The following is a 144,179-nucleotide window of genomic DNA, read 5'->3' on the forward strand; positions in this document are numbered from 1 at the left end:
TGTGTGTGTGAATGTAAGCAAGGGGGATGTGTGTGTGTGTGTGTGTGTGTGTGTGAATGCAAGCAAGGGGGATATGTGTGTGTGTGTGTGTGTGTGTGTGTGTGTGTGTGTGTGTGTGTGTGTGTGTGTGTGAATGCAAGCAAGGGATGTGTGTGTGTGTGTGTGTGTGTGTGTGTGTGTGTGTGTGTGTGTGTGTGTGTGTGTGTGTGAATGTAAGCAAGGGAGATGTGTGTGTGTGTGTGTGTGTGTGTGTGTGTGTGTGTGTGTGTGTGTGAATGCAAGCAAAGGGGATGTGTGTGTGTGTGTGTGTGTGTGTGTGTGTGTGTGTGTGTGTGTGTGTGTGTGTGTGTGTGTGTGAATGCAGGCAAGGTGTGTGTGTGTGTGTGTGTGTGTGTGTGTGTGTGTGTGTGTGTGTGTGTGTGTGTGTGTGTGTGTGTGTGTGTGTGTGTGTGTGTGAATGCAAGCAAGGGATATGTGTGTGTGTGTGTGTGTGTGTGTGTGTGTGTGTGTGTGTGTGTGTGTGTGTGTGTGTGAATGCAAGCAATGGGATACGTGTGTGTGTGTGAATGCAAGCAAGGGGGACGTGTGTGTGTGTGTGTGTGTGAATGCAAGCAAGGGGGATGTGTGTGTGTGTGAATGCAAGTAAGGGGGATGTGTGTGCATGTATGCAGGCAAGGGGGACATGTGTGTGTGTGTGTGTGTGTGTGTGTGTGTGTGTGTGTGTGTGTGTGTGAATGCAAGCAAGGGGGAAGTTAGTGTCTGTGTGGGGGATGCAGGCAAGGTAGGGCTGAGTGTGTGTGTGTGTGGGGGGGTGTGCAGGCAAGGAAGGAGTGAGTATGGGTGTGGGGAGATGCAGGCAAGGAAGGGCTGAGTGTGTGTGTGTGTGTGTGTGTGTGTGTGTGTGTGTGAGGGGATGCAGCAAGGAAGTGCTCAGTGTGTGTGTGCGAGGGGGAGTGCAAGGATTTTCAGTTTCTTATCTTTCCAAAAATGCCTGGTAACACATTTTATTCTAGCAGTTGTCTAACAGTGGACAAGCATTGTTTGAACTTTGTCCCTGGTGTCAGCCCTTTGTTACCCTGACAGTAAATGTTGGCTTTTTCCACATTTCTAGTGCTGCAAATTCGAGAGAGAGTTGCATGCAAGTGGATTTTACAGATAGCTGAGAGCTTCAGGGAAGAGAAGTTCAGTTCTGCTTGTGGCACATCTGTTTGCACTTCTAGTAGCACAACAGATAGTTTGCTTGCTTTTTAATGCAGAAGGTTGTGGGTTCTATTCTGACAGCATATAGATGAATATCTAATACTGTGCTGTCTTGTATTTTTAAGTGGGAGGATGCTGCAGTCCTGAAAATGTCCTCCTTTTGAGGAAGATACCTAGTAACTATGAACATGTTGTAGGTTTGCCATCCATTCCATTCCATCCCATTCATCCATCCATTTTGCAGGTACTCAACCATAGCTAACAGAACTAACATCTGCTCCTCAAGTAAACACAAACCTGCCAGGGGTAAATGAACAAATTCCACATAGGAAAAACTACCTCCTCTGTCTCAGGAATCAAATTAGATCACCAGCGAACACCCCCAAAGGCAAGTATGAGTTGAAAGTAGCCGCCATAACAAAGGTGAACCACAAGTCCTTCAGTTAAGATCAGAACCTCCATGACAAAGCCCAGTTTGGCTCCAAACTAGTACTTAATGCTACCACTTACACTGATCCTGCTGACTTAGCCAACCTGCTGCCTGATAGGTTCCATGCCAACTTCACCCCCCTAGCACCCCCCAAAGGCCCAGTCAACATCCCAGATACTTTCCACACACCTCACATCTCTGTAGATCAAGTGTTAAAGGCCCTTTCCAAGGCAGAGAACACAGCTTTTATGGGAGCTGCTAGTATCCCAGGCTGTATTCTGCACCATCTCCAGCAAGAATCAGCTTCGGCATTGAGCACCCTAGTCAAGCAGAGCCAAACTACAGGCTTCATTCATGAAGAGTGGAGAACTGCCATTGTCATCCCTTTGCACAAAGGTGGCGCCACTACTGAACTGGCAAATTATCGCCCTATCACCTTGACCAGTTTGATCTGTGAAGTCATGGAGAGTATTATTATGCATATAGTAAACAAGGATCTAGGTAATCTCCACGCACTCTACCACACCCAGTTCTGATTTGTCAGGGACAGATCTTGCATACTGAACCTAGATGACTTCTTTGAGACCCTCACCAAGGCCCTGGATGAGGAAAAGTCAATACATGCAACTTAACCTTGACCTTGCCAAGGTATATGATACAATCCCCCACTTGGGCATCATTGAAATTTTAACACAGATTTGTGTTAATCCCTATCTAGTACGCTGGGTGGCCAACCACCTCACAGGACCCACAAGGTCAAAGGTGCTATTATAACTACCTTTAAGCTTAGTCTTGATGACTGGATGGGTAGTCACAAACCTACGCTAGTTTTTTTTTTTTTAATTATTATCATTATTATTACTTACAAGAAACATCTTTATTAAATTATCATGTATGACTTAGGCAATCATACATTTACATAAAGGAAAATAAACCACGTTGACATAATTTTTGATGCAAATATCATACGTCACAAAACATACTGACATGATTTTAGTTGCGAACATTATACATCATTTATAATCTATCCAGTCATTGTCAGCCAAACGCTACATAACTCATTCAAATACTGCCTTCCTTTAAACCTCATTCTTCCCTTGTATGTACTGTTCCCACAAGTCCCTGAGGCTTAAGCTACTGTACATAGGGAGGAGAGAGGTTGTAATTCTATGTTCACTGAGCTGTAAGACTCACTCACCTACCCCAAAGTAAATTAAACTTTTTAGATTAACTTAAGCAACCCTTTATAACAAGGCACATGGGCTTCTATGTTCTGAGGACATGACCTTTTTAGTAAAATATGTGTGAAGGATAACAGATAAACAGATGTGAACAGATAAAGCAAGTTTATTAAGGAAAAATTCCTCCTTCACTTACAGTTAAACTACATTGCAAGGTGTCTTTTCTTCCTATGCATTTAAATAATTGAAGGAAATAACTGGAATGCCTTTCTTGGGGAGTAACCTGTCTGTGGGAGTGGCTCAAATAGGAGTGTTTCATGAGAATGGTGTAGGTGGGGCTTAAGGGGCGCCGGAGCACTACTTCACCTAGGGCACCATTTCAGCTAAGGCCGGCCCTGCTTACATATATACCTAAACTAATTTAAATCACCCAATCAAAACATACATATTTCCCTCCATTTCGCAAACTAATGAACTCAACAATGTAACAAGTTAAAAATACTTTAAAAATTAAAGGGACATACACAAATAACACTTTGTCATATTACTAGCTGTTATGAAATCTATGCATCACAGTGAACAAAATAGGTGGTCATTCCCTTACATAGTAAATCAATGCTTAAGCCTCCTTTCTTTCATTATTGGTTTAAGGGGTACCATATCATTCAGTCCAGAGCCCCATTGTGCTCCTAGACATAAGATCCATTTCAACTCATGTGATTCAGTCTTATTGACTACATCCCCCATTGAAAACACAAAAAGCAATGTTGAAGGAGCAAACACCAAAACTGCTTTAACTACTTAAACAAATTTGGTTAAGTAGTTAAAACAGTTTTGGTGTTTGCTCCTTCATCATCGCTTTTTGTGTTTTCAATAATTCGTGTTAATCTTGTGTAATTCATTCTACATCCCCCATTCTCAGACTTTCCTGTACAACCTGAAGGACCTGAAACTTGAAAGAATGATTTTCCCCTCCCAACAGTATATGTTTTGCTATAGCGCTATGTTCCAGTTCTCTTCTCACACAGTATTCATGGTCCCTAACCCTCTCTCTGAGCCTGCAGTTTGTTTTTCCCACATAAAATCTAAAACGTTTAGTGCAATGGGCAATATACACTAAATTTCGGGTGTTACAATCTGAACGACAACTTTATCTACCACAGGTATCCGGTGTCTGGGTACCTGAAGTATCTGGACTCATCCACGAACATACAGTAATTGCATTTCCCACATTTATATATATGGTAATATTCCTGTGTGAAAACATTTATGCATTTGATTCTGTGAACAACATATATCAACATAAACAGTATGCATTCCTGTGCAACACAAAGATCTGTATAACACCGTCTGTGATAAATACTAATGTGACATATAAAGCTAACAACAATGCCTTCATACATAACATTTGTAAAATTGATATAACTTGTAACACCTTTAGAGTGGGATTTGAACCCCTCACACTACATGTATGTTGAATAGTGATTCAAAGGCAACAGCATCATGAGACAGGAGTCTGAATTTCTTTCCCATCAAGATACTACAACAACTAAGAATCACAGGCCTAAAGCAGATGCCATTTGCTGACCATCTAAAAAAACTCCATCTATACTATGTGGCATATCGTCTACTCAGAAGCGATCTCTGCTTAACATACAAGGCCATGTCAAGCCCTGAGCTGTTGGACATGCTCCACTTAAAGACATCCCAATGCCTCAGAGCCACACACACACCAGGGATCTAAACCTTGTTATCACAATGAACAAAACATGCTGGAGGGATAGGTTCCGGACCCAGAGACTCCCCATACTCTGGAATAGACTGCCAATACATGTCAAGCAGAGCGCCTCCTTGGCCCTCTTCAGAAGGAACGTTGAAGATTGGATGGGAGATAGGAAATTCACCCCGGGGATCATGTTAGTCACCCTGCTAGACAAGGGTCCAGAGAAGTAAATATTGTGGGAAGAAATATCCAGGGAATTGTTATGGCTAGGCTTGTATATGCCCTAGGGCCAATAGCCTAGTACCAACCTATGAACCTATGAACCTATAACAATGTAACAACTTACAGAAAGCTTAGGGAAACCTTAAGATCTATAGGCAAGCAATAGATGGCATGAATCCTTAGTATACTGATAATACTTTTCTTAAGAATCATCATTGAATAAATATCTGTGACAGCATAAGCACATGTTTTTAACAGTTTTGGCAGGAAACATGAATTAAGAGATATCCATAACATAATACATACAGATAGTGTTGGAATCCATATGTTTCTGTAGTTAGAAAACAAAGAGTAAGAAATTATCAGAAAGAATTGAGGATGATGAGGATGATCCATAAATCAGCCATTATATACTGTTAACATGTGCAATGTAAGTCTGTCTATACAACTGGGAGTGAAATCAAGCATTTAAACTAGCAGCACCTGTATGCATAAAGTTCAAACAAACATCTTTTCAATCATTTATAAAAACTTAGTTAAAGATAACATTTTGAATAAAACATAATTTAAACAGTTAAATTTGGAAATGACTGACTTGAAAAAAATTAATAATCACCAAAACATAAATGCTGTAAATTATCAATGTACCTCTCACTCTGAATCACAGAATCAAAGTGCACGTAATGTACACCCACCTGTAAGTACAAGTTGTGCCATACATAATTAATGAGGTGCATTAAATTCAAGTTTTTTGAATCCCATTTGTGCACCACCACGTAAATCAATTTCATATGCCATAGCACCCAGGTGTTCTGTGGAAACATCCAATAGATATCAATAAATGGTACCATGTGTGGCACGTGCCCATTATCTTCTAATGATCTAATAACGTGACATCAGCACCACTTTCAAATATTGATTTTGGTACATTTACAGCTCAGACCATTGCTAGCTACGAACTGAGTGGTACCTCAGTGAGCATTTTTCTGTATTTACATTTTCAGAGTTCTTCAACATGTGGATCATGATGGCTACTTAGAGGAGGCTGAGACTTGTCCACACACCCAAATGGACTGATAAGGAAATGACCCAGATGTTGCCTGTGTACACTGAATTGGACAGGAGGATGAGTGTCAGACCCCGGAACTTTGCCATGATAGACCTATGGAACTGGATCATAAGGGAGCACTAAAGAAGGACAGGGATTTACAGCACTGGAGTGCAGATTTACCAGCGCTATGATGACATGGATATGACATGCAGAAGTAACGAAGAAGGGTCATCAAGGTGCAGAGGCAGCCCATAGATCCCTACAGTAAGTGTCAATACTATACACATACCTGAGCATCCCTATGGATTTTACAGAAATATCTCTGTCTCATATGCATCAGATAAATCGGTTTTATAAGCATTTAGTAGCTTCTGTGACAGTAAGCTCATGGTGATAATTAAGTGGACTTGGTAACAGCTGTCAGTTTTCCATGTTGATACTTTATTTAATAATGCTTATAATACCCTTAATTATGAGCTTTGTAGATGTACATGTTTTAAAACATCTAACAGTATAATATCACATAGCCACTGTCTTCATGCATCATTGACACCTACAGGACCTGGGCCTTGAATAACTGCGTTCTTCATACTTTTTTGCTATATTACCACAGTATCACATACTACCGCATTATGCATTGGAATAAAACTCCATACAGAACTTTTTTTAATTGATTCCTCCTAATAAAATGCACAGGCATGTTCATATTATCCAAAAAGGAATGCTTGTCCAACTGCTTACACGTATGTTTTCAGTTAAGTGTTGATAGCTGTTATTTTTTTACAATAAAATGCCCAGTAACTGTTTGTAGTTCCCATATCCATCCATTCTCTATAGGAATTCTAATAAACACCTGTGGTATCAGCTTTTTAAACTCAAACCCCTCCTGCCTGTTAGCTTGGCCTGTAAGGCAACTAGCTAACATCTATAAGTCTTGGCATGCTGTGGGTTGCAATCCACATAGGTGAAACATAGCTGTAATTGTTATCTTAGTTTGTTCACCAATAGTATTTCTTTGAAGAAGCAAATTCCAATAATTAATATTAATGTTTATGTTGTGCTGGGCTAGAACTAACAGAGTTAGTCATTAAAGTCCTACAAATATGCCAATAATCCATAATACTATGATATGTTCTGTATATATTTCTCGGAGGTACAGGCCAATACGGAAGGACTGTGGCTGACCAAGTTCGCAGATGACTGCAAACTGGGCGCCATAATCGACTCCCCAGCCGACACAAGCATCCTCCTAAAGGGCCTCATAGAAACAGACAACTGGTGCCAGAGCCATGGCCTCAAGCTAAATGCCAAAAAGTGTATAGTCATCCCCTTTAGCAAAAACAAAGTGCCCACAAATTACCACATAGGTGGTAATCCATTAAGTACAGAAGAAGTAATTAGGGACCTGGGGACCCAAGTTGATAGCAATCTCTCATTTGACAACCACGTGGCCAAAGTGGTTAGAAAAACATTTTATATAGCCCACCTAATCATGAAGGGATTCACATCTAGATCAGGGGACGTCATCGTGCCTCTTTACTCATCCCTCATCAGGCCCATAATTGAGTACAATGCCCCTTTTGGGATGTACCTTACCAGACACCTGCAGCAACCGGAAAGACCCCAAAAGTACCTCACCAAGAGGATCAAAGGGCTCAAACAGATGCCATATGCTGCCCGGTTAAAGAAACTCCAGCTCTACTCAGAGGTATACCGCCTGTTCAGAGGCGATCTGTGCCTGATGTATAAAGCCATGTCCAACCCGGAATTAATGGACATGCTGCATCTCAGAAAATCCAAATCCCATCGAGCTACGCGCTCGAGAGACTTGAACCTCAGCATTGAAATAAATAGGACATGCTGGAAGGACAGATTCATAACCCAGAGGCTCCCTTCACTCTGGAATAAAATCCCAGTCCAGGTTAGGCAGAGTCCCTCATTGACTCTCTTCAAGAGGAATCTTGATGAGTGGATGGGAGATCATAGGTTTACCCCGGGTATCACTTCTGTGTCACTGTTAGACAGAGGCACAGTATACTAACCTCGAAAAAGGGCATAGCAAAATTAATTTAAAATGGGTGGCGAAAGCCAAGCACATTCTGGCTAGGCTTATAAATGCCATAGGGCAGATAGCCTAGTATGAACCTATGAACCTATGAACCTATGAACATCAGCTTTCTGACAACAGCATTTGTAGAGCAGTACCTGCCTGTTTAAAAAACATGCTCACTGGCTGTTACATTACCTTTGTAAGGAAACAAGACAGCATGTGTCTGTTTTGGAATACTGTGGGTTCAAATCCACATTGGGGACATGCATCTGAAACTGTTATCTTGGTTTAATCCACCCTTAGCATTTATTTAATGATACATATTCCACTTGTCAATTTTAACATATATTTTGAGAACAGTTGTAAATAACAGTTATTTGGCAAATTCCTATGAACATATTCATAATCTGTTGCAGTCCGTTAATATCAGCTGTTTAACTGCAGGGTCAGTAAAGCTTGCAACACACTGTTATATGTTTGACCAATGCTTTGATTAATATTGTATACTTTGTAAAAGTGCTATCAAGTTCTGTTTTATTATAATATACTACATTCAATTCAAGAACAGCATCATCCTTAATTTTTGAGAGAGTGGGATGGGTAAACTACAAGCTGAAATCCAGAACAGGGAAGTTGCATGTTTTTTTTTTTTTGTTAGTGATGTGCATTTCGGCAAGGAATATCATGGTCCTCACACATAAATTACTGTGTCCCTTATATACAGCAACTTGTGTGATTCTGTTCATGGAAGCTCTATGCTACATAACACTGTCCCACTCTCTGAGGAATGAATAATTTCCATTACTGTTAATGTATTGTGAACACAGTGCTGACATGAGTGAAGGTTTGCAAACGCTTTAGCTGCATGTCCATCAAATGTTCATACTTTGAAATCCTAATCTGGGATCTATATTAGTAGACCATCTTCCATCCAGGTGATGTTATAAAAATAAGTCTTTTCACTGCATTCAAAAGATGCATTTTCAGTTAAGATGAATTAGCTAGACAAGTAGCTGCTAATATTAGAGCTTGAATGTGCATTGTAGATTCAGGTTTGAATTTCATGTTCTCTAATCTGTGCTTAAAGATGTTAAATCCTGTATGTAACACTGATAAATGTGTATGGCAATTATAGAAACTATTTTGAGTAATGTATTTCACTGCTATTTGAGTGATATATCATTCATAATTTCTCTTTTTTGTTTCCAGTTCAGGAAGACCAGACTAGGAACCAAGCCTTCTCCATCAAGCAGATGCACAGGCTTGATGAGCACTGGAGGGAGAGAGGTATTTTGATTACTTTTTGGGTTTTATGAAAGGAAATACATCAGCACCGGTCTACAGGTCAGTTTTTTCCACAATGACATGTATATTGCTTAGAATGCAGGAATACCCATCATGCATCAGTAAGATAAGTGAAATCATAGCACTATAGCTGTGTTTACAACTGTGATTGAAATCTAAAAATTGCAAACGAACCCCAAAGCCAGTAAGAAGGCAACAATATCAGAGAAATCCAATCGTATCCACAAATACTTTATTCTTTGCATAAGCACTTTCATAACACAATGTTACTTCCTCAGACACATAAAAACAAATGCTTAATGCCTTACATATACACCTAAACTACTTTAAATCACCCAATCAAAACATACATATTTCTCTCCATTTCACAAACTAATGAACTCAACAATGTAACAAGTTAAAAATACTTTAAAAATTAAAGGGACATACACAAATAACACTTTATCACATTACTAGCTGTTATGAAATCTATGCATCACAGTGAACAAAATAGGTAGTCATTCCCTTACATAGTAAATCAAAGCTTAAGCCTCCTTTCTTTCAATATTGGTTTAAGGGTTACCGTATCATTCAGTCCGGAGCCCCATTGTGCTCCTAGATGTAAGATCCATTTCAACTCATGTGATTCAGCCTTATTGACTACATCCCCCATTTTCAGACTTTCCTGTGTAACCTGAAGGACCTGAAACTTGAAAGAATGATTTTCCCCTCCCAACAGTATATGTTTTGCTATAGCGCTATGTTCCTGTTCTCTTCTCACACAGTATTCATGGTCCCTAACCCTCTCTCTGAGCCTGCGGTTTGTTTTTCCCTCATAAAATCTAAAACATTTAGTGCAATGGGCAATATACACTGAATTTCGGGTGTTACAATCTGAACGACAACTTGTCTGCCACAGGTATCCAGTGTCTGGGTACCTGAAGTATCTGGACTCATCCGGGATCATACAGTAATTGTATTTCCCACATTTATATATATGATAATATTCCTGTGTGAACACATTTATGCATTTGATTCTGTGAACAGCATATAGCAACATAAACAGTATGCATTCCTGTGCAACACAAAGATCTGTATAACACTGTCTGTGATAAATGCTAATGTGACATATAAAGGTATCAACAATGCCTTCATACATAACATTTGTAAAATTGATATAACTTGTAACACCTTTAGAGTGGGATTTGAACCCCTCACACTACATGTATGTTGAATGGTGATTCAAAGACAACAGCATCATGAGACAGGAGTCTGCATTTCTTTCCCATCAAAATACTACAACAAGTAAGAATCACAGGCCTAAAGCAGATGCCATATGCTGACCATCTAAAAAAACTCCATCTATACTATGTGGCATATCGTCTACTCAGAGGTGATCTCTGCTTAACATACAAGGCCATGTCAAACCCTGAGCTGTTGGACATGCTCCACTTAAAGAAATCCCAATCCCTCAGAGCCACACACACCAGGGATCTAAACCTTGTTATCACAATGAACAAAACATGCTGGAGGGATAGGTTCCTGACCCAGAGACTCCCCATACTCTGGAATAGACTGCCAATACATGTCAAGCAGAGTGCCTCCTTGGCCCTCTACAAAAGGAATCTTGATGATTGGATGGGAGATAGGAAATTCACCCCGGGGATCATGTTATTTGCCCTGCTAGACAGGGGTCCATAGAAGTAAATATTGTGGGAAGAAATATCCAGGAAATTGTTATGACTAGGCTTGTCTATGCCCTAGGGCCGATAACCTAGTACCACCCTATGAACCTATGAACCTATAACAATGTAATAACTTACAGAAAGCCTAGGAAAACCTTAAGATTTGTAGACAAGCAATAGATGGCATGAATCCTTAGTATATTGCACAAGTAGTGATAATACTTTTCATAAGAATCATCACTGAAGAAATATCTGTGTCAGCAGAAGCATATGTTTTTAACAGTTTTGGCAGGAAACATGAATTAAGAGATATCCATAACATAATACATACAGATAGTGTTGGAATCCATACATTTCTGTAGTTAGAAAACAAAGAGTAAGGAATTATCAGAAAGAATTGAGGATGATGAGGATGATCCTTAAATCAGCCATTATATACTGTTAACATAGGTTCATAGGTTCATAGGTTCATAGGTTCATACTAGGCTATCTGCCCAAGGGCATTTATAAGCCTAGCCCATAGTTATGTGGCTTTCGCCACCCCTTTAGTTTGAATAAAAACTATGCCTATCATTTTTCTGTGCCTCTGTCAAGCAGTGACACTGAAGTAATCCCTGGGGTATATCTGCGATCTCCCATCCATTGGTCAAGATTCCTCTTGAACAAGGCCAGCGAGGTGCTCTGCCTCACATGTACCGGGATTTTGTTCCACAGCATAGGGAGTCTCTGGGTGATGAATCTGTCCCTCCAGCACGTTCTATTTATAACCGTGTCAAGGTTTAAGTCTCCCGCCCTTGTGGTTCTGAGGGATCTAGATTTTTTGAGGTGAAGCATATTCATCAAATCTGGGTTTGACATGGCCTTATATGTCAGGCACAGGTCACCTCTGAGCAAGCGGTATGAGACTGAATAAAGCTGGAGTTCTTTCAGTTGGGCAGCATAACACATATTTTTGAGACCCTTTATCCTTTTGGTGAGGAACTTTTGGGGCCTTTCAAGCTGCATCAGGTGTCTGGTCAGATACATTCCGAACGGGGCATTGTACTCAATCATAGGTCTAATGAGTGATGAGTACAGAGGGACGATGACCTCCCTTGATCTAGATGTGAATCCCTTCATGATCAAGTGGGTGATATAGAAGGTTTTCCTAACTACTTTAGCAACATGAGTGTCAAACGGAAGACTACTGTCAACTTGGGTCCCCAGATCTCTGATGACTTTTTCTGTGCTCAGTGGATTGTCACCTATATGGTAGCTAGGGGTAACCTTGTTTTTCCCGAAGGGTATGACTATGCATTTTTTGGCGTTTAACTTCAGGCCATGGCTCTGGCACCAGTTATCCGTTTCTGTGAGGCCCTTCTGGAGGATATCTGTGTCAGATGTGTTTTCGACTATGGCGCCCAGTTTGCAGTCATCTGCAAACTTTGTCAGCCATAATCCTCCTGTGTTTGCTTGAATTTCAGAAAAGTAGATGCCGAACAAGAGTGGACCCAGGACTGAGCCCTGTGGGACACCACTTGTGACAGGCTTTGAGTCTGACATGGCTCCAGCAACTCTGACCCTGTGGGTTCTGTCGCTTAGCCAGTTTGCAACCCATCTTGTGATGTATGGGTTTACATTCAAGCTGATGAGTTTTTCAGTGATACCTGAGTGGGGTATTGTGTCGAAGGCCTTTGCCAGGTCGAGGTAGGCTGTATGGACTGCCTTTCCCTCATCAATGGCCTTGGTGACTGTCTCGAAAAAGTCAACCAAGTTTAAGAGGCAGGATCTGCCTTTGACAAAGCCAAACTGGGTTGGATCCAAAGTCTGCAAGTTCCCTATGTCTTTATTTATGAGTTCCATTATGATCCTCTCCATGGCTTTGCAGATAAGGCTTGTCAAGCTAATGGGGCGGTAATTTCCAGGGTCTGTGGAGGCACCGCCCTTATGAAGTGGGACCACAGTCGCCGCGCCACTCCTTGGGTGCGTATCCTGAGGTGAGGCTAAGATTAAACAGCTGTCCTAACTGTGGGTTTAATTCCTCGTTGAGTTCATGAAGCACACAGCCGGGGACACCATCCGGTCCCATGGATGCTGTGTTTTTGCCTTAGTGAGGGCAGTTCTCACCTGGGCGTTGGAGATGTTTGGGGGCTACAATCCTCTGGAATAGATATCTCTCCTTTTGGGGAGGGGGGAGAAGTTTGCACTGAACCTGTCAGCCAGTATGTTAGCAATGTGTGTAGGTTCAGTAATTTTCACATCATTTTGAACTAATTCTGAGCATATCTGGGAGTTTCCTCCTAGGTTTCTAACATAGCTAAAGAAGGCCTTATGATTGTCTTTAGAGTCCTTGGCGATTTTTCTCTCAAAATTTGCCTTTGATGATTTTATGAGAGCTCTTAGTTTTTACTTATAATGATCAAAGGTGTCTTACCTTTCAAGGATTTTGCTCTATCTTGTAGTAGCTTCCTCCTTTTGTTGTAGAGCTTGTTTATGGCTGGGGTCCACCAGACTGGACGCTTGCCTTTGGTACAGAGAGTCTTAGTTTTGTTTGGGATTGCCTGATCCATGCAGTCCTGTAGGTGCTGGTAGAAGGCATTTGTAAGTGATTCAGCGGTTTGAGTAATGTTTACCACTGGCTCAGGGGCCTTAAAGGAGACCACACTAGTTTTAGAAGTGTGAAATCGGCTTTTGAGAAGTTTTTCACTGTGGTCTTTTTGTTTCAGGTGGGGCGGGATGAGGACCTCCAGCGAGATTAGTTTATGATCTGATCTCACCAGTGAGGGTATACTTCGGTGTTGAACATTTTGATCCCATGTTCGTGATGATGAGATCAAGTATGTTTTCACCTCTTGTGGGGATGGTGACTAGTTGTTCCATGGCATTTGAGTTTATGAACTCCAGGAATCTTTGGGTTAGAGTGTTCGGGCTTGAGTAGTGTTCCCAGTCTATATTAGGGTAGTTGAAGTCACCTAGTATGATGGTGTTTGGAGATACATTTATCCCTCCAATGTTTTCAGGAAGGCCATGTGAGGTTCCTGAGTTTGAGAGGGTGGCCTGTAACATGCTACAAATTGCAGAGCAGTCTTGCCTATGGTTAATTGCACCTGGATGGTCTCCGATGCATCGTGCGTTGCCACCAACCTTGAGGTGTGGGTGTCCTTTATAAATATGGACACCCCCCCTCCTTTCTTGGTGTTGTCCGGATTTTGGGGCCGGAACGCATGATATGAGGTGAAACCTGTTAGTGCTGGGGTGCTCTCAGGAGCCTTGAACCAGGTTTCTGTCACAGCACAGACATCGATGTTCTCCATATTGAGAAGGGCCTCGAGTGCGTGCATCTTGAGATTGAGACTTCTGGCATTGAGCAGCATTACCCTTAGTTTTTTTCCTTTTTGGTGTTCTAGGGTGGTAGGTTTAGAATTTGAGCCTTGCCTAAAAAAGGCACTATAGGGGTGGCAAGAGCCTTTGCCAATATCCGGAAGCCCAGGGGTGACAGGTGCAAGCCGTCCCTTGCGAAGCAGCGTGGCTTGTCCAGCATGTCATCCCAGGCAGACAGACATTGGATCCCCTTTGAATGACACCAGAATTTAAGCCAATTATTAAAGCTGATCATCTTATCACTGTATTGTGGCATCATTCTAGGTGAAGGTAGGATACTGCTTAAGGTCAGGGTCATACCTGCCTGGGCTACATAATCAGAGAGCTCCTCGATGTCCCTTTTCATGTAGTCCAAGGAGGTACATCTCAGGTCGTTGACACCAGCGTGGACAATGACTGAGTCATACTTGTACCTGCTGTTGAGAGACCTGAGTGCTTGCGTTATGTGGCGGATTCTAGCGCCCGACAGGCAGCTTACTGTGACCTTCTCCTTACTCAGTCTGGTGAGCGGGACGTCAGTGTGTCTGACTATGGAATCACCAATGACAAGTGTGTCTGGCATTTTGTTTGGCCTTAAGGGCTGTGACTGTTTGACACTCTGACTGTGTGGTCTATGTGTTGCATGTTTTGGGTCGTGAGGTGGTAGTTGTTTGGGTGTCTGCTTTGGTGGCCTCTGCTGTTTTGGTAAATTTTTGATCAGAGCCTCCGAGTATGTCTTTGTGTGAGTATGTGTATGATTTGAAGTTGTGATGGTACCATGTGTGACTGGGTATGTATTGTGTGTGGTTACCTTCTCCTCCTGTCTGGTCTTGCCAGTCCTATGTTGAGAGAGCTCAGCCTCCAGTTTGGCCGTATAGTTGCATCTCTCGCATGTATTTGTGTTTTGTGGGAGAAGGAGAGGATTGTCTGTGTACATGAGGCAATTGTAACATTGCCTCAATATTCCCAGGTTCACCAGTTGAGCTGGAGAGGACACTAGCAACTGATCCCTCGACATACTAGAAGTAGTAGATAAAGAACTTTCAAAGGACTCCGGGGGAAGTGGGTTTTAGGCTGGTGGGGTACTATCTATAATAAGAGTGCTTTATCAAGGTGCAAGTACTGTAGGAGTAAGTGCTAGGCTTTACAGATAGAGAATAGTCTACTTGGGAATCAAGTAGAGATGAACTTTTCAGTTATTGGATATGCTGGTTAGATCAGCAGTACAGTTTAGCGTGTTTTATAGCAGGGGGCTGAAGGGAGCTAGGAATGTAAGTCTGTCTATACAACTGGGAGTGAAATTAAGTATTTAAAATAGCAGCACCTGTATGCATAAAGTTCAAACAACCATCTTTTCAATCATTTATAATAACTTAGTTAAAGATAACATTTTGAATAAAAATTAATGTAAACAGTTAAATTAGAAAATGACTCACTTGAAGAAAATTAATAATCACCAAAACATAAATGCTGCAAATTATCAATGTACCTCTCACTCTGCATCACAGAATCAAAGTGCACGTAATGTACACCCACCTGTAAGTACAAGTTGTGCCATACATAATTAATGAGGTGCATTAAATTCAAGTTTTATGAATCCCATTTGTGCACCACCACGTAAACCAACTTCATGTGGCATAGCACCCAAGTGTTCTGTGGAAACATCCAATAGATATCAATAAATGGCACCTTGTGTGGCACATGCCCATTATCTTCTAATGATCTAATAACGTGACATCAGCACCACTTTCAAATATTGATTTTGGTACATTTACAGCTCAGACCATTGCTAGCTACGAACTGAGTGGTACTTCAGTGAGCCTTTTTCTGTATTTACATTTTCAGAGTTCTTCAACATGTGGATCATGATGGCTACTTAGAGGAGGCTGAGACTTGTCCGTACACCTAAATGTACTGATAAGGAAATGAGCCAGATGTTGCCTGTGTACACTGAATTGGAGAGGAGGATGAGAGTCAGACCCCTGAACTTCACCATGATAGACATATGGAACTGGATCATAAGGGAGCACTAAAGAAGGACAGGGATTTACAGCACTGGAGTGCAGATTTACCAGCGCTATGATGACCTGGATATGACATGCAGAAGCAACGAAGAAGGGTTATCAAGGTGCAGAGGCAGCCCATAGATCCCTACAGTAAGTGTCAATATTATACACATACCTGAGCATCCCTATGGATTTTACAGAAATATCTCTGTCCCATATGCATCAGCTAGATCGGTTTTATTAGAATTTAGTAGCTTCTGTGACAGTAAGCTCATGGTGATAATTAAGTGGACTTGGTAACAGCTGTCAGTTTCCCTTGTTGTTAATTTATTTAATAATGCTTATAATACCCATAATTATGAGCTTTGTAGATGTACATGTTTTACAACATCTAACAGTATCATATCACATAGCCGCTGTCTTCATGCATCATTGACACCTACAGGACCTGGGCCTTGAATAACTGCGTTCTTCATTCTTTTTTGCTATATTACCACAGTATCACATGCTACAGCATTATGCATTGGAATAAAACTCCATACAGAACTTTTTTAATTCATTCTTCCTAATAAAATGCACAGACATGTTTATATAATCCAAAAAGGAATGCTTGTCCAACTGCTTACACGTATGTTTTCAGTTAAGTGTTGATAGCTGTTATTTCTTTACAATAAAATGCCCAGTAACTGTTTGTAGTTCCATATCTATCCGTTCTCTATAGGAATTCTAATAAACACCTGTGGTATCTGCTTTTTAAACTCAAACCCCTCCTGCCTGTTAGCTTGGCCTGTAAGGCAACTAACTAACATCTATAAGTCTTGGCGTGCTGTGGGTTGCAATCCACATAGGTGACACATATCTGTAATTGTTAATTTAGTTTGTTCACCAATACTATTTCTTTGAAGAAGCATATTCCAATAATTAATATTAATGTTTATGTTGTGCTGCACTACAATAACTGAGGTAGTCATTAAAGTCCTACAAATAAGCCAATAATCCATAATACTATGATAACATCAGCTTTCTAACAACAGTGTTTGTAGAGCAGTACCTGCCTGTTTAAAAACATGCTCACTGGCTGTTAACTTACCTTTGTAAGGAAACAGGACAGCATGTCTCTGTTTTAGAATACTGTGGGTTCAAATCCACATTGGGAACTGCATCTGAAACTGTTATCTTGGTTTAATCCACCCTTAGCATTTATTTAGAGATACATATTCCACTTGTCAATTTTAAGATATATTTTGAGAACAGTTGCTTTTGCCTTTGAATCACCATTCAACATACATGTAGTGTGAGGGGTTCAAATCCCACTCTAAAGGTGTTACAAGTTATATCAATTTTACAAATGTTATGTATGAAGGCATTTTTGTTACCTTTATATGTCACATTAGTATTTATCACAGACAGTGTTATACAGATCTTTGTGTTGCACAGGAATGCATACTGTTTATGTTGATATATGCTGTTCACAGAATCAAATGCATAAATGTGTTCACACAGGAATATTATCATATGCGCATCACTGTCTTTCAAATGGCCAACCAACCTAGGGGTGGCAGCTTCTTCCCCCAGGAAAGTGACATCATGATTTATGTTCTCCTGCCACATGGACAGAGAGTCCAGGACTATTCATGCAATATAATTTGGAGACATGAAATCTGGACCAACCTCACCAATATGATAAATGCAGTTGCAGGCTACAGCTGACCTCATGATGCCTGTAGATGCTGCTGCTTGGACATAATTCTTTGTGCAGCCAACAAATTGAGATGTTATGAGAGATCGAGGGATGCCACCAGTGGTGGATTTGGCTCCTAGAAAACAACAAAGTGTAAAGACTTCTCATCTTCTCTTTGTTAATGATTTAAAACGGTATATCTCATCGGATGAGCAACTGAAAGCACAGCTGCAGATTATCAAATCTTTTTCAGATGATATAAGAATGTCATTTGGTCTTGATAAGATTGCAAAAGCAACCTTTAATGCAGGAAACTGCTGCACCAGGAAACATCAGTTTGCGACAAGAATGTGATATAAAAGAACTGTAGCAAGAGGGAGTGTATATATATATATATATATATATATATATATATATATATATATATATATATATATACATATGGGAATTGATGAAGGATCAATAATAAAACATGAACAAATGTGAATAAACCTTAGTAAGGAATACTTTAGAAGAAACCAAACAAAAAGTTCGCAGGAGAAACCAAATAAGGGAAACCGAAGAAAAGTTAATTGGATTTATTGTTGAAAACCACACCACAAAATTAACGCTATCAAACTGATACGTTTTCGACCTCCTTCTTCATCAGAAACAAACACCTTTAAAATACTTTAGAAGACTTAAATTAATTCTGAAAACAGCATTGACATCTAGGAACAAGATCCAAGCTATAAACCAATTTGCTTTTCCTGTACTAACTTACAGTTTTGGAGTGACTGACTGGCCCCAAAACATGTTGAATAGATTAGATAGGAAAACAAGAAGGGTACTTCATGCTCACCAAATGATTTATAAAAATCAGTGCATCCCAAGATTATATATTCCCTGTTCCGAAGGAAGGATGGGCCTCCTTGAAATTGATTACATGTATAGAAATGCAATCATGGGACTCCACACATATCTGCTGACCTTACAAGACCTAAATGTAGTAAAAGTTCTGAAACATGAGGAGAATAAATCTAAAAAGACTTCTCTGCTTAGTTTAGCAGAAGCACATTGGCATCAAGCAGGAATTGAAATCAAACCAGAAGTAGATAAAGGTCAGGCATCAACTGAATGTGCCAAAAAAAAAAGAATATAAGGTGAAGGACCAGATAAGAAGGCAAGAAATGTAGAAAAAACATAAATATAATTGCAAGTATAGAAAACGTCTGGAAGAACCTCATGTTGATCACGAAAAAATGCAGGAATGTTAAGGACAGGTGAATTTAAACCAAAAGATGAAAGGTTAATATTGGCAGCTCAAGATAGTGGGCTATGTACACATTGGTTTACAAAGTACATTGAACATGTGGGAGAAATAAATGTAGGTTTTGTAAAACCAAATTGGAAACAGTAACACACCTTGTTGCTGGTTGTGACATACTAATGGGTGAAGGACTGTATACTGAAAGTCATAATAATGTGGCAAGACTGTTGCATTGGGGATTGTGCAAACATTATGCTATTGAAGTGGCTGCAAAAAACACTGGAAACATGACCCACAAAACATCAGAGAAAATGATGATGTTTATATCACATGGGTTCACCCATTACCAACAGTTCAAAAGATAGATGCTTGAAAACCAGATAAAGTGGTCCAAGATAAGAAGACAAAAGTAGCATCGATCACTGAAATTGCTACCCCCAGTGACTATAGAGTCTTGCATACAGAGAGACACAAAGTCATAAAATATCAAGATCTGCAGGCAGAAACAAGAGCAATGTGAAGAAAGATACCCAGACAGTTTCAATAGTAGTAGGAGTAACAGGTCTTATAAAAAATAATCTACAATTACATTTAGGTATGTTACCAATCCATTTAACCCTATATGAATTGCAGAAGGAGGCATTACTGGGCACATTGCTAGTGCTGCAAAGAGCACTTTTGGCTGACATCAAAGATTGAAACAATCTAATTTCATGAACTTTTAATCGTACTTTGACTTAGGAATGGGGTCCATTCCTGTTATAGTATTAGAAACCCAAAAGATTTAGAGAAATAAAAAAGAGTGCTATGTGTATATGTCAAACATTCTGTGTGCTTTAACTGTGTTCACCTGGTTATTGGTGGCAATGATATGACCACTAATTCTATTTTTTCCTTAAAAAAGTTAAAGCTCATCCCTCTTCAACAGCACCATCTCCTTATATGGGCTTGTCAGGTGTGTGCTTTTTTGTATTCTTCACATATATCATATATGTTGCCTTGTAACTAGATTATACACTCCATGTATGTAGATTCTGTGAAACATACATACTGTAGACCTCATGTAAAGTCATTATTATCTGTAACACTGCAGTGAGATATATATGTTATATGTCTTTGACATTCATCATGTGGTGTCAGCACTTTGCCCTGATCTCTGTCTTTATATCAGGTAGCACATCAGCTATCTGTATCATCCAGTAGCCCATCCAGCAATCATGATGTGGTTTAAGATGTGTCTGAGAATGGTATTATGGCCCTGTCATACAGGACCTTGAGGTGTTTGGAGAGCTCATCCATGATGTTGACAGATGTGGAGGTCAACTTGATTAGCTATTCAGCATTGTGGATGTTGAACAAGGTGAGGCCATTCACCAATATAACCCCTGATGGCAGTTCCACAATAGAACCAGAAACAGGGTACTGGAGTAGATATTGGCAAGCAGATGTGCATGGCCAGGTTTCAGTCTGCCTTCTACTGCAAGCAAATGAACAGTCATAGAATAGCATGGGTCAGATATCTGTGCACTTGCATGCACCACACCAGCGACATGTCATGCATAAAGGACAAGTGAGCAGACATAGTGAGATAATGGCTGCATTGACCATTCAGAATGAGAGTCTGCTAGCTGTAGAAACCTTGTCCTCTACAGTACTGCAGCAGTGTCATTCTACTACCAGGATTCTGTGTTCCCTGACTATGCTCAGCGGATTGTAATATGAAGACACAAGCTACCTGTCTGCAGAACCACAATTGGCCATTGATAATTACTGTTTGTGGTTCTAGCTACACAGAGGTCAACTGCTGGCCCATCTTCTGTGATCCTGCCAATCATAGGGCCTTCAACTAACAATCATGCTCCTTCACTTCAGCATGGTATTGTCACCCCATCAATCTTGTGTGTGAAGAAACCAGGGCTATATGTTTTGCACATGGCCGAGGCAGAGGAGTCCATGGTGTGAGACATCAGAGAGGTCACCCTAGACTGCATCAAAGTGGGTCAAGCAGTGTAGTAAACAAAACTGGTATATATCATTGAATTACCACTTTACTGTGATATATATTTTCTTCAGCTATTAAAGGTTCTGCATTAAGGCCCCATGGACTATGATGTTTGCAGATGACATTGTGATCTGTAGTGAGAGTAGGGAACAGATTGAGGACATCCTGGAGAGATGGAGATATGCTCTAGAGAGGAGTGGAATGAAGGTCAGCAAGACTAAGACAGAATATATGTGTGTGAATGAGAGAGACAGGACAGAGAAATGGCAAGGATGCAGGGAGTAGAGTTGGCGAAGGTGGATGAGTTTAAATACTTGGGATTCACAGTTCAAAATAATAGTGAGTGGGGAAGAGAGGTGAAGAAGAATATACAGGGAGGGTGGTTGGGTGAATAAGAGTGTCAGGAGTGATTTGTGACAGACAGGTACCAGTAAGAGTGAAAGGGAAGGTGTACAAGAGTGTAGTGAGACCAGCTATACTAATGTATTCCTTGTCCGAACTGTCTGCTAGCAGTGAGATGCCATCTGTGTAATAATGTCATAGTTTGTGCATGTATTGAGCTTGAGCGGTGCCTGTCATACAGTATCACACTTATTAGTTGCCAATATGACCCCCTACTCTTCTCTTCATTAGCTTTCCAGCCTTCATTTCAGTTGTTTTGATTTCTGTTTCCAGAGATCTGTATACATTGTAGATGCTATTCCCATATTAATGGTAAGCCATTCCGTATGAGATTGCTCTACAAATGTTTACTGGATATGATGCAGGTTCCCCATATGGGAATAGATTGGCCATATTTGAACTATTCATATTCTTGGATCTTAAGCTCTGTGCATGTAGGATAGAAGCAGTTTAAGAAACTCCAGAGTGGAATCCTCCAGTAGTTGATCCGATTTGAGAATACCTTTCCTGAGCCAATAATGCCTTGACTCAGAACTAATACAAATAATCTAATATCTAAGGGTGGTGCCAAAGAAGGTTAGTGGGCCCCATACCCCCAATTCATGTTCCTCTACCTTAGAATTTCTTGATAATTCATTTATGGGAATCCTAAGAGGATTCAGTTATGCTGTGGGGGTTTGCAGTAACACATTGGTAGCCAGTCACTAGTATGGAATCAAAGCAGTTGGATTTAAATGCTGCCTTGTAGCTTGGTAAGTGAGGAAGACCACCCCCTCTATAGTACTTGAGTAAGTAGGCTGTTTGTGAAGAGATCTTTTTTATTGGGGATCCTAAAACCTGGAAGGTGATTTGTTCTTGTAACTGCACAGTTTTGAGGTGTTCTACTGGCAACGGAATATTCCATATCAGATACAGTATATGTGGCTTGATCATAGTTTTATTGCTTGGATCTTCTCTTATAAAGAGTAAGGAGTCTGTCGTTTGCTTAAGAGGTTGTTGTTGATCTGTACGTTCAGGGCAGCTAAATTAAGCCTTACATTATTGCTATAATTCCTCATTATACACAGTCATAGATATTTTGGATTATCTGAAGTTATATTGGAAGACCTTATACTATAGTCTTCAGCACCACAGCATAGTATAGCTGATTACTACATATTACATGTCATCCCAGGGGCCTGCCAAAGCTGTGGAACAGATCCAACACCCAAACACTTCCGTAATGCCCAAACTAAGAAGTAGGCAATCATCTGCAAATAAATAAAATAAACTATACATTCTCTTGGAGGTATGCTCTAACTTTTACTGGCACATCTTCAATAACTAAAAGGAGTATACTAAGGCAAAAGAGACCACCCTTGCCTCTTCCCTGTTTCTGTTTGACCCACATCAGAGAGCCAGTCTTTGAACATTACTCTGAATATCATTTGCATATATAGGTACTTCCTCACATTCTAAAAGTTCCCCCAAATCCCTGCTTCTTAATGGTCCTGAATGACATGTTTCAATGTACAGAATGAAAGGCTTTGGAGATACCTAATAGAACCATCCCTGCTATAACAGAGCAGCGGCCAAAATCAACTAAAGAGGATACTGTTTTCCATCATTGCCCATAATCTGCCTTCCTTTTACAAAACCATTCTGAGCTGGTTAGACCAGGTGTGGTAGGGCCTCCTCTAATCTTATTTTCAGGATCTTAGTAAAGTCTAAATTTATTAGGATGATTGGCCTGAAATTCCTTAAAGGAGACACTGTCTTAACTGTCAGAATCAGGAAAACTATCGATTGGTTATGATGCAGTTTAGACTGATCAAGAAATCTGGAAAGATATGCAGATTAACCAAGGTATACCAGAGGTGTCTTGTTTCCCCACTTGAAAAGCTTTGGAGGAGGTACAATGCTCTTATGAAAATTATCATACTGTCATTCCATCTCTGAGTCTGTGTGTTTTTAGAGTTCATAGATGCTATAGAATCTTTCACTTCTACATGAGCTGTCACCATGTCAGGAATATTTGGCCTTGGTTTAATATCCCATCTGAAGGACAGCATGGTGCTGTACTGCTTTGTCATTACTGGAAAACTAACCCAAATATGTGGTGTGAGAGTAGAACCTCCAGCCTTCTGATCATCCTGTAAGAAAGCAGGGTTGCTACCCATTGTTGTGATCAGATTCTGTAGTCATTATGCATTAGATGCTTGGTTTGCATGCAGTGGCTTGATCGTCCTTCTTGCACATGTTGGATAACAGTTTGTAACACTTCCTGGTTCTGAGTAACTTATTTATTTATTTTTATTTATTTATTTACATTTGTTGACCAGGAGTGTCCGACTGGACGTAGGTCCATTTTCAGTGGATGCCCGGTGAGAAAAGCTCCACAGTTAAAATATACATATAGTAGTTACATTGGATTTACATAGCAATTAACAATTTGATTAACAAAGCAATTAACAATTACATAGTCTGGATGACACATCTGTAACAACTAATTCCTTGCCAGTTAAATGCTTTGCTCTGTTATCAAAGTTTTTCTGACTCATTATCAGTATTAACACAGGTGGCTTTTGTCTAAATTGTAAAAATTAATCAGTGGAACCAATGCTTTACAATCTGTCTAGAGATGGAAACTCTCAAGCCTTAACTTATATCTGTAGAATCTCTCACATGACTGCACACATGAAAGGTAGTCTTTTTTGATCTGTGAATATCTCTGTTAAACAATAGTTAGCTTTTTGAAGCAATAAGCAATAGAATGTAACATTTGTTCATCCATTTAGAGTAATGATGCATGTAAGCTGTAGCTAGGTAATGACACTGCTCTCGCAAGGCATATGGAACTGCAATTGGTTTTAATTTAATCTTTATTCATTCACAACTAAGCAGACCACCTTGACAAAATGCATCAACGCAGACTCCATTTATCATTGCAGTTAAGCCCATCTCACATGCCACAGTACTGCTGAGTAGATTATTTGTATAGGGACCATCCTATCATGACTCATATCTTTACCCTTTCCACTCAACTATGTAGTGCTAGAAATTTACCAGTTCATCTGAGTTTGTCTGCAGAGCTACAGATCTGAGTGCCTGCTTCATTAAACTGCAGACACTACAAAGCCCTTTGTCTGCATGACATATCTTAGTACCATCAGCCCTGCATCAATCTTGTAACCCACCTTTGGCTGTATGAATACAAAATTCAATTTGCCAGTCTGTTTCAAGGTTTGACAAAGTAGGAACTAAAACCAGGAAAAACATCTTCTTAAAATTATTTTTTTAGTTTAATTTTCAGAAGAAATGTTTTTGTCTTGCAAATGACAACAAAATGGCCTTGCAGTTTACATCTCTTATACCTTCTGCCTCATGCTGCACTCTGCTCTGACTCAGCTTGATAACAGTTGTACTTTCTGCATTTTCTAAGCTTACTATCTGATTTTTATGTATTCATTTAGCTTGACAAGAAATATCCCTTAAACGAAAAAAAAACCTTGTCATTCTTTCTATGTATTTTGCCTCTTATACTTCAGTTTTCATATTTAAAATTAGTATTTTACTTTTTGACTAATTCAGCCTCTCTGGCAAATTGTTTTTTCTAAAGTAAATGCACTTCAGTTTGTTACTTTTGAGACATTTCTACATCAGCTAACCCAGAATCAATTCTATCTCTGATTTTTTTCATCTTTTTTGTCATTAAACAAAATTTTCATCCAGTTAAGAAAAGTGCCTCAGAAGAGCTGTAACACATTCAACCATACATGTATGTAGAAGCATGTCTTGCCCTTTATTATATTTGTTTTTGGCATAGAATTTCCATATAGTTTACTAATTACTGCTTGACATGTAAAGATCTGTTTCTCTGAGAATGAAAAGGAACTGTATATTGTTCCTGCCTTCATGTTTATTAACTATATAAATGAATTTGTGTGAACTTTTGTCTCCTTGCAAGCTAGCCAAATGGTTTTTGAGAAGTACTTTGCTGCACTGTCTTGGCTGTACTATTCTTCAGTGTATCCAAACTATAGATTGGGTTATATGACCTTGCAACCATTATGTCATACAATCATATATCATATATTTTTCCACCTAATGTTATGTTTATAGATTCACATGTCAATTCCATCTTTTGTCCTGTTATATGTGATACTCTGCTGTTTAAATGACATTCTGTTGTGTTTGTTTGTCTCATCAAATTTTTGTGTAGCCTGTTTATTTTGAAGGTTTTCTCCCAGGGCCACTGTTAAAAAGGGCACATTCTTGGGAAATGTTGGGCTTTCCCATAAACAAATGTCAGATAACAAAATATATAAATCAAATAAATGGCTCATATGGCTTAAGCGTTATCTTTTTTGTTAAAATATAGTTTTCTTGATCTGTACAGTTTAATCTTGATAAAAGAACCACTTAATTAAGTAAAATAGTATAGCTTTAGGAAAAACTGCTGACTCTGAACTTAGCAGATACACTGGTTTATTGGTGTGATTTTGTAACTGATATGGTGCTTTCCATTTTTGTTCATGAATAAGATCCTGGATCTAAAACCATGCCAAGATGCACACCTCTGGCTACCCAGTTATAACAAATAGCAGTAGCAGAAATATCTGGATAAACTAGTATTTTAGTGAAACAGCTAACTTTTATTCCATAAAAAATGGCAGCTCAGTGGAAATTATGTTGACACATACTGTTTGTAGGCACTTTGCATTATAGGTTCACAGATTAGAACTAGGCTAACTGCCCTTGGGGGAAGGGTCATATAAGCCTAGCCAATTACCCCATATAAGAATCAAACCCTGCACCTAGTGCATGTTAGGTAAATGCCTTCACCCTTACACCAACTTCCCACACCTATATGGGAAACATATGCTCATATAATGACAGTGCCATATAATACTCTGAAAGTGGTGATAGCAGTAGTATGTATTCATAGTATGTACAAAATCTAGCAACTTTACTTATCATCACAGTAAGTACTAAAGGTTTCATAACACTGATAATTATATCAACTGAAAATTAGGTATATAATAGCAAGATGTAATGCTCAGAAATATATTAATTGTTTGGTAGCAAATCTATATCCATTTATAAATTATTTGTTAACCAAGTCTATTTTACATTGACAGATAACAACCAAATGGGCAGTATTCAGAGATCACCCTACATGTATGGAAAGTGCTACACCCAAAAGTAGCAATTTCCATGAATATAGGAAATTAAATTCAGACTTGTTAGCTGCAATGAGGAAAGGTTTCATTGCTAAATAACATGTATCTGAGTCATTTGGTGTTACTGCTAGTGTTAATCAGCACTTTCTTGTTGTAATCACCTTTGTCGGCCCGTGCATCACCTTGGCACAGTCACTCATCTTATTCATTCTCCCACATACATGTGTGCATTCAAATGCACACACACACACACACACACACACACACACACACACACACACACACACACACACACACACACACACACACACACACACACACACACACACACACACACACACACACACACACACACACACCTCTTACCTGTCCCAGATTTTGTAGTACATCCCTGATGTAGCATCTTATTTTTTACTTGCCCCTCATATATCATGGGTAATTACAGTCAGTCAATGTTGCCAGACATTTGAGTTTCAGTTTTCTTATGGTTCAGAAATTACATTGTGCTGCTATACCATTTATTTAGCTTTTAAAGTGACTCCATGTAATATTTAAAAATTCTCCCAGGTGTCATCTAGCATTCCTCAGGGTTTTATCTGGAAGTCTTAAGCACAATTGCTTAGAAGTATAGCATTCCCCCTCACACACACACACACACACACACACACACACACACACACACACACACACACACACACACACACACACACAGACACGCACACACACACACACACAATCACTCACATGAACACATGGAAATACCCCCATCACTCATTAGTGTCACTGATTTTATAGAATGACTCCTGACTTTTTGCCTTGTATACCTGACCTGGTCCTCGTAACTGACAAACTATTACAGTTCATTTATAATACCAGACATTGAGGTTTCATACTTCTTATTGTTCAGCAAATAGATTCTGATGCAAGACTGCCTCTTCTGTCATCAATTAGCATACAGGACTAAGACTCCCACTTGGTTGTGAGATACATTTTTTTGTCATGGGTGTAGGGTTCACATCTTTTTCTTGTCATTGCTAAACCTACTTCTCTATTAACTTTGCAAGTAGCTTATGGTTATATTAAAGAATGTCCATAGTGTCGAGTGTTCCTCCCATGTCATAACTTTTTTGAGCTGCAAAACCTCCTATTACATTAACTTTTCTAAGTGAGGAGAGTAATGTTAAATACACTGGTGTCTAGGGTCCCAACCAAGCATCCCTTTTCATACACACACATATACAAACATATATACATGCACACCCCCAACAGCACATGTCCTCTAAACTCCCTGGCACTTACTTCTAATGCCATCTCACTCACAGAAAGTAATGGATGTACATGTACTTTTGGTTGAGTTAATTAACTCAGCCAGTAGTGGTAATTGGTGCTGCTAAGTGATTTTCTGAGTTCCTTGGCTGTGCAAATGACTTACTACAGACATTTCCAGGAGATAACACAGGACTAATTAGCATGGGTACTCTCTAGGAATGCCTCATTAGTATGTAGCTTGTTCGGGGAGACAGACTACCTCAGCAATTCTGCAGACCATATAGAATCCATGCAGAGGGCCTGTCTATGAATTGGAAAGGGCTGCTGCCAATGGACAAAATGGATGCATTAGGGCTTACCACTGATATTAATCCTTTCCATATCCTGGGGAATGTGTTTTATGCCTCAGTGACCATGCAACCATCATAGCCTACTTTCATTTTGTAATCACTGCAATTTTGGTAAAATGATAACTTTACATTTTCATCCTCAGTTGAACAATGTCTCAGATGGTTTGCATTTCGACCACTCTAAAAGAAAAATATTTAACATGTTCTTCTTAGATGAGGATCAATGAAGACAGACAGAAAATACCTGATGTAAAATGAGTAACGCTTTGTGGACAAGTAACCAAATCACTAAAGAAAATGATTTGCATTTAGTTGTATTACACAGGCAAGCAGATCAAAAACTATTAGACCCTGACATCAGAGTACAGACTCAGAAAATGGGAACACCTTAGAACTTCTGTATAAACATACATAAACATACAATATGGCAGTCAAGAACAACTGGTAAATATTCTCCTGACAGATAAACTTTTGTTTGTATGAATTAAAATTGCCAATAAAATATTAGAAGCCATGTGCCAGCTCCTTTGCCAGCTCTGTTTGGTGTAGGGGGATAAAGCCCCATCTATGACATAGGCAAGCCATTCCCAATTTGCAGCAAAGCCACATGCTGCATTTAGAATTTGAAAGAGTGATGTACTTATCCTGGAGAAATGGGGCAAAGTAGGGACCTCTCAAGCTGCAACCCCTCAGAAGAAAGCCAACAATGCTTTGGGGTGGTCCTCTATTTCGGTCACCAAGCTATGCTAGTCTTCATTCCAGAGCATGGTGTCTGCACCTGGAAATCATCCACAGCTGATGAATATTGTACAGATGCAGTGGTGTTCTCCTTGGAACAGGTCAGTTAAGGGTGACTTACAGTATTTCCTGGAGGAAGGCAAGCAAAAGGAGAGAGATGCCTTCTTTGTAACTAACTGAGAGCTGCCTGCTCTAGACAGTAAAAGAGGAGTACTAGCAGTAGACAGTTTAGATTCCTAACTGAGAGGGGCAGTGGAGCCACAAGAGCATTATCTGGTTGTATGGTGCTATTCTACAGAGACACCTTCGCACTTGGATGTTAATATGCTGGTGGAGAAATTAGAATGAATACTTACAGTGTTATGTGGAGCTGTGCTGATTATCCTAGAGTAGAACTTTGTAGTTATCCTATGACAGGAAGGGTTATTAGGACTGCTTAAAATTCTTGACCTGTTTATTTTCTGTAAATGTTCAATAACTGAAATGTGCAAGCCAACAGACCACAATCTGAATTATTGGTAAGAAATGGAGCATAGAGGCTGAAACTAACAGTGAACATGAAAGTGTGCTTTTCTTTTAGTTTTCCAATAGAAACATTTTTCCTTTTATGTTTTTCAAATAAAGCTAAAGTTAGAAACTAAATTGCTGGCTCTAGATGCAGCTTTATTGTTAAAGCACAATGCTAATACTACTTCTACTATAAAGCTTATCAAACTGTGATTTACCATAGTTTCATTAACAACATTGAAACTGTATAACTCTGCATAGATTACAGAAGCTTGATTACTCATGTTTTGTAGCTGACAGTGGCATCCCTTTAACACACTGGGTCAAATTCCAAAAACTTGAAGCAGTAGGACAGACAGGCTGCACCATCCTGCTCTTGATAGATTGAAGTGACTTGTCCCCTGCACTTCTCCCAGTTCTATAGTCATAACACAGAGTTACTGAACAGAAAGGAATCACACTACTGTATGAACAGGTAATGAGATTCTGTAACATGCTATGTTAATGAATCTCATTACCTGTGCCTAATGTGGCATGAACTTACCTGAGGACTCAGTCGGCATGTCAAATCCATCTCAATGGGTCCTGCTCCACAGTTCCACCTTTATGGCAGACCTGTCATTGTAAGCCTGCCTGTAGTACCAGGTCTTCACAGCATTTTCACCAATAGTACAGATGGCAGGATGTACACATGATGGAGAGCATGGTATTCAGCTGACCATACATGTTGGGGACAGGCATGTAGGGTTCCTAACCCACCAAGAAATCCAATTAAATTTTAATGTCAAAGACTTTGTGAGGTGTCCTCACTGAAGTACTTCGTGACTTGCACATCACTGAACTTTGCATGTGCACAGTTCCTGACATCCCCACATCTCTTAGACATGAAGTGTACAACTCCATCTGCAAATAAAACTTTGCACTGCAGACAGTCTGGCTTCCCAGCAGATACAGACTACACTGACAAGTCCCATTTACAGGTGTAGCAGTTACTTTGCCAACTACATCCAACAAATTCACTGGTTTACTTTGTTGCTTCAACTTTATACATTGGTGACCTTTGCCAATATACAACATTGAAGTTTTTTGGTGATGCAAGCCTAATCTACCTTTTGGAAATGGGCACATAAGCTGAATAGAGCATGGCAGAGCTCCAGGTTTTGTAACTGTTGTAGTATGTTAATCCACACCCATGTGCTTGTATAATCTTGCCCATTGTCTGCATTTTTGGTAAACAGTAAGACTTTGTTTCTGCAACAGTTGTGTACAGTTTGTCAGCATTACACAATGGCCCTATCCCTGTATCCTACATTACTCTGGCCCTTTTTACTGTGGGCCACTCTCTATCATAATCTATGACAGAAACAGAGTCATATTTATTTTGCAGTGCTTATGAATCATACTGACAACAGGACTGCTACATTAAACTCCATCCCTTGTAAAAGTAATTAATGGAAAATTATAACTAGCTTTTCGAAAGTGACTGTATCTCTTTTGTGTTTAATTTTAGTTTTGACTTTATTTGTGCAACAGTAGCTGTATATTTCAAACAGCATGGCTAGCCATCTGTCCATATGAACAGTAGCTTTAGGTGATAGTCACTGCTGATGTGACACCCCAACCCCATATGTAAAATTGTGAAAAGGGGGGGTTGAATATATGGAGTCTATCTGAAACATTGCTACCTAAGCTAGAAGTCTGCCAGGAGTACCTTAAGGACCAAAACACTGTGAAACCAATTAAGAGTTTCATTAGTAGTTGCTAGGCTTGACGTCCAAGGGACAATTGAGGTGTCCAACTCAAATGTCCAATTGTCCTCAAGTGCTGTCTGACTAAGTGAGTTGCTGAAGCTTTCACAGTAGGCAAATGAGAGTTGAAGGATTCAGACCCTGCACTATATGAACTACAGCTCAAAGCCTTAACCCCCTCCACCAACTGGCAGTGTTTCATGCTATTTAACCCTAATGCTTAAGTATAGATTATTATTATTATTATGAGGAAACTGCATTATTATTAATTAGGGCTGCCATTTTTTTTCACAAACATGCTAATAACTTTAGCCTGATTTCCATTATCATGGTGCTGCTGTTTAGTAAACATAGAATATATTATTTTAGAAATATTACGCATTGCATAATTAGTTATTTGTAGTATTTAAGCTAACTGTCTAGTGGGTGACAGCACTGCCAATATCAGTTATTATCTGGCTGATAATTAGCTTGGCTGAACACAATATTATAGCACAAATAGCTCAGTTATGAGCTGTGTGTGAGATTCATCCTGTAGTCCTAGGTTTCATTACCCTCAATTTCCACATTCATTCTCTATGACTCTAAGTATTTTGGCATCGCCCCTGAAATGAAAAATATCTCCCTTGCTCATTTTGCCTGATTAACGAAATAAATATCTCTAAAAGATTTAGGTTCTTGCTACTACTATTTGGTCCAGAGCCCTGATGTGATTAAATGAATGACAAAATGACTTACTATTTTCTTTAAACAAATTGCTGCCTGCCATCTATGTATCTGTTAATTAAAATGCAGTCATCTGTGCTTGCATGGGGAATTATGTTTTAAATTTGTCTTCACTAGGCATTTGAGCTCCCCAGTCTACGTCATTTACTTGGACATACTTTCATTTTGCTGTAGATAGTTGATGGATAATTGTGTCTTAGATTATGTATGCCTTTGTCAAATGATTGTGTGCATAATGTTAACAAATGACATAGCTACTAATTGCAACTGTAAAAATAAACTCAAGATTTCACATTTTTGTTACTGATTAATGAAGCAGTATACAGGAAATCAATCTTTATTTCTGATCCTCTGATCCATCTGACAGTCCTTAAATGAAATGTGCTGAGATCAATTTAACAATAGGTCTCTAATCAATAGTATAATAGTATACAGTTAACCATGCTGAAATGCTATGAGTAGAAATGCTAGCAAGATTTTTTTTTTAATTTGTAATGGATAATTTCATTTTTGTCCAAGGAAAGAAAGAAGAGATAATGTCACTTTATGGCGCATCTGTAAGGTGCTGCTCAGATAATAGTAATATGACATAATTGCTGAATTATATTTAATGATTAAGTTCAGGAAGGGTCACATAAAATCAGTATGCCTGCATCCTGTAACACAGCCCATCAGTCCACTGTCTGTATTCTTGTCATGGAGAATTGAAATTAATATTTTAAAGGCTGTCGGCTGGCAGCCACTCCAGATTTTTTTGTTTACTGCTAAGCTGCTGAGGTTGTTTGACTTGCAAAGTACATTCTACAAGAACTGTTAAAAAATGAGCAGACTTTGTGTCAGCTGATTATTGCTACTTGTGACAAACTAGTCATCCATTCAAGCAGGATAATGCTGTTTTAGAAGTCACACAGATGACTGATGTTAGTTTATGTATCCCAGTAGTCAGAAGGAGCAGAAAACACTCAAGAAGTAGACCAAATACGACACAGACTGTTTCAAAAATTATGCTGCTAAGATTATGTATACAACTTAAACAAGTATCCATTCTGAAATGCAAATAGTCTAATGATGGGAGTCTGCATAAGGAATCATTTACTTTATCTTTAGATTAATTAAGTTAGTATACCTACAGGAAAGTATGCAGACAAATGAAATAGTTAATCACTTGTTACAAATAATAATATCTTGGAAAATGCTCTTCATTCTTGCTGGCTTAAGTATGTTGTGTTTTATCAGTAGGTACAGAACCAGTTTATTTTTACAATGATTATGGTTCTACTATGAAATGTCAACATTTCAAAAGAATGAAAACAAAAAAGGCCAAAATCCAAAAACTCCCTTTTTCCTGTTTTTTTTTTTTTTTTTTGTAGGGAGGCTAGCCCCTCCGTAACCACAGAGAAATCTTCTAAATAAGTGAGTCATTGCTAGCGCATAATTAGAAATTGCACCAACAATGATTTCCTATGGGGAAAAGGCATTTGTTGTTATGCCACTTGTCTTTTTTTTCCTGCGATCTACTGATGCTCAAGCAATTTCACCTTGAGCATGTGTAGGGAAGCCCAATGATTGTATTTGGTTCCCTAATGGAACCGCAACTCTTTTGTGACTGATTTACATGATATTATTCATCCCAAAAGTTGGAGGCAAATGACTGCGAAACCCAAATGAGATGTTAATAATCAAAACAGCATTTATATAGGGGAAGGCCTCCTATACCACACAACATAGATGGTTGTGACCCTACACACACACACACACACATACATATATATATATATATATATATATATATATATATATATACATACATGTACATACCATGTCTGAGATTGCATCATCTTGGGGAAAGAGAAACCCTTGAGATATTGAATCTGAACTTCAAATTAGTGATCTTACATTAGAGTGTCAGTAGCTAGTGTGATGATCAGAATTCCTGTTTCCACCATGTGTGTGTGTGTGTGTGTGTGTGTGTGTGTGTGTGTGTGTGTGTGTGTGTGGTGCGTGTGCGTGTGCGTGTGTGTGTGTGGTGCGCATGTGTGTGCGTGTGTGTGTGTGGTGCACGCGTGGTGTGTGTGTGCGTGCGTGTGTGTGTGTGTGTGTGTGTGTGTGTGTGTGTGTGTGTGTGTGTGTGTGTGAGTGTGTCTGTGTCTGTGTGTATGCATATCTATCCTAAGGGTGTAGTATGGCTGAATATTTGATCAAAATGCATAAGTTCCAACACAAAAGCTTGTACATTTCTGAGTGTGGTATTAAATATAAGATCTAAACCTTGTATATACTGGAGGTATACAAGCATTTGTGCAAGAATGGCAGGAAATAAAATAAGCACTTATGCATTTGCAAGCTCCTCTGCAACCCCCAACTAATGGTGAGAACAAAGTCCCTCACAACCCCCTCATTTATAAATGATCATTCTTAGGGAGCTTCAGATCAGCGAAAGAGCAATCATTGTTAAAAGATTATTTAGATTATGTTAAATTTTCAAAGCCAGCTATGCTTTGTGCATATATGCCTCACATATACTGCTTTCTGCTTTTGCTTTTCCTTAGCTTTTTGGATTTGAATGTCTTTATCATGGGGTAATTTCCTACGGCTGACTGCACTTTAAGCCTTGTGTAGTCCTTTCTTTGGTGGCTGTGGACAATGGAAAAGCCCAGCTACTCTTTCTACTTGAATGCCAATTATTGTCTATGTTAATTAATTAATTGTAAACCAAGAAAAACTGGTGGTGTTTTGGTGCTCAAATAAACATAGAAACAACAAAATCAGCACTAAAAGTTGCGAGTCTGAAATGCTCTTCAATTGACATAAAATAACATAAAAATTAAGCGCTTTCGTCAGTAATGCCTTGACTTCATCAGAATCAAACAGAATGCCACAAAACACCTTCATACTATGAAGTAACCAATAAATTTCATACTTGTCTATCATGGGGCTGTTGAGTCAATTAAACAATAAACCTTTAAAGAAAAAGCTTTTCTAATATGTAACAACAACATTTAGAAGTGTAAAGACAAATTGTTAAAAAGTTCCACAAACCAATACAAAATGTATTGATATTTAAAAATACTTTTTCATGTATTCACACATCTTAGTAAATAAGAACAATATCAACAAAACATATGATTTTGAAAAATATAAATAGTGATACATATAAAATTACTAAATAGCTTCTGCTTTTTCCTTTAAAACAGGGTATATGCTCAAATAGCCATTTAAACCAGGTGGCAGATTTGCAGCCAGTCTAAGCTGCCACATAAGTTCTTTTTTACATAATAAATTCTGCCAATCCCCACCTCTAATATCTTGCTTTACCTGGTCAAGTATTGCAAATTTATAACCTGTATGATTCTCACAAATAATACTGTGTTTATACAGTGCATTGGTTTCTCTTTTGTTTTTGACATCATACAGGTGTTCATGCATTCTAGTTTTTAAAGTTCTTTCGGTTTTCCCAACATAAAATGAAGTACAGGTGTTGCACCTAGCTATATAGACTAGCCCACTGGTGCAACAATTTCCTCCCCTAAAATGAACAGTACTTTTCATTAAATTATCCAAATACATTACTGGTTCTTGTATAATATAACTACAGTATTTACATCTACCACAGGGTCTAGTACCCATTCCATCTTTGTATTTGTTGTTGTTTGAGGGGAAATCCTGTCCCTTCTCTAGAATTTTCTTAATATTTAATCCTATTTTAGTAGTAAAAAAAGGTTCGTCACCCACAGCTTTAAATATCTCATTATCAACTTTGAAAATGTTCCAGTTTTTTTGCATTACTTTTTTTATTTGTTATCATAGGGGGCTGTACTGTACAATACAGGTTTGTTCATAATTAATACTTTTCACCTTCTCAATTTCCCCCTCATGTCTTGGAACATTTTTCTTATTTTTGTCCAAACCTTTTCCAAGAAGGGGTATATATTTTTTCCCCCACTCATCCAGAACTTCAGTTAAAATGTTTTCTACCAAACTTATAGGGTAGCCTCTTTCCACAAAAATGTTCCTAAGAAATACAAATTCCTTTGTAACATCTTCATACAAAGAAGTAATCCTGGCTACCCTCACAGCTTGTCCCTTTATTATACTTTTCTTTTGAGATAAGGGGTGGTGACTGTTGTAATGCAAATAGTTGTTACAAAAGGTTTTCTTTCTGTAAATTCTGGATATAAAGTTCTCTTGACCTTTGATAATTTTAATATCCAAATAACTAATTTCATAAAAGTCATGATGAAATGTAAACTTAAAAAATTCAGTTGTTTGGTTCAAATACTGTATAAATAATGGAATATCAGTAATGTTTCCTTTCCATAAAACAAATATGTCGTCCAAAAAACAACAGTAAAAGGATATGTTCTTATAGAATTCACATGTAAATAAATGCTGTCTTTCCCATCCTAGTAAGACTAAGTTAGAATAGGTAGGGGCACAAGCCGCTCCCATTGCTACACCTCTGACCTGTTGGGAAAATTCACCCTCAAAAAAGATGTAGTTGTGATCTAAAATAATTTCCATGATCTCATTGAGCAATTTAACCTCATCGTTGTCTAAATTAGACAAACTGTACAAGGTTTCCTCAAAAAAGGACAATCCTTCCTGCTTTGGAATACAGGTGAAAAGATCAACTACATCTATAGTCAAGAGGTGTAGGTCAGCGTGCCACAAATGATCTTTAAGTTGCCCAAGAAAATCCCATGAGTCTTTCACCAGGTGGGGACATAGGTCAACAACATGTTTTATCCTCCTGTCCACGTACACAGATAAATTGTGAGTCTTAGATCCAGCCGCGGCCACAATAGGCCTAAAAGGGGGATTTTCAACACTTTTATGTACTTTAGGAATCCCAAACATGGCCGGAATTTTTGGATGCACATTTGTTAAAAAATCATATACTGTCTTGTCAATTCTTTGGTCCATCAAATATTCATACAAGAAACCATCTATTCTTCTATAAGCTATATAAATCTCATTCCTAGAACACACTGTATAGTAATTTTCATTAAACAAAATCTTCTGCATAGCATCGATATAATCAATACTATTATATACTACAATTCCTCCACCTTTGTCAGGAACCATAACACGAATGCTCCTGTCTTTTCTCAATTTGTCAAGTAAGGCCCTCTCTGTTTGGTTAAGGTTATAAAAAATCTTTTTATCCCTTCCCCAAATCTCATAAATTTCATCCCTAATAACTTTCTCAAATGTACAATAAGTGGGTGAAGGGGTGGGATATAAGTACTACTTTTCTTAAAACCTCTCCTTACTCTATTGACAGGATCCTTTTCATTCCTAACATTTATTACTTTTAAGTTAAGCTTCCTTAAATTTGTTTGTAATTCCACAAAGGTGTCAGCTATATCAGGTGTTCTGGTAGGGACAAATTTAAACCCTTTAGAAAATAATGAAAAGTGTTCAGATGTAATTTCTTGGTCTGTATAATTAAAAATATGAAAACCAGGTGTTTTGTGGCATTCTGTTTGATTCTGATGAAGTCAAGGCATTACTGACGAAAGCGCTTAATTTTTATGTTATTTTATGTCAATTAAAGAGCATTTCGGACTCGCAACTTTTGGTGCTGATTTTGTTGTTTCTTAATTAATTAATTCATTGGTTTAGCAGGTCATTTTTTGTGGCATTTGGGTCCACTTTCTCTTGATTACTTATGAACTGAGGCATTGAATTTATGGTATGTAAACTGTAACATCTGTTTTAATGACTTGTTTGTAAATTAAAATATGAAATTTATGGCTTTAAGAAACAAATTACTTATTGGGTTTGTTTATCATTTTTGTGAGCCTAGTTTGGTTTTCATCACTACATTATTGCCGTAGTTGTTTTATATGGAATAGGATAATGAATGACTACACTTTGCCCTGAGTCCATGTACGTGATGAGCAGCGACAAGCATGCTGTTTGCTATACATTAAAGAGCTCTGCATATTGTGCCAAGCTTCAAAACTAAGGTAAGTGGCAAAATATGCTAATAAAGGAATAAGTAGATGAATTGCATGATAATGAAGCAAATCAACATGGAAGAGCAATTAAGGAACATATAAAACCTGCACCTACATGCAATGTTCCCCTTACTCTACAATCCTGATACTCTTTGAAACACAGCCAGGAATACACTTAAAATGTTAGAGGTTGCTGCTGTTATCATTAATCTGTTATGTGCACAGACTTTAAGACAAGGTGCTTTTGCTGCTAGACCTCAGCTGATGCCACATTTGACCTGTCATGGACTTTATGCACCAGAAATAATAGAGCGCTACAGTGTTACCAGGGTTACCTCAGAGCAAATAGTCAGCATCTGCCACCTTCACTTGTGGCCCCAGGGAAATGATGGAGAACCCATCTCAGTAGAAACCATGGTATGTGTAGCATTAGGTATACTAGCCACAGGCACTTTTCAGAGACCCACAGAGGACATATTAGGGGTGTCACAGGCATCAGCTTAATACACCAATTTCTCAGTGCAATACTGCAACATATAAGGGAGCATAAGTGATTTCCATATTTCCCCAGAGGAGAGAGCTACCACCATGCAACATTTCTATACCATAACACATTTCCCTGAGGTTCTGTGAGATATAAACTGCACACCTAGAAATAAAAGCATCATCTGGTGAACAGGGAAGGAGGTAGCTCAGCAGAAAAGGCTATCAGTCTACCAACTATCAGGTGGTCTGTAATTCCCAAGGGATTATCAGTAATGTCTGTGTGTGTGGGCTAACTCTGGCAGTTTTCATGACTCCCACATATGGCACAGCTATGACATGTATCTAAGTTTTTTAGGAGTGACTTTCCATTAGGACATCTAGTGCAGGGATGCAGGTTATGCACTGGAGCCTTGGCCCACAACACCTATCAGAAACCCACACAACCCCACAGAGCAAGGTACACATGCTCAAGCTAGAAATATTATAGAGTGCTTTTTGGCTTTCTCAAGTCACATTTCTGATGTCTATGCAGATCTATGCAGTGTGATCTAGCCAACTCTGCAAAAATACTGACAGGCTCAACCATATTGCATTGTGTCATTGCTAAGAAACAGTTGCAGCAGGGAGAACAAAGCCAAGTACCACAGTTTCACACACTACATGCAGGGCCAATAGACACAGTTGAGTAGTCAGATGAAGAACCATCAGTTAGGGATGATCCTAGCAGATGGAAGCATGCACAAGAAGCAGGGAAAAGAGCACACACTCACTAGCTAAGTGAAAACTAATACAGTAACAGTGATGCATGCAAAATTATCAGCATTTACTTCCCCATGTAATGGCTGTGTTCTGTGAGCATCATAGACTAAACCCCAGAAGAGACAACTTGTATCAACATTAACCAAGGTAAGTGATGAATCTGTAAGGAAGAGATTAAAAATGTTGACCCTCATATGCCAGTATTTTACATCAGTAAGATAAAACATAGCTCAACTGTGCGGGAATGGCAGCAGTAACTCATGAGTGATATATGCAACATAAAACTAAGCTATTAAAAGGTATATAAAGTGGCTTTTTTTCAACATGTGCCTATAGCCTGTATACCTGTGCTTCAATCAAAAACAGGCCCATGTCAATCCAGTCCCCAAAACATTAGGTTAAGCATTACCATCATCCACACAGATACATGTTCAAGCATACTTGTGCATCCCTAATAAAGAGAAAATAGGGCAAAACTACATAAGACACAAATTATAAATGTGCCTTCCAAAAGAGTAAAACATATATGTACTGACCAAATACATATGCTTGGCCTACTCACTACTGTAAATTACATATAAAAGTTGCCCAAGTTAAACACCCCAAAAGTGACAAGGGCAATTTCAGCATCATCCACACAAGGTGCTGTGCAATCAATAAATGATTAATAGGACTGTAGTAATGCTAACGCTACTACGACTATAATTAGGACTGCAACATAGCAACACTCTGTTGGACTTGAGCAGAATAACAAAAAAAAATGCCATTCAGTACAATACTTTTGATAAAAGCTAGCATCTGACTAAGCAAGCATTAACTATTCACTCTGTGCATCACACATACGCAACCCTAGGTCACAGTCATTATCGCTTGTATGGGGGGGGCACAGGAGGGGAACCCTGACACAAAAGTAGTGTGTGAGTGTGTGAATGTGTGAATGTGTGAGCGTGTGAGTGTGTGTGTGTGTGTGTGTGTGTGTGTGTGTGTGTGTGTGTGTGTGTGTGTGTGTGTGTGTGTGTGTGTGTGTGAGAGAGAGAGAGAGAAATCAGGTTAACAGCAACTGTACATTGTCAGGGGTAGATGCTTAAATATTTCTATACTTGTGTATGTCTGAGGTGACATGAGCAAGATGAGGTGTACCGTCTGAGGCTCTGCAGGAACACAGCAAAAGCATTTGTGCTACTACTATGTCCTGACATTCTGGAGAGTTGTGAGCCAGGCATGGTAGCAGTTTTAGTTTAATGTCACCATCACTGCCATCCCTTACCATGTGAATTACATCTGCCAGGAGTTGCACTGCTAGTTCTATGACCCTGGTTAGACATCAGGATGCTACTTGAATGTAACTATGTCTGCTAGATGAGCTCTCATCATAGCAATGAGCTCTCATCATAGCAATGTCCACAACCATGTGTTCTGCCACATCTGGGTATGTACACCTCAATCACTGATGGAACAGTGGAAGTAGTACCACTGTGAGAGTGGGATCTGTCATAGCCACATCAGCTAACATTTGACAATGTAATGGCTCTTTGGTCACATGGAGGCTGACCATCTTCATCAGACGTTCAATGACAGGCACTGCATAATCCAGTGCATCATTCATCTGGTCCAAGGATTCACACATACAGTTCAGGCAGTCTCGTACATCAGAATGCATGACATACAATACTCTGACTGTCTCCATGATGTGCCTCCATGATGGTCCTACATATACGTTGGGTGGCATTTATTGACATACCAATATTAGGGGAGGGCAGAAAGCATGCATCCTCTGAGCACCTTTTCTGAAAACCCTGTGTGGTACTACACCCTCACAATAACTGTGGGAGACTCCACCAGCTCTTTATCTGGGGTAACCACATTACCCTAACCAGCTGTGTCACCCACATCCTGTCTTATCTCAGACAGCTCTGTGTCATGGGTATGCTAAGTATACTGACTGTGCCCAAATTCTGAAAAGGGGATGTAGGCACCACAACCTTAGTGACAGACATATGCCTCAAACCCAGATTGTGCCTTTTCATCACCAGCATCATCAAAAGAGGCTACCAATACTTTGACATCAGGCTGTAGGAGCTCTGCTTTGTTGGTGGTAGGCTCCCCTGTGACTACAGTAATAAAACACAACAAAAGGATAAAACATATGCTACGTAGCCCTGAGTAAAGCAATATTAGATGCAAGTGCATGTACCAATTTCAGTAAAGTAGATTTAAAGATCAATATATATATATATATATATATATATATATATATATATATATATATATATGAATATGATCAAAAAGTGATTGTCATACTATTTGCAAGTGGTCATGGAACCTCAACATTAGATGTGCCTAGAAAGACAAAATGGGATGCATGGAGGGGTGATAAGCATTAAACAGAAGATGACTATATATATATATATATATATATATATATATATATATATATATATATATATATACATACATATATATGTATACACACACATAACATACAGATATAGGTGTCAGAGGAGAAAGATAAATAGCATACCTAGAGCATCAGGCACCATCTGGTTGTCTTTCACCTCAGCAACCACATTCATCACAGCACGGGACCACTCCTCTGAGCTGCCTAGCTCCCTTGTAGTTAACAGAAATGCCTTCATCTCAATGAGAGGTGATTCAGTAACAGAGCCACCTCCAGTATATCTGCATTCACACGCAATAGCACTGGCTCACTTTTTTTACCTTGGTGATCTTGTAACTAGCCCAACATTTGATTGATAGATTCATAGGTTCATAGGTTCATAGGTGATTACTAGGCTAATGGCACAATAGTCTTTACAAGCCTAGCCAATAATACCCAGGATATGACAATAGCATATCTCAATTCCCAGATATGGGATGGGGTAGTATCACAGTAGTGAGTCTTTGGGTATTGGAGCCCTGAGTCACTTTACAGACTGCCTCTGTCCATAAGGGACATGGACAGTACCCCTAGAGTGACTTTACTGTTCCCCATCCATTTATACAAATTCTTTTTGAAGAAAGTGAGGGGCAGGCTTTGTTTTATGAAGATAGGAAGTTTATTCCATAGACAAGGTAGTCTTTGGGATCCGAATTTGTCTCTCCAGCAAATTCTGTTAGAATCACAAATAAGGTTCAGGTCCATTGTATGTGTTACCCTTCTATAATTGTTCTTGCAAATATGTAACATTTGCATCAGGGCTAGAACACAGAATGTCTTGTAGGCTAGGCATAAGTCCCATCAATAAACAATATGAGATGGAGTAAAGGGATAGGGACTTTAGTTGGTCTGCATAAGATGTGTCTCATTCTTTATATTTTTTAGTGAGAAATCCCTGGGCTGCTCCATTTGGTATAAGTGCCTGTTACACACAGAAGGCAGCATTGTACTCAGTTATGGCCATGATGTGGGCTGAGTACAATGGCACTATGACTTCCTTTAATCTTGATGCCATGCATTTACTTATAAGTTGAGCCACACAGAAGGATTTCACTACTACCATAGCTATCTGGTGGTCAAAGTTTAGGCTACTATCTATCTGCATTCCTAGGTCCCTCACTACTGGGTCTACCTTTAGGGGTATCAATATTATAATTTGCAAGGCAATCTGATTTACCAAAGGGTATGATGACACATTTTTTAGTACTCAGCCTCAGAACATGTTTTTGGCACCAGTTTGTCATTTTCAGGCCTGATTGTAACATGTCAACATAATTTGGGAATTGAGTGATTGCTCCCATCTTACAGTCATCAGTGAATTTGATAAGCCAGAGGCCCCCAACATTGGCCTTCACTTTAGAGAAGTATATGCCAAACAGGAGGGGTCCCAACACTGATCCCTGTGGGACACCACTAGTAAAAGGTTTTTATCAGAAGTAGATTCACCTATTCAGACAATGTGTGTGCTTTTAGTGAACCAGTTGACTATCCATCTGATGATATAAGGGTTTATGCCTAACTCAGTAAGGTTATCTATGGTCCCTGAGTGGGGGTTGTGTCAAAAGCTTTCACCTAGTAAAAATAAGCAGCGTGTAATGCTTTACCCTCATCCATGGCCCTGGAGACTTTCTGGAAAAGTCCACCAGACTAAGTAGACAAGACCTCCCTTTGGTAAAGCCAGATCAGGTTTCAGCCAGTGTCTGGATAGTTCCTATCTCATTTTTGATCAGGTCCATGATAATTCTCTCCATGGCCTTGCAGATAAGACAGTCAAGCTTATGGGTCTGTAGTTCCCAGGGTCAGTTTTTGGGTCCCTCTTGTGCAGATGGATGACTGTTGCAGTCCTCCATTCCTTTGGGACAAAGCCTCTCTGGAAGCTATGATTAAAGAGGGTTTCTAGTGGTCATGATAGATTTTGTATTAAGCTATTTAAGAGGCATCCTGTAATGTTGTCGGGATCAATGGAGGCTATTATTTTGGCTTTAGTGAGCACAGTAAGGACTTGTTCCCTTATAATGACCCATTGTGGGATGGTTGTGGGTATTCTCTTGGGTGTAATAAGAGGTGATGGGGGGGAGAAGTTTGAATTGAGCTTTTCATCCAGCAGGTTTGCTATAGTTTCAGGCTGCAAGTGTTGCTTTTCATGATTGACTTGGCACATTGCTAAGCATAATCTCATCCATAGCCACTCACAGAATTCACATCATTTATCTCCTGCCTCTAGACACAGTAATAGAAAGAGTTGTCAGCTGAATTTTTCTATAAGATGCATGTGCCATGTTGGCAGTGGGCCTGCACAATAACCTCTTTCTAAACATCTGAAAATACAGGTTTATGTGGCCTGAAGCTATTAGGTGTCATATCCCTATATCGAGATAAACTAGAAAAAAAACAACTATCAGACAAATCAATAGGGGCTGTATGCTTACAAGATGATTTACACTGTTCAGGAAATAAATATGCATTTATGATGGTGCCATCATTAAAAACTTGTCAATAAGTGATTTATACGAATACACACATATAAAACATAACTGTAAAATTCACTAAATCCCTCCAATACACACACCGGCAATAATAGAAATGAATAAGGGGAAAGAAACTTGTTAATGCCCCAAATATATAAAAGTATTAGCAAAGAAACAAGTGGATGAAATGCCACTTTAAAAATATATATATATTCTATACTCAGACATCTGTTAATAACCCTAAGGACATGTAAAGAGAACACATTTTTGTTTGAACTACAAGTCAGCTGTCATGATAACAGCAGCTGCTAAATCTTCCTTACAAAAAAGAACATTACAAAATGTAGACAGCAGTCAGCAATGTAATAAAAATCAAAGACTCCTACAAATAAAATTACCCCCCAAACCATCAATCACAAATGGCAAAATTACACCTCTTCAAATGGGATAAGAGGTGTTTATGTCAGGTATATACAACAACCTTACCATATAACATGTTCTGAAAAAAATTCTTTAACATTGCTACCTCTCCTTAGTTACAAATGTGTTCACATCCTCAGGGAAAAGTTTCCAAAAACCCATATAACATGAGTTGAGGATCATTGCACTGAAAGTGCTATACTTTCAATGCCAACACAAATAGTCAAAGTGCAAACATTAGTATCAATTTTCTAGGAAAACATACACTAAAATTGTAAATGTGAGTAATACTTTTAAAGAATATAACACATCTTGACAGGGATCATACTAACGTTATACAAAAAGAATGGGATTTCTGCTGTATATTACTCAGTCAAAAAGTAGTATCAATGTATAGATTCAGCTTGTGAATCAAAGCAGTCTTCACTACTACAACAGAAGTTTCTTAGCCCTACTTATATAGTGTATGTTAAACCCAGTGGACAGATTGAAAATGTTAATCTTAGATCATTATGACTCCTGAATCACTGCATCTGCTCAAAGTGCTAGGCAGGTAAACATGGCACGAGGACCTACATGATGATAGGCACATACCCTAGCAGTACAAGAGATAATATTCAGAACTGTGGTTAGCTAAGGTCTTCCAAGTATGACTCATTAGCAGTGCTGCTTGAATAATTAAGTGTTTAACACTCTTGTTACTGTGATGTAGACATATAGAGGGTATTTCACAGAGAATAGGCTTAGAGCAAAGTATGTAATTCCACTGACTGACTTAAGAGATAACCTTTATTCCACCTTTATTCCACCTTTATGAGCATATGCTTTAGAGGTAACTGTGCTTCTGAGCAAAAAGTGTCTGTAAGTCATATCAACTACATACAGCCTAAACATGCAAACAGAAAAGTTCAAAACAGTTATAATGCAAGCATGTTTCCAAGGCATCACAATAGCATGCATTTTGTACTGTTGCCTGCTTCATTAGCATATGTTGTGCAAATATCACATTCAGCCACACATCTACTTTGAAAGGACAAATGGCAAGTATGAGAACATGGGTATATTGTTCCCTAAGCATACAGTTATAAAGCTGAGCATATGTGCTGTACTTTCTCTAAAGAAGAAACATCTTTATTAAATTATCAGTTATGATATAGGCAATCATACATTTATATAAATGAAAACTAACCATATTGACCAATTTTCAGTTGCAAGCATTATTAATTACTTGTAATCTATCCAGTCATTGTCAAACATTACATAACTCATTCAATTCCTGCCTTCCTTTAAATGTCATTCCTCCTCCAAAACATTATTCTGCATGTATTATTCTCACAAGTCCTATTTTTTCTATGTAGTTTGTGGCCTGTCTTTTCTAAGGATCCCATTTCCAGTGTTTTTTATCTCAGTTACTATATTTACAACTGTGAGAAACACTTTTAATCCTATCAATATGTTATGATACTGCTATGGTTTTGCTGTTCAATTCTAGTGATGTCTGTGTGAACCCAGGGATCCTTAATGTCCACATTTTAATGGTATGAGACCACAGAGTTGAAAAATTTTAAATTTTTTGGCTTCATCCTTTAGAAAACACTTGGCATTGTTCATTGGTGACTGCCAGCATTCACCAACAATGGACAACAGTTTACTTCTCAAGGACAAAATGAAGATTTTAATTTGGAATGCCATCAGTAGTGTAAAGGAGAATGGCTCAGTTGCACTTTAGTCAAAACTCTGGACAGTGCTGATTGCCAACAAGGCACCTGTTATGTAACCAGTATTGCAGGGTTTAATCCCAGCTTTGGATATTCTGAAGTCATTATTCACAAAGAAAGAAATATTTGTGTCCTACAACCTGAAGCAAATTTGTAATTTTTAATGTTTGGAATGCAACAACAGAAGTGTGAATAATAGATGTTAAAAGAGAACATTTCCATATGTGTCTCCTGCAGTATTCTGTTTATTGATTATAGTAATAGCAGATTTGTATGTGCATGATGCAAAAACATATCATGGGCTAAATAATGAGGAATTAAAATCAGCAACAGAATGAATTCTGAAATATGGGTCCTTAATGAAGACCATTGTAAATAGGTCAGAACAAGTATTCAGGAAAGTAAGACAAATTTTTCCTCTAAAGCTCAAATAAGCCCTGGAAAATCTCAACTTACTTTTATATACAAGCCCTCCTTTGCAATTAATCATTAGTTTGCTCAGGCCATCCACAAGCCTCGGGATTCAAACCCCCCCCCCACACCTCCGGTTCTGAAGCAAAGTTTCAGCAAAAGCTGAAATCAGCCCTGGGAAATCTCAACTTACTTTTATATACAAGTCTTCCTTTACAATTAATCATTAGGAGAATGTCATTGAATTGTTTTAACAATATTCTCCTACTTTGTGACTATCATTGTGAGGCGAGCACAACTACATGGCATCAAGTCAGCCACTAGGTGGCAACATACTCTGCTAATTGTATAAGATCCCTAGTTCCTCTATAGGTTCATAGGTTCATAGGTTCATACTAGGCTATCTGCCCTTGGGCATTTATAAGCCTAGCCAGAATGTGTTTGGCTTTCGCCACCCATTTTAAATTTATTTTGCTATGACCTTTTTCGAGGTTAGTATACTGTGCCTCTGTCTAACAGTGACACAGAAGTGATACCCGGGGTAAACCTACGATCTCCCATCCACTCATCAAGATTCCTCTTGAAGAGAGTCAATGAGGGACTCTGCCTAACCTGGACTGGGATTTTATTCCAGAGTGAAGGGAGCCTCTGGGTTATGAATCTGTCCCTCCAGCATGTCCTATTTATTTCAGTGCTGAGGTTCAAGTCTCTCGAGCACGTAGCTCGATGGGATTTGGATTTTCTGAGGTGCAGCATGTCCATTAATTCTGGGTTGGACATGGCTTTATACATCAGGCACAGATCGCCTCTGAACAGGCGGTATGCCACTGAGTAGAGCTGGAGTTTCTTTAACCGGGCAGCATATGGCATCTGTTTGAGCCCTTTGATCCTCTTGGTGAGGTCCTTTTGGAGTCTTTCCAGTTGCTGCAGGTGTCTGGTAAGGTACATCCCAAAAGGGGCATTGTACTCAATTATGGGCCTGATGAGGGATGAGTAAAGAGGCACGATGACCTCCCCTGATCTAGATGTGAATCCCTTCATGATTAGGTATGCTATATAAAATGTTTTTCTAACCACTTTGGCCACGTGGTTGTCAAATGAGAGATTGCTATCAACTTGGGTCCCCAGGTCCCTAATTACTTCTTCTGTACTTAATGGATTACCACCTATGTGGTAATTTGTGGGCACTTTGTTTTTGCCAAAGGGGATGACTATACACTTTTTGGCATTTAGCTTGAGGCCATGGCTCTGGCACCAGTTGTCTGTTTCTATGAGGCCCTTTTGGAGGATGCTTGTGTGGGCTGGAGAGTCGATTATGGCACCCAGTTTGCAGTCATCTGCGAACTTGGTCAGCCACAGTCCTTCCGTGTTTATGCAAACAAGTTAGCTCCAGAGTCTAAGATCAAAACTATTCCAAAACAAAGCTTTAGTTCAGTCCCAATTCCCCTAGCTCTGCTCATCCTTAAAGAGCTTGTTAGCAACATTTGTTTTCTGTAAGATTAAACGCTCTGACATACTGTATTGTATTATTTGCATTTCCTGATCCTGATTGTTTTTTTTTTTTTTTTTTTTTTTTTTTTTGAGTCCCTCTTCCTATTCAGTGTAGTCTCAACACCCCTACACATCCAATCCTAAACAGAAAGAAAAATCAGGCCTATTGCATAATGAACATTAATATTAGAAGTATAGCCAAAAACTCAGACATCCTCAATGCCAGTTTAGCCACATATTCCCCAGACATAGTAATAATCACGGAATCATGGCTAAAAGTAGGTACAAAAGAGGATGAAATACTACCCCCAAGTTACTGTGGATGGATATATTCAGCAAAAGAGGAGGTGGAGTTGCTATCCTCTTTAAAACTATCTTACTTTAACTTTCCTTGACTGCAAAACCCCACAACTCAACAATGCAGAAATCATCTATACCACACTAACTATAAATTCAAGAAAAACACTTAATATAATTGGTTGCTATATCCCACCTGGAAATAATGCCCCAACTCTAGAACATTTATCGCACTGGGAAAGTAGTACTCTTAGTCAGGAGACATTCATATTGGGTGGTTTTAATTTAGACTGGCTTGCATGTGATACAGATCACCCCACCCATCACATAAACTTGCATGGTTTTACACAAACTATTCAAGAACCTACCTTAATAGATAAAGCTAGTAAAAAACAATCAACCTTAAATTGGATATTATTAAATAACTCTTCTCACTCATTCCAATCAGGTTGCCTTCCTGATGGTCTGAGTGACCACCTACCCACATTTCTTATACAGCAATACATATTCCCACCAAAATCTACTATATTTAAACAACTTAGAAAAAACATGACTTTAATCTTGACAACTTCCTAGCTGACCTACAAAGGTGCAATTGGACTTCACTCAAATACCTTGACCTAGATGATACAGTGAACCACTTTAATTAATCCTTTTTTAGATATATTAAATGCACATGCCCCTGTTAGGGGTCTATATTACGAAATCGAAAACCCATTTGAGTGAACACCACAACACCGACACACATAGCCTGAACTGCAAATATGCTGAACCCCCTAAACTGCGAAATTTCAAATCTCGAATCATCACAGTCGACCAACACCACCGTGCGCTACATACTACATACCCAAACATAATAAATAAAAAACACATACATACACTAACCAAACCCTACTTCTAACCCTACACTAAACCTTACATTACCTATCTATGCACTTACCTTAACCCTCACCCTAACCCTAAGGTCTGTAACTATCGCTCACTTACCTTACGGAGCTATACCGGAGACGGGCCAACCATTACATTTTGAAATTTCATGTTTAGCGGTTTTGAACATTCACAGTTACTGTAATTTACGCTATACATGTTGCTCAGTTCTGATTCGCTCAAACGGGTTTTTGATTTTGTAATATAGACCCCCTAACCATCCGAGTAAAATCAAACTATGCTCCTTGCTAAGCAGTGACACTAGGGCCCTTTTGAAAACTAGTGATAAAGCCTGGGAACTATTTCATAAGACTAACACAGTAGTTTCTAAACAATAGTATCATGAACTTAGAAATAAGACAAAAAAAAACAAATAAAACACGATAAAAACATTTTTTATCATAACATTCAAAACACATACTAAAAAACCCTTAAAAACTCTGGCCTGCTATAAACTCAGTCCTTCACCCAGGAAAACCTACTACACCAACCCCAAACATCCACAACAATTTCAATAGCCTATCTATCATTTTTAATAAACATTTTACTGAATCTATAATTGCCCTTTGCAAGCAGCAAACCCCTACTCCTGATACCAAACCAGTCAAGCCTAGAACTTGCAATGCCTCATTCTCTTTCTCCCCAGTTCCTAAAGCCACTATAAAAAAAAAAAAAACTACTCCAGAAACTAAAACCTACTACACTTGCCATAGATAAATTACCCAGTGAATACCTCAGAATTGCAGCTGAATCTATAGCCTTCCCAGTATCAGTCCTTATAAATAGATCCATTCTCGAAAACATGATTCCTCATCTGTGGAAACTCTCCCATGTACTCCCACTTCATAAAGGAGGACCTTACACAGTACTTACAAACTATCATCCAAATGATATTCTTTCACCTCTTTCTAAGCTACTCGAAAGGTGTATTCATCTCCAGGTCATGAAATTCTTACTAACAAATAACCTTCAATCAAACACTCAGCATGGGTTTCTCCCATCGCATAGTACCACTACTGTTCTCTTATCCTTCGCTTATACCATAAACCATCACAGGAATAAGAAAAACTTTGTATCTTCCATCTTTCTAGACCTATCAACAGCTTTTGATATGGTCTCCCATTCCAAATTAATAGATGTACTAACTGAACTATCCTTCTCACCAACTGCCACAGCTTGGTTTAATAACTATTTATCTGGCAGTCAACAATCTGCTGCATGGCAAGGTGACCTACCTCCATGCCTTCCTTTATCCATTGGTGTCCCCCAAGGATCTATCTTAGGCCTTCTCATTTTCTCCCTCTTTACTAATAATCTACACACAGCTACTCCACATGGTTCTATAGTACAATATGCAGATGATTCCATGCTTATCTGTGCTGCCACTTCTCTATCATCTTCATTCTCAAACACAGGAATCTTTCACTCTGTTGAAACATGGTTAGCCAACTAAATTATTACTCTTCCAATCTAACAAGACATCTACCTCATGCCCACCATTTAACATAATAGCCAAAGACAATGCTGTCATCTCCCCAGCAACTCATACAAAGCTTCTTGGAGTGGAAATAGACAATAACCTAAAATTTAACTTACATGTCTCCCTAACAATATAAAAGTCCATAAGAAACTTGGAAGTCTATATAGCCACAAAAGATTCCTGACCAAAATGGCCAAAATGTCATTAGCACAAAACCATCTGCTTTCCACTTTACTATGTGCCTCTCCAGTTTGAACTAATCTTAGGAAAACTGACCTATCTAAGCTAGAAGCATGTTATAATAAAATTGCTAACTTTGCGTCTTACTGCCCATATAGAACACATCATTGTACAGCTTTAAGGATACTAGGCTGGCTTGAACTTCCCAACATTATTCTTTACAACCAGCTCTCTCTAACTCACAAAATTGTAACACAACCAACCAGAATCCTTGCACTTCAAAATCTTATCCTTCCTTACAGTTCCAGCAGACCACATTGCTCTAACAATAAGAACTTACTCACCATCTCCAAGGCCAACAACACTGCAGGATAATCTTTATTTTCCAGCTATATATCTCATATATGGAACTCCCCTCCTAACTTCATTCTCTCTCAATCTCATCCACTAACCACTTTAAGCCATCACTTAAAGCTTATCTAAAAAATAAGTGGCTATGTTCCAGTACTGACCCCTCATGAATACTCTGATACATCACAGTATACCATAGCATATCCCACTTCTTCCCCTGTGTTTAATCTTTTATTCCTACCAGCCTGTCTTTACCTTATAGCTTGACATAAATCATACTTTACAAATAGTACTAGCTAAGTTGAAAGCCTAGGTTTTGTTGTCATGATGTAACAAATTTGTATTTTATTATGTATACTACATTTTCCTTACTATATACTTTATTGATTATTGTAATTCATGGATTAAAATTTACTGTTACTCATGGAGCTTTTCTCCCCGGGCCTACACTGAAAAAGGACCTGTGTCCAGTTGGACTTTCCTGGTAAACAAATGTTAAATAAATAAATAAAATAAATAAATTTCCTTAAAACAGGTGTATGTTTTACTTGTATATTCTGTGCCCAACATGACCTCATGTAAGCGCTTTTGTGGCCTCTTCCTCAGTAAGTCTTATGACATGAAGGTATGATGACATGTAACAAACACATTTTCATGTGGCAAACACTGTTAAAATAGTGACTGCATCAGGATAATGTCATAGGTGCTGGGTTCAAATCATGAAATTTTAAAAGGCCACCACTGTTTAATGACTTTTGATTTATTTATTTATGTTTTGCCTCTGGGTTTGTGCGGCACTTGGCATCATGCACTGTTGAATGTTGGTGGACACTAGCAATGAACAACAGTTAATTTCTCAAGGCAATAGCTCAAAATTTTATTTAACATGCTCAAAGACATAGCCATCAGTAGCACAATGAGGCTGGTGCCAGTGTCGCTCAGTACTCTAGACAGTACTGAGTGCAGGAAATACACCTCTTATGAAACTTTCACTAAGGCTCATTGTCTTAATTGCAGTTAGTTCTGAATAACAGCAAAAGTAATGCACGGCTTGAATCCACATTACAGATTGCTTTACTGAAGGGTCAGAGTGAAATTGGCATTCCACACACTGGTGAAATATCTCATTCCCACTACAGTCAGTGAGTTTTTATTAGTAAATGAACATGAAGTACAACTGCCAAGTTACAAAATGAAACTTGCAACCCAACTCTGCATAATGAATGGCAACTAGGTTCTCTATATTCTGTGTGGAGTGTGGGGTTAAGCATAATAATGAACATAGTTAATTTAAGTGACACTAAATTCTGTATAATATTACCTATATTTATTGGGATAATGTATGACTCATCACAAGTATCATCATTAAGTGTGTAGTACAGTATGTCATGTAAAGTATGTATGGCCTATTCCTCAACATATTTTACTGTCATTACTCAAATCACTACAAAGGAGACTGATTTACAGCATTAGATAATTACCTCTAAATATGAGTCCAATAACATAATAACTCAAAGTCCAATGCCACACACAGGCTTGTCATTAGATCTCCACACATATGGAATTGCTGCACCTCAACCTGCAAACTGCAAATCCTTCTTCTTTAGTGGCATTAACAGGGGCTTGGGGGATGGCATAATGATTAAGGTGCTTACATCACAAACACATAAAACAGGGTTTGATCCTCACCTTAGGAGGCATGGGTTGGCTTAAAAAAAAGGAACACTGGGTTGTTAGTTAAGTGATTATCTATGAGCAGTTAATAAATGGAATTTAGTAGTTCAGCCTTCTTTTTGTCATAGGTTCAATTTCTAGGTGCTATCATTCACAGCTTGTAAAATGTATGTCCTACCAACCCATTACATCTCAGTTTGTATACATGTATCCATTAGCAACACTGGATTATTACCATCATAGAAAATGTCATGTCATATCTATCTATCACAAGTGTATATTTATTTATTTATTTACATTTGTTGACCGGGAGAGTCCGACTGGACACAGGTCCATTTTCAGCGGAGGCCCGGGGAGAAAAGCTCCACATTAAGTATTATTTGCATTATACAGTTAAAAAACATAGCATTTAAATATAGACATTAGTCCAGTTAAGGACGCAAGACAAGAAGAAAACAGATGTAAAACAGCTGTAGAACATAGTACAATTTTAAAATATGGTGACGTATACTAAACATGGTTACAAATGTAGTTGAGATTCATCAGTGAACAATTGATACAATCTGTTTTTGAGGTACATAACAGCCATTAGCAGTTGTTGCTACAAGAAGTTAGTATTATGTGGTAGGTAGCTGGGAACATAAGTAGCCAAGCTTGCTAAGAGTAGATTGTTGATAGGGGGCTGAGAGAGGTAGTGGGTGGGGGGAGTGGATGGTATTAGAGGAGGGGTTGCAAGGGCATATCTAGCAAGTTTTGAAGTGTGATTTTAGTAAGGATATCAAGTGGGCGCAAGAAGTTAAAGAGGTAATTGAGGATGTGAGGGAGTTCCAGAGTTTGGCTATAGTGCAGGAGAATAATGCTTCTCCAGCAGAGTTAATGGCTCTTGTGACCCGTAGGAGGTTTTTGTGGCTGGATCTTAGTGGTCTCATGGTTATGCAAGGTTGGAATAGATTCTGGAGGGATGGGACTTTTAGTGGTTGGTTTATTATTTTGTGGGCGAGTGTGAGATGGTACCATTGAAGGAGGTGGGGAAGCTGTAGCCAGCCCAGTTCTGCTACTGAGAGACAGTGGTGAGTACGGTAGGAAGCCCCTGTGGTGAATTTGGCAATTTTGTTGTAGCAGGTTTCAAGCTTATTTAGATCACATTGTCTAAGGTTAGTAAATATTGGAGAGGTGTAGAGTAGGGTAGAGATAAGATGAGAATTTGCTACTGAAATTTTAGCTGCTTTGGTAAGTAGTTGCTGATTTCTATATAATGCTCCTAGTTTTTTGTGCGCTTTTTTAACGGTCATGGAAATGTGAATGTCAAAGTTCAGTTTATTGTCTATTTCTGCTCCTAGTAATTTGGTATGTTCTGTAGGATGGATGGTGGTGTTGTCTTTTGCTGTAATGTTAAAGTGAGAGCTGTCTAGAGTAAGTTTGGTGGGATGGATGATTAGTAATTTTGTTTTGTTTGGGTTGAGTATTTGGCATCGGATAACCAAGTTTCAACAGAAGAAAATGCTTCCTGTGTGACTTTTTGCAGTTCTGGTAGGGGGTGGGCTGTGCAGATGATGATTGAGTCATCTGTGTATTGTATGAGTGTGCAATGTGTTGTGGCTGAGGCTAGATTATTGGTGAAAATAGAGAAGAATAGGGGTCCCAGGATGGACCCTTGGGGAACTCCTATGGAGATTGGTAGTTGGGGGGATAGGTTGTCCTACAAAACAACTGCTTTTTGGCAGCCATATAGGTAACTCTGAAACCAGTTGATGACTGGTTGAGAGAAGGATAGGTTATTGAGAAGTGAGATGAGTTGTTTGTGTGGGACCATGTCGAAAGCTTTAGAGAGGTCTAGGAAGGTAGCTGAGGAGAGATAACCTGCATTTTTATTTTGTAGGTTAGTGTTAGAGAAAGAGATTAAGGTGATGGTTGTCCTATGGTTAGGTTGGAAACTGTATTGTGTGTTGGAGAGGAGGTTGTTAGCAAGGAGGTGATCTGAGACTTGAGAATGAATGCATCTCTGTAGTATTTTGGAGAGTGGCGAGAGAATAGCTATGGGACGGTAATTGGTTAGATCTGTGGAGAGGCCTCCTTTGTGTAGAGGAATTATGTGTGAGACTTTCCATAGTGTAGGAACATAACTTTCTGACAGAGATCTGTTAATCAAGAGTGATATGGGGTAGGATAGAGCATCAGCTGCAAGTTGAATGTATTCACCTGGGAGGTTGTCTGCTGCTAATCTGGTGGTTTTAAGTTTAGTTAGTAGTTTTATTTTGGAGGTAGGAACAGGAGAGAAAGAGAAGCTAGTTGGGAGATTATTAGTTCTAGTCGATGGTGTGGGTTTATGGGGGGGTGTGTTGTCTAGTTAATGATAGTACGGTTTGTGTGAAGTGATTGTTGAAAGAGGTAGCAATATTTTCTGAGGAGTGTGTTAAGTTAGGAGTGGGTGTACTTACTTTAGCTGGGTGGAGAATGGAGTTTATTGAGGACCAGAATTGTTTGGGGTTATGTTAGGAGGAGGTAAAGGCAGACTGGTAGTATTGGACTTTGTCCTGTTTTATAAGCTTTTTGGTTCTATTGTGTAGTTCTAGGAATTTTTGCCTAGTAGAGGGGGTTTTGGTTTTGCACCAGTTGTCCCACGCTTTATCCCTGTTTTTCATTTCAGACTTAGTGTTTTTTTGTAGCCATGGGAATTGTTGGGCTCTAGTTCGGGAACGTCTTATGGAGGTGTGGTAATTAAGGATGCTTAGGAATGTTTTATTAAAGTAGTCAACTGCGTCATCTAGTTTGAGGTATTTTAGAGGTTGCCAGTTACAGTCTTTTAGGGATGAGCTGAATGAGAGAGGGTTGAAGTTAGTTTTTTTGCGTGTTTGATGGTAGATGATGGGTTTTGCTTTATAAAGGTGTTTTCTTAGTAAGAAGGTTGGGGAGTGATCACTGAGGCTGTCAGATAAGCAGCCTGCTATATATGACTGGGGGATTTATTGACTAGTATCCATTCAAGGGTAGTGTGTTTGTTGGAGTTATTTATCCTACTAGGTGACTGGACTAGTTGGGTGAAGCCATGAAGATTTACATGATGGGTTTGGTGGTTGCTAGAGCAGGATTGACAGTCAGTGTTGAAGTCTCCTAGAATTAAAGTTTCTTGGGGTAGGTGGTGGGTAATTCAGCTGAGGAGGTTTTCAAGTGGATGGATGTTGTGGCCAGGTGGGAAGTAGCAACCTATTATGTTTAGGGTTTTATTTTGGTTTATTTTAAGGTTGGTATATATTATTTCTTCCTTATCTATTTGGGGAGCTGCTAACTTTAAGATCTGGATGTCTAGATGCTGCTTAAATATTATAGCTATACCACCTCCTTTTTTGTTTAGTCGGTCTACTCTTAGTATATTGTAACCCGTAGGGAGGATTTGCTCATTAGTAATGTGTGGTTTTAACCATGTTTCTGTAAGGATCACTACATCAGGGGAGTAGAAGTCTATGGTGACATGGAATTCATGCACCTTGTTGCATATACTTCTAATATGTAGGCTTATCAGAAGGAGGTCGATTGGCTTTCTATTGGCTGTGATTTGGGAGATGTGGTTTGTAGTCTGATTATGAGGGGAGGGGTTGGAGATAGAGGGACCAGGATTAGGATGGATGTCTCCACTGAGTGCTAGGTTTGATATGGATGAGATTATTCGTTTTATCAATTTCTGTATATGCTTGCTTATAAGGGAGGTTTTTTGATTGTGTTCTGTGGGCAATAGATATGGTGGTAGGGTTATGTTAGGTTGTGAGGTTGTTTTTAGTTTAGGTATTGTGGTCTGTAGTCTATATAGTGGGTGTATTGGGAAGGTTGTTGACTTGATGAGAGAGTAGTAGAGTAGAGGTGGGATATGAATGGTGGTGTGTGTGGTGGTACAGTGGTAGTGGTTGAGTGCAGGAATGGTGGAGGTTTGGTAAGATGTGATGTATGCAAGGAGTGTGCATGCAGTGAGTATAGGTATGGTGTGCATGTACATATTATTTGAGTAGGAGGGATAGTAGTGAGAGATAGGTGTGGTGATGTTATAAGGTTGAAGGGTGGGAGGGGTTACTGTTTGTAATAAAGGTATGACCACTGGGGGTGGGAGGAAATTGGGGAAAAGGAGGGGAGCATAGCGGGCATCAGATGAAGGAAGACTATCACAAGGTTTATAGGTTATAATGAAAAGGGCTGGCCCTGATTAGGCTGCAATTGTTCTTGTGGGGAGGGGGAGGATCAGAATAGATCAGAAAAGTGGTGGATAGCAATAGTATGATGAAAAGGGCTGGCCCTGATTTCACAGATATGCAAGTCTACAGAAACAATAAGAAAAGGCAGTAGGTACTCTGACTTGCGTGTTTTGCATACCTGTCTTATTGAAATAAAATAAGCCAATTTTACCAAGAAGTTATGTGGAAATTAGGAAGACAAGAAAATATAAGAGAAAAGGTTTAGTAGAAGTAGAGAAACAGCAGAGCATACAAATAGTAGTGCATCTAAAGACAGATTACAGTTAGAAGTACAGAATGGGGGGCAGCTAATGTTCTGAAACAATAAGAAAATCAGTAGGTACTTTGGACTTGTTTTGCATACCTTTCTTTGAAATAAAATAAACACTTGTAACCAGGAGTATGTGGGATTTAGCAAGACCACAAGTTATAGGAGAAAGGGTTTAGTAATGCTAGAAAAACAGCAGGGCTTTCAAATAGTTGAAACAGCTTGCAAAGGGAGACTGCTGTTAGGAAGTACAGTATGGGGAGGGGCAAATTAATGTTCATGATGGAGTGCTTTATTTAAAAATAGAAATTAAACAAGGGCTAGCAATTAATTTTGTCTGGAGGATAAAATATACTTTTTGTATATTTTGAAAATAACACTCATTCCAAGGTTGTGTGGTTCTGTTAAAGAGCACTTCAGGCCAATAGATCAAATTTGGCTTGGTGGGGATCCAGGGAAAGTAGAATTAAAAGGAGAAGCTAGGAAGAAAAATAATCAATATTAATACAAAATTCAGCAGCTGTTAAGAAAAAAAAATGCAAAAAAAAAAACAAAAAAAAACAAAGCTGATAACAGAGGAGTGGAAAGAAAAGAAAAACTAGGTAATCTATACACAGATAAATACCTCAGTTTGTGATAATGTGAAAATTAAGACTAGTCATCAGTTATCACATTCGACAGATTAATGCAGTTGCAAATATATAGGAATACTGATACCAATTAAATGGTATAACAAATTCTAAACTAATAGGTGAGGAAATGTACACTAATAACTAGGCATTTCTAAAAAATGGAATAAAGTGAAGAGCAAAGAAATAATAGTCTAACAAAAAATGCCCTACACAAGTAAAGCTCTAACAAGTCTATACTCTACAGTATCTGAGCCTACTAATACAATGGCTAAGTAAAAAGTTTCAAGCACACAGAGTTACTGAAAATACTGTCTTCCATAAAAATACATGTCTAGCTTTATTGCACTTTACAATGGTGTAAAGCAACATCAATACATTTTACAAATGAAACAAATATGATAAATAACCTGAGGTATGAGCACTCCATCCAAAGAGACAAGCAGTTACACCAAGAGGATTTTAAAAATGGCTCCTATAGCTTAAGAAAGCTATGTTAGGCTGTAATAGGTCATGTGCGGGAAGGGAGGACAGAATAGACCAGAGAATGTGGTGGATAACCAATAGTGTAATGAAAAGGGCTGGCCCTGATTAGGCTGCAATTGTTCTTGTGGGGACGGGGAGGATCAGAATAGACCAGAAAAGTGGTGGATAGCAATAGTATGATGAAAAGGGCTGGCCCTGATTTCACAGATATGCAAGTATATGTATGATTATCATCCAACACACCAGACCATGTCCGGAGATTGCAATATATCATTTCAAATGTAAGTTAGATATCAGCAGCAAAATACATTTGGTGAATTCACACTGAGTATCACACAATGCTAAGTCCCACTGCCATATTTTACACTTGCAGAGTACTTTGAAGCAATCATACCCAAATTATGTGCCAGACCATGCATGTGCTTTTAATTGCACAAATTCAGTTGGCAAGGTTGTTAGTCATTGCCAAGAGGTTGTTTCATGTAAGATCTCTCTTGGTCACCAGTTCCCTAGAAATATAGATATCTTTCAGAAGACATGGCAGGTAATTGTGTACGTGGTGCTCCATTTTGAGCCCAAAGATAGTGTCCGCAGTAGTCCAAGATTTTTGTTAAACTCCTTGTAAAGCATTACAATCACAGGCTTCAGCAGGAGCACTATGCCAGGTCTCAGTACAAGGCTGAGGCTTGAAATAGCATGTCCAAGGCTGTCATCCATGAAATTGCCATTCTACACACTGGTGAACAATATCATCATTACAGTGACATGAAAAGGTGCAAGCAGGACCTATTGAAGTGATAGGAGGCAGACTTTAGAAATGCTAACATTTCTGAGTTGTGTAAGTATAATGATCCGTTACCAGCCAATACAATACCATGGCTTGCCAATTCATGCACTATTTCATTATGCTGTTTTCTGTTTTCTGATCTGTACAACTACTGAAAGGTAGCCTGAAACAGGAAGGTGCATCAGGAATAATTTTCACATCTCAGATGAGGCAAGTATGGCTTAAGGTAGGAATGCTAGCAAAATCATAATATATCAGAAATGTATTATCAAATTTAATTTCATCAGTCCATATGAGTTTGAGATAAGCACAACTGAGTATCACACCTTACATGTATATCAAACATACATGCCTTCTCCAACAACACTTGATAATTTCATTAGGTAATGTGTAAATCAACTTATCTGTGTGTGGGTTCAATTCCCAACAACATGAATTAGCTTTTATTACAGAATAATACATGAAATGCATTTTCTGCAGTCAGTTACTATTAAAATTTCCACCACTGTAAATTAATGTCTTTAATTGTAATGCATATATTACTTATGCCATAGCCACCAAACTGCTTGCCTAATGTCTTTAATAACATTGAGACTGATGTGTTTCATGACACGTTTTTGACTTTACATTTATATCTGGATGTGGCAAAGCTTACTATATTATTGTGTAGATTTGGCTATATGCTGAATATTAAAATTACATAGAACCAGTGTTATTCCATACACCACACCTCCACAACTCTTACATCTCTTTTTTTTTTCTTTTTTTGTTTGTTTTGCAAAATAACTCCTGCCACAACACAAATAACCATAAGATGGGGAGCTAAACCGACCACTAGGAATTGGACTCACATACCTTCTCAGGTGGCTGGAATGGTAAAAACCACAGGCAGCATGGACACTCAGCTCATCTGGATTCCAATGTGTCAGCACTGCCTCTACAACTCCTGCACAACCTACTCCATCTGCATCAGGCAGCTCTGCCCTGGGGGCTGCTGTAGTTGTACCACCGATGATGGTACTAGTGGAGGTGGTGATTTTGTTACCAGTCAGGAACTGACATGGTTGGTTAGGAACATTATGGGAAGGAGCCTCAGTGCTCAAATTGGGAGAATTGAGCAGAAGTGAGAAAGTCCTGCATCAAATAGCCAAGTCAATACCCCATACAGCACTGTCACAGGTGTCAGTGATGGTAGATAGTGATGACAGTTCTGAGGGTGAAAACTAGATTCACACTATACTCATGCAGGAAGAATTTGCACCTCCAATGTCCCCTACCTATCAACAATCATGGTATCCAACAACCTTTTGTATTTAACACCATTCCTGTTTAGCTTGTATGTCCTGTATGTCTGCACCTGCAACCTAACCTATCTACCTTTCTCTCTCATTCCTCACCACCTTCCCTGACATTATTTTCTCTAGAACAAAAATAAAAAAAATGAGCACCTGTGCCAAAAAATAAATAAATAAATAAATAAATAAATAAATAAATAAATAAATAAATAAAATAAAAAACATAACCTGCCAACATAGCTTTTTACTTTGTCCATGTGTGTGTCTGACACACTTGATTTGGCCCATTTAGCCATGCAACATTTTACCAGTTGTTTTCACCCACCCCTGATGTGGAGTGGAGACTATCCAAATTCATCAAATTATTTGAACAAGTATACAGTTATTTTGTGAAGAAGTTGATAGCTGTAGTGCTATCTCACCACCATCCTGTACATTCATCGATTCTGTCCCCCTTTATTCTACCTTTTGATTAGCCCTCACCCATTTTTACCACTGTTCCATCAACCCCTTTTCACATGTTTAATCTGGTCAAGAAATAGAATCACACAGCAAACATGACCACAGACAACACATAAAACAACCCTTCAATATGTGTCTGTCCATTTGTGTGACTCTTGGTATAACACAATAGAGGTAAATGACAGTAACTGTTGTTTAACATATTATGGCTAAAAATGAAGATGTTTCCCTTTGATCATACTAGAACTGTTATCATCATGAAAATGTGCTTAGTCCTGCTGTACTATAGAAATACAAACCAATAGCACTATTAGGCGACAGTTACTTTAATATGTTTATTATACTGCGGGATGTAATTTATACCTTATGGGATATAACATTTGTCATTACTGTGATGAAGCCTGATGCCTACATTCTCCTTTTCCGGTGTCCCTTCGGATGTGTGATTTTAAGTATGTAAAGTATAAATTACTGTTCGAGTTTCTCATATAATGCTCAAGTCCATACAATGCTTTTGCATAGTGTCAGGGGTTCAAATCCAGAATGATGTCAAATGTTATTTAATGTTTTTTACATTAATATTATGAGTGTAACTGCTGACTACATATGTTATTAAACCACCATTATCCTGCTTATGTCTTAATCATTTTCCACCATCCTACCCCTGCTTATTCCTTATTTGTGAACATTTTATTGTACAGAGCATGACAAAATCATTATGATAACAAACCTAAGGGTAACACACCAGAAAGATGGTTTGTTCAATTATGCATATAAGTATGCATGTGTATATATATATATATATATATATATATATATATATATATATATATACATATATATATTTGTGTGTGTGTGTGTGTGTGTATGTGTGTGTGTGTGTGCGTGTATGTATATGCATACATATATTATTGCACCAGTAATACAATGCTTGTTCCTTTATGTGGTCCACAATTATCCCAAGTCTGTTCATACCTTGTCAGCAATAAGTGCAAGATGTCTGGCCAAATCAAAGGTTTATGGGGTGACTATTATACAACACAAGGCAAAATTAAAAATAAATGCTGCTATACACACAGACAGTGGTAATATTACATCTTTAACATTGCCACATATTTTCTGAAGTATTTGCAATCTGACACTTAGATGCATACCTTTCAAGTGTACCTCATTACGAGGAATGTACCTCATTTGTGGTCTTAAAAAGTTCATGTTCTTTGAAGTTCTGCATTGAAAAGGTCTATCACACATATAAGAATCATATTAATTCATTAAAATATACTTTTATAAGTAAAACCAGCATATGTTAACCATCATATGACCTTCTTGGTTGAAGTTGTTAGTAAGCTCCTAGTATGCGTTCCCCATTTTGCCCATTTGTTCCACATTATGCTGGTTAGTGTTTCTCATTTTGGAGAAGGCAGGTTGGGAGCTATGCTGAGATGTATGTTATCACGAAGTCACTTTAGTAGTCAGTGATGTGATAGAAACAAATACAATTGCATAAGGAACACTATAGCATGCCTGCAACATGTGGACAGTCATCAAATATGAGAAGAGTTTAATTACTTACTTGCATTATCCATATAATGAATACTTTACTTCAATGATCATGTCATTCAGTCACTCAGTGTTTATTCTATTAATACAGTATCCACCACAGTACTTCTGTCATTATCTTTCCACTCAGTCCCTCTATGACTGCCCAGTGGATATCTACCCTTCCTTTCCTTTGTACTACTGCACTCCTTTTTGGTGCCATATTAACCCATGGGCACACTGGGTAGTTGCCCAGGGGTGCCACAAGCATAGTAGGCCCATGCTAATCTATGTATGTTGTGATTTGCTGGCAATAAATAAATAAAACTACACTATACTGAATTATAAATATTCGAAGAATTATGAAAATTATGACAATTATAAATATTAGAAAGACCTGTACAGTAGAGTGTCGATCATCCAAAACATCAATTATCTGAATGCAGCCTTCCTAAAACCTCAATTATCTGAACAAAGCGGCAGCCTTCCTAAAAGGTGCATCTGTACATGTATCACATGTTCCTCCTACTGCATGGAATTTAATGTTCTGTTCATTGCTGCCTTGCTGCTTCCACAGTTCCACTTCAACAAATAAGTGTAATCTGGATTGTGTGTGTGTGTGTGTGTGTGTGTGTGTGTGTGTGTGTGTGTGTGTGTGTGTGTGTGTGTGTGTGTGTGTGTGTGTGTGTAAAATTCCCCATATTCATTTTTAATCTTGTGAGTGGTTGTGTAGGTAGGGGCCCTAGTGCACTGCTTTCCTGTGGGCCACCTTCTAATCTAAAAAACTTACCTCTTCCTTTAACAACCTATCTATCACCTCCCTTAAATAACCATACTTCATCTAATTCTTTTTTACTCCTGACTTCACACTACTTTTCCCCTTATTCTACCTTTTCATCTTATTATTATTCATATGCAGTATTTCAAATTCTTGTCTTTGAATCTCAAATCTGTTTATCCCATTTCTTATCCATCACACTTAGTACCTTAGTACTCTTATCACTCTTAAGGATCCCTAATGGTCCTTAGCATCACTCTTCTTCTTACAGATCTTTGTGTTTATCTTTATAACTTCATTGCATCTCCAGTTCATGACAAGATTATAACTTCATTGGCTCCCCATTGCAACACAAGTAGCTATGCCATTCACTATCTTAATTATTCTATCCATGGGATTTGTGCAAAGTCTACACAATGTTTACATGTTAGAGCAATGAGCAGCAGGACTAACTACATATGCATGCAGCTCATCATGCTAACATGAATACAAGCATGTTTCCAGGGCCAGCAACAGTGCTGGTGGACAGGAAACCATGTTGAGCAGCATGAACACACACAATAAATAAAGAGACTTGTCTATGGTCAAACCTGTTGTGTGCTAGGACAGACAGCATGAATAGCTACATAAGGGAAATAATGCATGCTGTAAACAGGCAGGGAAAGTGCACTGAGTGCACTCTGCACATAAATGTAACATATGGATACAAAACGTAAGTAAGAGAGGATGTGAAATGGCAAGGGCAACTATAATACATGGGTTGCCAGACAGAAAATGCAGACTGAGGACAACGTGCACAGAAATCAAAGAGGTATATAGAAAAAGATAAAAGAGGGGAGGGTAAATGTTGAAAACCTAGTTTGATAATTGATGTCAAGGTGTGTATGTTGCAAAGACAAATTTGTAATAATAAAATTTCACAATATGTATGTCAGAATAACTACTGTTGGTGACAATTCCTGAGCAAATGTAGGTAAATAAAAGTAGACTTGATATTAAAGGATGTGACAGTTGTGCTGACCCACCTCTGACAACCTATATGTGACGTGGATATCCCACCTATGGGCCAGTAATCAAGGAGCTTCAAACCTTACTACTGGCACCTAGGCGGGGATGTACACTAGGAGTATAACAGGTATATACACATATACACAGTATTTCCAGACTTAGCTCTCTGCATCAAGTGCAATTTCCCTTAAGAGCACACAGAGACCACAGTCAGTCTGGGGGCTGGTTCCTGTCTCTTTCTCCAGACCCTAGTAAGACTCACCACTGGCAAAGCTATAGAGTTGAGTCCTTAGCCATGGTTCCAAGCCAAGTCCTTCAACACTCTCTCTGTCCAGCTAGTGCTTAGTGTCCCTGCCCAAGTAGCTGTCACATGCACACACTCTTTGAGATTTGATTTCCACACACACACACACACACACACACACACACACACACACACACACACACACACACACACACACCCGGGAAAGGCTGGAACAGGTTTACTAGCTATGCCACCTTTTGCCCAGATTATAAGGTAAGTTAATTCTGCCACCAGAACCCCTTGACAGCTAGTTTAAGGCCCTTAACAAAAGGTGTCCAATTTTACTGCATAATATTAATATTAATACAAATAGTAGTTTGACCAAGAGCAAGACTGTTAGGAATGGCCCCTGCAGTGTCACCAAATAAATATGCAAGTACTCCCAAAACTTAAATATCTCTTCAAAGATCAGCCAAAATGAAATGTTTAAATAGATTTAATAATAAATAATAAAAGAAAATGAAAATACTAAGTATATATTCACAGTGACATCAGGGTTCAAAATCACAGGTAATATTTAATACAACACTGAAGGAAAGTCTCAAACAAATAAAGAAACATAATATCTAAACTAAGCTTTACTATATTCCTGACTGAATCTAAGAGAATGATACTGTTCTCTAGTAACTTACTTACTAGAGCAAGGCAGATGATGTGGCGAATGGTTCTTGTTGTCAGGTCCAAGACAGAATACAGAATGCTCTGTCTCACTATGAGATTTCTCAAAATAATACCTAAAATATTACTGCTGGGATAGCTTGTAGAATTACATCACTTCTTGTCACTTGACTTCTTGTTCCCAGACAAACCCCCCATTGCTGGCTTCTGACAGTATTTAGCACCTACCCATAAAAATACTCACACAAGGACTTTTGCTCAGATATTTGGCAGGTGCTGGAAGTCATAAAACAATTGCATTCTTTCATGCTTCCAGAGTAGCAATTAGTTCACCCCAAAGACAATACAGAACACTCCTAGTACAGGCTTTGTCTCTCTGGCTGCATTGAAACCTGTGAGATAGCATATTTATGGCCTAGCCTATAAAGTGATTTAATTTCAGATATTTTGTCTAATGTTTGCCAGACTGAAGCTAACCCTCCAGTTTTCTCTGTTAAAACATATACATTTAAACAGTTACAGTAGTGCATGTACATTTCTGTTCTCTTCCAGTAGGACACACTGTGGATACATTGTAAACACAAGCACTTTACAAATACCTTTTCAATACAAACATCTGTACAAAGCAGTTTGATATACACATGACATACAGTTCCGATACATTTGTAACACACAATAAGTAAAACCACGGTCAGCTTCCTTAGAATGAACCTTGTAAATAAATGAGAAAACACACCGTTTTTTATGGAAGAACTAATGAATATTATTTAATCAGAGAGTTTGTGTTTTAGAAATTTTAACATATATTTATAAATGTATATTTATTTTGCTTTTACTTTAAAACAATGTTGAATAGTTAATTGGAAGAGAGAATTGATTGGTTCTTGAGATTTTAAACTAGATATAGAAGGGAGAAAAAATTGTAATGGTTTTATCTGATGAAGTCTACTGATAGACGAAAACGTATGTTTCAATAAAGCGTTAATACGGAGATTTAAGCAGTTCGAGTGTTCCTTATCCTAATCCTTTCCCAGCTTCTATTTTTGTATTTTTGCATTTGTAACACAAACATCTTATATAAATTAATTTGATATTCACAAATGACATATAATTATTTACACAAATTCAGATTGTAGCAGAGGGGAATTACATGACATATGAATGTCACTCATATGCTGAGCTGAGATAACAGTTCACAAGGCTAAGGCTGATACATATATAACAGAATATCAATGCATTTTATCAATATAATATGTTGGAAAATAGGAATGGCTCAGATGCCACAATCTCCTTTTGCAAGGATCAAACCTATGCCATCAGTGTCAGCACTGACCTGTGTATTAACTGTGTATGCCACAGAAATAGAACTAACATATGTATAAGAAGGATCATCCTCAGAAGGAATTATGCACACCAACATTCCAATAATTATACATCTCATAGGTAGATGGGTGCAGTGTTACAAATGCAGGAGCAGAGTCTGACTTATGTAATACCCTTGCATAAAACACTTCTGCTTTACACAGTTATTGTGGTGACATATAAGAACACATGCAAATCCCACACCATGATGCAATCTATTCTACAGAGCAGTATATTGTCAGTGTCTGCCACAGGAGTTAACAATGGGTATTGTCACAAACAAATTAAATTAATATGTGAATTAACAAAAGATCCCTGACAATGAATGTTATATTGACATGCCAGACTGATGGCAATTAAATGAGTATGCTCATGTGCACACACTTGTGATCAGTCCTGTATCAATATTCCTTGGTCAAGGACAGCTTCTCTGTATGTCTGTACAGATACCATCCAATAACTGGAACACAAACATGTATACCACGGTGCTCAATGTATGTGCCAATGTAGCAATCTCACTATTACATTCTCAGAACAAATGTGTACTTTCAAGTAATCCATAGCTATGTTCAAAAGTGTTGTGTAATATTTCATGGTATGACACTGATGTGATGTAATGGCTGTGACGTCAGTATGTTCACACAAAATGAATCCCTATAGTAGAACTGAACATCAAGCTGTACAACTCCTCCAAATAACAAGATGGCTATCAATCACATTCACCACAGTGGAACTGTTAACACAGCTATTAAGCTCCACATATGTGAAGTTATTCAATCAGCTGTACTTTATCCACCCATACATTTTATCTGCTAAAAGTTAATGGGGGAGGCCTCTGCCACAATATACGTATAAAGTAAAATTGGGGTTGATGTCTTTCCTGCAGAACAGTTAAGGACACTAATGTATACATTCACTCAATGCTGGTTTGGAACAATTGCTTAACAGTTGATAACATCAACATTATATTTGGATCGATGTAAGTGCTATGGTATAAATGCATTGCAAATTGTAATATTTGTGGTCATGTGAAAGCATTTCATCATGTGAATGAATCAAGGAATATGTGACCCTGCAATTACTTAGAAAGATCATTGTAGTATGTCAGACAACATTGCCTGATACTAGGTATACCCAAACACAACTGTAGCCCCCCTGCTGTTGTCACTGTCACAGCAAAACAACAATTATGTACAATGTGGATATAATCTTGTATTGGAGCACATACCTCATTTAGGTAACACCGCACATTACATCATCTCATGTCCTCAGTCCTGAGAAGGTATCTCACTACAGCTGTGATGGAACTACAATCTATTCCAATGACAGCATCAGTTTCAATTCAGCCTTTCCAAAGGAAATGTGGAATACACTCTTGTAACAGGAAACAATATCTACACAAGAACATAACATGTACGTAACAAAACTGTGAACAACATGTGCCCTGACTATAAGCAGTGACATCAAGATTTGAAATATATAGCTGACATCACTGGCTAATGAATGTTTACTGTAACATCAGCGCAGATACAGATTTATTTGATGACTGTGACACTGCATATTTGAATGTATGAGATAATCATTTTGTATTACCTTCATGTTTCTGCTAAACGTTGGTTGCACAGCACATGCACACTGTATAGATACACATCATACATGTATTTGCAACCTGTTCTTCAAAGTAAGAGGAAGAAACACTCACTTACAAATGAAAGTCATTCCTGTATTTAAACTCCCTACCTATGTACTGGTACAATCTACAAACAGTTGTATTATATACATGCGCCACAAGATAAATCTGATTGCATGTGAGCCACACTGCATCTTTGAAATGAAGAAATAAACTGTGTCATGCAATGATGTGTGTGCAAAATGATGTCTATAGCTATGTGTAGTTGGAAACATAGTGAATATTGAGAGGTGTAACATATTCCTGCATTTATATCTATTCACAGATACACACACACACACACACACACACACACACACACACACACACACACACACACACAATCAGGAGAGTTTCACTACTGTATCTGATCCCCATATCTAGTGACTGACATAACCTACAAGCCAGTTTATTGTACACATGTGCCACAACAGAGGTCTGACTTTAGTGGTATGACAGTGCATTACTGAAATGCTGACATCATCAGTACACGTGTTTCAGATAGTACACATTTGTGTACAGACTGAAAAGAGGATGTGGGATTGATCTAACCATGTAAATGTTTCTCTTGAGTGTGAATCAATAAACACACATGCTGACATAATCCTCCAGTGATACAATGAACATACCATCACACATACAAGTTGATCATTGTTAGATTAGAACCCCTACCTATCTAGCTATGCAATCTAGAGGACATAGTACTAAAGTACCACTGTAGAAGTGTGACTTAAGTAGTGTGAGAGTGCACTGTATACAGGATGGCATCATTGTGGTGTTGCAGAGAAGATAATGGTGGGCAAAGGGTCTGAACTTGATGTGGACTCATTCTATAGTGTAAAATTGACTCCCAGCTACTAAGGTCATAATTACACAATTCCATACACACACAAATTAATTGCTGTGATATTAGAACCTCCTTCCTATCTGGAAGAGATGGCACTTAATGCAAGTACCACCAGAGAAGTCTGACTGTCACAGTGTGAGAGTACACTTTATACAGGATGACATCAGTGTGGTGTTGAAGAAAAGGTGGTGGGAGAAGGTTCTGACATTAATGTGGACTCACCCTATAGTATAAAATTAACTCCAGGTTACTACTGTTTTCTGGAGTGCATAGTTAAAGTTATATTTGCAGGACTCAACACACATGCATAAATACACACACACACACACACACACACACACACACACACACACACACACACACACACACACACACACACACACACACATACACTGACTTCTGTGAGATCAGAACTCCTTACCTACCTAGCTATGCAGTCTAGAGGATGCAGTACTTAACAGAAGTACCACTGCAGATATTTGAGTTTTAAACTCTGACAGTGCAGTGTAGAAAGTATTAGCTTCTTAGTCTGTGTCAGAGATGATATTGTGATGTTGAAGGTTCTGTGCCACTCCATATTTGTTGATATGAAGGAGCATACCTCTCAACCTGTCAGCACAAAAAAATCTTAATAATTTGTTAGAAAACCACAAATTTTATGAGGAAAATTCCCAAAATATGAGGTAAAGGTCTGGATAGCTGAGAGGTATGTGAAGGAGTAAGGTCAAAGTTATGATCAATAATGTACACAAAATCAACGTAGCAAGTAATCCTAGCGAATAAAGCACCTTGAGAACAGTAGACAACTCAAACAGCAAAAGATATCTCAAGAGTGCACCATGTAGCTTGCCATATACCTTGCCCAAATGGTTCTAGACTCATAGAAGTCTGAGGAAGCGTCTTGTAGACGTGAAAGCGCTTACTACCTTTTACTGCAATAAAGAAATTGTTGTTTCCACGAATCGCTGATATTTTGAAGTCATTTGGGCAAGGTATATGGCAAGCTACATGGTGCACTCTTGAGATATCTTTTGCTATTTGAATGTACACAAAATGCTGACATATGTCAGCTATGTTGTCATTAGTGTATACTGCAGAACTGAGAATGATATGTACCTACTTGTCTTGTGTATATGAAACACACACAGTTGTGAAACACAGGATGGACAATGAATCATTCATGATGATGGTGTGTAAACCTTAATGAATGGTACTGATATTAGCAATGGTACCTGGTCATGCATGGACAATGTGGACTGTCAGTACCACATATTACATAATATTCTAATGCAGGAGGGATACAAAAAAATGATAATTTCTGTGCATTAAGGCAGTATGTGGCTGTATATTATTTGCAGGTGTCAGTGCTGCAGTGCAGACCCAACTTTCCAGAAAGAAGTGGTCAATCAACCACACAGTTCACTGCTTTTCACATGCGTACATTACATAGTTTACAGGGAATGAAGTAGTATCGTCTAATAGTAATAATTATTTTTGTTCAAAATCACTTCCTAAAGCTCATTACTGAGAAATGTATTTGTGTGGATGCTGGCAAAGTATCAACCATGTGTGTGCAGACTTCGATGTGTGGTGTCAGTGTTTCGTGATGTTCTGTGGTGCTCCATGGCAAACTTTGCACAAATAAGAATCACATAGGAAATGTTGAGATCCTTATTACATTTTCAACAGATTAGTTTTATCATCACATTACATATGCATGTTTTGTTATAGTTTTTAATGTTAGCTCCAAAGCACAGTTCAATAATGAAGTGTTGTGCTTGCCTTCTCAATTTGCATGATAGTATGCTGTGAGCAAAGAGAGTTCCCCGCTGAAGGAAGAGTGACAAACTTAATTTCAGGTGCCTTCTACAGTGCAAACCGGCTTAGCTGTGACGCATGGCCAGCAGCATTCCAGACAGTATTTAGTAGAGAAAATTCACTGGTTAACTTAGCTTTTTCTGTGGCACAAAGTGTAAATACTCTGAGCTAAATATAAAAGCAGTGTTGAAGCAGGGTTCAACTCCAGCATGAAGATAACTTTACAAAGAATTTCAAAATATGTTTATATTAACTTTTTATCACGACTTTAACAATACCTAGGAATGACTGTTATAAATATGTTGCCTGGCAAAATTGTGTTAGTAATGGCTACTCAATTAATGTTTTATACCTGCTACATACAACAAATGCTTTAAGGGAAACCACAAGTTAACTGGGTGTACAATGAGGTGTAAGGCAAATACTCACCACATTATGCAGTAACACCTGAAATGCCTTTTAGCATGACATACTACAGTTGTTCTTTGTCAGGCCTCACACAAATGCCGAGGACTACAACTGATAAAACAGAAGGGGTTAGACAGATACACAGGCAACACATTCACAGGAAAGACACTTATAAAAACAGGTAATAAGAGTTTCACCTGAGGCTTGATATCCTGAGGCTTGATATAAACTGTTGTCAAGATGGAAAACTAAGTTTACAGACTTGACCATTATCTGTACACTCCGCCAAAAAATCCTACTTTCCACATGTCAAAATCACACCATTGAAGGGACAGTGATCGCCTGTTCATCCAATAGAAGATGTAGGTTTTGTTCTTCATCAAAGTGATGGCACACAGAAAATACCAGAACATGACATTTACATTCATCAGCCTAATGAACAGTCAGCAGTACAAAGGGGTGGGTGAGAGAGAAGGGGTGACGACAGAGACAGATATACAGACACATATGAAAGGGTGGTGTTATGGGTCATTAATGCACATCTTTAAGGTGTGTCCTCAGTATTCATCAATCATGGTCTGTATCAGTAAGTGATGCTGTGGGACTGGCTCTAATAGAGGCAAAAACACATGATGACCTGGGTAGAATTAAGGGAGTTTAATAATTTGCCCTTATGGGCTTGGATCTGGTTTGCAAATGCCTTTTGTAACAGTATTCAAAATATGTTCATGAAAGGTTGTTAATGGCTAAAAATTAAAATGCATGTCATTAAGCATATCGTAGAAGTATAACATGACAGTAAGAAATAATGTCACATATAGCTGTACTTGAACCCTTAACCGTATAGCTAAAAAGTAATATTCAGACAGGTGATTTATGTCAGCACTCCATTGAGGAAACTGGGCTTTGTTATATCCAGTATAAAAGAATTATCAGAGTAATTGTTGCAAAGTATTGCCTTTATTTTGCCTTTACTCTGTATTCCAATAGTGTAGCATGTTTAAGCACCTTTGCACAAGGATAACCAGATAACTATGGGTGGTGGCAACAACTGACAAGGTTTTGGCATAGCGCACAAACAGCCATTCCCCATCAATCAGCATTGGTGTGTGACACCAACATCTTCACAAATCCTGAGGCAAAATAGGCTTTCTTATAGCTATTTCTGGCTACATGTGCTGTTTGTCATTGTATTTTTTGAACAGATTAAACATGTATAAAATGGGTTGATAGGCAAGTGGAGACATGGAGGGGAAAGCAGATGAGAGGACACAGGGGAAAGAATAGATGAATTTGTAGGCAGGTAGTTGGAGAAAACCATAGACACCCACTTCTTCACAACATAAAAGTTGAAGTATAGCTAGAATTTGCTGATTTTGAACTGTCAACACACTAAGGGTAGATGAATTATGCTGTACGACCAATTGTACGAAATCAAGTGTGTCATGAATACACATAGGGGACGTGGAGAACTATGTATGTGTCATTATTTTTTCTGGGGGACATGCCCATTTTTTAAAAATTTTTTTTTCTCTTTCCGACAGAGAGAAATGTTGAGGAAGGTGCTTAGGAATGTAAGGGTCAGGTAGGAAGGTTAGATGAGGAGGCAGATGCATGCATACATATGGAACTACAAGACAGACAAGGATGGTGATAGACACAAAAGGTTGGGGGACACCATGATTGAGTATTGGTAGGGGGCATTGGAGGTGCATCCATGTCAAGCATGACAAAAGTGAGAATCCAGCCCTCACCCTCAGAGCTGCCATTGTCTCATTGTCATCATTGTCTCCTGTCTCAGTTTCCTGTTTCAGTGCTTGATGTGACACTGCATTTGCTATTTGAAAAAGCACCTCAACACAGCTGATTTGGGCACTGAGGCCTCTTTCCATAATACTGTCCACCAGCCCTGTCAGCTCTTGCTGGTTTGCAAATCACCACCGTCACTAATACTGCTCCTGGAGACTATCAGTGCACCAGCTGCAGGGGCAGAGCTACCTGACACAGATGGGGCAGGTAGGGTAGGGGTTATGGAGGCAGTGCTGACAGCTTGGGACCCTTAAGTACTGGGTGCCAGTGCTGCAACCTGTGGAGGGATGACAGGCCTTTCCAGGGTGGTCATTTAACCTCTCTGTGCTACATGTCAGCTTTTTTAAGCAGAAATGTATGACAATAGAACATTTTAATCCATATAAATTATTCCCAACAAAAACAAATAAAGAAAAAAAAAAAGCAGCGAGAGAGAAGGGGTGGGTGAGACAAAAAAGAGAGAAATTAATCCATTGCAAATCATATGATTACATAATTTCAGAAATTAGCAGTTATGATTATCCAGTCATTACAATTTTGCTACATCCAGGTATGACGGGAAAGTCTTACTCTGTTGTACCATTAATCAACTGCACTGCTATGATATCAGAGCTGCAACTATTTATTACAGTATTGCCATATTATATGCAATTATAATAGTTATTAAGCTTACAGTAAGACCTGATGTATACCAACTCTGCACCTTTCTGAGGCAAGTTAACCTCCCTTGGTAGATCTCTCAGTTCACTGCAATTTTCTCAGCACTTGTACAAAACAGAAGAAGACATGAAGAGACATGAACGCGTATTGAGGAACATTCTTGGCTTTGTGCTCTGTTCTATATCATTTAATTACAGAGAGGTCAATATACTTACACGACTGTGGGATGTCAGCAGTCCTAACCTCATGTTCTTATCAGCTAAGGAGGACCTCCTTGCTCCATTGCAGTGACAACAATTATCTCCAGTATGTGAGATGCCAGTCATAGCCAGCAATAGGCACCTGCTGAACCTGCGGCCACTGGGGACCCTCGGTTATCTCCCCACATACAAGGTCCCCCACTGACAACATGCAGCCAACTTGCACACAGGCAGCTGCAAATTTCTCCTTATTCCTTGCCTGGTTCTGGCAGACTCATTTGCATGGCAGCATTGCACACTTTGAGGCACTGCCAAAACTTTTTTAAACTGCCTTCCCTGTAAACTGTGATGTCAGCTGAAAGTTGCACTCCATCAGGTTCACTTCAGTGTAGCAAGGACAAGATTGGTTGCAGCAGCCAGGGAATTAAGTTGCATCATTTTTTTTTCACTATAAGGAAGTGACAAACAAGGACTTGATTAGTCCTCATAAAGCACGTCCTGTGTTAGTTGCCTTTAAAAAGGCACGTGTGTAGCAAGCATTCCTTTCTCTTGTTTTTCAAGGTAAAAATTTGCTTTGCTACTTGGATTTTCATGAGATCATTCATTGGATTACTGCTGGTGTGAGGAAGACAGGGTCTTCAGAAAAAAGACTTTCAGCAGTGAACATTGGGAAAAGCCAAGGAGCTCCATTTTCAACTGCCCTTTTAAGGGCAATTTTTAAAAGGTTTGAAAAACTGTCCTTTTAAGGACAAATTAAAAGGGCTAATCTGGTCTGTGTGATATCAAGTACAAGTCAACCTTCTATCATTTAGAGAGAGCAGAGGATTAGTTGCAGCCTTCCGCTGCACACAAAGGTAAGTTGCTGTTTTTTTTTAACTTTCTTTTGGGGGGGCACAAGGAGATGAGGATTATAATATTTTTCTCCCCTGAATTCTTGGAGGATTGGTGGGGGGGGGGGTGGAGAGGAGCTGCGGTTAAAATAGTTATATTATAGCTTTATCCAGGCTGGTAGTGGTGGTATAGTGGTTGTGAGAATTTTGCAGGTGATGTTTTAATATAAACTAATTTGAACCCTGTTATTCTAGTGTTTTTTAAGTTTGTAACAACAAAGTTTACAACTATTTAAAACAACAAAACAGAAGAATAAAATAACAAAAACCACAAGCCAGTGACCACCAATAAAAGTAGAAATTTGTATTCTCTCTCTCTGACGTCTCGACTGAAATGCCTTCAAGGAGGATACACACCAAATGAAACAATCACATTTTATAACACACTCAATTAAACAATTAAAATGTAAATTAAAAAAAAATAAGACTTCCATTAAAGGAGAACTCTCCAATTAAGCTCAGCATTCATGCCTTTAGGCATTAAAGTATGGAATTTAAGTATATAAACAGATTCTTTATACAAAAGTCTATTTCTAAAACAAGCATCTGTGGAAATATGTTCATTTTTTTTCTAAAATAGTCCCCTGTAAAGCCACTGAGGAACCTTGATGTACCTTCTGGAAATGTACTGCCACTGAACATGACTCTCTTGACATTTTCTATGTCTCATATATGCTCTAAAAATATTGTTTTAAATGCCCTTTTAGACTGCATTTTAGGGCATAAACTATACCATCCATATCACATCTAAAATGACCATTAACTGTAAACTTTAACCCATCAATGCTTCCAAAACTAGTAACAATATGCTTACAGGCCTTGCATTTCCCACATACCTGTGCACCTAAGCTCATCATTATATTATATAAATTGATATACACAACTTTGATTTCAAATTCTCACACCCTTCTAAATACTTTCTTTCTTCTACTAGTGTTTGGTGAAAAAAAAAAAAAAAAAAAAAAAAAAAATTTATTTTGTTAGTTATCTATCATAATTTCTGTGTTACCTTGTATACAAACTATTGTGTCTGACAAGTGAACTGTATCAGTAGTTGCAATATTCTGCTTTGTTTTATGTGGCGCTTTCCTCCCTGGGCCTCTACTGAAAATGGACATATATCCAGTTAGACTAGACCGGTCAACAAATGTAAAATAAAATAAAAATAAATAAATAAATAGGAGGCATAATAAATTTCCCTTTAACTAAAAAATTCTTAAGGCTTTTTCCCACTTTATAGGAGGATTTTAATCTATCTGGTAACCATGACTGGCACTCTCTAATAGATTGCATATAGCCCCAATCATATTTCACCAAACTGATAAGTATCTCATTAAAACAATGTACTAACAAAATAAATATCAGTCTAATGTCTGTTCAATTTAGCACCAACCCAATTGATATTAGAATAGCCTCCCCCTTCTCTATTATGAGCCTTAGTAACAGTTCTAGTAATGATGGACTTAGTATAACCCATAGATTCAAACATATGACTAGTTTTAGATATCTCATCTTGAACCTGTACAGTATCATTACATAATCTACAAATCTGTACCATTTCTCCATATGGCAAAGCTTCTATAGTGTGGGGTGGATGACAGCCAGAAGCCTTCAAATATTGGATATTTCCATCAAATTTCCTATGGACTTTGGTATGAAGTCCATGTAATCTAGAAATATCCAATTCAACATCCAGAAAAGAAACTTGTTTACCCTTTTGTATACCCTCAAATTTTAAACTAAATCTATTCAACTGCATAGTCTCAATAAATTCATCAACCTTATCTTCTCCCCAATCACACAAAAAAATTAGGTCATCAATAAAACGGGCATATTATACATACAATGCAGATATAAAGGCTGCCCCCATAGCAGTACCCTGTTTTTGCTGATAAATTTCTCCATTAAATTCAAAAAAATGATTAGTAATACAGAAATACAAAAGTTCTAAAACATATTCTGTGGCAGGACATTCTCCAAGAAAAAATCTGACTGCTTCAATACCAAACACGTGTGATGTTAGCATAGAGACTTCTAACATCCATAGTGATCAAATACATATTCATATTCAACTGTATATTTTTAATTTTATTAAGAAAATCAAAAACATTTTTAATATATGCAGGTAACAACATCACCTTAGGTAGTAACAATTGATGCAACAAACATTCAATATTATAAGAAAAATATTTTCTACCAGGTACTATAGGGTGTCCAGGTGCGCACTGTATGTTTTTATGTATTTTCAGTAAACAATAAAAACAAGCAATGTTGACATCTTCAGTATTAAATTTCTTTTCTGCATCTTCCCTAGAAATATAACCCAACCTGACACCTTTGTCTATTAATTCCAAATACTCCATAATAGCTGACTCATAAGCAGAAAACTGTACGTTTTGATAAACATTCATATCATTAAGATGTTCATAACACATATCTAAGTATTGAGCAGAATCCATAATTACTAGCGTATTCCCCTTATCAGAAGGTTTAAAAATAAGACCCTTATTATTACTCAAAGCTAACAAGGCAGACCATTCATCTTTGGTAAGATTATATGCAATATTCTTGGACTCTCTCAAAAACTTTTTTAACTTCTTGTTCCACTGAAAAATTCAGCATCTTATAGAATTGTGAAATACTGTCATTATTAAAAGATGGAATAAATCTGCTTTTAGTCACAATCATGCTAGTATCAAACAAATAATAAGCATTTGTAATTTCATCTGATACACATGAATAAAAGATATCATCATCTGAAACAGACTCTATTTCAACTGAATAACTGTTTAGAGAAATTTTGTTGACATCAAACAAACATTTAAGTTGCAATTTTCTGGCACACCTAAAAATGTCACACTTGATATCATACAGACATGGAACCACAGTGGGTATAAATTTCAATCTACATTCTAAAACAGACCTCAATATCACAGAGTGAATAACCTGATAAGTTAACAATATATGCATCACAGTTACTATTTGCCCCTCTTACGTTGTTGAAACTGTTGGGGCTGTTGCTGCCAATGTCCAGATTGTTGCCCTTCTCGTTGGGGTTTTTTACTTTGCGGACCACCATGGTAAGGATTCCATCCATTCTGCAAAGTCTGCTGATGTTGATCCCCATTTTGGGGTTGTGGAAGTGGTGGAAAATTATTTTTATTAAGACTTATATTTTCATCCTCACCAAAGGAAGCAAAGTCTGGAAGCAGGCGCTGACGAAAAAAAAAACTGTTTATCTAATTTGCTTCCCTGTTGAAAAGACACAAGACGTGCAGCTTTCTTACAATTGGTCCTGGATAGAAAGGGCCTACTATTATCATAATCACGGGTGTCCTGCGTAAGTTTCTTCTTTTTCCTTTCCATGATCTCTTCCTCATGCCCCTTCAATTTTATATTTATATCCTTCAATACCTTATCTAAGAATTCAGAGTTAGTCTTGGACATGAGACTAGTGCAAGTGGAACTGATTTCAATTTACAACGCTTTTTATTTCAACCTATCATTCTCAGTTAGAATCGACAACCATTCCAAAGTGCATTTATGTGCCGCATGCACCCATCTTTTGTAAAAATCAATATCTTTCTCATCCTGCAAATCAGAAGGGGTAGCAAGATCCTTATAAGCACTCAGCCCACGAGAGGTAATATCCAGTTCCAAATTCTTATGCAAGCTCTGAAGGTTAAGGAACACAGAAGACTCTTTGAATAACAGTTTTTCTAACAAATCACACAGTACCTTTGTTTCCATGTTCAAAGGAACATCAAACCATCTGCCAATGCTAGAAAATGGGTCTGTAAGAAGTTTATTACGAGCAGACTCCCATTTATGCCACACACTAGAAAACTCTCTAGGTCCTGTGCCGGATCCAATAACAGCCTCCAGTGGATGTGAACAGTTGTTTACAACTATCTATGATGCTATGCTTTTATTCTGTGACAATTTTTTGCTTTGTCCAGAATTGTTGTGTTGAAAGGTTTGGAGGGGAGTCTGGGTTGTAAGAATGTTGTAGAATATCCTCATGTCTGCCTGGTATTTTGGAGTACAGCCTGTGAGAATGCTGGAGGACATGCTCATGTCTGCCTGGTATTTTGGAGTATGGCTGTGAGAATGTTGTAGACTGTCCTCATGTCTGCCTGGTATTTTGGAGTACGGCTGCAAGAATGTTGTAGACTGTTCTCATGTCTGCCTGGTATTTTGGGGTACAGTCTGTGAGAATGCTGTAGAACGTCCTCATATCTGCCTGGTATTTTGGAGTACAGTCTGTGAGAATGCTGTAGAATGTCCTCATGCCTGCCTGGTATTTTGGAGTATGGGCTGTGAGAATGTTGTAGAATGTTTTCATGTCTGCCTGGTATTTTGGAGTACAGTCTGTGAAAATGTTGTAGAACATCCTCATGTCTGCCTGGTATTTTGGAGTATGGCTGTGAGAATGTTGTAGAATGTCCTCATATCTGCCTGGTATTTTGGCATGCTGGCTGTGAATATGTTGTAGAATATCCTCATGGCTGCCTGGTATTTTGGAGTATGGGCAGTGAGAATGTTGTAGAATGTCCTCATGTCTGCCTGGTATTTTGGAGTATGGGCTTTGAGAATGTTGTAGAATGTCCTCATGTCTGCCTGGTATTTTGGAGTACAGTCTGTGAGAATGCTGTAGAATGTCCTCATGTCTGCCTGGTATTTTGGAGTATGGGCTGTGAGAATGTTGTAGAATGTCCTCATGTCTGCCTGGTATTTTGGAGTACGGCTGTGAGAATGTTGTAGACTGTCCTCATGTCTGCCTGGTATTTTGGAGTACAGCTGTGAGAATGTTGTAGACTGTCCTCATGTCTGCCTGGTATTTTGGAGTGCTGGCTGTGAATATGTTACAGAACATCCTCGTGTCTGCCTGGTATATTGGAGTACGGGAAGTGAGAATGTTGTAGAATGTCCTCATGTCTGCCTGGTATTTTGGAGTACAGTCTGTGAGAATGCTGTAGAACATGCTCATGTTTGCCTGGTATTTTTGGAGTACGGCTGTGAGAATGTTGTAGACTGTCCTCATGTCTGCCTGGTATTTTGGAGTATGGCTGTGAGAATGTTGTAGACTGTTCTCATGTCTGCCTGATATTTTAGAGTATAGTCTGTGAGAATGCTGTAGAACATGCTCATGTGTGCCTGGTATTTTGGAGTATGGCTGTGAGAATGTTGTAGACTGTCCTCATGTCTGCCTGGTATTTTGGGGTACAGTCTGTGAGAATGCTGTAGAACATCCTCATGTCTGCCTGGTATTTTGGAGTATGGCTGTGAGAATGTTGTAGAATGTCCTCATATCTGCCTGGTATTTTGGCGTGCTGGCTGTGAATATGTTGTAGAATATCCTCATGGCTGCCTGGTATTTTGGAGTACGGGCAGTGAGAATGTTGTAGAATGTCCTCATGTCTGCCTGGTATTTTGGAGTATAGTCTGTGAGAATTCTGTAGAATGTCCTCACGTCTGCCTGGTATTTTGAAGTATGGCTGTGAGAATGTTATAGAATGTCCTCATGTCCGCATGACATTTTTGCTGTCTATCATAAAAAAATGTGAGTTCATGCAATGCATGCTATTGCAAGACCTTTTCTAGCATCTTTATAAGTTTATTAGACAAGTGTTTTAAATCCTTGATGATATGTCTTTGTCCTGCGATTTTTTTTTTTTTTTTTTTTTTTTTGCTTTGTCCAGAATTTTGCTGAAAAGTTGTGATTGATGGCATAGGGACTGTGAGAATGTTGCAGAATGCACAAATATAATTTTAATGCAAATCCTGTTCTATAATTTTTTCTAAATTTATAATAGCAAACTTTAAAACTATCTCTGATGTTCCGCCTTTGTTCTGCAATTACTTTTGGCTTTGTCTTCCTTGATGATATGTCTTTGTCCTGCGATTTTTTTTTTGCTTTGTACAGAATTTTGCTGAAAAGTTGTGATTGATGGCATAGGGACTGTGAGAATGTTGCAGGATGCACAAATATAATTTTAATGCAAATCCTGTTCTATAATTTTTTTCTAAATTTATAATAGCAAACTTTAAAACTATCTCTGATGTTCCGCCTTTGTTCTGCAATTACTTTTGGCTTTGTCTAGAATTGTTGTGCTCAGAGGTTAGGAGGATGGTAGGGGTTGTGAGAGTGTTGTATAATGTTGAAATGTTTGTTTGGTATTTTTGATCTATTTCTCATAAAAAATATTGGTTCAGGCAATGCAGTCTGCTGCAAAATCTGTTACACTAGCATCTTCATTGGTTCATAGGTAATGCTACACCTTTGCCTTGTTTATTTTTTATTTATTTATTTTCGCTTTGTCCAGAATTAGTGTGCTGAGAGGTTGGTGGTGGGGGTTATGGGCATTGAGAAAGCTGTGCGACTGCTTGCTTGATATTTGTGGTCTGTCCCTAAAAACAATTTGGTTTTCTAGCAAAACTTTGAGGATTGAAGTAAAGTAAGACCAAATTACAGGAAAACCTATTTGGTCATTTTTATTACTTTATAAAAGCATTTTTAAAAGTTTTCCCTGATGTTTAGCATTTGTCCTATGCTTTCATGCTTTGTCTAGTATTCTTGTGCTAAAGGTTCGGAGGTGTGGCCTGTGGAATATAGAATGTACACACATTATTGTAATGCACACTAATGCAAAACTTGTTATTTTGTTTTAATTATTATTTTAAACTTAGAAAGATAATATGTATAAAACTATCATGGATGTTATATCTTGCATCTGCAATTAATTTGGGCTTTATCTAGAATTATTGTGCTGAGACATTGGGAGGCAGGGGTTGTGAAAATTCTGTAGAATGTACTGATGTTTTAATTCATACTAATGGATACCCTGTTATTCTTGTACCTTTCTAAGTTTACATTAACAATGTTTAAAGCTATGCCTGATGTTATGCCTTTGTTCTGTGGTTATTTTTGGTTTTGTCGAGAATTGTGCTGAGACATTGGGAGGGGGCAGGGGCTGTGAGAATGGTGCCTGATGTCGAGATGTTTGCCTGGCATTTTTCTTCTTTCTCTCACAGAAAATGTGGGTTGATACAACTCATGCTATTGCAAAATCTGTTCTAGCATCTTTATTAGTTCATAAGCCCATTGTTTTAAATTCCTAATCTTATGTCTTATGTGCTAAAAGGTTGGTGGGGTGAGGTATGGGTTTTGAGACTATTTCAGACTGTTTGCTTAATATCTGTAATCTTTCCCCTCAAAACAATTTGGTTTTCTAGCAAACTTTGAGGACTGAAGTAAAGGGAAGGAGGTGTGGCAGCAGCATGGTCACACCTTACATCCTCCAAGGTAGAGCCCCCAACACAAAACTTGCTGGTGGCCCCCAAAATGCTTGCACCAGCCATGATGCCAGTTGTAGTGGATAAAGCCTTGGCTACTCTGTTCAAGGTCTCATTCTTATACTGAGACCATATATAGTCCCCTTGTAGCAGCCTACAGCTGTAGCACTTCACAAGTAGTGCTACAGATATCTGGATTCCTTAGCTCCCCATCTTTGGGTTCTAAATTCAGCACCATCATCTCTTACACCATACCAGCAGAAGTCAAGTAGTAGCTCTAAGTATGAGCTGGCACCAAATTCCAATCTCAGATTTAACAGCAAGTGCACAAACACTCATACCCATGCCAACTGCATTTTTGCGATGATAAGCACACATAGGCATTTGTAAAGGAAGAGAAAAGTATTTTATGAAACAGCAAAGAAGGTGTGAAACATGGCAGTGAGATTTGCCATGTGTGGTACCCAGCCTAGTCACACTTTTTCAGATGATCAGCACTAACAGCCTTAATTGCTTGGCTTGTTATTCTTGGAGTTTTGAAGGTTAAATAAGATGACTTACCACATAATTTTATGGAATTACACACTATAAAAAGTTAGTTGACCAATGTGGGAATCAAAGCTAAGAAATAATGCATAAATTTCAAGCAAGGTGATTATTTGTCAGGAGAACTCCTTTTCAGCTATGTTCCTTACAGATATAATGCATTTGGTATGAATGGTGGAATACTTCAGATTGACTTTTATGTGTGTGTTACTTTAAGAAGTCCTGTGAAATGCATTCCCATGAAAGAGGCAGCATTACTCTTTGTTCATGTATGTCAGATAGATGGACTTTCACTAGCTGAGTAATACATGTTGGGGTATGAGAAATGCATACTTCAGAACACATACTCAGCTAAACACAGGTTGGGCTATATGAGGAGAGAGGATGATTTTAAGTTAGGTATTCTGCCCATCATAGATATCCATGTGCATTTTTATTCCATTGTCAAAAATATCCCGCTTAAACAAGTACACATACATTTAACAGTGTTTCAAATGTAACTCAGTAAGGACATATGCTGCTTACAAATATTAATTTATCAATGCATTAATGAGACATGTATTGCAATAAACATAATCATACTAGCCATTTGTAAGTAGTGTTACTTTATTAATCAAAGTTTTGTTAGAAATTACATTCTGACAAACTTTGTAAAAACAAGTACTACCTGGATTTGAACCTTGGATCACCTGTGTGATATTTCTACAGTCATCGCACTTATACCTTCTGCCACAAAGACAGTTGCACAGGTGGTGGATGTTCTTGACTCAGTACTGTCCAGAGTGCTGTTGCTCGCCCATTGCTGCTAAGGCTGTTTGCTCTACAGAAGGCTGCCCAAATAACCTTTTGCACCATTTTCCTTAAGCAAGTAACCTTGTTTGTGTGCCAGTCAGCAGCAAACAAGTGCACAGTGAAGAAATAGAAAAAAAAACTTGTGAAGTTATGTTGAAAGTGATTTCTACATCAGGAGCAATACTTTCCGGAGTCCTTTCATACTGTATGGCTCTGAACCCTGGAAAACAGTGTTAAGGGGCCAAAGCTATTGTACTGACAGCCTCTGCCACAGAAACAAAATGTACATATCATTCACTCGTTAGACATACTGTACACCGGTGCCTAACATGTTTGCACTAATGAGGATTACAAAAATTAAATTGTTCACTGTTTCTGTCATCTGTGAGCCTGTTTGTGCTCTGCTAAGCAGTGCTGAAATTGCACAGGCAAAAGAAAATATAAAACAATTTATATTCCACAGAAGAAATCACAAGCTGCATTGGCACATCTGCAGCAAACATTTCAAACAGCATGTGGCTTCAAACCTTGCATCCTCTTTCCTGTTTCTTTAAAATCATTTCATTTAACCCATGTGCTACAATAATACTTAGATACAATGTAGAATTTATTCTGTTACTGCTGTTTGGAGTGATGCAGCAAAGCTCACCTGTGCCACTGTGAAATGCACTACTGATGGCAAGTCAATTTAAATTTCTAAGTTTGTACCTTGGGCAGTGGACTCCCATTCACTGCCTCAAAATGCTGCAAATCAAGAGTGTGCTGTGCCAAAATGCAAGCAAATGAGGAATACAACAAAAGAAAAAATAATAGACAATTATCAGTAGTAACAAATACAGGGTAATAATAATGAGAAGGCAAGCTTGTGAAGTTTGTTAGATCTGTGTGTGGTACAACCTGATTACATGCTCAGAAAATATGCATTAACTCTGTCAGAGAGCACACTGCAATAACAACATGCACTCAGTTGCGTTTCTTATCACTGTTTGCCACCAACACAGGACTAGAAAATGTTATTTTTGTCATTTGCTTGAACATGTCTAGGTCAAAGTCATCTTGACCAATACTTTACACTAATAATAGTCCATATCCTTTAATGTCAGGTTGCTAACACTGCCAGCTACTTCTCTTTATTTTCTGAACATCTTGCCCTCCTCTCGGCTTAACTACAGAAATGCAATGTCATGGCCATTTGTTTGCATTTTTGTTTCAATGTGTCATATAGCTGATCAGCATTTCAGACAGATTTTAAGCTGAGGACGGACAGTGTGCTCTTACTACAAGGATGTTAATGTTGCTACGGTTGTTCTCATACCTCTCAAGGTGCTTACACTTTTTTATTGTAAGTCTACTCTGCATGATGCAAACACTTCAGAGAGAACTGTTACTTCAGTATTGCTTGTTGTTATATTCAGAGCAATCAGAAACAGCTGCAAGCCATTAGCAGCTAACAACTGTTATTGTTCCTCCCTATAGTCCTAGGGCATGTGCATGCAATCGTGTAGCTACCTGCACCATGTTTACATCCCCTACACCAAGCAGTTTTTTTTTTGGTATTCAGGAATGCTAATGATTTTGCAACTCATTTGCATCTTCACATTGCCCAGAGGGTTGAATCTACACTGTAGAAAGCTAATGGTGTAGCTATGGAACTGGAAGGAGGAGAGACTGACTGGATACAGAGTACATTCAACTCTCAGTTAACCGGAACTGAAGCAACTGACACTCTGAAGCAACTAACAAAAAAAAAAAAATAGAAGAAATACAGTACAATTTTCATGTGTTGCACTTTCTGTTCTCCCCCTGCAAAAACATATCTTATGTTTTTAGAGTTTTAGAGTTTTAAAACGGAAGATAGGAATACATTCCCTCTCTCCCAACCTGAGAATAAGTCAAACCAAACAAATAGTATAAGGTACAGTATTAGTTAGACCTATTTTTAACAGTAACTCTCAAGCAACCAGAAACTACAATTATCTGGCATCTACCAATCCCCATGTGTGCCAGTTAACTGAGAGTTTACTGTATTACTAATAGTTACTTGGAGGAGAGTTTTCTACAAATCACTACAGTATTTCATAAGTTATGTTTTTCCTGTACACAAACTGCTTACGTGTTCATGTTTTGAATGTATTTCAAAATATAATGCAAAAAAAGAGTTTTGTGAAGTTTGCAATTTTAAAATTTCACAGCTGCTGTACTGCACATATGGCAGTCCTTGCTATGTTTTCTCAATTAGTATGGTTACTTCACAGAATTGTGTTATCATTTGCCTCAGTGGTATGTGTGACTTAATGGATAGGATGAATGACACAATAGATTGGGCAGTTTCTGTGATGGTACGCCTGCTGGGGGATGGTGAGCATCCACATGTTTTTGGTATCACCCTTGGCCTACTGCACCCCCCCCCCCACACACACACACACTCTGTCAGAATGATGATTGTGCCATGGGCTTTGTTCATTTGAGTTTGACTTATGGTTGCATTTATGTATGATGCGCTGAGTGGATAGGTACGAGACTAACAATATGCAGGTAGTTTATTTTCTTACACATTTGTTTGTATAATATAGGTTCCACACTTACTTTGACATTACTGCAGTTAGGAATTGTGTTCTTTGGGGCTGTCTCTGTCTGATTCTATCCATACACAGACATTACATGGTTAAGTAATGCTTGTGGACATCAGCTGGCATAACTTTTAATATCTGTATGTGCTTAAGTTGTTATGTGCATTCCCTTGCTGGTGAGTGTGCGTATTATCATTTGCCTCTTAGCTGTGGATGTGTGCTCTGACCATTGAGTCTTAGGAGGTCAGTGTGTGTGTGTGTGTGTGTGTGTGTGTGTGTGTGTGTGTGTGTGTGTGTGTGTGTGTGTGTGTGTGTGTGTGTGTGTGTGTGTGTGTTCTATCCTTTGCCTCATAGCTAGGGCAAGGGCATATTGTGCATGCCAACATCTGCTGGCTAGCTCTGCAACTGGATGTTCTCCCTCAGCTTCTTCGTCTGTATGTGTGGGAAATGCTGGCCCTGCCTGTGGTCCAAGAATGTATAGTCTTGGCCCTTGCTGTTTCTGTTGCAGCTGTTTCCTTAAGATGATATTGTGCAACATGGTGCAGACTGTGAGAATTTCTGCACAGATGCCTGGGTCATACCACAGGGCACCCCTTGACATGTCTAGACAGTGGAGCCATGACTTCAGCATGCCAAACACATGTTCTATGATGTTTCTAGTTACAGCATGGGCATCATTGTATCCTTCATCTGTGTGTGTGTGTGTGTGTGTGTGTGTGTGTGTGTGTGTGTGTGTGTGTGTGTGTGTGTGTGTGTGTGTAATTGTAATGGATGTCAACAGCCACAGTTCCAGTGCATAACCTGCATCACTCAGTAGATAGCCTTGTGGAACATCATCCCTAGCAAACCTTGTGTAAATCCATGAGGTATGTCATATGTGTGAGTTATGATAAGTGCCTGAATTGCCTGCACAGAAATTAAGGATGATCCCTTGGGCATTGCAGACAACTTGGCAGTTGACTGAGTGAAACCACTTCTTCTTGATGAATGTACTTCTCTGTTCATCAGGTGGGGCTTTTATTTCTATCTGAGTACAGTCTATGGCTCCCAAGACTTCAGGGAAGGGTGCTACAACATAGAATTCATGCATTGTTCTTGCTCTCTTCTTTCACTGGTGTACGTGGAAAACAGATGTACTCTCTTGCATTTTGTAGCATAGCATTTAGATATGGGTGGAATATTCTGGAAGCAGATGCCTGTGACACCCCTAGTTTATCCCCTGTGGGTCTCTGGAATGTACCATTTGCTAATATCCTTAATGCTACACATACCTTAGTTTCTACTGGTATAGGTTCTCCTCAATTTCCCCTGGGTTTGAGGTGGGAATAGCAGAAGTTGCAGATTTCCTGTAGTGTTTCCTTATCAACCCTGTATCACTCTACTATTGCAATATCATGCAGTCCATGGTATGTAAAACTGGGTCTGAGCACCCTTCTTCTCCTTGGATGTGGTCTATTAGCAGCACCAGCAGCCCCTAATATTTTTTTCTAAGTGTGATGGCGGCTGTATTCCAGTAGGTTTTGGTTTTCATGGCAAATGGCTACACCATCTCTTCAGAGTTACTTTATAGCTTTTTGAATGACTCGACCATATTGTATTCATTCGTTAGCTTGTAATTCAGCTGATAATGCTTTAATTAGCATACTCTGTTGTTTAACTCTGTTTGGTGGCTCGAAACGAGGTGTAAAGCCATTTAATAAATACAAAATGGCATACTATTGTGACTCACACATGATAGCAGCTTGAAAATTAAATGTTCATGAATCTGGCCCTATTTCTTTCACTACCTGCTTTACTCACAGACAATCAAATCAGTCTTGCACACAAAATTACCTCATCTACCATACGTTTTATTTAAACCAACCTCTCCAAAACTCTTCAACAGAAATTTCTACACATCTATTTAGCACCTACTATTTACTTTAAATACAAAAGTTTTACCACTCTTCACTACCACCCCAGAACAAAAATAAAAATTACCATTATAAAACGATTTCACTGTCTCCAGCATTCTTCAAGAATGGTGACATATTCCTTAACACAGGCCCTCCTTCCATTGCTATTACCTACCATCCATATCCCCTCTAGTCACCTCTAATAGCTCCAAACAACTATGCTTTACCTCTATAACTATATGTAGCAGTTGTAATAAAATCACTGAACTGAATGCCTGGATCTCTCATTTTATACCAGATATGTTATTTTTATTAAGACATGGCTAACACCATAAATAAAAGACTTAGAAATTCTTCCCCATGATACAACATTATTACAGTTGACAGGCTAAACAAAAATGCTGGAGGAGTAGCTATCTTCTACCCTAACTCTGCCCAATTTCAGTAATGCAGAGTTACATATCTCCTATATAAAATAAAATGAACACAAACTCCTTTGCATATGTATAATTGCTTCATATATTCCCCTTAGAAACAATGCAGCCACCCTTGAAAACATCCTTTACTGGATGTCATACAATATTACTAATGCAACAGTCATCCTAGGTGGTATCAACATCAGCTGGAGTACTTTCAGTTCTTCCTATTCTTCTTTTAGCATTAACCTTCATGGTTTCAAACAGCTTATTACTTTTCTGACTCACTGTAATTAACCCCAGGACACTAGTTCCATTCTTAACTAGATTCATGTCTCTGATCCTTGCAACAACACTGCATCAGGAACCCTTCATGAATCCCTTAGTGGTCACTGTCCTATATATGCTATCAGTTGTATTACTCATAATGCCAAACAGCAAGTATGCAAAAATATTGTAATCTCTCACAGTTTAACCCTGAATCATTTTTAGCTGCTCTGAATTAAATGAATTTGGTTATTATAAAAGCTTTGCCACTAGATGAGGCAGTAGAAAGGTTCAGTTCGATTTTTAAGCATCCTAGACTGTCCTGCACCACTGTATTGAAAGTCAAGGCATGGAAAGAGTGGTAGAAACATAAAACTCCACAAAATCTACAACACTTTATCAATAACTTCATAAACATAACAAAAAGCAAGTCAACATTGTTAAGAAACAACACTATTCTGATTTACAAAATAACCCCCCAAAATCCTGGTCATCCATTAAACAAATTTTATACCCAGGAGCTAACAATGTCCTTAACCCTTGTCTGAATAACTACTCCTTAGAAATGGCCACCAAGTTTAATTTGCACTTCACTGACAAAATAGCTGCCCTCACCAGTGAGTCCATTCCTGACTTCCCTGACTCTTGCCTACCCCTGTCCACTAATACAGCAACCCTCATACTAAAACCAGTTGCATTGCCTTCATAAAAAATATATCTAAACTTAAACCCTGCTCATCCTTTGCAGATAATCTTCCTGCCAAATATCTCAAAATTGTTGCTAATGCCATTGCATATCCAGTCTCTATCCTTATAAACAGGTCAGCACAGAAATGCTATATTTGTACATTCTGGAAAACATGCCATTTCATTCCTTTCCACAAACATGGCACTTCTTGTGACATATCCAGTTTCAGACACATTGACATCGTATCCTTCCTCTCAAAAATATTTGAAACATGTTCATAAATAACTACTCTAGCATCTCTTAAAGGAACAGTCAGTAACATATTATCAACATTGTTTTACACCTTCCTATAGAACAACTGCCCTCCTAAATTTTACAGATAACATAAATAAAGCAGGAATAGAGGTGAATTCCTATCTTCCTTATCCCTCCACTTATCAAAAGCTTTCAATACTGTGTCTGACAAAAACAAAACTCCTACTGCAACTTTCCACAATGGGTATCTCAGGTTTAATAATACCTTATTAGAACACTACCAGGCAGTCAAATGAAATTTTACCCTTTTTCCTTAACTACCCATCATTACAGGTGTGTGTTGCACAAAGCTCTGTCCCTGGTCTTCTTATATTTATTATCTTTATAAACTCTATTGATATTTCTATACAACAGACATTCCTTGTTCAGTATGGAGACCATTCCCACTTATCTACCTATCAGTCAATCTAGAGAATTTAGAAAGGATTACACAGCCTGCCTTTAACTCTATTGAAAACTGGCTTTGTAATCAATAACTCCTTCTTAAGCCAAAGAAAACCAATCGCCTTTATTTGTCTCCAAATGAGAACGTAACTTTAAAAATCTAATCCCTAAACAAATTGCCAGTTTAAGTAGTGCTCCATGCAAAACCTCTGGGGGTTTCAACATTTAATAACTTCAGATATGACCCCTACTTACAGAACAATAATAAAAAAAACTCACAAAAACTAGGAATGGTATATATAGCCAAAATATTCCTTATTTCATCCAAAAGAGACACTCTTACCACTTCATATCTGCTCCCCTCTTTACTGTATTGCTCTCCCATCTTGACTAACATTCAGTCCACCCTAAAATCTAAACTAGAGCAGTGTAACAATAATGTAACTAGATTTGCAGGTAATGCAAGTAACAGAACACACCACTGCTCTGCTCTAAAACTCTAACTTGTCTGGAAATACCCCACCAGCTAAATGATACCAAACTTCTCTCAACACAAAAAAATATATATAATCCAACTTCATGCCTAGCTATTGGTAGAATGCTCCATCACTACCTCCTACATTGTCACCTTTGATCTTCTTATCAAAATTTAGTTAACATCTATAAGCCTTACAAAAATTGCAGTCTAAGTCAGTACTCATAGTGTGTAGCAAAAGTCTGGAATATGATCCCTCACCAATCAGGGCAATACATAACATTCATTTATTTAAGCTGCAACTAAAATAATTTCTCTCTGGCTCCTTTGTTTGCACTTGATGGTCTCCTGACTAAAATTTCAGCTCCTGCTCCTCTAAAAACTCTACACACGGACTCTCTTGTTTCCCTTTTTATTTTTCTTACTGTTACTCTTCTTTCCCTTAGTCTTAATATTGTTTTTGCCCACTATTTCTCCTGTCTCCTAAAACTCCTCAATTTATTATCTCTAACAATATTTTTTTCTAATTCGTCCATCTTGTCTTCTCTTCCCCATATCCACTGTTTGAATGTTACATTGATATTTGCTTTATGAATGAGTAATAAATTCTGTCACTGATAACATGTCAACACATTTCAATACTACATGATATTGGATTTATCTTGTTTTAATGGTGCAATATGTGTATTACTCTACACATATTTGTATTAATATGTATTTTAATCTTTGCATTTATAGCATATTGCAATATGATTTCAGTTTTCCCCTATGTATTTTTATTTGTGGAGCTTTTTTCCAAGGGGCCTCCACTCAAAATGGATTAAATTATCCAGTCAGAATTTCCTGGCAAACAAATGTGAAAATAAATAAATAAATAAACAAATAAATGCATAAACAAATAAATAAATAGATGTGTGAATTGTGACATAGAAAATGGTGAGATGACACACATTTGTTATGAAATGGCTCAGAATCAGAAATGTCTATATGTCTGTACTCCTTATTTGCATACAGCTTGACAAAGAGTACTGTAGAACACTGTTAATTCCTTTTCTAAGTTCAAACCTCAAAAAAAAAAAAAAAAAAACAAAAAAAAAAAACAATTATGCATGCTCTAATACTTTGCTATCTTTCATTAAAATGAGCTTGTCAGTGGTACACTTATGGAAACAGTTTTGACAAGAAAAATTAATTTCAGTGGCTTGTGTTATTTGTATATGTTTTATTGGCCTGTTGTATTCAAGATATGATAAGTTCATTGTGATGCTGTCTAAATAATACATTATGTAAATTATGTTTATTCTCCAATGTACAATGGCATGGACCTTTGGACACATACTTCCTTAGTGGTATTAAGGAGTGTCCTTTCATATATTTGACATATATGTTTTTTATTTACATTGCACATTATGCATACATTATAAAATATTCAGAATAACACACCAACTAATGGCAATTTGTATACAACAATCATGAGCCGAATAGTAATGAATGCTTGGTTATCACTCCACTGTGTGACAACAGTGATTATCATCCATTATATATATGGTCAATATACCATAATGTGAAACAGTTGCATCTCACACACTACCACGATGTCCATGAATGAGTGGATATATAAATTATCTGAGCAGTATGTATCTGCTTGAGATCAACACATTTCTGTTTTGTCTGTATGTCAGGACATGTTCCTTTTCACCCAAACATTTGGTGTAATATCTTCTGAAGCACATTGATGAGGTCTTCCTTTTAAACATGCAGTATCTCACACTTCTAGTCATAATCCCCCTGTGGCACTGACTTTTGATACAATGTACTCTAGCTTGTGTACTTAGATGTGTAGATATTCAAATCCAGAAATGAATGAGCAGTGTGTGTGCATAAGTGTGTGTTATTGCAGACTTAGGGAGTAATGGCTTCACCCACAGGTGTGGTCTGCAGATTTACACCTGTAGAAGGCTCTACCATCACTTTTAGAACACACAGCTCTTTTGCAAAACAATGATGATGCAAATCTTTCAAATATGCTGTGTCTCCTGTGGTATTTGTGATTAATAAAATGAACTCTAGACTGTGTAGTTACATAGGTAGAATCCAATGATTTTTCTTTTTTTTTTTCAATAATAATTCTTTATTTTTCTTTTTTTTCTAAATGTTAATACAATACTACAACCTATTTACAATATATACATGAATGCTTCCAACAGTTACATAGAGTCATTATACATAACTATACACTTCTAAATAGATATTACAGAGAGAAAAAAAAAAAAAGAATAAAAATCTAGTATCAGTATAATACTTATCTATAGACAACTCCATAGTTAGTCTGTACTTCCCGGAGAAAAGTGGAATGGAACCTTAAGCTAAGACAATGTTAAAGATTTGCTCCCATATTTTTGTATTATTTACACTTTTCTTATGATCACTAATTAATAATTTATGTGCTAAGATATGTTTTATCGCTACACTCTTGAAATTTTCCCATGAAGTCTAGGATGGGTTCAGCCAATTTGTAGCTATATATAGCTTCATTAACAAAAAGATATTTACGAGTATGATCCTTTGGGATCTATCCAAATTAGTTGGTAGAATATGCAGAATCATAAACTCCCAAGAAAGTGTAGACTGTTGATATCCCATTTTTTGTAGTTGGAATTTCAAAGAATTCCAGAGTTTAAAAATACATTTACAACTCCAGAACATGTGTAAAAGGTCAGCCGTTTGATCTATACAATATGGGCATTTGGGTGAGTTTTTTGAGTTAAATTTATGTAAAGTAAGACGCGTATAATACGCATTATTAAATATCATCAACTGAGTAAATAGTAACTTTTGAAGGGACACTGATTTTAAGGTTAAGTTAATTGCTCTCACTATTTTACTATCCTCAATCGTTAACAATTTCTCCTTCCAGTATTTCGATAAAAGTATTTGGTTATTGTATTTCACCTCTTTCATCAAACTATACGACGCTGTTATATATTTACATTCCTGTGTTAAGGTTTGCCATAAGTTTAGGCAAATGTTTAAATCTTCTTCTTTAATTTTGAAATTCCTATTACTAAAATAGCTTATTGATAAGTCCTTTAACTGTCTTATTATAATTAAATACGAGTTAGGGAGATCCATCTCTCTTAGTATGTTATGTACTGAGATACCTAGAAAGGGGTATAAATCAAGTATGGTTAAATTACTTATAAGTGGGAATTTCTGAAGGTCTATCAACTGATTACCAATTTTCAAATTTGGATTTTTGTGAAATGGTTGAAAAATCATCATATATTGTAAAAGATTTAGTGAGTTAAACAGACTTTGTACTGATATTATATATATTTTGATATGCTCCATCAATACGTGCATTTTAAGGGTATCTTTGTTTAAAAAAGGTAATGCCTTACAATTAATACCCAGACCAGCAACATGTTTATGATTTAGAATCAACCACTTAGGAGCCTATTTTGAATTGATCTTATCAAAGTTAACTACTCTTAAAATTCTATTAGCGTTTATTATTAAATAATATGTTTCAAAATTCGGTAGTTCCAACCCCCCCCTATTTTTCAGAGTCATCAGTTTGTCATAAGATATCCTAACTTTTCTAGGTTCCCATACAAATCTAGCTAATTCTGTATGAAGTTGTTTGAAGAATTTCCTGGAAATTTGAACTTGAGTAGCTCTAAAGGTATATAGTATTCTGGGGAGTATGTTCATTTTAATAATTGAGGTCTTTGCCATTATTGGTAATTTCAGATTATCCCATCTTTTTAAATCAGATACTATCTGTTCCCAAATTAACTTAACATTATTTACGTAAAAGTCTCTATTATCTGTTGAAAAAACAACCCCTAAATATTTTATTTTTTCTTCGGATTTTACCTGCCCTACCAATGGTAAAATCGAGAAGGGTGTAGGCGTCTTTAATGGGAATACCTTGGTTTTTTTAAATTTATTTTGTAATTAGATATTTTTGCAAAGTCTTCCACAGCTTTTAATATTTTCTTAATATCTGAAACAGGTGTTGTGCAATAAATATTCAAATCGTCCGCAAAAGCAGCCATGGAAATCTTCGTACCATAAATTATTGGAGCATTGTGATAAATATTTTGTTTGATATGTAGAAATAATGGTTCCAAATATAAATTGAATAATATAGGAGATAACGGACACCCTTGGCGGGTACCATTCTTAATTTTAATTCTTTTTGAGAGATTCCTATTAATAACTAGATTTGTATAAGGATTATTATATAGTTTTTTTAAAGTTAAAATGAATTCTTGCGGTATATTAAAACATGCTAAAGTATCAAACAAACATTCTAAGTTCACTCTATCAAAAGCTTTTTGTGCATCATTTATGAGTGCATATGCATTACAGTTCCTGTGAGTGGCATAAGAAATCAGTGTATGTAGTGATAACGTATTATCTGTAGTTTGTCTGCCATTTATAAAACTGGCTTGTTCATCTGATATTATCAGGTTAATTACCTTCTTCAATCTATTAGCCAAAATCAATGTCATAATTTTCATATCTATATTCAAAAGTGAAATAGGTCTATAATTATCCGGGTTATGTAAATCAGTATTCTCTTTCGGTATAAGAATAGTTTTCGAAGCATTAAAGTGCGGGTCAGTAATTTTATTGTTAGTTATATAGTTAAATACCTGTGGAAGTATTTTTCCCAATATATCACTAAAAGTTTTATAGAATTCTGTGGTCAATCCATCTGGTCCCGGAGCTTTATATGGCTTCAACTTCTTAATTGCATCAGTTATCTCCGCTGAAGAAATTGGTTTAATTAAGTTCATATGAAGCTCATCACCAATCTTCGGAAAGATAATTTTCTGCAGAAAATCATTATTACTCTTATTTATATTTACTTCCTGTTGTTCACCATATACTTGTGAAAATATTAGTTCAAATACCTTCATGATATCTTCAGTATTGGTATATGTTTTATTATTAAAGTGTATTTCAGAGATTTGAGAAGGTATTTTCAATTGATTAATAATACGTGCTAGTGCTTTTGAGGGGGTCTGTATGTGATTGGCATATTTTACCAGCATTTTCTGCTCATAAAATGATAATTTACTGTTTTGTAGTAAAAAAAGGTCCTTCTGACATTTTAATAACTCCGTTTCAGTTTGTTTACTATAATTTCCAATTAGATCCTGATCCAGTAATTTAATTTTAGTTTCCAATTCTTGTATATCTCTCACTTGTAATTTCTTATAATAAGTAGCCTTTTGGAGAAACATTCCTCTAATTTGTGCTTTAGTAGTTGCCCATTCTATGTCAGACGGATGATGGTGTTCCGAAAGATTAGCTAGTAATTGATTAAAGAACTCCTGAGCTTCTTTTATTACCTCTTCTTTATGCAATAGATATGGATTTAATGTCCAATTATAACCTCTAAAGCATATCTTATGACTAGTGTCCTTATTAAAAGTTAATGTGATCCTAGAATGATCCGACAAATGTCGAGCTTGTATGTATATATAGGGATCAAAAAACATTAGTGCATCTGAAATTAGAAAAAAGTCGATCCTGGACCACATTTTATGACAACTTGAATAAAATGTAAAGTTATTAGCATTCATTTGATTCTTATTATATTTAAATGGATCATATAATTTAAAATCTGTTTTAAATTCCTGTAATGCTATCACTGCTTGGTTATTAAAGGACCTATGAGAGCTTGATTTATCTAATTTAGGGTCTTGGTATGTATTCCAGTCACCTCCTATTATTATATAGTAATTATTATATTGATTCAGGATAAAATAAAGTGATGTTATGAAAATTTGTTGCTTGGTACATGGGGCATATATGTTAAGAAGTATCACCGGTTTATCGTAAAGTTTGGATATGAGAATCACATAAAACCATCTTCCCTCTTTGTCCATTTTAAAATCTAGGATTTTCTCTTGGTACTGACTTTTAATAATAATCGCCACCCCTGCACTATTAGTTGTCCCTTCTGAAGCTATCACCTCTCTAATCCATTTCTTATTTTTAAGGGCAGTCCATTGATCATTAGCCAAATGGGTTTCTTGTAACAAAATAAAACATGCTTTTGACTGGAGGAGTAAATGAAAAAATAATTTCCTTTTTTTCAAGTTCTGGAAGCCTTTAACATTCCATGAGTCTATTATCCACATACTAAGATTTTTAAAACTTTAAAGTGTATTTTAAAATTGAAAAACAATACTAGATTCAGATGTATTAGCACATTATGTAATATCTGGAAGCAATCTTGACGTCCTATCCCTAACCAGTGCCTATCCACTATTCCCCTGGATCAGGACAGACATAGGTTTTTTACACTGTATAAACTTCTATTGGTACACATCATTACTAAATATCTGTTCTTTATCTTACAAAATAACACACTAAAAACATGCAAAAAACCTATAATAACTACATCTAACTCTACAAAACCTAACCAAAACATTCCCTACTAAACACTGGTATCTATCTACAGCTCTTGATCACATTATTTAGTTAACACAAATGATATTCCTTACATGCAAAATTACTATTCTACCTCTCTAATAGTTCACATATATTATTAGTTCTATAATTTGGTTATATTACCCTAGAATATCTAATTATCTTATTTAAATCTAACCTAAACAGATATATGACAGTTCTCCTATTAAACAGTAATGTTATTAACTTCAAGATAATACACTATATGTTTAATTTATATTTAAAGCATTAAATTTGACATTGTTTATCTAATCTAATTTATTTAACATTGTGATGACAGCAGCATTGGTGAATACAAATAGCATTAACTATTCTTAGCAGATACTATATTTAAATATATACACAATATCTAAATAGCACAGTTCACAAAGCATTCAGAACCACATCAGAAAAATAACCTTCCATTTCCCTAGGAATACCAGGATATATTATGTGCTTTTAATTTACTTACTATCCCCGTATTAAAACCCCTTTGTATCTAAATATTTACAGTATTAAACCACAATCTAAAAGCAGGAGAATGAATATTGCAGTACAGTACAATATTATTGCCACATCCACATTCAGGTAAACCACCTAGGAAAATAAAATAACTATGATAACTTTATGTTACTTCTACCATATTAGTTAAATGACACATTTTAACCACTACCTTAATATTCAGTTTAAATCCTACCTGAATGAATTCACATTCCCTTTTAGAGAAATAAAAGTTGAAACACACATTAAAAGTCCACGAAGCCTCATTTTTCGTTCCCAGTAGGTTCCCCTGCTTCCACAAAGCTCTATCTACTTCCTGGTCATGAAATCCTGTTTTCGAATTCGCGAAGGGGGAACCATTTCGCAGCCGGACTTCCAGATGTGCCACAACGAAAGCGGACCCTCAGCAGCATCTAAAGGACTTCCTGTTGCCTCACAAGGGATCACAGTTCATAGAAGCTGTACAAGTTCGTGGAATCTTCATAAACAAGCTGGACCTGCAAAAAAAAACTAGTTAATTATTAACCAAGGGGCCTGGTGAAGAAGAAAGAACAAACAAAGGATTTTGGAGCCTCGAGGTATAGTAGGCATGGAATCCCAGTATCCACGTTGCTGTAAACAGACTGAATGTTCCAGTTAAGCTTCTGATGTTGGGAGGGATTTGAAAATCTTCAGAAAGATAAGTTTTGCTTCTTTTTTTGTAGAAATGGAATATTTGGATCCATCAACTGTAAAAAATTAATGTATTAGGGTATTTCATCTGGAATTTAATATTTTTTTTCAATAAGGAACTTGCAGTATGGAGCTAATGCTTGTCTGGCTTGTCTTATTTGCAATGGTAAATCCTGTCCCATAGAAACTCTATTATTTTGCCACATAACATAACCTCCATTCTTTTTAACAGTTAGAATTATTTTATTTACATCCTGGTAATTGAGAATTTTGACATAAACCGGTCTAGGAATATTTGAGGCTTGTGTTTCCCTGAGAGCTCTATGGGCTCTTTCTATAACAATTTGCTTAGCCATATCAGAGTCTTTGAACAATATTTCCAGTATTTGTATAATGGTAGACATTAGATCATTATATTGAATAGTTTCAGGAATTCCTCTGATAATTATGTTGTTCCTTCTGGATCTTGCCTCCAAGTCCAGAATCTTGTTTTGAATAGATTGAATGTCCAGGTCATGAATATCTGTTTTTTTTGTAAGCAATGTTATTCTGTCCTCATTTTCGGATATCCTAGCTTCTGATTTATCTATCTTTTCAAGAATTTGACTGCATGTGGTACCAAAAGAAAGTACCTGGTTTGAAAGTTCTTTTAAAGCTTCTTGTATGGGCAACAAAGCAGTTTTGATGTCTTCCATGTTAGCCAGTTGATCCGGTTTATTTGTCATTCCAGCTTTTAAAAGTTCCTGTTGTTTTACAGTTTTCTGTCTTTTGATTGTTGAATCTTTTTCAGGTGACTGCAGTGCTGATAATTTGGTTTTAGTTGTTGTGTTTCCATGCTTTTTTCCTCTTTTGACATCGTGAAACAGAAATCAGACAGATCTTTTGTTTAATACTCTTTTCAGAGTCAGGCAGACAATCAGCTCTAATCCTGTAAATTTAATTAGTTTCCTTTTGTTCTTTTACCTCTCAGGCAATGTTTGATTGTAGTAGAATAGTTATATCCAACGATTAATACAAAAAAATCTTGTAGTATAATCTCAGGGTTGATTTTTATTCCGAGTATCTGGAGAGCTGTAGATGTACAGTGGCTACAGAATGGCGGCCATCTTTGTCTCAGAATCCAATGATTTTTCAATCACTCATGTATCAGTGTATGTGTGTGTGATAGTAGATCTTTGTAGTAATGGTCTCACTCATAGGCCTAATCATTAGATTTATACTAAAATAGGGTTCTACTATCACTTTAAGAACTCACATCTCCTTTGAAAAAGAATGATGATATAATCCTTCTAAATGTGGAATATCTCACTGCTGTGTTTAGACTTCTACCGTGGCACAGGTGGTTGATGCAATGCATTCTACTTTCTATGCTTAGACAGGCAAGTGTTCAAATCCAGCAATGACTCTTGGTATCAGTGCTTATGTCACTCTAAAACTAGGTAGGTATTAGAGTCAACTATATGTCCAATGTGTAGATTTATACAAGGAGAGGGCTTCCCCCACAACTTTGAGTCATTTCTATCCCAGACAACTGCTTTGTTGTATAGCGATGATGCCATCCATTGAAATCGGATTTATCTCACCCTTGCAGTCAGACTTCTCCTTTTACATCAAAGACTGATGTAATGTTCTCTATCTTGTGGACTTAGACAGGTGCTTGAGTCTGGCATTCTCTAAATATTGTGAGTGTGTGTTAATACAGTCACAGAGCTAACTGGATTATCCAACACATGTGATGTGTATACCTCCACTCAAGCAAAATATTGAGACAGGGAGAGAACTCACACTATGCTTTGACTTTTAAGCCACACATATACCTTGCAACACATTGTTGCTGCTATGCCTTCAGATATATTCTATCTCATATGTGTAGTAAGACTTCATCTGCGGAGCACTTGGTTAATACACAGCTCTACAGATTGTGGACATACATAGGCAGCTGTTCAAATCTATCAAAGGCAAAATTGATCTGAGTGTAGTGACATGAAGTGCTGTCCTATCCAAAATTCCTAAAAATTCTTTCCACCTCTGTTAGGTCTAACATAGGCCTTTTATCACATTAATGTTTTGATCACATTCAAATAGGTGTTATGTGACACTTGTGGCAAGTCTTCTCCTGTACTGCATGCAATTAATACTAAATTCCATAGCATGTGGAGTTAGAGGGAAGTTATTCAAATCCAGTAATGAATATGTGTAAAATAATAATGTCATTCAAGAAATGGATAATATGACTAAAATATGTTGATCCTTCAAAAGAAATTTTAGAAGAATTCATGGCCATTCCAAATACTACTTATTTCAGTCCTTAAGGTGTGCCTTTTCAGGCACCTGTGCATTTAAGTCTTCTTTGGCAGAAGTAGGTAATACACAGTTTTGTACAGTGTAAAACTTGATAGGCAGGGTTTTGGATCTGCTCATTTATGTCTGCCAGACAATATTGACAGCCAGGAGTGGCTTAAACAAGCAGTCGTCATATAGCACAGTAACAAGCTTGCATGTTTTTGGAGCATCAGTCTCCATTTTAGGGAAGCTATAACTATTTCAGCACACTACTGCCTTAATCCCTTCAAGTGTGTCCTTAGTAATACATTGGGTATACTTATCTCTGTAGCATTAGTGGTTGCTATACAACTCAATGAGATATGAGCTCAGGCAGGTGTTCAAATCTGGCAAGGCATATAAGAGAATGCTTACAGGCATGATTTGCTTCTCAAAAAGGAATAATATTTATTCTATAGCTTAAAGCTGTTTATATTTTATTCACAATATATTGGTTACCGGTAAAATGACAAATTCATCAGATCTTTATGTGTGTGATGCTGCACAGTGGTCAAAAAATGTTATTGGGCCTGTGTTATGACATTAATTGTGGTTTTATGGTGATGTCAGTGCATTCATTGCTGTATTTCCTTATTAGCATGCCACCTATAATGATGCACTATATGTGCACTGTTATGAACAAAACACATTTTTAAGCTATCAATGTATCACTTACATAGCCAAAATGGAAGCAAAGCGCTCTCCACCCAAGACTGTGCTAGACAGTCAAGAGGAGAAGGTTAACACCCACACTACACCTCAAGCAACACATAGCCCTTCTAAACCCACACCACCACCAACACCCACATATAGCAACACTAAATCCACATATGCAGAGGCCGTTAACTGTAACCTGCCCAAGCAACAAGGACTTCTAAGGCTGAAATGCAAACAAACAGCAAAAACAACCAAAGTGTCACATAGCTCACAACACCAGTGTGCCACCCAGCAACAGCCCCCAAGGCAAGACAACGTACCTAACACTTTAGTCATAGGTGACTCTATAGTCTGGCACACTGATGTCTCACTCAGGTGCCAGGATCTGCCACATAACGCATGCACTCAAGTCATTCCATAACAAGTACAAATATGACTCTGTCATTGTCCATGTTGGAGTGAATGACTTGAGACGTACCTCCCTGGACTACATGAAAAGAGGCATGGAACAGCTCTCAGATCATGTGGCCCAAGCAGGTATGACCCTAGCCCTGAGTAGCATCCTGCCTTCGCCCAGAATGATACCACAATATAAGGACAAAATGATTGACTTCAACAATTGGCTAAGCTTCTGGTGTCATTCATAGGGGATCCAGTATCTGTCTGCCTGGGACGACATGATCGACAGACCACGATGCTTTGCCAGAAATGGTCTACACTTGTTGCCCCTGGGATTCAGGTTACTGGCTAAGGCTCTTGCCACCCCTCTAGTGCCTTTTTTAGGCAAAGTTCAAAGGACAAAACCACCACCGTAACAGGTGCAAGCATGCAAAATCTGAAGGTAATGCTACTCAATGCTAGAAGTCTAAACCTCAAAATGCACTCTCTCTAGACACTCCTAAAAATGGAGAACATCGATATCTGTGCAGTAATTGAGACCTGTTTCAAGGATCCAGAGAGCACCCCTGCAATACCAGGCTACAACTCTTACCACACTTTTTGGCCAGCAAACCAGGACCAAAACACTAAAGGTGGAGCAGTGTCAATATTCACCAAGGATATTCACACCACCAGGCTAGTTGCTCAACACAATGCGTCTGAAATTCTCCAGGTGCAACTAACACTAGGTAAGACTGCAATCCAAATTGTAGCTTGCTACAGATCCCCCACTATACCCCAAGATTCTCACTACACCTTTCTAAAAATACTGGAAAATATTAAGATAGAACCAAACACCCTAATACTGGGTGATTTTAACTACCCTGCCATTAACTGGGAAAACTACTCATGTACCAACATCTTTGCAGAACGGTTCTTGGAATTCATAAATTCCTATGCCCTGGATCAACTAATCCATAGTCCCACCAGCGGCTCCAATATCCTAGACCTGGTCATTACCAACATGGGAAATCGATGCTCCACACTTATGGTCACCCCCTCGTTAGTCAGGTCTGACCATAAGCTAATCACCCTTAACATGCACATCCCACCCCCACCCCCCAGTAAGGAAACCTCCATAAAAAACTTCTCCAAAGCCAACTTCATGCTACTCAAGTCAGAAGTGACAAACTTCATGACACCCATGCAGACGGGAACTGAAAGTTCAACTGCTGAATCCTACACTAAGGCACTGTACAAGCACATCCACTCATGCATGAATCGTGCCATCCCAAGTAGAACCAAGATTCTCTCATCCAAAAAAAGGAAGCCAATCTGGTGGTCCCCTGCCATAAACAAACTTTACAACAAAAGGAAGAAACTGTCGCAGAAAAGAGGAAAATCCCAGGATGCAAAAAACTCCCTTAACAGCCTCAGTAAGAAACTGAGATCCCTCATAAAATCCTCCAAAGCTAGTTACGAAAATAAAATTGCCAAAGATTCCAAAGACAACCACAAGGCATTCTATAACTATGTCAAGAATCTAAATGTCAATGCTCAGATCTGCGCTGAACTAAAACAGAATGGCATTAAATATACTGATCCCAAGGATATTGCCAATATCCTGGCAGATTGATTCAGTGCCAACTTCACCCCCCTCTCACCCCCTAAATGGCCCATCTCAATACCGGAAGATTGCCAAATTCCGGTAATAACAGCCACACGGGTAAAAAAAATATGCACTCTCCAAAGCTAAGAATACAGCATCCATGGAACCAGATGACATCACGGGCTGTGTACTACATGAACTACAGTATGAACTGGCACCTCACCTAAGTGTCATGTTTAATCATAGCCTCACCTCAGGTTTTGTGCCCACTGAGTGGCACAGAGCTACAGTTATCCCACTCCACAAGGGGGGATCCACCTTGGATCCCGGAAACTACCATCCCGTCACTCTGATGAGCCTTATCTGCAAGGCCATGGAGCATTTTATCATGAAACTTATAAACCAAGAATTGGCAACCTTCAAGCACTGGACCCCACCCAGTTTGGGTTCTTGAAGGTCCGATCTTGTCTCCTGAACCTGATTGACTTCTTTGAATCAGTCTCCAGAGCCATGGACAAGGGTAAGGTGGGTCACACAGCCTATCTAGACCTTGCCAAGGCCTTTGACACCATCCCTCACTCTGGAATCATAGATAAACGTACTAAGCTGGGCATTAATCCCTACATCGCCCAATGGGTTGCTAACTGGCTTACTGACAGAACCCATACTGTAAAAGTAGCTGACTCCAAATCCAGCTCCAGACAAGTGACAAGTGGGGTACCTCAGGGTTCAGTCCTGGGACCGCTCTTGTTTGGCATCTACTTCTCTGAAGTACAGGCCAATAATAAGGGACTTTGGCTAACAATGTTCACAGATGACTGCAAACTGGGAACCATTATTGAATCCCCAAATGATGTAGATATTCTACAAAAGGGCCTTACAGAAACAGATGCTTGGTGCCAGAGCCATGGGCTCAAGCTCAATGCCAAGAAATGTATAGTTATCCCCTTTGAGAAAAAAACATGTACCCATGAATTACCATATAGGTGGCAGTACACTAAACACTGAAAGTGTGATAAGAGGCTTAAGGACACAGGTGGACAGTGGTCTCACCTTCGATAACCACATCGCCACAACAGTCAGGAAATCTTTCTATGTGGCACACCTCATCATTAAGGGCTTTTCATTCAGAAAAAAGGATGTCATTGTCCCACTGTACTCATCCCTCATTAGACCCATTATAGAATACAACACCCCGTTTGATATGTACCTCTCAAGACATCTGCAACAACTGGAAAGGCAGCAGAAATACTTCACTAAAAGAATAAAAGGCCTAAAGCAGATGCCCTACGCTGACCATGTTAAAAAACTCCAGCTATACTCTGTAGCATATCGTCTACTCAGAGGCGATTTCTGCTTAACATACAAGGCCATGTCAAACCCAGAGCTGTTGGACATGCTACACTTAAAGAAATCCCAATCCCTCAGAGCCACATGCTCCATTGATCTAAACCTTGTCATCACAATAAACAAAACATGCTGGAAGGATAGGTTCCTGACCCAGAGACTCCCCAGACTCTGGAATAGATTGCCCATACATGTCAAGCAAAGCGCCTCTTTGGCTCTCTTCAAAAGGAACCTTGACAATTGGATGGGAGAAAGGAAATTCACCCTGGGGATGATGTCATTCACCCTGCTAGACAGGGGTCCAGGGAAGTAAATAGTGTGGGAAGAAATAGCCAGGGAATTGTTATGGCTAGGCTTGTATAGGCCCTAGGGCTGATAGCCTTCTTCCAACCTATGAACATATGAACCTATTTGTTCTGTTGTCAAAACTTAATAGAAATCATTCCTGCAAGGTTGCCTTTGCTAACATCTGTGCAGTGGAGTTACTGACCTACGCTTAGAGGATAGCAATTGTCATAGGCTAGTTTACACTTGTTATGTATAAATTTTCAATGGTTCACTTAAGATTACATGTTAATGTTTCACCTGTTTGTGATTTATGTTAGGGTGCTGCCTGGCAGATATTATCTCATTAGAGCCTAGTGAGACCTCCAGGTGCCTCTGCAGTTACATCCCACTAATGCCAAATATTGGTTTTACATATTTACATCAATAATTTCAAAACCATAACGTACAATACAAAGTATTAAAAGATTTCATCTTAAAGCTTCCACAATTGCAAACACAACTGAATTAACAGTTGCCTTTGTCTGGTATAGGTAAAGAGATATTAATTGTTCATATAATAATTATATATATTGCAATAAATGTCATGCTTTTTCTAATATCTCGACAACCAAGTAGCACAAGACAGACCTGCTTAGCTCATATGAAAGCTCTCAGCTGGATGAACAAAATGCTACTGACAATGTGTGTATAATGTCAGTGATTGTTAAGATGTTGTAAGTTGTTTACAAAATATTACAAATTAATAGTTATTGTGTTTACTTTGACTTATAAAATCCAGTTTAAGACCTAGAACCTAAAGAATACTACTACTATAAAACAGCTTTTGCTGCAGAGTTTGACATTTAGACTTTTTTATTAACCTCTGTGGTTCCAGAGATATGAACATTTGTTTGAAATGTGAGGACAGAATTTGATTCTATCGAAAGCTAATTCTCCTCCCTTTGGAAGTCAAAGTGCAAATTTCCAGAGCTCCATTGAAGGGAATGTGTTCAACAAGGCCCACTTTAGGGAAAGATGTGATGTACAACATGAAGCTATACCACATTCAGAGTGTAGTTTGTCAGACTTGTATTCCTACAAGTATTGTGTGGGAGTTGCAGCAGGAAGGATGCACTGATAATAAATTACACTCATACAAATGCATTATACTGACATAATTTTAGTATGATTGGCAATACATTCCATCTGTATCTGATGCCATTATACAGCACTGTTAACGTGTGTATTGCTTTGGGTTAAAAGTGTTTATATAAACTACCTATCCATTTATGGCCTTCCTATTCACACATACATACATACCTCATATGCACAGGGATATATTGACATTCCTAGACACATACAACACAGTTGTCAAAGCAGTGACTACACATGACTTTTGTCTTGATTTATGTGCATGTTCATATATGTCACGTGACCCTGACTCTCATTTTACAACTACATACATCTCACATCTGTTACAGTTAGGCAATTGTGTTTGGTTAGCAGTACTTTATTCTTTTGATATGCAGGTCAAAGTGATAGTACTGCATATGTGCCAGGTCCTTTTGAATTGTAGTACATAAATACATGGCATGTATGTATAAGCAGTCAGATTTTCTGCCATTCACAACATGCATGCTGCTGTAACATATGCCTGGTTCCACACTTAATATTTTTATTGGAATGATTTAACAGGTGTGCATGATTCTTCTCAGTATGTCTGCATTTTTACATGTGCATACATTGACATTACAACTTCATTATTGTTTCCTTAATGCATATAAGACAAAAATAGTTACAAGTCTTTAACTTGTCTGTACTTTCAAAAAGCAATTCATATCTATGTACATTATTTCCTATGCTTACTTTCACACTACACATGACATTTCCAGTGAAATTCATTAGCTGTTCACTATCTGAAGTATGTGCAATCTCCCCATCTGTATCTCCTTTCCCTGGCAAATGTTATCTTGCCTCTCAACTTTAAATATTATTAATAAATTCATTTCACTTTGCTGCACTGTTGCTGTGTCCCTCTCATCTTCTTTGGTCAACATTTATTTTTTTACTTATGTAGCTGTGCCCCCGACTGGTCATGATTACTATTATAGTGATCAATAATTACAATTACTGCTGTTTTTATAGTAAAGTATTGATATATAAATACATTTTCCTCTGTATGACCCCCCTCCTTCTTTTAGTTTTTGTACTTCAAAGTGCCCATGCCTTTCTCTGTGGCATCCACACATGCCCACTTACTGAAGTTAAGCTTTTTACAATCTATTGTTTATACTTTGTGCTCAAGCCTATCTGCACCTTGTTGTGGCCACCAGCAGATGTTCTCGCCTCAAACATGCTGCTCAATGCTTAGTAGTTTGCATATTCAGTGAGTACTGCTGTTTGTCACTTTAAGATGAATGAATGGATAGGCTTAGCATAATGTGTTTTTGCTTGTTAATGAGTCCTAAGATTGTTCTTTGATTAGTTTTGGTGTTAATGCTCCTTGAACTTTTACTTACTTTGTATTTGCCCTAAAAGTAATGCATATTCAGTGCATCTGTATCTATCATTTTATATTTTTTTACTCTCAGACTTTAATTGGGCTTTTTATGGTGCATAGGCTTAATCGCTTGCGTATAATTAAAGATGAAGTTGAAGTTTCAGTTCTATTACTGCACTCTGGGCATGCTTTTTAGTAATTTATATACTTAATAGTCTTTGTTGGCATAATTTTTGTAAATGTTGTATACATATTCTGGAGTATGTAAGAACAATATGGTTTCTTTTGACTTGCAGCATCTTTTCTACTACTAGGGCTTTAAATTGCAAGATGTGTGACCAGTGTTTTCCATGTGATTTATGATGCATTCTTTTGGGTTGGCTTATTTGTACCCCATTATGATTTTTTATGTAGATTAAGCCTTTTGTTTTCTGTCACTGGTAAGTAAAACCTAGGCTGATTAGGCTAAGTGTTTAGAAGCTTTAAGTTAGTGATCATGGAGCTCTTCTATCTGATGGACCTCATTTTGGTTCTTTGCTCATTTGACTCATTGCTTACTGATCCTCTTGTTTTCTTTAATTGGAGAAGATTCACCTGTCAATAAGACACCCTTTACTCCTCATCTACCCAGAGACTTTCCTCTCATTTATTTTATAACAAACTCTTCTCTAACACTTTCTCCCCTCTCTCCATTTTCACAGGAAGAATCCCCATCACTCATCTCCATTAAACATCCTATGTTTCTTATAAAGCTAATTGTATTATTCTTCATCTCACTTCTTAACAGCAATACCAGGTTAAACCCAAGGCCATTCTGTACACTCTCACACCACAAAATATATCACTACCTATCGCTTTAGTTTTAAAACAAGCAATGCAGGAAGCATAAAAACTAATTATAACAATTCAATATGTTCTTTACTACACAGTCTAACTGTCATGTGGTAACAACATTTTGTGTGAAGAAGGACACCTCAGACTTTACTCTCTATCTCTCAGGTTAATTCTTTATCTTTAATGGTAGACTAGGTGAACAAAATGATGGAGATACCCTGCTACTATACCAAAACAACCTGCAAATCGATACATCACAGGTTAAATCCTTAGATGATCATGCTCCAAGCTGGATGCTAGTAAGAATTCAGTTACTGAAATCATTTTCAGTAAGAATTCAGTTACGGAAATCATTTTCAGTCACCCTTGTTTTGTCTGTTAACCATCCCATCATCCACAAAAAATTTAAAACCCTGATCCTAGAGCTCTTCAGTACTGCTCATCCATAAAAAACACTTATTCATCCTTTGTGACTTTAAGCTTAGACTCTTGGGACCATATCAAAATGATATTCACTACTTTTTCCTGATTGTGACTCAAATCAATTGATAATCAATCCAACAAGACCTAATTTCAAATTCAGCAACCACTCATTCCTTAATCTAATGATTACAAATTTACCAGCATACCTCCCACGTCAATATACTCCCTCCCTCATTAACTGACAACATCCCCACAATCAATATAGCCCAATTACCATCAACACATACCAGCTATTGAATTAACAAAAAAAAAACCAATAACCATTGTCAATTTAAATGATAACCTTAAAAATATTGACTGGTCACCTTTCCTGCTAAGTACTGATTCTTCCTCTGGCACTTTTTGTCATAAAAAACTACACAACAGGACTTTCCAACTGACTCCTCATTATTTAAATAAACCAGTGCTTGAAACATGGAAGCAAGTTTCTGGGGTTTGGCATAATGTTTTTTTTTTGGTCCCACCTTTCTGTCATGATTACAGGACCAGCCCTTGTACTCTTTCAACTCCAGGATTGCCAGCTAACTCCTTGCCACCTTGACATACTCTGATATTGCTGGTACTGGTTGCAGATCCTAGACAATGGGGGCTCAGCAAACTGGTACATTTGTTCAGGGGAGGTTCTTAGTTTGACTTACCCATTCACCCCCTTCCCTTGTGGCAGTGTGGTTTGATCTAGGATGGGCATGCAATGTGAGCAAGCAGCATATCAGCCCCCATTAGCAGTAGCTCAGCCAGGCTGCCTTCCCATCCACTGACCACACCTCCTCTAGTGATTTCCCTGGCCTCTACCAGAGATCATCACCAAGAGGTGCCCATGTACCATCCTTCCCACAGGATAGGCACTCACATCACTCTCTGCTGCTCAATCAGTTGCCCAAGGCACTAACCAAATGCAGGTTACCTGGGCTATAGTCAAGGCTTTATTCAACTACATCACTGGAGTGGTGAGGGTGGCATAATGGGTAATGTGTTTAACTCACAGACACAAGATACAGGGCTTGATTCTCACATTTGAAAGGGAAATTGGATCAATTAAAATGGCCCACAAGGGCAGTTAGCCTACTGCTTACCTATGGACCAAAAATAAAAGATCACTACTGAACATAACGTCTTCTTAAAACGTACAGATATCACAAGAGAAACTGAGAAAAAAGACCATCAACCCCATTAATAAACACAGATATAACAGTCTTCAGGCTCTAACTAGGAAGATCATAAGACATTACAAAGTCACATACCTACAAAACCAGCAAACTCCCCAGAAACTCACCCTCACTCCCTCAGTCTTCTTAAAGGAATTCACTGACCTTCCAACTACTCCTACATGCATGTTATTGCATATCCCTAAGTCTCAACCCTAGACATCCCTTCTACTTCTCCTCCCTAAGTCAAAGACATTTCAAAACTACTAGACTCAGCCAGATAATATGGCTTCTGGATTTGATATCCTACTGCCTTTGGTTTCTCTATGTTTGGCAAGAACAATTTTTCCTTGCAACACATTTACAATCAATGTCTCTTTTGAAACATAATGCTTGAAATATAGAAGCAAGTTTCTGTGATGTCATATATCTAAGACTCCTATACCTTCCTCAGCACATGACTTCAGACTTACTTCATTACCCCCAGTCCTAGGTAAAATTGTTAAAAAATTTAGTCTACTCTCAGCATCTCTCTTATTTGCAAACTTCTTCCTTGTATTATGTACACAAAAAAAAAAAAAAAACAGAATGTAGAATGGCTTTTGCACAATGATTTCTAAATATGTATATTACCCTTAGAGATGATATACATACCTATATGGACAAAACTAACTCCTGGCAGGTAGTCTCTTCACAGATGTGACTAAAGACCTCAACTGTGTGGAACAAAACTTGCTTTTAAACTCAAAGCAGATCTGAGGATGACCATAACCATCACTATGCTAAGCTACAGAAAACAAACCTCCTATTCAATCTGAAAAAAAAAAAAAAAACGTGACATCAGAGACCATGCAAAAACTTAAGATCATCCTCTAATACTGGCAACTCCTTCACAACTGCACTATAACAGTAGAACTAAATGTGATGCTGCCTACCCAGCTAGCTAGAATTTTGTAAATAATTCAAAGTCATTTGTGAATATAAATATGATCCATAGGTTTGTCTTACAAATGTAAGAGAACTATATGTTATGTGCGTATTAAACTGCTCATGCAGAAGTGTGTGTTAAACTCTATGTTATGTGCTGAGCTTCAAGAATATAACCACGGTGTACCCTGCTGGAGAAGATCAGAAATGTATATGTACTATATGCCTATACAAATGTATGTTTTCATGGCTGAAGTTGGAACATAGAGAGTTAACTTGCAAACTCAGAAAATAAGTGAAGAGTTTTACGATTCTGTTTATTTGAGCTAGGAGACAGAATGTCTGCAGCTAGAAATTCTTTCTCTTGTCTGGAAACAGAAATAATTACAGGTTTCAAAGCTAAAAGTGTTTTAACTGTTTTTCAACTTCCAGTTCCAGGCAAGCTTCTGAGAGATAAGTATTTTTGACACAGAGGTGCTAAATTTTAAGTTTCTGTTACCTGGGAATTGAAGGAGGAGGTGACAAAGAATGGTGTAATCTGAGATAATCCAGCAGAAATGTTTGATAGTAATTTAAGAACTATCTCAGAGAGAAAGTCTGTACATTTTGTATTTGTCTTTGGACCTAGAAACATTCACCCAGCACTTCTGCCTATGTGTTGCTCTGTAAGTCATTTAGAGCATAGTATCTCTTAGCTATAGATAGGAATACAGTAAAGATTAGTTTAGATGTTTTCTGTATTTATTTATTTGAGACTGTCCTGCAATGTTGTTTTAAAGTATTTCCTGTGATTCTGAACTCTGTTGTCACTGTGTTGAGTTGAGTATTGTCTTGTGTTTTATTATTTATTATTAAATATATTTAAAACGTTTAATTCTGGCTGGTTTGTTTAGAGATATTTAAGCTCTTAGCGTTCTTGCACATGTATTTGGTGACACTGTATAGGCCACTCCAATAGTCTTAAAGTCTTGGTCACACTTACCATTTGCATGATAGTAATATTACACAGTAGGATTAATCACCCTTTGGTAAGGGCCTTATAGTAGATGATAAGTAAAGGTGGTTGGTGGCAGTGATTACTACCTTGCAGTCTGGGCAGAATGGGGCATAGCTAGTAAACCTGTGCCAACCTTCCCCAGGCTGATGGTGATCTCTGTTTGCTGTTAAGGGAAATTGTACTTTACTGTGTGTGTGCTTGTCATCCTTCCAATGTGCACATCCCTCACTGGTGCTAGTGGTGAGGATTGAGGCTCCTTGATTACTGGGCCAGTGCAGTGGCATCACATATTAATTGTTTGGCAGTGGTGGGATAGCCATATCATATATTACTTGGTTGATAGTGGTGAGTTAGCCACATCACATATTAATTGGTTTGTAGTGGTGTGAATACTGAATTCCTGTAGCCTGGGTACAGTGGTCATTGAAGGTCTTTGTATTCTAAATCAGGCATGCAGTGAACATTCAGATTTCATATCACAGTTGTTTTATTTCTTTTGTTTGCTTAATTAGTCAGGGAGAGTAGGCAAGCATGTTAGTAAAGGAGTATGGCAAGCTGACAAGGAGTCAGTTGGCTGAGATGTGCCTGGCTAAAGGACTGGTGCATGCCAACCTGACTAAAACAGACATGATTGCAGCTTTAGCCACAGCTGCATCAGAGAATAGCAACCAGGAGGACAATCAGACTGGCCGTGAAGATGTACAACTCTCAGAAAATGAAAAGCTCAACCTTTCCACAGAGAACTTAAAAATCCATCTGGAGTTAAAGAGACTTGAGTTGGAGGCCAGACATTTGGAAATAGAAGCAACAGAGAGACTGAAGTGTCTAGAGACTGAGGAAAATGAAAAACTACAATGCCTGGATGCTGAGATGAAGGAGAGAAAGGGGCAACATGAAAAGGAGATGCTGACTTTTCGCTAGAGTCATGGAGGTAATGGGAAAGGGAGTAACTGAACCCTAGAAGCAACCAAGGTCAGTAAATTTTTTCTACAATTTACAGAGGGAGATAATTTTGATAGTTTCATTTATATATTTGAGAGGGTATGAAAATAGTATGATGTTGACCAAGGGTGCTTGGTATTGTTCCTGACCCCCTTACTCCATGGTAAAGCTGTAACTGTAATATCCAAACTATCTGATACTGACTTTTTAAATTATAATGTTATAAACAACTGTTTGCTAGAATGTTTTAACACCTGACGCTTATAAGAAAAAGTTCCATGAGCATAAAAGCAAGGCAGATGAAAGTGTTTGTGAATATGTTGCTGAACTAAGCACTTGGTTTCATAGATGGGTGAATGGATGTCAGGTCACCACTTTTGAAGGGCTGGCAGAGCTTTTGGTGAGGGAACAAGCCTTTATTACTTTGCCTGAGGACATGAGGATCTGGTTAGCTGATAGACAATGTGCTACTGTAGATGAGTTGGGGAAGAAGAGAGACCTATACCTAGCAAGCAGGGCATCCCTGCACAGGAAAAGGAAAAGGACACCTAGTGCTGCTCATGGGTATAAGGGAACACATGGTGGGCAGCCCAGATGGCAGCAACAGAGTCTGCCAGTAGAAAAGGAAGCCACTATTCCAGGTACACACCCAAGACCTAGGGTTAAATGTTTTTAATGCAACCAGTGGGGCCATGTAGCATATAGATTCCCATGGAGGCAAAGTGGGGAACAAAAGTTGGGAGAGCCAGTAAGTGGGAATGACAAAATGCCAACTGTAGTCTTGAGACAACAAGGGTACCAAACTACCACCCTGCAGATTTCCTAATAGGGAATGATTTTGGTAATGCAGCACCATGTGTTCATGTAGTCGCATGCAGTCAGGCCTGGAAATGAGCATATGGGTCTGGTAGCCTGGTGGAGACCCAGACAGACTGCACATTTGCAGCCAGGACTGGTGAGGTTGTTACTTCAGGGAAGAAGCTACCCTGTAGCAGTGAGACTGAAGGTGAGCCACAGCTGTAGATACTGTTGTTCCCATGGACAGAATGACTGCAAGGGCAGAGGTGAGGAGTAGTACCCAGGCTGGCAGTGAGGCACCACTGTCAGACGATACCAGACTTACTGTGGAAGAGGAGCTGGGAAGAGTTACAAAGAGAGAGTTGAGACAGGCTCAACTCTCACACTCTACATTTCAAGGCCTGAGAGAGGTAGCTAGTGAGGCTCCTGATTCTCAAGGGAAGGAGGAATCTGTATTCTGGGACAATGGGTTACTGTATAGAGAGTGGACCTCTAAGGGAGGGCTAGAGGGTGACAGAATATAGCAGTTGGTAGTGTCCAAAGTCTACTGTCTGGCACTTCTAGCCATAGCCCATGATATTCCCTTTGCAGGTCATATGGGCATAAAACATACAAAAAGATGTATTATTCAGAACTTTTATTGACCTGGGATTTCTAGAAATGTAACAGGGTTCTGCAGGACCTGTGAGCAGTGCAAACATATAGGCAAGGCAGGAGACATGGTGAAAGCTCCTTTGCCTGTGATTGAGGGGCCATTTCAGAAGGTAGCTACGGGTATTGTGGGGCCTATGAGTACCCCAAGTTCCACAGGGAAAAAGTATATTCTAGTGGTAGTATATTATGCTACCAGATACCCTGAGGCTGTGGCTCTGGCCTCCATTGAGGCAGAAAAGGTAGCAAATGCTTTGTTAGATATTTTCAGCATGGTAGGTTTCCTAAAAGAAATACTGATGGCCAGAGGTGCTAATTTCATGTCAGACATATTGGCTTGTCTGTGGAAGTACTGTGGAGTGAAACACCCAAAGACCACCCTCTACCATTGCCAGACTAATGGCCTTGCTGAGAGTTTAAGCTCTACACTCAAGACCATGCTAAGGGCATTTACAGACCAGTTTAAGAGGGACTGAGACAAATATGTGCCCCATCTGTTGTTTGGTTACAGAAAGTTTTCCCAAGAATACCCAGGTTTCTCACCCTTTGAGTTGTATGGGCATAGTCTGAGGGGACCTCTAGATTTAATTTGAGATGAATGAGAAGGTGAGTGTGAATCTCACAAAGAGTCTGTTGTGGCATACATCCTAAACCTCAGGACAAGGCTCAGGGAACTCATGGGCTTGGGCCAAGAAAACTTGGCAGAAGCCCAACAGCAGAAAAAGGTCTGGTATGTCAGGAATGCTTCAGCTAGAGAGTATGCTTTAGGGCAGCAGGTAATCGTTCTCATTTCTGTCAGGCAAAACCAGCTGCAGGCAGATTGAGAGGGACCTTACAAGGTGGTAAGGAAAGTCAGTGATGTTAACTACATGGTGGAACTGCTAGACAAGAGGTAGGGGCACAAATTTTACCATGTTAACATGATGAAATCTTACCATGATAGGGAGGCCCTTGTGCTGAGTATTTGCAGTGGATTGCAGGAGGAGTCTGAGGGGGATCTGGTGACTGATGTCCTCATTGAGGCTTGGACTGACACCTCAGTGAAAGGGGTAGCAATGTCCCAGCAGCTATCCCCTACCCAGGTTCAAGAAATCCCAGCAGTGTTACAGGAGTTTGGGGACATGTTTACTGAGAAACCAGGGTGCACCCACCTGGTAAAGCACCATGTGGATACAGGACCCCAAAGGCCTTCTAAGCAGGCTCTTTATAGGGTGCCTGAGAGAGTCAAACAGCCTGTTAGGGAGGAGATACAAGAAATGTTGGAACTAGGGGTAATTCAGGAGTCCAGCAGTCCCTGGGCATCCCCAGTGGTGCTGGTACCAAAGAAGGATGGCAGCACCAGGTTCTGTCTGAACTACAGGAAATTAGATAGTCACACAGAGTAAGATGCTTCCCCCATGCCTAGGACAGATGAAGCCCTAGAGCAGCAGCTGGGTGTAGCCAAGCTTCTTACCACCATTGATCTTACCAAGGTTTACTGCCAGATGCCCTTGACTTCCAGTGCTAGAGAGAGGTCAGCCTTTGTCACTCTTTTTGGCTTGTATGAGTTCACAGATGCCCTTTGGGATGAAAAATGCCCCAGCAACTTTTCATAGGCTGGTAGATCATATCCTAGCAGGAGTAGGAAATTTTGCCCTTGCTTACCCATATGATATTGCCGTCTACAGACATTCATGGCAGGAGCACCTTCAGCATGTCAGGGAGGTGTTGGGAAGACTACAGAGGGTAGGGTTGACCATTAATCCCAGCAAATGTCAGGTGGGTATTGCAGAGGTCTCCTACCTAGGACATAGAGTGGGGAGTGGTAAGATCAGGTCAGAACTAGCCAAAGGGGAAGCCATTCAGGCATGGTCTGCACCTGTTACCAAAAAGCAGGTGAGATCATTTTTAGGGACAGCAGGGTACTACAGAAAGTTTGACTCGAGTTATAGTACCATAGCTGCTCTCCTCACAGACCTGGCAAGGAAAAACAGACCAGATAAGGTAGTGTGGACCCCAGCATGTGAGCAGGCATTCCAGAAGCTTAAAGGAGCTTTGGGAGGCCCCCCCTGTGTTAGCCAGTCCAGATTACAGTAAATAATTTGTTGTGCATGTGAGTGGTTCAAACCATGATTTAGGGGCTGTACTTAGCCAGATTTCTTCAGAGGGAGAACAGCACCCAGTGGTTTATCTCAGTCGTAGTCTCCAACCCAGTGAGGAATGCTACTCAGCTGTTGGAAAGGAATGTCTAGCTATAGTGAGGGCACTGCAGAAACTTCAGCCTTATCTGTATGGAAGGAAATTCACTGTGGTTACAGACCACAATCCCTTAACATGGCTACATTGAGCCAGCCAGCAAAATGCCAAGTTACTAAGGTGGAGCCTGCCATTGCAAGCATATGATATGACAGTGCAGCTCTGCATTGGGGTTAGCAGTGGCAACACAGATGGGCTCTCAAGACAGGAAATGGGGTAAGGTATTCCCAGATAGGCTCAAACCTCTCAAGCAACGTTTCTCAAGGGTCACTTGAAAAATTAGCTTAAGTTCTCGTAGGGGGGAGAATTGTGATGTTGCCAACCAAGCTAGCTAGAATTTTGTAAATAATTCTATGTCATTTGTGAATATTAATATGATCCATAGGCTTGCCTTACAAATTTAAAATAGCTATATGATATGTGTGTATTAAACTGTTGGTGCAGAAGTGTGTGTTAAACTGTATGTTATGTGCTGAGCTTCAAAAATGTAACCACAGTATACCCTGCTGGAGAAGAGCAGAAATTATATGGAGTATATGCCTATGTATGTTTTCATGGTAGAAGTTGGAACATACAGAGTTAACTTTCAAACTCTGAGAAAATAAGTGAAGAGTTTTACAATTTTGTTTATTTCTGCTAAGAGACAGAATGTCTGCAGCTAGAAATTCTTTATATTGTCTGGAAACAGAAATAATTACAGGTTTCAAAGGTAAAAGTGTTTTAACTGTTTTACAACTTCCAGTTCCAGGCAATCTTTTGAGGGGTTTATTTTATTTATTTATTGCATTTGTTTACCAGGAATGTACACTGGGCCAAAAAGTGCCCATTTTCAATGTAAGCCTGGGGAGAAAAGCTCCACAGTGATATAGCCAATACACACAATTTGATAAAAACTCAAGTAGCAGTTATAACAATTTAAACAGTATGCAGAGTTTTTGAAAAAGAAAGAAAGAAACACAGTGCACCTGTTAATAAATCTGATGACTGACAGTACAACACAATTATACATACAGAAAGAGGCAATGTAGCTGTGTGTAAAAATATCAATTGACAATATATACACAGGGGTCCAGAAGTGGATTATCATATTTTTGACACAGAGGTGATACATTTTAAGTTTCTGTTACCTGAAACTGAAGGCAGAGGTGACAAAGAATGATGCAATCTGAGATAACCCAGCAATAGCCTTCACCCAGCACTTCTGCCTTGGTGTTGCTCTGTAAGTAAGTCATTTAGAGTATAGTATCTCTTAGATATAGATAGGAATACAGTAAAGATTAGTTTAGATGTTTTCTGTATTTATTTGAGACTGTCTTGCAATGTTGTTTTAAAGTATTTCCTATGATTCTGAACTCTGTTGTCACTGTGAGTTATTGAGTATTGTCTTGTGCTTTTATTGTTTATTATTAAATATATTTTAAACTTTTAATTGTGGCTGGTTTATTTAGAGATATTTAAGCTCGTACAGTACTTGCACATGTATTTGGTGACAATGTATAGGCTACTCCAAAAGCCTTAAAGTCTTGGTCACACTTACCATTTGGATAATAGTAATATTACACAGTAGGACTACTGGTCACCCATTGATAAGGGCCTTATAGTAGCTGATAACTAAGGGAGGTTGGTGGCAGTAATTACTACCTTATAGTCTGGGCAGAAGGAGGCATAGCTAGTAAACCTGTGCCAGCCTTCCCCAGGAGTGTCTGTGCATTTGTATATAAAACAAATCTCAAAGTGTGTGTGTGTCAGCTACTTGGGCATGGACACAAAGCACTGGTTGGACAGAGAGGGTGCTGGAGGTTTTGGCTTGACTACTCAGCTGAGATCTTAACCCTATAGCTCTGCCAGTGGGGAGTCTTATTGGGGATCTGGAAAAAGAGGCAGAAACCAGCCCCAGACTGACTGTGATCTCTGTGTGCTCTTAAGGGAAATTGTACTTTACTGCATGTGCACTTGTCATCCTTACAATGTGCACATCCCTCACTGGTGCTAGTGGTGAGGATTGAGGCTCCTTGACTACTGTGCCAGTGCAGGGGCAACACAGTAACTGACCAATCCCGATGTATTAGACTGTGGTTTAATAATCAGTTAAATTTCCAGCATTACATAATCATGACAAAAAAAGGAAAAAAAAAGAAAAGTAAAGAAAAAAAATATCTCTACAACTTGCTTCTGGACCAGAAATAAAAAAGATATTCCTGCTCCCTCTCTCTTCTATGTAGAACTGGAAAAGGCATTCTGCAAGTACAATTAACATATGATCTTCCAATAGTTTCAACTGCCTTCAAAAAGAACATATCTAGCATTCACAATTTATCCATCCAAATCTGCAGTCACAACTCTCTCTCTCTCCGGTGTGGGAAAAACATTGCCAAACTTTATCAAAAGCTAAATGGTTTTCTATCAAAACAGGACTGCAACTACTAGTCAGTACAACTATCTTCAAGCTATGTTTCATGTAGTCATTCTCAGCATTCTCAGGGAGACGCAATACATAAGCAATAATGCATGACAGAGTGTGTGTTAATGTGTAATTAACGCCTGCCCAGGAGTGTTATGAGGCCCGACGCTGCAGGCGGATGGCCTCTGCACCCCTGGAAGGGTATTAATTACACATTAACACACACCCTGGAGGGCATTATTGCAATTAGAGAACTGGCATACTGTAAAAGTGTTATATTTACTTACTTTTTTGTTTTTAAGTACTATATTATTTTTTTTGTATATTTTTGATGTAAAATAGTTCCTCCGCCTAATGTTTCAGACTTTCTGTAGTGTATGTTACTGGTGTTGTAGGAAGCATTTTACATCAAAAATATATATAAAAAATAATACAGTACTTAAAAAAAGAAAAAGTAAGTAAAGCACAACAATTTACTGCAGCCCATTCTCTGTCTCTCTCTCTTTCTCTCATACACAGCTTTCATACACAAGATCGGTCTGACTCTCTCTCAATCTCTCACACACACAAACACACACACACACACACACACACACACACACACACACACACACACACACACACACACACACACACAGTCTTCTCTGCTTTCATGCATGCACTCACTCACACAACATTGCTCTCACTCTCTCGATGTTGCTCACACACACACAGTCACTTCTGCTTTCATACAGGCATTCATTCACACAATCGCTCTCAGTCTCTCTCTCTCTCACACTCACAGTCACTCTTGCTTTCATGCGTGCATTCACTCACACAAGCACACAGCAACATGAACACACATACACACGATCATCTCTCTCTGTTATTTTATTACATGCATACACTCTCTCTCACACACGTGCACACACACACACACACACACACACACACACACACACACACACACACACACACACACACACACACACACACATACGGTTTTTATTTTACACTCACTAAACAGCAAAGGCGGCACTTAGCAAGTTTAAAATAATGGCTGCCATTCCATTTTTTTAAGTCCGAGCTCCACAATGGCTTGATAAGCTGCCAGGAAGTGGCGGACTCGATTTTCACTGAGCATTACTTGTACATTAATACCCTGCTGGAAAACGCTCATTCTCCAATCAGGGTTCTGATGTACAGTAAGCCCATTCTGTAATAGAACATTAATCTACAGCCACCATTTACATCTGCCTCAGATATGAACCTTCACTACATCACAGTAATATACACTACACTGACCATTCAGTCTCAGTCTTTAGATCAAAACCTTGGGAAGCTGTAGTCTGCAAGATAAAAAAAATCTAATTTTTTCATATCTTTCATTCCTAAGTAAAAAAAAAGGTAAGTCCATGTTGCATATGACTGCTTCCATTCCTCTGTAATAAATTAACTCCTTTCTTAAACATCTCAAATTACCTACCTATTTTCTTTTCTTCTAACACCACTAAGTCCAACTACATTTCTGATTTCCCTCTTCTCCCTTTTCTCCTACTGTGCCTCTCCTCTATTCTTGAAGGTAAAACTGCCTTCCAGTTTATAGCCTGCTACAGACCACCCTCCCAAACCCAGGAACCCCACTCGGCCTTTCTGAGAACACTGGAAAATATGAAGGTCTCTCCAAACACCATTATATTGGGTGACTTCAACTACCCAAACATAGACTGGGAGCATTACTCTAGCTCCAACACCCTAGCCCAAAGGTTCCTAGAATTTATAAACTCAAATGCTATGGAACAACTTGTTACCACTCCCACAAGAGGGGAAAACATACTGGACCTGATCATCACCAACATGGGGACTCTATGCCCCAGACCAGAAGTGTATCCCTCACTGGTAAGATCAGACCATAAACTAATCTCACTGGATATTCGCATCCCGACCCCACCCCCTGCCCAGAAAACCACAGTGAAAAACTTCTCTAAAGCAAATTTCACACTCCTCAAAACCGAGGTGGAATCCTTCAAAGCCCCCGGGCCTGTGGAAAATACGGCCCAGACCGCAGAATCCTTTATAAATGCATTCTATGAACACCTTCAGGAATGCATGGATCATGTGATCCTAAATAAAACCAAGACCCAATCCTTCAAAGGCAGACGTCCTGATTGGTGGACCCCAGCCATAAACAAACTATACAATAGAAGGAGGAAGCTACTAAATGATAGAGCAAAATCCCAAAAAGGGAAGGCATCACTGATCAGTATTAGCAAAAAACTACTGGCACTCATAAAATTGTCTAAGGCCAGCTTCGAGAGAAAAATTGCACAGGACACTAAGGATAATCACAAGGCTTCCTTTAGTTATGTTAGGAACCTGGGTGGTAATTCCCAGATATGCTCAGAATTAGTCCAAAATGACAAAAAATACACTGAACCCACAGATATTGCCAACATCCTAGCTGACAAGTTCAGTGCAACCCCCCCCCTCCCCACCAAAAGGGCAAATATCTATCCCAGCAGAGTGCTGCCCCTCTGACATCTCAGATGCTCAGGTAAGAGCCGCCCTCTCCAAAGCAAAAAACACAGCATCAATGGGACCAGATGGTGTCCCGGGCTGCGTCCTACATGAACTCCAAGAAGAGCTAAACCCAAACATAAAACTACTGTTCAATCTCAACCTTACTACAGGATATGTGCCCAAAGAGTGGCGTACAGCAACAGTGGTCCCTCTCCATAAAGGTGGGGCCTCAACGGATCCTGGAAACTATCGCCCCATAAGCCTGACTAGCTTGGTCTGCAAAGCTATGGAAAGGATCATCATGGACCTCATAAATAAAGATATTGGGGACCTACAGACACTGGATCTTACCCAGTTCAGCTTTGTTAAGGGCGGATCCTGCCTCTTAAATCTGGTTGATTTCTTTGAAACAGTCACCAAGGCCATTGACGAGGGGAAGGTGGTCCACACAGCCTACCTGGACCTCGCAAAAGCCTCCGATACAATACCCCACTCGGGCATTATAGATAAGCTCACCAGCTTAAATATAAACCCCTATGTCACTAGATGGATTGCAAACTGGCTCAAGGACAGAGCCCACATGGTTAGAATTGTTGGAGCCATGTCAGACTCCAAACCAGTTACAAGTGGTGTCCCACAAGGCTCAGTCCTGGGACCTCTCTTGTTCGGTATTATTTCTTGGAGGTACAGGCCAACACGGAAGGACTGTGGCTGACCAAGTTCGCAGATGTCTGTAAACTGGGCGCCATAATCGACTCTCCAGCCGACACAAGCATCCTCCAAAAGGGTCTCATAGAAACAGACAACTGGTGCCAGAGCCATGGCCTCAAACTAAATGTCAAAAAGTGTATAGTCATCCCCTTTGGCAAAAACAAAGTGCCCACAAATTACCACATAGGTGGTAATCCATTAAGTACAGAAGAAGTCATTAGGGACCTGGGGACCCAAGTTGATAGCAATCTCTAATTTGACAACCACGTGGCCAAAGTGGTTAGAAAAACATTTTATATAGCCCACCTAATCATGAAGGGATTCACATCTAGATCAGGGGAGGTCATCGTGCCTCTTTACTCATCCCTCATCAGGCCCATAATTGAGTACAGTGCCCCTTTTGGGATGTACCTTACCAGACACTTGCAGCAACTGGAAAGACCCCAAAAGTACCTCACCAAGAGGATCAAAGGGCTCAAACAGATGCCATATGCTGCCCGGTTAAAGAAACTCCAGCTCTACTCAGTGGCATACCACCTGTTCAGAGGCGATCTGTGCCTGATGTATAAAGCCATGTCCAATCCGGAATTAATGGACATGCTGCACCTCAGGAAATCCAAATCCCATCGAGCTACGTGCTCGAGAGACTTGAACCTCAGCACTGAAATAAATAGGACATGCTGGAGGGACAGATTCATAACCCAGAGGCTCCCTTCACTCTGGAATAAAATCCCAGTCCAGGTTAGGCAGAGTCCCTCATTGACTCACTTCAAGAGGAATCTTGATGAGTGGATGGGAGATCGTAGGTTTACCCCGGGTATCACTTCTGTGTCACTGTTAGACAGAGGCACAGTATACTAACCTCGAAAAAGGGCATAGCAAAATAAATTTAAAATGGGTGGCGAAAGCCAAACACATTCTGGCTAGGCTTATAAATGCCCTAGGGCAGATAGCCTAGTATGAACCTATGAACCTATGAACCTATTTATTGCATGTACTGTTTATAGGGCTCTATTATAGGGGATAGCTCTGATGTTTGTTGATAAATTATGCCTTTTAACCTTTATGTGTAACTGATCTTTGGTGTGGCCTGAAAATGTTCCATGTAGATCAGTGCTCTACCTAGTAAACAAATTAAAATGAATTAGTAAGCAAATAAATAAGTGAAATAAGTAAATATATAAATAACTAAGGAAATAATAAGTAGATAATTAATTTTAGAGATGGGGCTAGAAGGAGCGTTTGGTCTGCATGTCCTGATTTGAAGGGCTGTGTTACATAAGGCTTACTCAGCAATGCCAAAGTGTGAAATGCATAGGGATTGGGGTCAATCCTGCCTCATGACAGTACTTCAGGTACTAGATTCTCACTTTCCTGCTAGAACACTTCCTGAGGCTGTGTCATGTAATACTGTGCTGATCAGGAACAATTCCTTAGTAATATCTGACTTGTTCCATATGGGCAGCTTGGCAATTATTATATAGATGTTGCTGGAAGAAAAGTCAGTGCTTTTGTTTTCAGTCTTAGTTTCCACTAGGCCATGTATGATTTACACTCCTAGGATGGAAAGCATTGCTGGGGGAATGCTCAACAATCTTAAATTATATGAGGATGAAAATTGGAGGGTATTTCACCACTGTGGTTGTATTGAATTGCAGATTCATCCTTGAGTGTACTTAAACATGTTATCTTGGAGTGTCTCTACAAGAATTTATTGACCTTTTAATTGATCTAATCCACAAACCGCCTGAATGATTAATACTGGAGAGATTTTAATGCCTAGATTGGGAGCAAGACTTGAGTATCTGCCATGGAGCTGTTAGGTTTCTTAGTTAGCTCTTGTTTCATGCAGCTAGTTTCAACTTCAACACATAAGTCTGGACATCACTAGAACTTAATCTCCCAACTTCAGTTTGAGACCAGGGACTTGCTGATGGAACTTGTTCGTTTGTTGGACAATCTCCTGCTTTATTTCAAGCTTGGCCTTCCCCAATCGCATTCTTTTAGTATAAAGTTGGTCAAATGTGTAGCTCTTAGGGCTGTTAATATGGGCCTCTGCCTGATCCTAGATCAGCTCCTTGAGTGGGTCAGGATAGGTGATCTAGATCCACTGGTGAAAGTATATAAGGATGTTTGCAGAAACCATGGATTGGGTCATCCTAGCTAGTGTACATCCTAGGACTATGGTTTGACTGTAAGTGGAGACCAATGCACTGAGTAGGGGAGTGACTGTAAGTGGAGATCAATGCGTTAAGTGGGTGGAGCTTAGAATGAAGTTGGAGGAGGATGTGCCTTCTCAAAGATACACTTGTTCTGAATGAACATTATGCCTTACACCTGGCAGACAGACAGACATATTTCAGAAAAAGGACACTTTGAAGTCTAAAGAAATCTCTACTGGAATTGTTTTGGTAATGGTCAGGTTGTACACCCCAGCCTGTTTGACTGCTAGTAGAGTTTTAATTCATGTACTGACTGTGAAGACGCATTTTTTTAACAAAAAGATTTCTAGGATAATGTGTCTCTACCCCAGGATTTGGTAAAAAAGTATAAATGTTTGTCGAAGATCTGTGATTTAGAATTATGTTGGCCTGAATATGATTACATGGATTATGAAAACATCACAATGCTGTTTTGCTGATGTGTCCCACCAGTTACACTTTGGAGCCTGGCTCTACAAGCCTGGAAAGATCGTGATTCAGATTGACAGACTGCAAGGTCACTGACATGCATGACTTAAGCACTGTGGGATCTGCACTGGCTGACATTTCTGGTCAGTTTTTTGTTTGCAAGATTCTCACACTTACCTTCTGTGCCATACATGACTTGTGCCTGACTTATTTCAAACAGCTGTTCAGCCCTTATATTCCTGTTATGCAGCTCAGGTCTTCAGGTGCTGAGCTGCTAACTGCTTTACTATTTTATTCTTAGATATTTGAAGAGCACTGAGACCACTTACACCTTGCCAGTACTCTCCCTCAGGCTGCATCTCCTTTTTCAGGACAGCCAAGTTAAAGGGCTTGTCTTGCAACATCAGATAGGATTGGTTTTGCTTACCTTGCCAGATCCTTTGGAATCAGCTACATATCCTGATTCAAACACATTTGCTAGAGTCTTTCATTAGGAGATCCCTGTGATACTATTAATTAAGAAGAGGCTACTGTGATACTAGCAGGCACACCTCTCTACTTTCACAAATATAAGTATTTTAATTGGGAGAGTTTACATTTTTAATTATTTGTTTGCTACAGTGATTGAATGACATTAGTAAAGAGCTGTACCATTCAGTGTAAGTAGTTTTAAATGCTTAGCTTTACACAATTAAATATTTGTTAAATAAATTAATAAATAAAATAAAAAGAACAGGCCACACTTGGGAAGAATGCCTCATTCAAAACAGTGAGTAAGTAAATAAATAAATTATGTGGTTATGTGTGTGTGAGGGCTCGTGTGCATGTGTCTATATCTTGATAAGAAGGCACTGCAGGTATTTGTCAAGCTGGATATTTAAGCAATAACCAATGACGTGATGTGGTATATTGAAGATTTACCCATGGTTGGCGTGGTTTAATCATGAGGGTGAAGCACGAGTAATTAAATAAAGCTAACCGTGGGTAAATTTCAATATACCACAACCATGAAGTCGGTTATTGCTATTATACAATGACATTATTTAAGAAAAAATATACTTACTTTTCTTAAATAATGTCTTTGTATAATGGCGCATTACTGTTCTTCCACTGGTGGTGGTATACTGCTTCCTTGTGTTGATGTACTGCGCATGCATATGGGACTTGCGTTCCTATGCATACCCAGTACATCAATGCTTTAAAACAGAAGCAACGGGAGAAAAGAAAGTCTCCGTTGCTCCATTTTTTAAATTTATTAAAAAAAGAAAAGGTTTTGGACACTTTATACCAATGGAAAAAAGTCCGGATGACCAGACCTTTTTCCACTGGTATATTATGGGATTTACAATGGGGACACTGACCAATCAGAGTGCACGTTTTGGAATATTAATAGGGGGTCATTGTATAATTGTTAATAAATGTATACCTATGTGCTATGTGCTAGGAAGGAAGAGCACAATTTAAATGGTGAGCCTGTTTCTATACTGCTTTGAGGGAAAAAATGATGCAGCAGAAGAAGAACATCTTTCAAGATGATTCATATCATACTATGCCATAGCAAAATATTTTGTGTCTTTCGGATTTTCCCGGTTAGGGGTCGCCACAGCGGAACTCCGGTCCGCTAATGATTGGAAGTTGATTTTTACGTACCGGCTTGCCAGGCCTGATACACAACCTTCAATGAAGGTACGCCCAGTCATGCATGTCTCCACGCAGAAGACGCTCTAGCTGAGTTACTGCTTTAAAAACAGACAAAAATGTGTCTAGTGTTATTAGGTTAATATACATTCCAAAGCAGCTGCATGACATAAACATATAGAAATAAACATTGTCATGGTTATATGATCAGGGCATGAAGCTGATACAAGTAACTGTGCACATTTCAGGTAATGGATGTGAGAGTAAACTGCTTCAGTCTGCAAGGATTAGATTAGAACTTCTATACATCTTCAATCTAAGCAGAACTGCCATTGGTTAGGTGCAGTACAAAGGGTAGTGGAGCATTCACTGTAGGTGTCACAAAGAGATGTTTATGTGTTGCTGCTGGGCTAATTCAGAATCTGTACAACTTTAAATTGTATTAATTTATTTCAGTCAATCTACTAGAAAGCTTTTTTGGGAGGATTGTTTTACAAACAACTATTTACTTTTATTGTTACTGTTGCCATGGAAATGTCATGGAACATCATTAAACGGGCATTATTCTGGGCAGCATTTTTGCACTTAGTATTTTAATCAACTGTGTTCCCACCCAGACCTGGCCTGAGTGACAGCAAGTGGATAACCTCAGTACTTGGTGGAGTCACTTCAGACATAAAAGCAAAATGATAAAACCACTTGCCTTTTCTGGAGGAGAAGTTTTGAGAGGAGGAGAGGCTTCAAGGGGAGAGTGCTGTAGCCCCAAGGTGTTTACTTTCTATGTGGAACTGGGATGTTTCTTGTGTCAGTATTTAGTCAGCTTGCAATCCCTGTTGGAAGTTATTTAGTCAGCTTGCAGTCCCTGTTGGAATTAATTCAGTTTTCCTTTGGTTAAATAACATAGACAGCACTCAGATCCTGTTATAGTAGACAATCCTTTATTAACAGATGAGCGGTGCTTAGAAGACTGAGTTACAAAGGTTTCGACAGGGCTTTTTACATGCAAGCTGACTAAACAACTTGCAACAGGGATTGCAAGCTGCCTGAATATTGGGACAAGAAACACCCCAGTTTCAAGAAAAAATCAAACACCTTAGGGTTACAGCGCTGTCCCCTCGAAGCTTCCCCTGCAGAAAAGGCAAGCAGTTTTATCGTATTGCACTTAGTATTTTAGGAAACTAAAGAACTCTGACAAACTGAAACATGCAATGTCATAGTGTTTTTTTAGCTGGCCAAGTTACGTTTGTTTTAATCTGATATTACTGCTTGATTTAAATCATTCTGCTTTAGGCTTGGTTTTGAGGGGTTTATCTAAGTTCAGCATTCATTTTAATAGGAAAGTAAGATTGTATGACTAATCACATTCAAAGCTCCAAAAGATCTTAAACTATATCCTAGTTTAATCTAGTGAATATATGGACATTTACTCACTAAGAACTACAGAAAAACACTGAAATTGATGAAAATTCTGTATTTAGAAAATACAGCAGAAATGAGTCAAACATATTATTAGTTCAAAATATTGTGATCCTTTTAAAACAATGGCCAAGATTAATGAATGCCTACATGTCATGTTAAGCCCATTTGCATGATGAACAGTGAAAAGTGAGCTTTTTGTGAAGCAGTAAACAGCTGTACACATTGGACGTAGCTGCAAAGCAGGGGTAAGTGGCAGAATTCGGTAATGAAGGAACAAGGAGACAAATTACCTGCTCATGAAGACAATCATCATGGCAGAATGATTCAGGAATATATAAAATGTGTGCCTATATGCAGCGCTTTCTTTTCCCCTGATGTCCAAGACTTGTTGGAATACAGCTATGAGTACTCTTAGAAAATGTTGGGGGTCGTTGCTGCTATCATTAATCTATAAGCTCAACAGGCTGTAGCACAAGGTACATCTACTGCTTTCAGATCTTGGCCTAGAAGGTGTAGAGTGCTTAGAGCACATTTCACCTGCCATGGAGTTAATGAGGTAGAAATAATAGACAGCTGCAGGGTAGACAGGAGTATCATAGAGCAGATGGTCAGTATCTACTGCTCTCATCTAAGGCCCCAAGGGAATCATGGAGAACCCATCCCTGTGGAAACCAAGGTATGTGTAGTGTTATGTATACTAGCTACAGGCACTTTTCAGAGACCCACAGGAGATACATTGGGGATATCACAGGCCTCAACCTCAGCAATACTACACCGGTTGCTCAATGCAATCCTGCAACATGTGGGAAAGCATATCTGGTTTCCACATAACCCAGGGAAGAGAGCTGCCATCATGCAAAATTCTATGCCATAGCACATTTTCCTTTTGGTTCTGGGAGCCATATAGTGCACACACATTTAATTAAAAGCCCCATCTGGTGAACAGGGAAGAAGATAAGTAAATAGAAAAGGCTATCACTCTATCAGCTGTCAGGTGGTCTGTAATAGACAAGGGATTATCTATAATAACTTATGGCACACATGTCCATATACTTAAGGTTTTCTAGGGGTGAGTTCCTCAAGGACATCTACAGGGGGATGAAGGTTATGTAATGGAAATTTTGGTTCACAGCATCCATAAAATATCCATACAACTCTACTCTGCAAGGTAACAGTAATGCTCATGTTCAGATTAGAAATCATATGGTGTGTGCTTTTGGCCTGCTTAAGTCATGTTTCTAATGTCTAGATACATGTGGAGATGACCTGTAATATGACACAGCCACCCTGAAAAAATACTAACATTTTGTGCCATATTACATAATATTATTGTTAGGAAAAGTTGCAGCAGGGAGAACAAGGCAAGGACCACAGTTCCCAGCACCACATGAAAAGTCAGCCACGCCATCAGACACAGATGAGGAGTCAGAAGAAGAGCCAGCTGCTGGGGATGATCCTGACAGAGTAAGGTATGCACAATATGCTCCGGACCTGGTTAAGAAGCACACAATAGGGAATACACCCACAATCTAGGTGAAAAGGCAACAAAGAAGAAGCTAAGCTCATACAAGCAGTAACAGTCATACATGCAAAATCATCAGCCTTTCCTTAACCATGTACTGGCTGTGTTTTGTAAGCATCATAAACAGATAATGCTAGGGTAGAGAACCTTATCAGCAATGTTAAACAAAGGTTAAGTGATGAACCTGTAATGAAGAAAAAAATGGTTGCCCTCATATGTAAGTACTGTACTTCAGGCCTGCTGAATCTAGCTTTGTTTGTTTGCTTGTTGTTTGTTTGCTTGTTATTTCCCTGAAACGCTAATTCCACCTAAAACGCGGCTTTTCAGCGCTTCTGTGGATCCCTAGTGATATCTGCATTGCTTACTGTACTTATTTCCTTGTTTCACTTGAAAGAAAGTTACTGTTTGTCATTTTTGCATTTAAGTTACCTGTAACACATTGCATTTAAGTTACCTGGCACTCGCTCACTAAGTCAGCACTAAAAAATTAAAAGCACTACACCCTCACAAACTCCCCTTGAGTACCTTGTTCCCCACTGGCCCTTTTTTCAATTATAAAGGAATTCCCAATACTATTCTAGCATGTCCAAAGGTCAGTTGTCAATCTCCTCTCTGGTCCAGCTGGTGAATCTGGGAATCTTGAGGCAATGTTACAACTGCCTCATGTACACAGACAACCCTCTCCTCCTCACAACAAATTCCTACACATACGAGAGATGCAACCATATAGCCAAATGGGAGGCTAAGCTCTCTCAACTCATTACTGACGTAACCAGTCAGGAGGAGAAGGAGACCACACTCACTACAATTACAGTCTCACATAGACCTACCACGACAGCAAACCAAACACATAAACACACAAAAACATACTCGGAGGCTCTAAATAAAAATCTGCCTAAGCAGCAGAGACCTCCAAAGCAGACACCCAAGCAACCGCTACCCCAAAACAAAACACGTGCAACACATAGCTCACAAAGCCAGTGTGCCGAACAGTCACAGCCCTTAAGGTTAAACAACACACCTGATACACTTGTAATAGGTGACTCTATCGTCAGGCACACTGACGTCCCGCTCACCAGGCTGAACAAGGAGAAGGTCACGGTGAGCTACCTGTCGGGCGTTAGGATCTGCCACATAACACAAGCACTCAGGTCACTCCAAGGCAAGTACAAATATGACTCAGTCATTGTCCATGCTGGTGTGAATGACCTGAGACGTACCTCCCTGGACTACATGAAAAGAGACATAGAGGAGCTCTCAGAGCATGTAGCCCAGGCCGGTATGACCCTGACCTTGAGTAGCATTTTACCCTCACCAAGAATGATGCCACAATATGAAGACAAGATGATCAATTTCAACAACTGGCTTAAGTATTGGTGTCATTCAAAGGGGAGCCAATGCCTATCAGCCTGGGATGACATGCTCGACAAGCCATGATGCTTCGCTGGGGATGGCTTGCACCTGTCACGCCTGGGCTTTTGTATATTGGCAAAGGCTCTTGCTACCCCCATAGTGCCTTTTTTAGGCAAGGCTCAAAAGAAAAACCCACCTCCAAAGGAATAAGAAACTAAGAGTAATGCTACTCAATGCCAGAAGTCTAAACCTCAAGATGCACACACTCGAAACTCTCCTTAGCATGGAGAACATCAATATCTGTGCAGTAAAAGAAACCTGATTCAAGGCTCCCGAGAGCACCCCAGCACTACCAGGTTATACCTCATACCATGCTTTTCGGCCCCAAAACTTGGACCGAACCACAAAAGGAGGGGGAGTATCAATATCCGTCAAAGATACCCACACCTCTAGGTTGGTGGCACAGCACGAATCATCAGAGACTATCCATGTGCAACTAACAGTGGGTAAAACTGCCTTCCAGTTTATAGCCTGCTACAAACCACCCTCCCAAACCCAGGAAACCCACTCGGCCTTCCTGAGAACACTGGAAAATATGAAGGTCTCTCCAAACACCATTATATTGGGCGACTTCAACTACCCAAACATAGACTGGGAGCATTACTCTAGCTCCAACACCCTAGACCAAAGGTTCCTAGAAGTTATAAACTCAAATGCTATGGAACAACTTGTTACCACTCCCACAAGAGGGGGAAACATACTGGACCTGATCATCACCAACATGGGTACTCCATGCTCCAGACCAGAAGTGTATCCCTCACTGGTAAGATCAGACCATAAACTAATCTGACTGGATATTCACATCCCGACCCCACCCCCTGCTCAGAAAACCACAGTGAAAAACTTCTCTAAAGCAAATTTCACACTCCTCAAAACAGAGGTGGAATCCTTCAAAGCCCCTGGCCCATGGAAAATACGGCCCAGACCGCAGAATCCTTTATAAACACATTCTATGAACACCTTCAGGAATGCATGGATCATGCAATCCCAAATAAAACCAAGACCCAATCCTCCAAAGGCAGACGTCCTGTCTAGTGGACCCCAGCCATAAACAAACTATACAATAGAAGGAGGAAGCTACTACATGATAGAGCAAAATCCCAAAAAGGGAAGGCATCTCTGATCAGTATTAGCAAAAAACTACGGGCACTCATAAAATCGTCTAAGGCCAGCTTCGAGAGAAAAATTGCACAGGACACTAAGGATAATCACAAGGCTTTCTTTAGTTATGCTAGGAACCTGAGTGGGAATTCCCAGATATGCTCAGAATTAGTCCAAAATGACAAAAAATACACCGAACCCACAGACATTGCCAACATCCTAGCTGACAGGTTCAGCGCAAACTTCTGCCTCCCCCCATCCCCACCAAAAGGGCAAATATCTATCCCAGCAGAGTGCTGGCCCCCTGGCATCTCACATACTCAGGTAAGAGCCACCCTCTCCAAAGCAAAAAACACAGCATCAATGGGACCAGACGGTGTCCCGGGCTGCATCCTACATGAACTCCAAGAAGAGCTAAACCCAAACATAAAACTACTGTTCAATCTCAGCCTTACTACAGGATAGATACCCAAAGAGTGGCGTACAGCAACAGTGGTCCCTCTCCACAAAGGTGGTGCCTCAACGGATCCTGGAAACTATCGCCCCATAAGCCTGACTAGCTTGGTCTGCAAAGCTATAGAAAGGATCATCATGGGCCTCATAAATAAAGATATTGGGGACCTACAGACACTGGATCTTACCCAGTTCAGCTTTGTTAAGGGCAGATCCTGCCTCTTAAACCTGGTTGATTTCTTTGAAACAGTCACCAAGGCCATTGATGTGGGGAAGGTTGTCCACAGAGCCTACCTGGACCACGCAAAAGCCTTCGATACAGTACCCCACTCGGGCATTATAGATAAGCTCACCAGGTTAAATATAAACCCCTATGTCACTAGATGGGTTGCAAACTGGCTCAAGGACAGAACCCACATGGTTAGAATTGCTGGAGCCATGTCAGACTCCAAACCAGTTACAAGTGGCATCCCACAAGGCTCAGTCATGGGACCTCTCTTGTTCGATATATATTTCTTGGAGGTACAGGCCAACACGGAAGGACTGTGGCTGACCAAGTTCGCAGATGACTGCAAACTGGGCACCATAATCGACTCTCCCGCCGTCACAAGCATCCTCCAAAAGGGCCTCATAGAAACAGACAACTGGTGCCAGAGCCATGGCCTCAAGCTAAATGCCAAAAAGTGTATAGTCATCCCCTTTGGCAAAAACAAAGTGCCCACAAATTACCACATAGGTGGTAATCCATTAAGTACAGAAGAAGTAATTATGGACCTGGGGACCCAAGTTGATAGCAATCTCTAATTTGACAACCACGTGGCCAAAGTTGTTAGAAAAACATTTTATATAGCCCACCTAATCATGAAGGGATTCACATCTAGATCAGGGGAGGTCATCGTGCCTCTTTACTCATCCCTCATCAGGCCCATAATTGAGTACAATGCCCCTTTTGGGATGTACCTTACCAGACACCTGCAGCAACTGGAAAGACCCTAAAAGTACCTCACCAGGAGGATCGAAGGGCTCAAACAGATGCCATATGCTGCCCGGTTAAAGAAACTCCAGCTCTACTCAGTGGCATACTGCCTGCTCAGAGACGATCTGTGCCTGACGTATAAAGCCATGTCCAACCCGGAATTAATGGACATGCTGCACCTCTGAAAATCCAAATCCCATCGAGCTACACGCATGAGAAACTTGAACCTCAGCACTGAAATAAATAGGACATGCTGGAGGGACAGATTCATAACCCAGAGGCTCCCTTCACTCTGGAATAAAATCCCAGTCCAGGTTAGGCAGAGTCCCTCATTGACTCTCTTCAAGAGGAATCTTGATGAGTGGATGGGAGATCATAGGTTTACCCCGGGTATCACTTCTGTGTCACTGTTAGACAGAGGCACAGTATACTAACCTCAAAAAAGGGCATAGCAAAATTAATTTAAAATGGGTGGCGAAAGCCAAACACACTCTGGCTAGGCTTATAAATGCCCTAGGGCAGATAGCCTAGTATGAACCTATGAACCTATAAAACTTTGCTCAGCTGTACAGAAATGTCAGCAGACATACAGGAAGATGATGACGTATACTTATACAATTCTAATTACTGGAAAATAAAATATCACTAGTAAGACACAACTGACAATATGCCATATAACAGAAGAAACCACCTAGGTATTACACCAAACACGTATGTTTGGCATGCTCACTATTGTGTATCACATGTGAAATTCACACAAGTTAGAGATGCCAACATTGACCAAGGCAATCTCAGCATTATTCGCACAAGGTGCTGAGCAAGCATTTAATCTCAACTACACTAGTACAACTACAGTTAGGAGCACAACAAATAAAATAATAACATCAGACTTAAGCAGAGTAAAACAACACTTCCAGTCAGTACATACTATATGATGAAATCATGCAAATGAGTAAACAAGTATTAGCTTTTTACTCTGTGCGCCAGAAAAAGGCAAGCCTATGTCACAAACAAATGTGAAAGGGCAGGGGGCATCACCTGCACAGTGTGGGGGGAGTTACAGGAGGGTACACCTGACTCATAAGAATTGTGTATGAGTGTGAAATCAAGTTAACAGCAAGTATACATTCCATAGCTCTCAACTTCTTAGCACAAAAAATGTGGACAAAGCCCCCAAAATAGGGAAGATTTTTAAATATTGCTCTTAAACTTAGAAATTTGCTAGAATAAAGGTCTTGTGTTACCATACATTTTCTGAAGGATATGAATTCTTAAACTCAAATATATGTCATTATTTAGTGCATTCAGTCCTCACTGATCTACCACAAAAGTCCATAAAACCACAATTTTATGAAGAACAGGTTAAAAATATGAGGCAATAATCTTGACAGTTGAGAGGGATAATACATTCTCTGGGTCAGTAGCAACAGATGTAGAGAATGCGACTATTAAATATTGATAAATGTGTATGTGTGTATATGAGAGCTAACACAGGCAACATGAGGTGTGCTGTGTGGAGGTCTGCAGGAATAAAGCCAAATCACTTGTTCTAGCACTACACCCTAACATCCGAGATATCTGTGAGCTGTTCATGGTGGAGGATTCAGTTCATATTCCCCACCCCTGACCATGAGAACTATCTCTGCCAAAAGATTCACTGTTAGTTCCTTTACCCTGGTTAAAAGTTGGGGTTCTACCTGAATGGGAACAATGCTTGCTGGACAAAATCTCATCATGACTATGTCCATGAACATCAGCATATGGTCTACCATGTCTGGCTATAGACACCTCAATCACCATTGGATCAGTGGAAGTAGTACCACAGTGTGAGTGGGTTCTTGTGCAGCCACATCGGCTAAGATCTGATGATGTGCTGTCTCTCCTGCTATGTGAATGCTGACCCTCCCTCAGCAGACATACCATGACAGACACTACATGATCCAGTGTGTCATTCATCCAGTACAGGGACTCACATAGTCCATGTAGTCTCACACATTAAAATGCACAACATGCAGTACTCTGTGTCCTCTGAGGTCCTGGTGGAACTTGCCTGTGCCTCCATTATGACTCTATACATACACTGAGTGGCACCAACTGACAAACCAACACTGAGGGAAGGCAGAAAGCACTTAATCTCTGAGCTCCTCTTCTGACACTAGCTGTGTGGTACTCCATCCGCTTGATGGCTAAGTGAGATTGCACCAGCTCTGTAACTGGTCTAACTACAATGCACTGATCAACAGTGTCCCTCAACATATTCAATTTCAAAATGTTCCTTGTAATGGGTATGCATAGACATACTCACTGTGTCCAAATTCTATGAAGATGATGTGGAAGCCACAACCTCAATGTCAGACATACCCTCTGCAGCACCAGACAGTGCCTGTTCATCACCACCACCATCATCTTCAGAGTCTACTGATACTTTGACATCAAATGTAGGGAGCTCTACAGTGCCAGAGGCAGCCTCACCTGTGATTATATAAATTAGACAGGAAAGTAGGAGGAATACAAGGACAGATAGTCAGAAATACGCTACATAATCCAGAATAAAGCAATATTAGATGCAAACCAAGCAAACAAAGTCATATTTAAAGATCAATATAGAAATGGAGAAAAATAAGAAGGTATGTCCATACCATATGCAGATGGTCATAGTACCTCAATGCCAGATGTTCCTAGACAGACAAAATGGAGGTGGATGGAGGTATTATAATCATTAAGCAGAAGATGACCAATTAAACACAACTATCATGACTCTAACTCTTTTTTATAGCATATGTGTATGTATGAATGATATACCTGCAGCATCAGCAGTAACAGGATGGCACAGTGGTGCAGTGGTAGCATTGTTGCCTCACAACAATAGGTCCTCTGGTTCGGTTCTTGGCTTGGGTGCCTTCTGTGTGGAATCTGCATGTCCTTCCTGCATTCATGTGGGTTTCCTCCAGGTAATCCAGTTTCCTACCATGGTACAAAAACATGTGTCTGGAGCATTTCTCCCTAGGCCTCTGCTGAAAACTGGCTTTGTTACAAGTCGGACTTTCCTGGTAAACAAATGTTAAATAAATAAATAACAGCAGCTGTCTTCCACATCCATCACAGCACTGGGTGACTCCTCTAACCTGCCTGGATCTACTATAGTTAACATTAACTCCTTTGTATCAGTGAGTGGTGGTGATGGTACAGTAGTAAGCCCACCCACAGTAGCTCTGTTCTAATGCAACAGCCCTGGCTGTACTGGTCATATGCTTCATAATGTAACTGGCATAATGTCTGACAGTATTGTTTTGACAGCCATGGCCACCCGCAGCATTTACATCATTGACCACCTGCCATCAGGCACAGCCACAGAGTGGTTTGTCAGCTAAATTCTTGGATAAGATACATGAGCCATGTAGATGTAGGGTCTGGACTATTACCTAATTTTAGGCATCTGAAAATAAAGATTTGCATAATTTGGCTTGTTTTGTGCCATATCCCTGTACTGTAGAAAAAAAAGTGATCTGGCAAATCAAAAGGGTTTGTGCGCTTAAAAGCTGATCTACACTGGTTAGAAAACACATAATTATGCAGGCATTGTTGTTAAAAATTATTAATAATGATTATATATATATATATATATACATATATATATATATATATATATATATATATATATATATATATATATATATATATGTGTGTATATGGGCATCTAATAAATACCTGTAAAATCACCATTCTCCCTCAGCCTCCCCTGCCAATAGCACAGGATCTCTTCAGCTAATGAGAAGAGTATTTTAAACCAATGCACCATCTGAGCTGTGCAAGTATAAAGGCCGATCTCCAGCCAATAGAATACTGTGACTTGCCAATCCAAAAAGGCTGCCATTAACTACATGTTTTCTGTGTTCTTTTATCTACAGCTTCTGATAAGATTTAAAGGAAAAAGGACGCACATCAGGACAGATTGGAATGCCTCAGAGAGGCATAGTGTAAGTATGGCTCAGGTATAAATGCTAGCAATATCACCATATATCAGAATTATCATTCACTTTATCAATGTTAATAGTTACACAACTGAGTAGGCATACCTTTCATGTATATCATGTATATCAAGCATACGTGCCTGCCCAACTAGCTCCTGAGCATTCCATTAGGTAATGTGTAAATAAACTTAGCTGTGTGAGAGATCAAATCATGGCAGAAGAAACTAGCTCTTATTACATAATATAAAATTAATGTTGTGCAATCAGTAAATAACAATACAATTACAATATTTGTAATTGGGCATTTCATTATTTAGGATGCATACATCATATATACAATATTCACAAAGCTGATTGCCTAATATCTATAATAGCAAAGAGATTGATGTCTCTAGGAAGACACATACAGGACTTCAAACTGATATCTGGATGTGGCAAAGGTTAATACAGCTATGTATAAATTTGGATTGAATGTGAAATATTAAAATTACATTGTATTGTTGATATGTTTTCTCCCTCCCCACCTTATGTCTCCTATATATCTATATATATATATATATATATATATATATATATATATATATATATATATACACACACACACATATACATACATATATATATTTAATATTCCTATACACACACATGCACACATATTGTATATATATATATATATATATATATATATACACATATATATAAAATATAATTTTTTGAACATAATTCCTGCAACATAACCATCAGCATGGGGAGCTAGACCAGTGACTGGGGATTGAGCCACCATACATCCACAATTGGCTGTGGGGGCACCACCACAGACAGCACAGTCATTCAGCGCTTCTGGGTCCCATCTTGTCAGCACTGACTTCACAACACCTATACTACCTGCCCCATCTGCATCAGGTATGTCTTGCTGGTGCAGTGATACCCACTGGGAGTAGTGCTAATGGAGATGGTAATTTCTTCACCCATCAGAAGCTGACAGAGCTTTTGGAGGACATTATGGAGAGGGGGCTCAGTGCCTGTATCTGGAGAATTGAGAAAGCCTTCATCGAATATCCAAGTTAATGCCCTATGCTACACTGCTCCATGTACCTGTAACTGGAAACAGTGATGACAGTTCTGAGGGTGAGGACAAGATTCTCACTGTACTCATGTTGCACGCAGATGTCCCTACCTATCTTATACCTCCTAACCTTTTGTGTCTAGCAACATCCCTGTCTGTCTTCTGTGTCCTGCATGTGCTACATAATGTACCCTACCTACCTAACCACCTTATTTCTAACCACCTTCTCCAACATTTTTGTATCTCAAATAAAAATAAAATGGACACCTGTACCACAATACATATATATATATATATATATATATATATATATATATATATATATATATATATATATATATATATATATGTGTATATATATATATATATATATATATATATATATATATATATTATATGTCCCATACATAGTTCACTACTTTACGTCTGACATACTCTATTTGATCAAACTGGCCAGATGACATAATTAAGTTGCTTTCACCCCCTGCGATGTGCTGACTATCCAAATTCCTTAAGTTATATCCACAGATGGTTCTACTTGTAATAATCTAAAGCCCACTTGCTCGAACACAACTTTACCAAGAGAACAACACTGAATGATTTCTTTACCGAACAATAACACTACCGTACTTTTTAACAGGGTAAGTATGCACTTGGCCAACAGGAGGAAATTTGCCCTTTTCCCCACTGTGGTGCAATTCCAAAGTTGGTATATTTAGTTAGGGGAGGTGTGGAGTGTATGGAGGGCAAAGCCCCCCCTCCCCACCTGGGTAGGTTTGACCTACTGCTGTTTGGTTCGTCATTCCATGTTGGCCCAGTGCATACTTCATTTCTTAAAAAAATTTGGTAGTGTCATCACTTGGTAAATAACGGTTCGATGTTGTCATCTCAGTAAAGTCACCTATAGGTAGGTTGGCTTTTGATTATTAGAAGTAGATCTGTACAAATACACACTCAGCTTTAAAAGAAGTTGATACCTATAGTGTTCTACCACCAGCAACTTGCACATTCCTTTATTCTTGTCAATGTGTCCAACCCTTTGCATGCTCCCATTTTCACCGCTATCCTATCAAAAGGTAAGGAAAAGGTTATAGTTGTTTTACCTGAATGTGCGTTCAAACATCAATTAATTTCTATGTCACTTATTGCCTTTCTTAATTTTCCAGTGTACTTGACAACTGCCAGTACACTTCCCTAACTGTGCACTACCTGCAATATATGCAATGTCCTCTACTGTATCAGGTTTTCTTGCCAAATGTTATCTTACCTCTCAACTGTCATTATTTATGAACTTCTCTCATTTTGTTACACTGTAACTGTGTCCTTCTCATATCCTTCTGTCAACATGTCAATTTTAAATTCATAAAAATATGTCCCTGACTGGCCCTGATTATTTCTACAGTTTGCCTTATTTATGATAAGAGGTGCTTGTACGTCAAATAATCCATTTATATATGACAACCTGTTTCTTGTCAAGCTCCATCTGCCTCTTACTTCTGTTTTCCAAGATGCTTTTTTCTTGTAGTGTGTCATCTGCACACATTTGCTTACTGAGGTTAAGCTTATTTGCAACAGGTTGCTTATACTGTGTGCTTCAGCCCATGTGCACCTCAACGTGGCAGCTAAGAAGTGTACTGGCCACAAAAAGATGCTTCTTGACATGTAGTGTTGCTTAGCTACTTGCATATTCAGTGGACAAACTGCTCATCACACAAAGATAGCAAACCATGTAGGTTTTAATGCAACGTGTACAGGCATCTTAATGAATTCCCAGACCATTGCAGCTAAGATGGGGGAGGGGGGTCTATATCATATGAGCAAATCGCACAAATTGCGAACGCTCATAATATCGACCATATCAGACCTCGAACTTCCTATTGTGGGGTGCTGCACTCCCCACACCCCCCATTAAATATATATTCCAACTCCGAGATCGCACTACAGTGAAGAAAGGGCAAATATCCCATTCTTCACTGTACCATGATCTCAGAAAAAGCACTTTGAGGTATGTTCGATATTATGTGTTCGCAATTTGTACGATTCCATATGATATAGACCCGGTGGAGGATGGTCATCGAGGTGGAGGATGGTCAACGAGGGAACACCACTAACAGAGATACAGGCATCCCCAATCCAGCATAATGACATGATTCAGGAAATGCTTCAGGATACAACTGCTCTTAACAAAGCCATCAGGAAGCAAGACACCACTCTAAAATGCTCACAAAAGCATTAACCAGGCAGAAAACTGAAGTGGCAGTTCAGAACAGTATGCTAAGGAGTAGGTAAGCCAGATAAATGAGCTACAACTCAGCACACACAAGATCAAAATAAAGTTAGACAATTTTGAGAATAGGACACCAATCTATTTATTAGAATACCACAGGGAAAAGAGGGCCATGATCTAGTGGCTTTTATTATAAAGGATCTTTCTGCAGAATTACATCTGACATATCACATAGTGGTAGAAAGGGCCAAAAGGATAAATGCAAGGTCCAGAAGACTGAATACCCCCAGATACTTTATAGTCCATTTTCTGGACTACAACAACAGAATAATGGTCTTGAAGAGAAGCAGTGAATAAGGCAATAGCTTTGTGATGGCTAGTTGTTAGGCCCAGGTAGCCCACATAGCCCCAGACTATAGTAAAGCACTCTTCTCAAAAAGAAAGGGAATGGTGCCATTCATAAGAATTATTAAGGAAATGAGAACAACGTGCCAGCTTCATTTTCCAACTATATTATGGATTCATCTTGCAGGCTAGACAACATTCTTTCATGTGCTAGAAGAAGTGAAAGTCTTCATTAATGCAGTTAATCACTGCCCTATTAAGGATTGGAACGCAGAATGCCTATTATGAATATTGATCCTAAATTCAAGTAATCCAAGAGATCATCCATCGCAAGCCCTTTATCTTTGGGGGAGATTGCCTCCTGAAAAGAAGACAAGGCTACTCTCACAGAATAAAGTGTACATGGGATCCAGGGCTCAAAGCAACCTATCTAAATCTTTTTTTAAAAGGCAACAGATTTGTGCTGTTAACTGACCAAGACAGAGTGGTAGAGGAACAGGGGGACTTTATAACTCTGGACCCAACACCTCCAAGCTGGGCTTGTTGGAGAAATTGCAGGATAAAATTAGTAGCCTCACAGGCTGTGACACAGACAAGTGATAAGTGGAGTACTTCAGGGTTCAGTCCTGGGACCACTCTTGTTTGGCATCTACTTCTCTTAAGTGCAGGCCAACACTAAGGGACTCTGGCTAACAAAGTTCACAGATGACTGCAAACTGGAAGAAAATGTTGAATCCCCAAGTGATGTGGATATTCTACAAAAGGGCCTTACAGAAACAGATGCTTAGTACTAGAGCCATGGGCTCAAGCACAATGCCAAGAAATATGTACTTATCCCCTTTGGGAAAAAACATGTACCCATGAATTACCCCATAGGTGGCAGTACACTAAACACTGAAAGTGCGATAAGAGACATCTACAGCAACTGGAATGGCCACATAAGTACCTCACTAAAAGAATCACAGGTCTAACGCAGATGCCCTATGCTGACCATCTAAAACAACTCCAGCTATACTCAGTCGCATATAGTCGGAGGCGATTTCTGCTTAACATACAAGGCCATGTCAAACCCAGAGCTGTTGGACATGCTACACTTAAACAAATCCCAATCCATCACAGCCACACGCTTCAGAGATCTAAACTTTGCCATCACAATGAACAAAACATGCTGGAGGGATAGGTACCTGACCCAGAGACTCCCCAGACTCTGGAATAGACTGCCATACATGTCAAGCAGAGGCCTCTTTGGCCCTCTTCTAAAGGAACCTTGATGACTGGATGGGAGATAATAAATTCACCCTGGGGATCATGTCTGTCACCCTGCTAGACAGGGGTCCAGGGAAGTAAATATTGTGGGAAGAAATAGCCAGGGAATTGTTATGGCTAGGTTTGTATAGGCCCTAGGGCTGATAGCCTAGTACCAACCTATGAACCTATTAATGGGTAATTTACCCTCATGAAGGCACTGTCTGTTATTATTTTGTTTTTTTCTCCTCTATGGGGTGTTAATTCTCTCCACCATGAACCCAGGGGGACCTGAAATGCCAAAAGGAGAAGCTCTACTCAATGGCTAGTTGCTATCCAAGAACATAGTTGCTGAAGAGAGTTATAAATTTGTTAAGTGTATGTTACTCTGTTCTTGCCTTCTGGATTGTTTTGTTTCTGTGCAATATGCTAGGAAGGAGAAACTGATTTTATAGTATTATTAGATCACTTATTCCCAGGCACGATCCCCTACTTTTTCCTGTAGTTGGGGATTCTTTTTCTCCCCTTTTCTTACACTTGCAAAGTGCAAGCTCAGCCTGCTAGGGCTTTTCCCACCCTTGGCTGGTATTTTTATCTGATTATAGTGCTAAAAATAAGTTTGTTACCTTTTTCCTTTTATCTGTTCATTTTCTTTTATGAGCAAGTCACCAAGGCACAAGGCTTAAGTGCTTATAACTGAAATTCCTAATCCTATACTGTTAGGTATAGCTAGGAGTGTAACCCTGAATCAGTTTGCTTTGTTTAGAGGGCTGAGTAGAATTTTGTGGAATGTAAGGGGTCTCTCCACAACTACTAAGCAACAAGCATGTTTGGTGTTCTACAGGGAATTAAAAGTAGACTTGATTTTCATTCAAGAAAAAAAATTAAACCATAAATCCGTTTCCTCTTTTGCAAGATGATGGACTGGGTGGAGAGCTTTATCGTCAGGGCATGATATTAGACCATAAATCCCATCAGGATTTCTTCAGAAGACTCCAACTTCCACAGGTTTAATAAGAATATTTGAGAACACTCAATAATCCCTTAAGAGAGGAGGAGATACGAAACTTTTGGATACAACACCCAAACAGAGGAGTTCCAACACAATCTTTTGACAGAATTCTATAGACGTTTTCATGCATATCTGACTGAACCTCTACTTAGACTATTTGTGGGAAGGGAAGGAAGGGAAGAGAAGGGGATGGAACGGAAGGGAAGGGAAGGAATTATGCCTTTCTCATCCAGAGTGGATACCCTAAAAATACTGCCCAAACTTAATAGGCAAATTTTGAAAGTGAGTCAGTTTAGACCCATCTCAGTCTTACAAATGGAAAGTAATGTCCACCTTAAAATGATGTCCCTCTCTCTGGAGAATTTATTGCCTTCCATTATTCATTCCACCCAACAAGGTTTTGTAAAAGACAGATAAGGAGGCCAGGCACTTTTGCATCTTTGGTTTAACATGTTACAGCAATCCCATACCATATTATACAGCTTTCCAATAACTGCTATTTTAACAGACTTACGAAAAACATTCAACTCTTTAAAGTGGCCTTTCCTCTCGGACTGTCTCCAGGTCTATGGGTTTAAAGACAAATTTCTACACCAATGCCAGCTCTTCTACTCAAACCCTATGCCATGCTAATGATGCAATGTATTTTAACCCCGCAGTTCAATTGCAGAGATGGGCATGGCTACCCCCTTTCCCCTCTGCATTTTATTTTAGCCCTGGAGATGGTAGCTGCATACATAAAGACAAGGATTTCCACAGTGGGGGATATACATAAATTCCTCAGAATACGTTTCTTCATTCTGATTTGCAGATAATGAGGTTCTATGTTTGGTGAATCATTAACCCAGTTTGCTGGATGTCTTAGAATTGCTACATTACTTTGGAGACATTTCAGGTTTAAGGATCAGTTGTGCCAAATTGGGTATACTTCCTTTGAACAACAAAGCAAGAGAACAACTGTGTAATTATGAAAAATCCTTACAGTCATGAAAAGATCCATACCCCACTCATTGATACAACCAAGTATATGGAGATTCATCTGCATA

The sequence above is a fragment of the Protopterus annectens genome, chromosome 2.part1 (genome assembly GCF_019279795.1).
Source record: "Protopterus annectens isolate FY-2018-M chromosome 2.part1, PAN1.0, whole genome shotgun sequence".
In the NCBI taxonomy this organism is placed as follows: Eukaryota; Metazoa; Chordata; order Ceratodontiformes; family Protopteridae; genus Protopterus; species Protopterus annectens.